General features: G+C 33.9%; 11 protein-coding genes across 16 annotated transcripts; 2 read left to right on the top strand and 9 right to left on the bottom strand.

Annotated features, from left to right (window-relative positions):
- The first annotated feature begins 4,392 nt into the window (after positions 1 to 4,392).
- Positions 4,393 to 5,443, top strand: LOC114756917 (uncharacterized). Its single transcript, XM_028945883.1, has 2 exons — positions 4,393 to 5,230; positions 5,332 to 5,443. The coding sequence occupies exons 1-2, from the start codon at positions 4,869 to 4,871 to the stop codon at positions 5,441 to 5,443; spliced, it is 474 nt and encodes a 157-aa protein (XP_028801716.1). The 5' UTR covers positions 4,393 to 4,868.
- Positions 5,444 to 13,328: 7,885 nt separating this feature from the next.
- Positions 13,329 to 18,220, bottom strand: LOC114756924 (pentatricopeptide repeat-containing protein At3g63370, chloroplastic). 2 transcript variants are annotated; one of them, XM_028945890.1, is made up of 2 exons: positions 14,805 to 18,220; positions 13,329 to 13,962 (listed from the first exon to the last, which is right to left on the bottom strand). In XM_028945890.1, exon 1 carries the CDS (start codon positions 18,069 to 18,071, stop codon positions 15,183 to 15,185), a length of 2,889 nt encoding a protein of 962 aa, XP_028801723.1. In that variant the 5' UTR covers positions 18,072 to 18,220; the 3' UTR covers positions 13,329 to 13,962; positions 14,805 to 15,182. The 2 variants fall into 2 exon arrangements, with proteins under 2 accessions (XP_028801723.1, XP_028801724.1); XM_028945891.1 differs by lacking the exon at positions 13,329 to 13,962 and adding an exon at positions 14,288 to 14,641.
- A 10,510-nt stretch (positions 18,221 to 28,730) lies between these two features.
- LOC114756923 (signal recognition particle 14 kDa protein) lies at positions 28,731 to 32,066 on the bottom strand. The gene is made up of 4 exons (XM_028945889.1): positions 31,926 to 32,066; positions 31,405 to 31,498; positions 31,203 to 31,312; positions 28,731 to 29,192 (listed from the first exon to the last, which is right to left on the bottom strand). Exons 1-4 carry the CDS (start codon positions 31,926 to 31,928, stop codon positions 29,037 to 29,039), a joined length of 363 nt encoding a protein of 120 aa, XP_028801722.1. The 5' UTR covers positions 31,929 to 32,066; the 3' UTR covers positions 28,731 to 29,036.
- A 9,284-nt stretch (positions 32,067 to 41,350) lies between these two features.
- Positions 41,351 to 47,509, bottom strand: LOC114756916 (amino acid transporter AVT1I-like; the record flags this gene model as incomplete). Its single annotated transcript, XM_028945882.1, has 4 exons — positions 47,416 to 47,509; positions 45,880 to 46,487; positions 44,368 to 44,778; positions 41,351 to 41,371 (listed from the first exon to the last, which is right to left on the bottom strand). Coding segments are annotated over exons 1-4 (1,134 nt in total), but the record flags the coding sequence as incomplete, so codon positions are not given.
- A 1,987-nt stretch (positions 47,510 to 49,496) lies between these two features.
- LOC114756929 (trigger factor) lies at positions 49,497 to 55,174 on the bottom strand. 3 transcript variants are annotated; one of them, XM_028945897.1, is made up of 9 exons: positions 55,086 to 55,174; positions 54,307 to 54,445; positions 54,113 to 54,222; positions 53,730 to 53,770; positions 53,558 to 53,631; positions 53,186 to 53,294; positions 52,391 to 52,404; positions 50,431 to 50,532; positions 49,497 to 50,294 (listed from the first exon to the last, which is right to left on the bottom strand). In XM_028945897.1, the coding sequence occupies exons 2-9, from the start codon at positions 54,349 to 54,351 to the stop codon at positions 50,172 to 50,174; spliced, it is 618 nt and encodes a 205-aa protein (XP_028801730.1). In that variant the 5' UTR covers positions 54,352 to 54,445; positions 55,086 to 55,174; the 3' UTR covers positions 49,497 to 50,171. The 3 variants fall into 3 exon arrangements, with proteins under 3 accessions (XP_028801730.1, XP_028801729.1, XP_028801728.1); XM_028945896.1 differs by lacking the exon at positions 55,086 to 55,174 and adding an exon at positions 54,572 to 55,032; XM_028945895.1 differs by lacking the exon at positions 55,086 to 55,174 and adding an exon at positions 54,724 to 55,032.
- A 1,634-nt stretch (positions 55,175 to 56,808) lies between these two features.
- Positions 56,809 to 59,404, bottom strand: LOC114756930 (protein FAM136A). Its single transcript, XM_028945898.1, has 4 exons — positions 59,287 to 59,404; positions 58,756 to 58,979; positions 58,191 to 58,328; positions 56,809 to 57,303 (listed from the first exon to the last, which is right to left on the bottom strand). Exons 2-4 carry the CDS (start codon positions 58,882 to 58,884, stop codon positions 57,115 to 57,117), a joined length of 456 nt encoding a protein of 151 aa, XP_028801731.1. The 5' UTR covers positions 58,885 to 58,979; positions 59,287 to 59,404; the 3' UTR covers positions 56,809 to 57,114.
- Positions 59,405 to 79,277: 19,873 nt separating this feature from the next.
- LOC114756914 (uncharacterized) lies at positions 79,278 to 79,958 on the bottom strand. Its single transcript, XM_028945881.1, has one exon. It carries the CDS (start codon positions 79,956 to 79,958, stop codon positions 79,278 to 79,280), a length of 681 nt encoding a protein of 226 aa, XP_028801714.1.
- Positions 79,959 to 87,926: 7,968 nt separating this feature from the next.
- On the bottom strand, positions 87,927 to 96,663 carry LOC114756908 (DNA-directed RNA polymerases II and V subunit 8A). 2 transcript variants are annotated; one of them, XM_028945875.1, is made up of 6 exons: positions 96,574 to 96,642; positions 95,849 to 95,962; positions 95,565 to 95,689; positions 94,467 to 94,600; positions 88,384 to 88,478; positions 87,927 to 88,273 (listed from the first exon to the last, which is right to left on the bottom strand). In XM_028945875.1, exons 3-6 carry the CDS (start codon positions 95,635 to 95,637, stop codon positions 88,156 to 88,158), a joined length of 420 nt encoding a protein of 139 aa, XP_028801708.1. In that variant the 5' UTR covers positions 95,638 to 95,689; positions 95,849 to 95,962; positions 96,574 to 96,642; the 3' UTR covers positions 87,927 to 88,155. The 2 variants fall into 2 exon arrangements, with proteins under 2 accessions (XP_028801708.1, XP_028801707.1); XM_028945874.1 differs by lacking the exon at positions 95,849 to 95,962 and having other exon boundaries at positions 96,574 to 96,663.
- Positions 96,664 to 99,005: 2,342 nt separating this feature from the next.
- LOC114756909 (uncharacterized) lies at positions 99,006 to 101,133 on the bottom strand. The gene is made up of 2 exons (XM_028945876.1): positions 101,060 to 101,133; positions 99,006 to 99,389 (listed from the first exon to the last, which is right to left on the bottom strand). The coding sequence occupies exon 2, from the start codon at positions 99,387 to 99,389 to the stop codon at positions 99,183 to 99,185; it is 207 nt and encodes a 68-aa protein (XP_028801709.1). The 5' UTR covers positions 101,060 to 101,133; the 3' UTR covers positions 99,006 to 99,182.
- Positions 101,134 to 124,413: 23,280 nt separating this feature from the next.
- Positions 124,414 to 131,819, top strand: LOC114756906 (N-acetyltransferase 9-like protein). Of its 2 annotated transcripts, none has more exons than XM_028945871.1 (7): positions 124,414 to 124,661; positions 124,993 to 125,064; positions 128,027 to 128,114; positions 128,595 to 128,727; positions 129,099 to 129,137; positions 131,670 to 131,759; positions 131,792 to 131,819. In XM_028945871.1, exons 1-6 carry the CDS (start codon positions 124,430 to 124,432, stop codon positions 131,748 to 131,750), a joined length of 645 nt encoding a protein of 214 aa, XP_028801704.1. In that variant the 5' UTR covers positions 124,414 to 124,429; the 3' UTR covers positions 131,751 to 131,759; positions 131,792 to 131,819. The 2 variants fall into 2 exon arrangements, with proteins under 2 accessions (XP_028801704.1, XP_028801703.1); XM_028945870.1 differs by having other exon boundaries at positions 131,670 to 131,762; positions 131,795 to 131,819.
- A 1,783-nt stretch (positions 131,820 to 133,602) lies between these two features.
- LOC114756905 ((-)-germacrene D synthase) lies at positions 133,603 to 137,715 on the bottom strand. The gene is made up of 7 exons (XM_028945869.1): positions 137,552 to 137,715; positions 136,579 to 136,858; positions 135,749 to 136,121; positions 135,437 to 135,655; positions 134,887 to 135,028; positions 134,524 to 134,772; positions 133,603 to 134,146 (listed from the first exon to the last, which is right to left on the bottom strand). Exons 1-7 carry the CDS (start codon positions 137,690 to 137,692, stop codon positions 133,853 to 133,855), a joined length of 1,698 nt encoding a protein of 565 aa, XP_028801702.1. The 5' UTR covers positions 137,693 to 137,715; the 3' UTR covers positions 133,603 to 133,852.
- Positions 137,716 to 144,179: the final 6,464 nt, after the last annotated feature.

The following is a 144,179-nucleotide window of genomic DNA, read 5'->3' as shown; positions in this document are numbered from 1 at the left end:
TGAATGCGTGGAAGAAAACCAGACTGGATACAAGATAAATAAAATTAAAAGATTCATATTTTTGTAGATGGAAAAAAAAATCAGATTTGTATCACTTCTCTTATTTGAATCTGATAATCTTTGAATTTTGGCGATGATGACAAAGCCTTATCGTATTAAGTAGAGTCGGTTCCATGAATTTGGACTAAGATAATTCCAAATTAAAACTAATCAACGTACATCTCCCAAACTGGGTATTGGGTTCAACAATGGCACTACATGCACCACAAGATAACAATGCCTCCAGCTAGCTGCACCATAAATAAACTGAGGATGAAGAACTACAAGATGATGAATGCAGTAACAATCCTCTACATCTCTACGTTGGTGCAAATGATGGAGGCTCACCGGATGGCCATTGTTGATGACTTCATTGTGAACTCCACACAGATCATGATATGTTCTTAATGTTTAGAATGTGAGTAAAAAATAATTCATGATGAGCTGATATTCATAAGTAGGTGATGATGATCATGCATGTCCAATTCCAATCTCTGAAACTTCTGTACAAAATAATGATGATGATGATGATGAAAATCACTCTTTGATCCATCCTGCGTCACAAGGGAAAGCTTTAATTGGTTTAATGTTAATTTCATTAAACATAAATCAGATAGAGCACGAACGAGGCCTTACCACGATAAAATGGCATATGATGAACCAATAACGGAGCAGCATCTGTACAAGTGATTGACAATGGAAAGTATTATTTATTTTCTTAGAGCCTACAACTAAATAAGAAAAAGCTTTAATATTATTATTTGGGAAAAAAAGAGAACTTGAAGGTGAAACTTTGAGATGGATGGAGAGTTATGTATAGATGAGCGTCTATATATAATGTAAAATCTATAGAAAAAAAAAATCATAAGTTGCAACTCATTTTAAGATTTTGGAAAGCATAGCCCCACAATCTCAATCATATCACACAAAGTAAATCTGAGTTAATCAGATATGGAAGGTGGAGAAGATTCTTGTGTAATCCAAAGTATTTAATTATGTGCTTCATGACAAGCCAACAGCTAAAGTTATAGCTGGTTTTGATCTTGGTGTCTCTGCTTTAAACAAGAATTTTAAATGAGTGGTTGTTAAATAAAAAAATGTTTACAATATTTCCCATCAAAGACAATATATATACATATGTAAAATAAATCTTCAAGTCCTTATAAGTTATCTTAATTTTAAATTAAGTCTCTGTAATTTAATTTTTTTAAAATTGGATCCTTATTATTTGATTTCTTAATTTTAATAATTTATAAAACTTATGGAATTTCATTTAAAGAAATACACCGACCTTAAAACGGTGTGAAATGAAAAAAAAAAAAAAATTCATAAAGCCCATGAAGTTTTGTAAATTAAAATTAATGATTTTTATACTGAGGATTGATGTCTACAACGGATTAAACTATAAAAACCCAATTTAAATAAGATAAACGATAAGAACTTAATTCAAAATTGAGGTAAAGCATAAGGATTTCTAAATTAATTTTTCTTATATGATATAATAAAATATCTAAAAATATTCTATTTATAAATTATGAATATTATGACTATTTTAAACTTTATACAAAGCACATAATAAAGCAGATCTCAATTAGATATGGAAGGTTGAGGTTAAAAAATTAGAGATGGAAGGTGAATATGTTAATTTGTGTAATCCAAAGTACTCATGAGCTCCATCCACCGCTGTTTGACAGCTAATGTTCTATCTGTATTTCCGGATTTGATTTATGCTTTTTAAAAGTGTATATATTAAAAGAATATTTTTCTTCTGATTATTAAATATAAGACCTAATTAATTAATTTAATTTAATTAAAAATATTAGTTAAATTAGTTAATATGACATGATTTTTTTTTATCCTATAGGCATTTTTCTCAATTCCCTAATTCCTTCTTCTACTTGATCATTGTTAAGAGAATATCAATAGGGTTAATTTGAAAAAAAAAGTTAATAAACATATAAAATAATTCTTACATAGAGAACCAATATCAACTTTCAATTAGGTCTTATAAGAAAAATAGGAGTATTAAAAGAATGGTTTATGGATATAAAAAAAATGTTCTTAATATTCCTCCATATGAGATACGCTATATCAGTGATTTGTTGGTGGTCACTCCGACTCGCGAACTGGTCGGTTTTGAATTCAATTTTGAGAGTTTTTTTTTTTTGTCATGATTTAGCAGCCGTTGCATGGACTTTGACCTCAGAGGATTTTTTCTCATAGGTGCGTGAAATTTGAGTTCCCTTATTTCGCTTTATAAGATTCTCTTTTTTTTATATCGTTTTATAAGATTTTAATGGGAGTTGTTTGAACATTTAACACTACAAAAAAACATTGAATCACCGACGGAATTACCGACGGAATCAATTCCATTACAAAACTGTGAGAAATTCCGTCGGAAATATTACCGATGGAATTTGCCACGAAATTCCGTCAGAAATTACCGACGGAATTTTCCGTCCATAATTCCGCCGGTAAAATAATTTTCTGACGGAATTTACCATGGAAAAATTCCGTCGGTAATTTCCGTTGCAATTCCGTGGCAAATTCCGTCAGAAAATCTGTCACTAAATTTGCCCACAGAAGTTTGGACGGATTTTTTTACAGAAATTACTGACTGAATGTTGTCCGTGGCTAATTCCATTGGAAAAGTGAATTTCTTTTCTCCAAAATTTCATATCTTTATTCTTATAATAAAATGCAGCGATTCTATTTTTTGTGAGGTGAAAGACTACATTATGTAAAAAAAAACAAATAAAAATTTTGTAAAGGAACATAGTGAAATCCTAGACGTGTGGGTGAATTATAATAATTCAATCTATGCATTTGATTGCCTTAAGTATGAAAAAGTAAAAATTACTTTTGAGTTATTTGTTGATTATGACTATTTCAAATTAACTGAATATTATTGATCATAATATAGAAGAATAAATTTTAGAGACAAAATTGAATTTTAATTTACTAATCTTGAAATAATATCATACTCCTCCGGTCCTAATTATAAGACCCAATTGACTTATTTGAGGAGATTAAGGAAGTAAGTTAAGTTGATTATTTATAATAAATAAGTGTTGTCATTCCTAAAATATCCTTGCTAATTAAGTATATTGGCTAAAACTATCATTATTAGAAGGATTATCTTGGAAAAAAATGCATAAATATAAGAGATAAAATGGATTGGGGTCTTATAATTAGGACCAAATAAAAAGTCAAATGGGGTCTTATAATAAGGACTGGAGGAGTATGAAGAATATAATAGGTGCAAAGCAAATATTTACATGGAATCATGTATAACAATAATGCTAACTTATTAGTATTTAGTTTCATAAAACTGTCAAGAAAAACAAAATTCTCCTACCAAATATTTAACATATATTTTGAGAATTTAGACTCAACAATTTTGATTAAAAAATTATAAGTCTTGTTAATCAAACAAAATGCTTGATGATTTGATGGTACATGATAGTGATTTATAGCAATCCTTGTTAAAATGTGAGAGATGTATGAATCCTAAGCATCATCTTTTGTAGTTTATTCATGACAACATTATTCTTCTTTTTTACTCCACAACTTCATGTAATTAGATATTGTCAATATTATATTATATATAAATATATTATCTATTTTTAAAAATAGATGGACATTTTTAAACTAAAAAATATCAAATCATTTCAAAGGATACCAAAAAATAATAAAACTGGAATTTGATAGATCATAATTTAGAAAATTAATATTAACAACTGTTTACAAATAATACAATTAGAAGGTTCTACTATAACATAAAAAACATATATTTAACGAATTAGTAATAAATAAAAATTAGAATGTTATGTAAATAAAAATAGTGTATATGAAAATAGCTTATTCTTTTTTTCTTGCTTTTTTTTTTTTAAAGTTAGTCCACCATATCTGATAGCCAAAGCACATTTTTAATACAAAATAATATTAATAAAATTATACCAAAAAAATATATCAACATTAATATCAAGTTGGCTAGATATAGATTGAGAAAAGGTTAGCGAAATATTATAATATTATCCTAAATATAATATTATTGTTCTTGTATGAGAAAAATAGTAAGACTTAAATTTAAACTTAGAATTTATAAAATGTAATTTTGTCCATTTTTTGTTTGAAGAAACCATAATTCATTTATTAGAAGGCTAAATTTATTCTCCCTCAAGATTTTCACCTTCCCTCCATTAACCCATTTAATTTGAGACTTAATTTTTGCAAAAAATGTTAATGATTTTCTTCTCTTTCTTCCAACGATTAACCCTTCTTTTGTAACACTGATAAAATCATATTTTACCTTGTAATTTTATAAGAAAAAAATTAGAAAGTAGGTGTACTGCACGCCTTATCCTTGTTGTGATAAAAAAGCCAATTGGTTAGCTGTCATTCACACTAAGGCACGTAGTATAATTGAGACTCCAACTTCTGAAACTTATACAAGAGCATTTCAAGTAGATAGACTAGAAGTCATACTACCAATAATTGTTGTTGATGATGATGAATGGAATAACCAAGGAGTCTCTAAGATTCGTTATGAAGAAGTAGATGTGTCAACTGACAATATGGTTTATGATGATGATGATGATGGTGATGTTGATGACGACGAAGACACCGAAAATAGTAAGGAAGATTCTTATGTGGATGAAGATGAAGAAGAAGAAGATGATGATGATGATACATAAAATAATGTGATTTTTCATTCTTCTTTAGTTGAGTTTAAGTTTGATTGCATTGACTTCTAATTGATTTACTTTTTATTAAGATTTATCTTGTGATGATTATTTACTATTAACTCAAAGTGCTTGAATATGTAGATGGCAGGTCGTGGTTCAAAGTGTGATAGAACACACTTGAGCTCTTCATCTTCTCCACAATTATCTGACCAACTCAACAAATTCTCTGTTCAAACATCTTCTCTACCTATGGGTGAAGCATCTACTAGATCTCCAGCTATAAATGAAGAATGTAGCAAACCCTTGTCATCCCACGGATTATCTCCAGTTATGACTCAATCATATAATAGACCTTCATTATCACCTCGAGCATTATCTCCTCAGATCCCATCTCCTGGAACTAAAAATTCGTATCCCCCTACTCCTCTGGCCCCTCCTACCTTTTCACCATCAGGTTATGATTCTTCAGATGGTCAAACATGGATATATCCTGAGAAGAAAACGTAAGTCACCATTAAGTTTATATTATTTCACATCTTCATTTATTATATTAATGCCATTCTAACAACATTTATAATGATATTTTGTATAAAATTGTTATTAGGTTTAATCCTGCTGTTGCTACTATACGAAATATTCTTCTTGTTATTCAAGAGAAATTTGACCATCTATGTTCCAGCTGGAAAGCGACACCACCTAAATATAAGAAAATGTGATTTGATGAATGGGCAGTAAATTTTACCTGTACTTGTATTTGTTTTATGTCTTCAAATTTTTCCTCTCAACATGTTTAATTTATATTTTTCTTTGGTTCTCATTTATGCCGCGAAAATATAAATGGTTGCCATAATATGATCATGCTATTAAGAAAATTTGGAAAGCAAAGTGTGCAAAAATTTTAAGAAATACAATGCACACTGTTAGGCAAGACTTGTATCAAAAACAAGTTAGGGCTAAGTGGATTCCACATCAAGTGATGACCGAGCTAGAGAGAATATGGGCATCAGAAGATTACAAGGCTAAGTGTGAGATTGCCAAGGCTAATGGAGCCTCAACTACAGGAGGCACTCAACACGAAGGTGGTCTTCCTAATACTGAGCATAAGAGGAGACTGGTAAGAATTTATCTTCAAATTAAATTGCTATTTTTTTAATGCATATATAATACATCTTGGTAAATAATTGCAGGCTTTAGAGTCAGGAAGAGACCCTTCTATGTTTGAATTGTTCAAGAGGACACATTTAAATGACAAAACTGGAAAATTTGCAGACCAGTGAGTGGAATTAGCTCATGTGAGCATATGTTTCTAATATTTGACATATTATTGCATCATTTTTTCACGTAAAACCAAAAAGTAGTTTCTTTCATATCAGATCCATTTATAAAATCCCTATAGTATTGCTTGCCTTTTAAAAGTCCCCTTGTCAAGACTGTGACACTACAGGCCAATTTTCTATTTATTATGGTACGTATATTAATAAAAGTTGAATATAGGCATATATTTTGCATGGAATGTGAGGTAACTCATTATATATATCCCTGCACCTCTTTGACGAGTTGTTTTTTCTTGAGAAAAGTATTTATGATTCTATGTATAGTCACTGAGTAGGTCATTTCTTAACAAATTTTTTTAAAAAATATTATCAATCTCAGTTGGAATATATATATATATATATTTCCCCAATCCACCACTGATCATTAGGCAATATTCTACCAAGCGAGATAGACCATATAGGTTTATATTTATAGTTCTATACCTAAACCTCTCTAATAAGTATATTGCCAAAACTTGACTTCTTTAACCAGGTAAAAGAAAAAATGAAGTGTTTTACTTTGTGTATTGACTCTTGGATATTGTGTTGCAAAGGCACCGATATTGGGGTAGTGGTTGCATAGAAAAAGAGGAAATGCAAAAGTGGTACCTATATATTAACTATATATTAATGTCCAATAACGTCGGTAGCAGTGTATCAAACTCACACAATGTATTTTTATATATATAAATGCATATTAGTATATCAAATGTTTGGTGGATATAGCCTTAAAGAATAACTTCTAAGCTTGAGAAAACCCAAGCTTTGAGTGAAGAGAGTCTTGAAGTTTGATATGGTGTTCTTTTTCCAATACTATTAAATAGTTCTTCTAGATTTTAAATAGTATTTAGGATTTTTTATTTTCAGTTATCTAAAAAAGCATTTAATGAAGGCACAATATCTTTCCTTTCGTTTCAAAACTTCCATGTTCTCTTCCCACTGTCCATTCATTGGGCCCTCACACCCAATTACTTATAGGAACTTCCTATACCCTGTTTTTTTTTTTTTGGATAGAATTGGTGAATATGTCATCATATGCTGAAAATTAATGAATTATGGTATCTTTTCTTATCCTTAGTACAATTTTATTTTTGGACTTGACTTAATCTGGTTGTTGTTGGGATTAAGTTGAGAAGAATCTTGCCTTCCATAACATGCACTTATCATATGCTCCTGTTGTCTTTTTGTTTTATTGGATGAGTTCATGAGAAGAAAGGCATAACTAAGTTCTGAAAGAGACTCTCCAAGCGTACAATCTAATCAGGAAGAATTTAATATATGGTTAGATGTTATAGGTAGCAAGAACAAGAAGGGCCGCATCTATGGATTTGGGTCTGAGGCTGATGATGATATTTGTATCCAGAGGTCTTCTCCTTCCATTAACAGCACAAGTATGAATGCCAATGTTGAAACTGAATTGCGCATGAGGATAACAGAGTTTACACAGGAGAATCAACAAATTAAGCAGGAGCATCAAGATATGAGAGAAAATTATAACAAAATCATGTCTACATTGGAAGGAATGGGAATTAGACTATTTGAGCCCCCTAGCAACAATATAAATTTAGTAAATGATAGTTGACAGTTGTTGTTATTATTTCTAGCTTTTATTTCACACTTGACACTTGACATTTGAAGCATTTGGATGTGGGAAAGACTATATATCTTTAATAGCATGTTTGATTTTTTGACAAATTCAATTATCTTTCATTCCCTCTTAAAAAAAATAATTGATCAAATTAAAATAGCACAAAATAAGAAAAAATTTGATGGGAAGCAAATTTGCCGCGGAATATTCCGTGGGCAATTCGGTGGCTGATTAGCCACGGAAGTTGTTATGGAATATTCCGTGGCAAATTAGCCACTGAATATTCCGTCCAAAATTCCGTGGCTGATGAGCCACGGAATATTCTGTGGCTAATCAATCACAGAATATTCCGTCGCAAAATTTGGGACGAAAAATTCCGTCGGTATTTTCTGACGGAAATTCCGTGAGAAATTACCTACGGAATTTGCGCTTCCGTCGCAAATTGATTTAGTGACGGAAAAATTTCCAACAAAATGCATTCTGTCAGAAATTTCGTCGGTAATTCATGTCCATCGCAAATCTATCGGTAATTCCGTCAGTAATTTTGGCTTTCGTCGGTAATTCTGTGGGTAATTCCATTGGTAAATTAGTGTTTTTTTTGTAGTGTAATGTGTTTTTATTATTTTTGTTCTTAATTAATTTTATATACTATAGTAATTCAAAGGACAAAGATGCATCTATCACTTTGATATTATTTTTTTGGTTACATCTAACACTTTAATCTTTGGGATACTGGATGCACTAAAAACAAGATTAGAGTGCTAGATACATAAAAAAAATAAAAAAAATAAAATCATGATGTTGGATACACCATAAAAAGTTCAGAGTGATGGATACACTTGAGGAAAAAAAATTGAGTGTTGGGTGCATCTTTACCTCAATTAAAAAGTTGGCATCTTGACATATTACATTCTCTTTTATATTTTCCCTAGTTACTATTTTATTTCTCTCCTTTACTTGCCCCTTATAAATAAGGGCCTGCTTGAAAAAAAAATTTATTTTTTTACATATTTATTACTTTTAACTAATTTTAATTGTTTTTTTAAATTATGTAATTTGATTATCAAACTCTTATAAAAAGAATTAAAGGATACCAAGAAACGGAACAACTTTTTGACCAAAAAAAATGAATAGATTTTGGACTTGACGGGAAAAAAAGCTAATAAAATGTAATAAATACATAAACAAAAGTTGTGATGAGCTGAAAGAGTGGCATTTTAGGATTTATTTCCTATAGGAATTTGTTAAATTCATGTTCCCTTTATGTCATTTAGCAATTTTTAGGTTTTTTTTTCCTTCTTTTTTTCACAAACATTTATAACCGTTCATATGTGGATTTAGAAATGTATGCATGCATTTTAATAGCTAATAATCATAAAATAATAACCGTGATTGGAGAATTTAATATGATAAATGTAAGTATCTTGATCTAAATTTTTTTACTTGACAACTTTACAGCTAATAATAGGAGCAAAGCTACAGCAAAAATATTCAAAGCCAAATCAAATAAGTACCGCAAGTAAATATATAAAAGTACTCGTAAACTTTTATTCAAAATGCGTCTAGCACCGTCAATTAAATATTAATATTTAATTAATATTTTAATATTTAATTGTAGAGTTATCATTTTAATTTGCTAAATCAACATTTCGAGTTAATAAAACTAATAGTGTTAACATTAAGGGACTAAAAATATACTTTATAAACTTAACTGAGTAAATTAGAAGTTAATATAAATTAAGAGGATCTAACACATATATTAACCATAGAGTTATTAGTATTATAATAGTGTCATAAAATTTAATATAATTTTTTAAAACTGAAAGAATGAATTTATTTGTATGGTGACGGGTTACCTGTAAAAAAAAAAAAAAGTTTGTTTGTATTTTGTCACATTTATCAGTTTTTGTTATTATTTTTTTTGAGTTAAGGATATTTTAGTACTTTTATAATATTTGTTTGGGTCTCATCATGAGAGTAACGCGTGTCACGTAAATTTATTTTGCTTTGGTTTTCCAAATTCTCATATGTTTTTGCACCTCCAAAAAAACTTATAGTGTTGGTGACATTTTAAGTAAAAGTTCATAAATATTTTTACACTTTTACCCAAATATTATCATAATATACGTAATTATTTATATGGGGGTTATATGCATAAATATAAGAGTTTAGGGGATCTACTGTAAAGTTTTAAATATTACTCCTTCAGTCCTTAATATAAAACCTATTTAACTAATTTGATTAGATTAAGGAAGTTAGGTAAGTTAATTAATTATAAGAAAAGTGACCCATTTTTCCTAAAACACCATAATCATCTTTCTTAATACTCCATCTCCCTTTTCTGCTTGATTATGGTTGATAGAGTATCCATAGAGGTAATTTAGAGAAAATTGATAAATATGAGAAATAGGTCTTATATTTAGAACCAAAACCAACTCAAAAATTAGGTCCTATATTAAGAACCAGAGGAATATATACATATTCCAAAGTTTAGAAGAGCTATCTACATATCAATCAAAGTTTAAATAGTTATATACACGCAAAAATAGAGTTTTAAGGAGATATATAATTCTTTGCCGGTAAAAAAAGGAGATATATAATTTATTATTAAGTTTTAAATGTTATCGTGGTTTTTACGTAATCGAAAGTTTAGAGAAGTTTTGTGATTAACCACAACACAAAAACTGAATATCCCAAACAGCTACAGGATCATTAGGACCAGCGGATCGAAGGACTGAAATTTGGAGCACATTCCAGAGATATAAATGTTATGGTGTTTAAATATTTTTTGTGTTTTAAATTATTTTTTATTATAATAGATATAAAATTTAAAATAAAGAGAATTTCATAATTAAAACTTATTTTTTAAAAAATAATTTCTGATCGTATAATAAAAATTTAAAATTTGAATGGTACACATCCAAATCAGATTTTAAATGGTTCATATTTTATCAGAATAATAAGCATATGACACACATAGTTGTGATAAGCACCAAATAAAGAAGCCTACGATTTTGACCCATCATCTCTTTTAATTGTTTTTCTTGGGCTTCATGTGCGACTCTCGTTTCTTGCCGTTGGGCATTCATTTCAGAATATTCCTTGCCAACGGTAGCAACAGAAAAAAGCAAGCTCAATGGTCGTACCTGCTTCGAAGAATATACCTACACCAAAAGCAAATGTACAAGCTAAAAGTCTTGTATCTTAGTGACATTGATGCTTATAAGTGAGAGATTACAGGTTTGATTCTGTTTGTAAGTTTGCAATTTCAAACTATTAATACTTGTCTAACTAATTTGTAAATATTAAAAAAAGCAGATAAGTTAGTTATTTGTAATAATTAAATATTTGTTTTTCTAAATTAGGAGACAAGGTAGATTTAAATTTTATATTCATGATCAAAATAAATCCCTTATTTAACTCTTACTCTCCTAATCCTATTTATAAAGCACTTCTAACATATTTCACATAAACTAAGAAAAACCTTAAACTATATTAACTCTTCTTTAAAATATAACAACTTTTTAGTTTTACCCCTATTTAATATATTCACCTTTAAAAAAAATAACTATCTACACTATATTAAATAACGGACAAAATATTACATTCATGCTAAAAATTTAATGAGGTAATTTATTAATAGGATAAAAAAAAGTTTTTTTCCTACTTTACAAATAGAATCAGAGGAGTATATCGGAAACCGGAAGGACTGCAGTTTAAGAGCGAAGCATCCTTCTTTTGACTGAAACATCAAGCTTATGCAGTCACGCTTGCTTGCTGTAATTCAGAAAAAAAAGGAAGAAGGTATCTTAAGTTTGGTTTAGTGCTTTGGATCTTGCATGGCCGCCGCTGTCTGAGATAAAAACTTATACTGGTCCTTAATATGGGAACTATTTAATTAATTTGATTAGATTAAGAAAGTTGGTAAGTTAGTTAATTATAAGAAATATGATATATTTTTTCTAAAATACCGTAATCATCTTTATTAATATCTTCCCTCCGTGTCCTACTTCATTATGGTTGATGGAGTATTAATAGGGGTAATTTAGAAAAAAAATTAATAAATATGATAAATAGGTTTTATATTTAAAATCAAGATTAGCTCAACAATAGGTCATATATTAAGGACCAAAGGAGTATCACTCTGATCCTTGTTATTTGTCATTTATAGTTTCTTACATACCAATGAAAATATTGAATAGATAAAATCTTTCACTTTTGCTCTTATTATAAAGAGCATTAAATACTAGTGTATTTTCTCTCACTCATCCCCTCTCTCTACACCTTTACTATAATTAATAGGGATAGACTTAGAAATGAAGCATTAAAAAAAGTATAAGTGACAAATAAAAAGGACCAAAATCTCTCTCTACAAGTGACAAATAATAAGGACAAGAGTGCATCATCTTACATTCCCCCCCCCCCAACGAGTGTTTAATTGTTTGATTTCTTACTAAAATTTGTCTTTTTAATAGGTTCAGGAAAGTATGAAACCGCCAGCATAAATGGCATCACCCCACCCGTCTCGTTAAGGAGGTTGGGAAATCGATCCCCCTGTAGCTAAAGCGTGCATTGAATGAGGAAGTTATTATACATTTTACAACATCTCTAATGTTTTGGAGACTAATTGAATGTTCACTAATAATCATTTTGGCTTAAAAATGATTATAAGGGATTTTTCTGCCTTAGAAACTTCAGAAAAGCTACTTTCAAAATTTTCCAACAAGCTGTGTCGTCATGACTTTGTAAATTCCCATGTGTTAGAAATAACCCTGTCTTGATCAGAGTTCACAAATCTTAAGCTAAGATCATGAAGACCTCATGCTGCACATGTTGTATTAATTCTTCGTTGAGCAGATGGATGCTTTCATCATAGGATTTCTTTTAATGAGTTCTTGTTTGGAAAACCTCTTTTAATTACTTAAAGGGAAAAAAAAAAACTCTTTTGTATTTTACGAGACAAAATTTCACTCATGTACCTATTTTGTACCGCACAAAATCACTGAACTAAATCCAAATACCCTATGGTTGCGTTTGGTAGGAAGTACTGGAAATGAAGGATTGAGATTGAGATTACAATTGAAAAAATCTATTAGAAGAGTGTTTAGTATAAGAGATTGTTTGATATATGGGATTAATCAAAACCATATATGTGGGATTGGGGAATACCAAAGTGGTATTCCCCAATCCACCTTTATGGGTTTGCTTAACATATAACAAACAATTACTCATACTAAGTACTATTTTAATGATTTTTTCAGTTGCAATTACAATTCCAATCCCTCTACCAAACGGAACCTATGAGTCTATGCCAACACTCCCTTCAATTGTATAGTGATAGAAATCATTGACATGTTCTTTCGGCAGTCTTTCATTTGCACAAGAAAAGAAAAGATTTCAGGAACAGAACAAGAGATACATTCCTCAAGTAACATATGGGATACCAAACCGATACACAGGTTGAGAACATACTAATTAACTGGTCATTTTCGCATAATTTTGCATATTTTTATCATATCTTCATAAATGTGTCCATTTCACTTGTGTCTAGCTACCAATAAATGAGTTTAATAAAATTTCCACAATTTTGGTCAAGATATCACTGGGAAGTAACAGGTTAGTGATTACTACAGTACGCATGTAAGCTTAAGGGACTTGCTTGCATGAAGACAACCGACATAATAACCTGAAAGAACAATGTAACCAGTAAATTTCCTAGTCGTTCCACCTTACTAATGGAATCTGGAAGCTCATAAATTTTAACAAGAGACTGGCGCTAAGACAACCTCCTCTTTTTTTTTTTTTGGAATTAAAAAGGCAGGCGCTAAGGACCTGAGGTTACAAGCAGGATCGAACTCACGACCTTCCACTTACAAGGGAGCGTCAGTACCACTAGGCTACAAAGCCTTTGGCCCCTAGACTATTTTTCTTTTCTTTTTTTTCCGAATACAAACAGGCAAGTTAAGACAACTTGTGGAAATCAGAAAAGGGCTCCCGGAGTGAGTTGTTGGGAAATATCATCTCTCATGAACGAGAGGCATCCTGGCCCTAGACTATTTTTCTGCCAAGTCAAGATTGAACCTATTCTCAAAAAACTGACATGTAGAAAAATTCAGGAATTGGTTCCTTCACATCAGATGTGTTTCCCCTCCAAGTTGCACTTGTTGAAAAGACGATCGGCAATTCAGCATGGTCAAACTGGTCACCGAGAAGCTTTTGATTCTCTGCACTAGAAGAGGGGAGGTGGAGAAGATAGAAGAAGATAATTCCAGCTCTAGAATAATGTGATCCAGAATGAAACTTTGGAATCTCTGAATCATCCCAGCTCTCATACCTAATGAAGAAAACTATAAGATGAAGGGATGCTATGCAGACAATTAATTTCGAAATAAAACAGATAAGTTAGCTTCACAAAGGACCACATTTTTTCTGCGCCAGGGTTAATAAACGCGCTCATATTTGCATGAACATTTTTTTTTTTTGGGGTCAAACCATATTGCATGAATATTAAGTTTCCAAATATTTGAACCAGATCAACACTATCAAGTACAGCAATTACTAGATACATTATAAATCACAAAGAAAATTGACAAGAAAAATGTATAAGCATAAAGTAAAACACAAAAGAGGAGAAAGTCAAACATGCTATTTCAGGGAAGATTCATGGCAACTAGGTTTCTAAAAACCTATTCACTCTCTTTTTTGCGGAAAACTAAGAGATCACCACATCCATTCGTGAATAGCAATAGGACTGACTGGATAATCCTGCTTTGAAATCTAATGAACAATATTGAGTTTCCACATGCGTCAAAGGTGAGGTGAACTCCCACTGCTTTGCACTTTCTCCTTTCCCTATGCACCACCACTATAGGCCCAAGCCTTGTGCCAACATGGTACTTAACTGTTGTACTTCATGATGAATTTGATTTGGGTTGTAAGGCAACACTATAGCTGACATTTTTCTGGACACCCAAAGCCTAAACAATAACTGAAAGTTCAAGTTCGCTCTCCTTCTGACAAAGCACCCAGAGTCATCAATATTCAATGAACAAATTTTCAATCACATACGTATTATCAGGTGAAAAAATGGAAATGATACATTTTGACTTATATGATACACAATGAAAGAGTTGAATTTAAATTTACTTTAAATTTAACAAAAAGTATACAAAGTACCTGATTACAGACGAAGTCCAGGATTTATATACCAACAACATAATTTATCATCCAAGCATGCGAGCGGGAAGACCACAGAACAGCTGATTATCTTTCACATGCATTTATCAGTATCTTATCTTTCATCCCGAAGCTATAATCCTTTAGTGAATAAGAAATATGTTTACAGAGCCCGTGTAGGACTAGGATGTAGCTCCATGGCCAAGTTCATTAACGGTACACAAGCCCTCTTCCTTTCAGTGCCAGCTCTCAATTGCAATGTCATCAAGAGAGTGAGTGAATGTTGAATATTTGGAAAGTGATTTCAATGACCACCAGCAAGTAACCAGTGAAGCCCATGATAGCATGTTTCAACTTTTCATATAATTATCAAAGTGATCACCAAAAATCTCCACATGAACAGGCTCCTTTTTGAAAGTGATGGAACCTGTTTGCATCCCTTACAATAAGAACTCGTTCCAAGACTTTAGATGCTAGCTTAAAGAATGTATGGCAATCATTACATGTTCGAAGATTCTTTGTGATCCGAAGAGAAGTACCCTCCGGGGTAGCAATAAGACCATAACCAAGAGCCAACCTTTCACTATGTCCATATAGCATCTGAATTTTTTCCTCTTCCGCAACATTGTGCAAAACAAACTTTGTTTGAGGCCTGTAGCCTACTTTATCCTCCAATGATTTTGTAAACTGAGCTACTTTTAGATAAATGTCATTAGACTTTGGATGAGTTTTGTCCCTTGCCATGAAGGTGTGAACCTCATTCCCAACCTCAATCCAACTGCATCCAGGTTGTTTCTTCACCCCATTTCTTTTCATTCTTATCCTCACTTCTTCAACGTTGTTCCATCTTGCATCGGCTGCTAGGATATTAGATATTAGAGCATAATTTCCTGAATTCTCAGTATCCAATTTTAAGAGCTGTTCTGCTGCAAGCTCTCCCAATTCTTTATTAGAATGAACCCGACAAGCCCCAAGAAGAGCACACCAGACCTCAGCAGTAGGTTTGATTGGCATATTTTTCACAATATGATATGCCTCTTCCAAGCAATTTGAACGACCAAGGAGATCAACCAAACAAGCATAATGATCTGGCCAGGGCTCCAGCTGATATTCATGTTTCATAATTTCAAAAAACCTCTTACCTTCAGTCATCAATCCTGAATGGCCGCAAGCATGCAGTAGAGCCAGGAAGGTTATATGATCGGGTATAATATTTTCATCTGTCATTTTTTTGAATAAATTAATAGCCACAGTTCCAACGCCGTGCATTCCATATGCATTAATCATGGAAGTCCATAAAATTATATCTCTCTTTTTCACAGAATTAAAAAGCTTTTTGGAATCCCCTAAACTTCCACAAGAAGCATACATATCCAACAATGAGCTAGCAATTGGTCCCTCCAACAGGAAACCCTTCCTAATTATAAATCCATGAATCTCTTTACCTTTTTTAAGTGCAGATAAACTAGCAACAGCAGAGAGTAGGCTGACCAGAGCTACAGAATCAAGCTGTAATTTAGTTTCTTTCAGGGAGCAGAAAAGTTCAAGACCTTCAATTGCAAATCCATTATGAACGTAAGAAGATAACATACTTGTCCAAGACACAATACATTTGGATTCAATTGCGTCAAACACATGCTCCGTATACTCTATGTGCCCAGTCTCACCATATGCATTGACAAGGGCGTTTTGCAATAATGTATCAGCTAAATCTCTTTTTATAATGTAACCATGGATTTCCTTGATTGAGGTTTTGGACTTCAACCCGCTACAAGCTGTCAAAATGCTTCCAATCATCATCACATCAATATTTATCCTTTCTACATGGACCATCCGAAACAAATTTAAAGCATCCAGATGACATCCATTTTGAGAATAGCCAGCAATAATTGTTGTCCAAGAAATTGAGTCTTTTTCATGCATGTTTTCAAAAGCACCACCCATGTATTTCACACAATAACACTTAGCATACAAATCTATCAGGGTGTTTCCAATCTGCACGTCAGAGTCCATTCCATTTCTTATTGCATAGGCGTGAGCTTCCATTCCACTTGATAATTTCCCTAATCGACCTGATGCTGCAATCACATTTAGCAGTGACACCTGGTCAGGCTTTCGACCAGAATGCCACATCTCCCGAAAGTACTTAAAAACATCACTATATAGATCATTTTGAACAAAACCTGAAAGCAGGGTGTTCCATGATATATAATCCTTACTATTCATATTTATAAAAACTCTTTCAGCTTCCTCCATTCTACCACATTTTGCATACATGGCAATCAAAGAGTTGGCAACATATATATCAGCATAATAATCAGATTTCAAGGTAACTGCATGCATCTCCATGCCTAGCTTGATGAATGCTGGATCTTCACAAGCTTGAAGAGTGGCAACCAAAGTATATGTATTACTGGAAAGACCAATAGCCCGCATTCTTCTAAATAATGATAATGCATCTGAGAAATGACCTCCTGTAGCATGTGCTATGATTATAGAATTCCATGAAACAACATCCTCTTTCTCATGCATACTTTCAAATAACAGCTTTGCTCCATTGAGATCATTGCACCTCGCATACATAGAAATAAGTGCATTGGATACGAACACAAATGCACCATATCCACTCTTGATGGCCATACCATGAATCTCAGCACCTAAGCGAGGTTCGCTGAGAGCACCACAAGCTTTAAGAACACAAGGAAAGGTATGCGCATCTAGTGACACACCGAGAACTCGCATTTCCTCATACAATGCAATTGCTTTCATATGTTCCCCGTTTGATACATAGGCACCTAACATGGCGTTCCAAGTGAAAATCGTTCTGTCGCACATTTCATCAAACACCTTCTCCGCGTCAATGAATGAGCCACACTTTCCATACATGTGCACAAGCTTTGTGTTCAGAAAAACAGAATCACACAGGCCATAAGATTTGATCATGCGGCCATGTATCTGCTTTCCTTGTGATAGAGATTTCTGACTCGCGCAGAGGTCAAGAATCAGAGAATAAGGCTCTTCAAGAGAAAAATTATTTGAACTGTGGTTAGCAGCGAACAACTGGGTTAATGACTGAAAAGCATCTTTTAAACTTCCTTGCCTGCAATACTCCTTTAAAGAAGGCATCTTGATGGGTTTATGAGAAAGTTTGGAGCAATGAACTAGCGGGCTCCAACCAAATTTTTGGAGCATGCAATCGTTTGCAGGGCATAAGCAATATTGAGGTGACAATATGGGATTGCAGTGGGCATAGTAAACTACCGGCATGGGAAAAAGGGCAATGGCTTCCGCCTACACAAAGATTTCATGCAAGCAAAAAACGAATAGATTGTTTTGGACAAATCCTGTGTGTTTCCCCCTACCCAGCTTTGCTTCCAGAACCAAACCAAGCATCGAAAATGGTGCTTATTGATATTTTCATTAAGTTTACGCAGAGAATGAAGATACTCCCCTCCTAGCGGCCCCGACCCGCCTCCGGCGATAATGGGCACCGGCGATGACGTTCAGTTTCTCTCCGTTGCGATTTTGTCTGCACCTGCCCCTGCAACCCAACGACGTCGTTTTACCAACCAAAATCACTTTAAGGGTAAACGCCGACAAATTAAAACAAATCATACTCCGAGTCTACAATGCCGCTTTATGTTGGAATATTTTTAAAATACTCCTCTGATCCTTAATGTAAGACTTATTTAACTAATTTGATTAAATTAAGAAAGTTAGATAAGGTAGTTAATTATAAGAAAAGTGACACATTTTTCCTAAAACACCATAATCATCTTTTTTAATATCTTCTCTCCCTCTTATATTTGATTATGGTTGAGGGAGTATCTATAGGGGTAATTTAGAGAAAATTGATAAATATGATAAATGGGTCTTATATTTAGGACCAAAACCAACTCAAGAATTTGGTCCTATATTAAGAACCGGAGGAGTAATATTTAATAAATTTATATAAAGGGTTACATTTTCATATAAATTAATATATTTATATGAAAGGTTATGTAGGAAATTACAATAGTAAGATATCCTATATATTAAATATCTTTTATTTATTTAAATATGTATGGATGTGACTTTTTAGTTAATGAGGTATTATATTAAAAGGCATCTCTTCAAAACATCACTCCATGATCTATATAACACTTCATTTGAACACAACACAAATACGAACACATCAAGATCAAACTCATTGCCTTTCTCTTTGAGTGCATTCAGATCAGAGATAGAGTCAAATTATCATCTTGTAAAGGCCATTATTGTTTTGGCTTGAATCTTGAAAGGGCAATTCATATTCAAAAGTCTTCATTATATCCTAAAGGAAATTTGTCATTCAGCTTAACTTGCACTTTATAAAATAGGAATTGGTGGAGACAAATTAAGCCTAAAAAGAAAGTGATATCCATGCCTTGAAGATATCGTGCACTACTTTCTCCTTCATATCTTCTTCTTATACTCTTTAGAAAACCATTCCCGCCAACAATCTTTAGGCTTAATTTACGCAAGTACAAATAGCTTCTTTGATGAAGTTGACTACAAATTTTGTAAAGTTGGATGATTTGACGGAGGCAACTTTCTGGGATGGAAAACGAAGATGAAATTTCTTCTCACAACTTTGAACGTGGCCTATGTCCTTACCACTCCCAAGCCTCAAGAAAAAGAGGATCAAATTGTTGCTGAAATAAGAGAGAGATAGAAGTGGAAGAATGATGACTATATCTATACTGGACATATCCTCAATAGCTTCTGTGATGCTCTCTTTGATGTTTATCAAGATTTAATCTCTGCAAAGGATCTTTAGGACAAACTTGAGGGAAGGCACATGTAAGAGGATACTATAAGTAAGAAATTTCTCGTACGTCACTTGTTTCAATAGTTATAAAATAGCTGATGAAAAGTTTATCATAGAGCAAATGCATGAATTTTAAATAACATGAATTACATATAGATGAGTCCATTATTGTCTCCCCAATCATAGACAAACTTTCTCCTTCATGAAAAGATTTTAAAAAGAGCCTCAAACATAAAAACAAATTGGAAAATCATCTTTATTTAAAAGAGGAATATAAAAAGCAAGATACTGAAAAGAAAACCAATGCTCAAGAGAAGGTACAAGTGGTAAAGGAAGGACAGTCCAACAATCCCTTAAAAGAAAAAAAAAAAGGGAAGGACAAAGACAAATCCCAGGTAAAGGATGGTTACAAAAATAAGAAGAAGAAAAAGGTAATTGCTTCTTTTATAGAAAGGGTGGTTATTTCAAGAAAAATGGTTGTTTCTTCAAAAAAAAGAAAGAGAAGAAAAACAAGTCATTTGCTAAAGAAGACAATTTTGTGACAGTAATTTCTAAGATCCATCTAATTGATAATGATGAGTCATGGTGGGTGGACTTTGGTGCCACACGCAATGTGTGCAAAGCAAGAACTTCTTCAAAAGGAGGAAATGGGGATGTGCTTTATATGGGAAATGCTTCAACTGTCCAAGTCCAACTGTGAAAATTGAATTTTCTTCTGGGAAAAATCTTGCTTTACGATATGTCTATTATATGCCGGAAGTTAAGAAGAATTTAGTTTCTGTCCCTTTACTTAACAAGTTTGGGTTTAAGTCTGCAATTAAGGGAGACAAGTTTGTTCTCACCAAGGGTGAAACATTTGTGGGTTAGGGTTATTTTTGTGACAACATGTTTAAGTGTAATGTTGCTAAAATTAATAATAGTACTTACGATTCTGTTTATATTAGGGGTGAGCAAATTAGAACCAAAACCGAAAACCGAACCGAACCGAACCTAATTCGGTTTTTCGGTTCGGTTAATTCGGTTTTCGGTTTTTATTCGGTTTCTATTTATATAAATTTCGGTTTTCAGTTTTCGGTGCGGTTAGTATTAAAAAAAATTCGGTTTAACCGAATAACCGAAATTAAGAAAGAAAACATGGGCCCTCTTGTTATATGTTTCCTTGTCTCTCCCAAGTCCAAAGTCCAAGCCCAACATATTAAAATTATTTTAAAAAAATTGCTGCGGTGCTACCCTAACCTAAATCGAAAATAGAAGTTCTTTGCTTCTCAAAATCTCTCTTTGTCGGCACTGAGTAAATCTCCAGCGGCAGCCAACTCTCCACCATCTCCATTCTCGCATGCATTGCAGAATCAATGCATATCGTCTGACACGTGAATGAACACTTTGGGTAGGATGGTGGTAGATCGAAGTGAAGGTAACACAATCGCCGTCGCCGTCGCCGTCCTCACCCTCCTGTGTCCGCTTGACATTGTCGTCGCCTCTGCACTCTATCCTCAGGGGCTTCGAGTAGCCTTCTATTTACTCATCCATCCCTCTTATTCTGCTCAAGTTTTTCTCCATTAAACACACTATATTTGAATTTTGGAACTGAAACCTTTCAATTTTTGATCCCATTGTTGGGTATTTGAAGCTACTTTTGTCATACCATATTCTGAATTATGTGTTGAAATCGTTGGTGCTCAAATTTTCATCTTTGTTATTAGACGAATGATGATGTGCTGTTATTGACTGAAATATGGAATCCAAATTTTGTGCATTTGTTACCTTGAGTATACGATTCCCATTCCCTTCAGTAAAATAGAGCCTTCCTTCTTTATTTTTTGTTTTAATTTTTCTTATTTTCTAGCAAGTTCCAGGAAGTGATGTAAACTTTTTATATTTATACTCTTTTAAGCTGTTTAGACAATGTATTATGCTTCTTTGAGTTCTTTCGATCTTGTTGAGATTATTTGGTTTGTATTTTGCATTTAGCTTTGCTTGTTGAGAATTTAGAAATTCTAATCAGATTGAAAGGTTAAAAAAAAAACCTAAAACCGATTAAAAAACCGAAAACCGAACTAAAATATTTCGGTTAATTCGGTTCGGTTAATTTCCATTGATCGGTTCGGTTCGGTTACAAAAATTAATGCAATTCGGTTTTTTCGGTTTTTACCAAAAACCGAAACCGAACACCGGATACTCACCCCTAGTTTATATTGTTGACTCTTGTGATTTATGACATTATCATTTGGGTCATGTTAATTTTGACAAAATAAATGATATGATGAAACTTGAATTGATTCCAAAGGCTACTATTAATCATGATTTTTGTACTACTTGCATGTTAACTAAAATAACAAGGAAACATTTTCTTAGAGTAGGAAGAAGTTCTAAAATATTAGAATTGATTTATTATGATATTTGTGATTTGTCTTGTTGGCCTACTTTAGGTGGTAAAAAGTATTTTGTGACTTTTATTGATGATTGCACTAGATGCTGTTATGTCTATTTAATGCACTCAAATGATAAAGTTTTGGACAAATTTAGGATCTTTAAAACTAAAGTAGAACTCTAATGTGAAATCTTTATTAAATGTTTACGGACTGATAAAGGAGGATAATATTTTGATTCGAAATATTTTGAGTTTGTTGGTATAATACATCAAGTAACTGTCCCTTATTTCACACAACAAAATGATATAGCTGAAAAAATAGGGTTTTAGTTGAAATGATAAATGCTATGTTATCTTACTCCAGTTTGTCTAATGGATATTGGGGTGAAGCTTTGTTAACTGCATGTTATATATTAAATAGAGTTCTTAATAAAAGGAATAAGATAACCCCATATGAATTATGGAAGAAAAGAAAGCTCATTCTCAATTATTTTAGAATTTGGAGAGGCAAGGTAATAGTTAAAGTTCCAGGACCTAAAAAGAAGAAATTGGGTGAAAGAGGAGTTGAATGCATCTTTTTGGGATATGCTGAAAATAGTAAGGCATATTGGTTCTTGGTTATTGAATCAAATGATTCATACCTTATCAATAAAGTCGTTGAATCTAAGGAAATTTTTCAAGAAAAAGGTTCAACTCAATCCTTAAATGTAATGGCATTTCTCATTCCAATAAAAAGACAAATCAAGAGAAGAAATAGAGGACAAGGGAAGAAATTAAAAATTGTTCATCTGTTTGTTTTAATTTAGAAAATGATCCTGAAATATTTAAGGAGGCTATGAAGTCTCAAGATGTAACTTTTTAGAAAGAGACTATGCAAGATAAAATAGATTCAATAATAGAAAATAAAACTTGAAAATTAGTAGACCTCCTAGTTCTAAACCCATTGTTTGTAAATGATTTTTCAAAAATAAATTAAAAATAGATAAATTTATAGATAAATTTAAAGATAATTAATTATTTATTATTAATAGATTCTTTTTTTTTTAAGTTTAAGATAGTGAATGGAGTTTTTCCATTCTATCCTAACCGATTACTGATATTGGAATAATTTGTTTCCTCTGTTTTGTCTTAGTCCATGATCGGAACGAGTCGCACGCACACCCTAGTACATATTCCTTGGCACTGAGGGCATCCTCGAAGGGCGAGGGATTTAGTGAAATTTCATATTGGCTGTCTTGTGTTTCTAATAAGTTGTTTAATAGTTGGCATGTTGAATCATATATATAATGAGCTGGTTTAGATCAATCCTAACCTGATGATTATGAATTACTTATATTCTAGATGAATAGATTATAGATTAATTAATTATTAATAGAATAGATTAATTAATAGAGATAGTATATTAAATTCGGCAAGCGGTTAGGTTGGTTACTAAAGGTTTTACATAAAAAGAAGAAGTAGACTATTTTGATACATATGCAACGATTGCAAGGATTTCTACTATCAGAGTGCTTATAGCATTTGCTTCCATATACAATCTTATTATCCATCAAATGGATATTAAAACAACTTTCTTTAATGGAGAGTTGGAAGAAGATGCATATATGATACAACTTGAAGGATTTGTGATTCCTGGTAAAAAAACACAAGATATGTAAGTTAGTTAAGTCTTTTTATAAACTTAAGCAAACCCCTAAGCAATGGCACAAAAATTTTGATGATTTAGTTCTAACAAATGGATATAAAATTAATGAATTTGAGAAATTGTGTTTACAGTAAGTTTCATAATAGGAAAGGTATCATGATTTGCTTGTATATAGATGACATATTAATTTTTAGCACTGATTTGAATGAAGTAAATGAAACAAAAAAATTCTTATCTAAAAATTTTGACATGAAAGATATAGGAGAAGTAGATTTCTTACTAGAAATCAAGATTATTAAGGATAGCAATTGTCTTAATCTTTCCCAATCTCATTATATTGACAAAATATTAAAGAAGTTTAACTTTTTTAATTATAGTCTTATTTCTACTTTATTTGATTCTAGTATGAAATTAGTACCAAACAAAGGTTATGCTATGGGAAGATTAAATAGATATGCAAGCAATCCAAGTTACAGTCATTGGCAAGTCAGCATCATTAGCATGTTTTGGATAAAGTACTAAGATAATTGAAAGGAACAATTAACTATAGTTTGACCTATAGTAATAATCTTTTAATTTTGCAAGGATACACAGATATCGGTTGGATAAGTTACTTAGAGAATCATGCTCCCACAAGTAGGTGGGTCTATACTTTAAGTGAGGGTGCTGTTCTTGGGGATCTAAGAAACAAACATGTATTGCAGATTCCACCACAGATTATGAGTTCATAGCATTAGCTGCAACTAGCAAGAAAGCATAGTGGCTTAGAAACTTGTTACTTGGAATACCTATATGGCCCAAGCCAATAGAAATAATATCTATCCATTGTAATAATCAGTTTATTTTTTCAAGGGTTTATAGCCAAGTTTATAATGAAAAGTTAGGAAATATTGGATTGAGATATAGTTATCTAAAGGATCTGATAATAAATGAAGTAATTTCTATAAGTTATATAAGAGAGTTAAGGTGTAAATATACCTATTAATTTTTACCAAATATGCACTTGGCATCATACACAAACCTTGGGTACAAAAATGTACACGTTAACTATTGTAACATTGACTAGTTCTTTGACCAAATATGATGATGTGGACGTGGACGCTGATATGGCTTAGAAAGTGTGATAAAAAATAGTTTGGTGCAAATATATATATATAAAATTTTTCCTAAATGTTGGCCTAACACCATGAACAAATCTTGGGTGAAAAAATACCTACAATCACTCCAAAAGAACTTCAAAATGCTACAATTGCTCAATTAATAAAAAATGATTGTCTAATTCAAACTTTTAACCGAATAAAACAACATGGATACTAAGCTAGCACTTAGGTCTTCTTTCTTCAAGTGTAACTCTCTACTCCTTACAAAAATTACCAATAATCAACAACTAATAAATAATGGTTGGCATAAAAAAAAACAACAAATAATGAGTAACAATAATAACAGCACTAACATGTTGTCTTTTATCCTATTGGACCGTAATACTACATGGATAAACCAACTTAAAACATTAGTTTTTTAAATAACAATTTATAATTGTATGTTTGAATTAAAAATTTCAAACTTATAAAAAATAATATAATAAATATTATGAGTATACGTAATTATATATATTCTTCATTTTGACATTATTTTTCTCTTGGTAAACTTTTTTTTTTTTTTGACATATTAAAATGAGAATAACTGTACACCCTTGATACGCAAAACAAGTGATGCAGTCAACAGTGGCCTTCTTCAAACACGTAAATCAATGAAGTATTGTTTGGGTTAGGTAACAAGCAAAACTATGGTTTGGAAGGCAAAATCATGGTTTGAAAAAATGTAACCAAACATTATGATTTTTGACAAAATCACTTTTGAATTGAAAATCATGGTTTGGGGTCTAAACTCATGGTTTTTCATAAAATGAAATTTTTTTGCCTTTGGGGGCATAAAACCATGGTTTGTGATATAAAAAATAGATAAATATGAAAGATAAAGTAGATTGGAATCTTATATTTTGAATTAAATTGAATATCTAGTTAGCTTTTATATGAAGGATGAGAGGTAATATTAATTAATTATATTTTTTATATACAATTTATTATTTCAAACAAATATATAAATTAAAATCTATTTTTCTATAATTATAATATTAACTTATCTCTTTTTTAATAATTTATACATAAAAAATGATTATTATAACAACCACTCAAATATTTTCACTTTATCAAAATCATTTTTTTCACAAAATCTATTTTTCTAAAATCTATTTTTTTAAAAACTATTTTTCAAACTATGGTTTGGTTTCACTTAAACAAGTCATGTCTTTGTGGCTCCAATTTAGGCAGTTTTCCTAGATATTGAACATTCTTGTTCTTCTTTTTTAGCAACGGGGTTGGATTTCGTTCAGAGAACAAAAGTATGATCAGTGTAAACTGTAAGAACCACCATTTGTCCTCAGGCGACAAAAGTGCACATCGGATATAGGGTTTGACATTATTTGTTCATGGCTTCTAATCATCATCGTCTCGATATTCACACATCAGATCTTGTTTAATTTAGATTATGCAGTTTGACGCTCTCGTCCCTGCAGATGTTCTTCTCTGCCATATCTTGTTGCGTCGTGAGTTTCTCCTTCAAATCTGCTTTGCTGATCTTCATCTTCTCCGTCGAAAATGTTTCGATACATGGTAATCTAATTATGTGTTTTAAACTTGGGATCTGATTTTGTTTCTCTATGTTTGGTTTTTCAGACAAAGAAAGGTGAGACTGAAAAAATGAAGATTTTTTTTTAAAAAGTAACATTCTACGTCCGTTCTTTAAAGACTGATGTATAAAGTAGATATATTGGCTAAAGAGTAGAATCGTTCACAGACAATGTCGCTGTGAATAGTCTTTTTAAACTAACGTTAAAAACTTTGTTTATAATCGTGGAAATGAAAATAAAATGAAAAAGCTGACGTTGATTTTTTTTTTTTAAAAAAAGTACTCTTATTGAAGGAATTTTTCAAACACAAATTTATGAAGTTGACCAATTAAAATTCTATGGAAAGGACGAGTTTTTGTCAAAAGTGTTATCATTGATTAATGGAGCAAAAATAGAAATGCTAATAGATACTCTACCAGGTACTTGAATAGTTTCTGATAAGTAGGAGCAAGGGGATCCTCCACCCAAGATTACTATACAAGTGGGCATGACATGACAAGAAAACTGAGACCCCTTTTGATAAAAACTAAAATAAATGCAATGCTGATAAAATAAACTGAGACCCCTTAGGAGGAGTACGCGTCACGGGAATTTATTTTTTCCCAATATGTATCCAAAATTCTTTCTGTTAGCAAGGCAATTAATTGGCTTGCTAAATGTTGTATCAGTGATAAGCCATTTGGATTAGGTTCTTAACCCACTATCCGCCGGTCTCTTTGGGCACTGTGCGGTTTAACAGAAGTGTGCATGGGTAGTGTTAGACAGGATAGGACCCTTGCTTGGTGCCTAAAGAATTTATCCATTGGCGGGCCCTTAACGTAAAGTCCTAAGCTTTTCAGGTTAAGCTCAGTAGGTTTCTATGCCCGACTGGGCACGCCTTATCCAAATAGAAAACAGTGTTTAATAATACATGAAAAATATATTCCATATTTATAATACTACTTCCCGCTCATTTGACTTTAATTTTGTCTCTCAATGTAAAACACCAATCCACGTTGTCTTTTATATTTATCTTTTTTTTTTTAAGATAGTTCTTGTAACAATGGTAGTTCTATCTCATATACTTGATTAGCAGGGATATTTTAAAAAAGATAATATTTATTATAAATAATTAATTTAATTAATTTTGTTAATCTACTCAAATTAATCAATTAACTCTTAGATTAAAACTGGAAATAATATAATATTTTTTTGCCATCTATTTATATTGCTGACATTGTCTCGCTTAAAAGAAAGAAAAGAACATCAACAATATCTATCGTTTTTTTAGCCAGCAACAACATCCCGACCACTAAAATCCCAATTTTCCTGACTCTATTGAGACATTAATACTTCTCCGGCCCTTAATATACAACCTAATTGGATAGTTAATGTTGATCCTATATGTAAAACTAATTTCACATGTTTATGAATTTTTTTCCCAAATGAACCATATTGATATTCTTTCAATAATAATCAAGTAGGAGTGGAAAGAAAAGAATTAAGAAAGATGCTTATAATATTTTAGAGGGAAAAAAATCATATAACTAATTTAACTAACGTCCCTAATCTACTCAAATTAATTAATTAAATCTTACATTAAAAATCAGAAGAGTAAATTAACTTCCGAGGCAAGTTATCTTCTGAGTAATTTACCGTCTTAGTCAAGGTCAGGGGAGATAATTTTTTCTAGCGCTAAAAAATAATGGTTAAATACAATATAATATTATACTACACATTATTGTAATATATATTTTTTGGACAAGGCTGAACGAGCAAGGAGCATACCTTCCCTTGGCCCGACCCCAACCACGTTAAGCCCAGCCTAAAAATACTTATTTTTATCTATGCTGCATTTTTTCAAGCTGAGCTGGCATTTTTTCCTCAGCCTTGGCCAAGCGCACCAAGCTATTCGGCATCATGAACACCTAGTTCGAACATACTTTATAACATCAGGGTTGCCTTACCTATTTACATGAAGACTCTTTGCTGGTCGAATAAGATTCCTAGGATTTTTCATCTCCACTCACCCTCAATTTTCTCTTCTTTTCTCTAATTTTTCCCCATTGTCTCCCTTAATTATCACATCAACTTATAATCCCAAATTCTTAGACAGACTTGCGGGAAAAGTTAGTTGATGTGATGCCATAATCATACAATTTAGCCCCCTTTTTTCCCATTATCTTATGATTAGATTGCCAGACAACTAGAGAATGTGCATCAAACTGTTGTTTGAGTCAAATCTCTATCCTAGAAAAAACAAATCCTTTTCTCAACTTCATCACCAAAGTGAGTTCTAATTTTTCTTGCATCCATGTTATTGTGAGCTTATACAATACACAGTAATATATATGCACACAACTGGCTGAAAAAACAACTATTAGAACTTCAGAATTTCGGCAGGCAAATTAAGGTTTTGGACCACTATTATCTTTAATTTCTCCAGGAAGTCGTCCTCATGAAGAAAAGAATCCATATAGACCAGCTCCTAGTTTTTTCATGTGGGTGCAAAATGCAATGGAAAAATATCTGATTTTGCTATGTATATGCATGAATATTGCACATAAGGCCACTCAAGGAACAACTAAAAAAGGTATTAAATTGTACAAGTTGGATACCTTAATCCTCAAGGTGCTCAAAATTGCAAGAATTCTTCTACCTTTTCGTTTTCAATTCCAAAAAAGGAAGAAAGAAAAACAAAGGCCTAGTGTAAATCCCTCAACTGAAAACAATAGTCTCCCTGTAGGTATGGACTGAATTCAAACCTTCTTGGATTTCTTTGAACTGCCCTCTCTTTTATCAGTCTCTGCAGACTTCTTCTTGTCCTTTCTTTCTCTCTTCTTCAGAGAAGTCATGTGGGCCTTCAGTATAGTTGCATAGGAAGATTGAAAGCGCTGGTGATCTTTTTGTCCAACCTTCCAATTTCAAAAACCAGAATTATCAGAAGTGACATCAACTTATAAAAACACGAAATTATGGTGATTGCTGAGAAAGCAAGTGGTTAGAAGAATCTAACCCCCAGAGTGGTTAGAGAGTATTAATGACACTTGGACAATCACCGGTTTCACTCTCAAATCTCATGCACCAATTGGCAAGACTAAAATGACCTCAAATAATGATTAACAAGACATGTAACTTACCAAGCTGCAGAGTCAAAAAGAGTCAACAGATAATCCAGGCTGTTGGATTGGATTTTCATGCCTGCCTTTGAGGTTCTCATTGTTTTGAAGAAAAAATTGTCTTGCTGTTTTTTTCTTTTTTTTTTTTTGGGGTCAGTAAACAAAATTTTTCTAGGAAAATTTTTCAAATGATACTAATTTCTCTAACAATTTAAAAAAAAAAAAAAAAAATTTCCTCAAAAGAACTTAGAAACTACGTACTTTTTTTCTTCAACTAGTTACTATCAGCTTACTACCGTCCCTTTCACCCAAGCATGTCTGTATGAATTGAAACGCACATATATACACACAAACACACTTGTGCGGATGCATACATACACAGGCAAGCACAGGCACATCAAGCACATACACATGTATAGATTAGCACGGGCAAAAAATACAAGTGAATGTGTGGGTAGAGCACATGCCGGCATAGACACATGTGCCCATCATTAACCACCTGGCTACCATTTCTTATCACATAATCCAAACAAAAGGAAAAAGGTTCCAACAAAAGAAGAGAAAATTGTTAGGAAATTAATTTTGGACAATTTCTATGCAACTTTAATTTTTCTATGGAACAATGAAGCCCAAGTTGAAATTAATATTCCAGACTGTGCTTGACAACATAACTAGATTGTGCAGCCTATGGTTGCACAAAGTCTAAGATGAACGACACCGTTTATGACTCATGGGAAATGTAGCTTCCTATAGATTTTATATTTCCATAGTGTTTGTGAAGGTTAGTCCCCATAACCCCACCCCCAGAGGGGGGGGGGGGGGAATCCGGCCATCTTTTTGTATGAAACAAATATATGGATAAACTCCATCTTCATGTGCCTCATTCATGGGCAAGCATCAGGGAAACGAAGAGGATTCACCCACAATGAGCATGATAGTGATCACGAGAGTATAACACAAAAGAAACAGCGATTATAAAAGCAGATAAATTGAATGACAGTTCGGAAATTATAACATCATCATCCTATTAATAAAAGTAACACAAATTAACTAGAGATACATCAAGACTGTCAGGATTTATAAACCCATCCAGTGACCCTAACGTCCTAGGTTACCAGGTGATGAATAGGGGGAACAGAAGAACAAGACCCAAATAATGGCTTTACTTCTTTTCGATTTCACATTTTTCCTTCTGGTGTACTGGTCTCCCTCGCCAAGAGCTATAAGTATTGGCCATAAGATAGAATGGGAGGGGAAGGAATTACATTCCCTTTATTTATTCTGAAGGATAGAATTATCCATTACATTATTCAGAATTTAAGAATAAAAGTGAGCATTTCCCCCCATTAGGAGGAAACAAAAATAATAAGGTTTGAGGGAGAATGGTTCCCTCCATTCAACTTCTTCTTACAATTTTAAACTCTCAAAGTAAGTGTTTCTATTCCCCCTCTTCCCCAACTCTATAACCGTTCAGGAGATCATATCTGCGACGATAATACTTCTCATGATTTGTTTTAGTAACATAACAGTCTCTCTCTACCTTTTTCCTAACTTGAAGGAGAACTAATACAAAGCCTAAACATAAATAGCACTGTAATGCAGAAGGTTTTCATTTAAGGTACCACCGCCTTATACGTCTGTAGCTTTGAATTAGAAGGAAATCTCAGCCAGAGATTTATGGTCTAAACCTCTATGATTATCACTAGTGTGAGAACCAATAAAACACACAAGTGAAAGCAATAGACGATAAACGTTAACGCACAAATACTACCGAAAACATTAAGTTTGAAAAGATAAGACACATACAGAAGTAGAAATCGTCTTTTTCCCATCAGTAGCGCGAATGAGACATCTATACTCGATTGTTTCACCAGCAGCAGACAATTTATTCTTCTGCACTTTAGATTTTAAGGAGGCTAAAGCCACAACAAACAGCAAAACAAAAGTAAATTCCCAGATAGATAAACTTAAAATATCACTCCATGATGAAGACAACAATGACACACACATCGTTTAAGAGTGACCCAAACGGATCCCTTCTCAGTGCTTCGCTCGAACATGCTCGTCAGTTCATTGAGGAACGGATCTAGTTGAAGAAGAACCTAGCAAATTTGGGAAAATAGAAAACGTTGATGTTAGAATATCCCAAAAACATGTTTAGAACATTCTGAATATTTCTTGATATTTAGTCCAGAGCATTAGACTACACCATTAAAAAATAAAAATGAATAAAAAAGGAAAGAACATGAGAATAACAAGGCGATTTTCCTGAAAGAATCCTGAACTGAAAACTAAAAAGAGCAGTTTCCTGACGTAATTCCAAAATTCACAAACACATTGGAAATGAGAATCAATCAATTTAAAAGAACAATCGATAAATTGATCCAAAACTAATGAGTTTTTACAGAAGAAAAATGGGAACATGCAATTTGCAGCAAATCACAGAAACGAATCTGAGAAACTAGGGAGAAGAAAATATAAAAATGAAATTCCCAGAAGATCGATAGAGAGAAGAGACAGAACAGTTACCATAGTGGAAAGTCACAGAGTTATCGGAAATGCCGTCGCCGGATGGATCGAACTACTGAGAGGCGGAAAGTCAAGAAAGGTTCGACAACGGGGTTTTGGAAAAGCCCGGTGGAGACTGGTGGAATGTGGATGTTTGGCGAATACGGTATGCTGGCTGATATGGGAGTGGCTTCTGGTTTGACGTGCAAGTCAAAAATGAAAATAAAAAATATTCAGGTTCTTAAAGCAAATTTTTAGACGTTGTTTTTCAAAATAAAACCAAAAAAAAAAATCTGCTTAATAATATTAACTTGAAAACAGCTTTCTGCTTCCAGCATATGATCGGCAATTTTTTTAAAAAAATTTTTTTACCCCGGTCATAACCTTTTTTTTGTTTTTGGTTGCGGTAACACGCTCAAAACTTGTTTGCATTTGCTTATTTTAAGTGTTTATAAACACTTTTACGAACTTGTTATTTTACTAAGTAAATTTGTAATTTTTATATATAGACCTTTTATTATACTCCTCCGGTCCTAATTATAAGACCCAATTGACTTTTTTGAGGAGATTAAGGAAGTAAGTTAAGTTGGTTATTTATAATAAATAAGTGTTGTTATTCATAAAATATCCTTGCTAATTAAGTATATTGGCTAAAACTATCATTATTAGAAGGATTATCTTGGAAAAAATGCATAAATATAAGAGAGAAAATGGATTGGGTCTTATAATTAGGACCAAATAAAAAGTCAAATTGGGTCCTATAATAAGGACCGGATGAGTACTAAATAAATTGGTAATTTTTATATCCAGACATGTTATTTCATTTACTATATTTATAATTTTTATATTCAAATTTATTATTTTACTTACTAGACTTATAACTTCTATATGCAAACTTGTTATTTGATATACTGTACTTGTAATTTTCATATCCATACTTGTTGTTTTACTTACTAAACTTGTAATTTTATTGTACTTGTAATTTTTATATCCAAACTTCTTATTTAACATATTACACTTATAATTTTCATGACACTTGCAATTTCTATATCCAGAATTGTTATTTCATATGCTACACTTATAATTTTTATATCTAGAGTTGTTATTTTATATACGACATTTGTAATTTTTATATCCAGAGTTATTATTTCATATACTATCCAAACTTGTAATTTTACTTACTAGACTTGTAATTTTTACACGCATACTTATTATCTCACTTACTAGAGTTATTATTTTTATATCCATACTTGTTATTTCACTAACTACACTTGTAATTTAAATAATATAATGACATATATTGTTTAAAGGGAGAATCCTAATTAAATCCACTTAAAATATTAAAATTTAAATTAAGACCTGCACTTTTGACAAATTCCTAATTAGGCCAAAAGATCTTATTAGGGATTTTTAAATATTATTAAAATACTAAAATACCCCTTATAATTTAAAATAATATCATTTTAAAAACAAAAAATTAAACCATGAAAACTTGACATGATATAGTATTTATTTATAAAAAATGTTTTGCATAAGAAAATTTGGAAATTACATAATATAATATTTTATACTAACTCTAATATTTTAGTAAGAAATTTATGGGAACATGGACTTTTTTTTTAATGGGAATAAAGACTTTTTAATTACCTAATTCTAACCCTATTATTTTAATAATTTTTTGAAGGAAATTTTTTTTTTCTTATAGTTAAAAATCAGAATCTTAATGTATTAGTAGATTTCAGCATCAAATTTGTCATTTCTTTCTTAAATGTTTTGCTCTATTTGCTATATAGATATTCTCATCATGCTATATCTTATAATCTCATTACTAAAATTTATACTAATAATTAATATGAACTTTGTATTGGAAATCTAAATAATTTTTCTAGCATTTGATAGATTGATGAAGTAATATGAACTACTTAATATAAATTTATCAAGAAAATCATACATTTAATCTTTTAACAACATATGAAGCAAGAACGCATAAAACTAATAGATCATCTAACGGTATCTCAAGAAAAAAAAAAGTCATAAGTTGATTAGAGCAATTACCAATGGCATTTTAGTCTTTTAATAACATTAAAAAAAATCTCTAATAAGGCCTCTTAACCTAATTAGAGATTTGTTAAAAGTAGAGACCTTAATTTGAATTTTGATATAACGAAATTTAATTGGGATTCTCCCTTATTTAAATACAATTAAATAATTCCTCTTTTTTTTCCGGAAAATCAACAATGACAGATTAATAGAAAACATTTTATTGTTCCATTGGAAGGTTGAAGCATGGTTTTGAACTTATTGAATAACATCCTCCAAACTTCCTCTTTTTCCCTTCTTTTATTAATTAACCTTTCTCTCATTCGAATTATCCAGCCATTGGAAGGGATTAGAATTCACCAAAGAAGAGTCATGGTGTTCCCCCATAATCAAAGCTGTTGAGCTTCAAGAACAAATTAAACAGAACAAGTGAATGTAATAAAAGATGCCCCTAAAGTTCTAGAGAACTTTCTGATCGGAGATTGTATGTGATATACCATTATGCATGGCTGAGTTTCACAATTACCTCCTAATAACATCGACCAACATGACGATTCCTTTCATAAGGTCGTGTTGGTTTTCTTTTGCCACAGTTAACCATGCAACCAATGAAAGAAGATGACAAATTAAAATTGAAAGGCTCCCAACCCAGATACTTTTTACATATATAATGACAGTGTCGGAAAAAAAATTGTTGTGAAGATTGAGGTTCAATTTGGAGCATCCACACGGTGGGCACAAAGTTATAAGGAGAACCAAAATGACATCAAAACTAATCTCCCTCTTATTCTGTCAGTATCTACCAATCCAAATTAACAAGAACCAAAATGAGAAAATAAGGAAAAAGAAGAGATCCTGTAATGTGAGGGGGAGAAAGCAGCAAAATGAACAACCTCGAAAAGATCAAATGAAATTTTGAAGAAGAATGTTACTTGAAAATGGTTTTTTCCCCCCTAAAGCATAAGCATTCATTCAATAAAATCCAAATTCAGTACAAAGAGAAATCAAACCATGATAACCAGGAAAATCAAAACTAAATAGTTCAGCCAAAAAAAAAAAGACAGAGAAACACCATCTTCGCAGTGGTCGCTGAGCTCCTCCTCTTTGATTCTTTCCCCATCGCCGCTAAAAAATTATCGCTCATCATTGTCTTTGTGGTTGCAGATCGAGCATGCCCAATCTTGTGATCAAAACCCCATTTGACCTTCTCTGATTGAACCTCCTTCCTTATCGACAGACCCCATAACTCCAACCACGATCGAGCGCCACCCTTCCCATCAATCTTCCCCGTTCAAAAATCACTCTCCTTAGTCAAAAAAATCACTCCACCATACACCCCAAACCAAATCCCCACTAACTCACGCACCCAGCACAGCCTCGAGCTCATCAGAACGGAGGACATAAGGTGGTGGAAGAAAGAGAAGGAAAGGGGGAAGAGAGAACTTTTGGATTGGATTGCAGCGGGAAAGAGGAGATAAGGTGATGGAAAAAAAAAGAAAAAAGTCATTTTGGTCTCTTTCCTGATATTTCATAATTTATATTTAAGATCTGACAGAAATTTGACTTATTATTCAAGTACACATTTCGCTATTTTATATTTTTAAGGGTTTTTTTTTCTCAACATTTTTTAACTTCTCTGTAAGAGGTTCTATTAATAAAGAGGATATGGAAAATAAAATTTTTTAGACAAAATTGAGGATAAATTTTGTTAGTTGTATATATAAGACTTATTTCACTTATTAATTTTTTTCTAAATTAATATTATTAATATTCCTTCAACAATAATGAAGTAAAAAGAGGAGAAAATTAAGGAAGATGTTTAAGATGTTTTAAAAAAATTATCATATTTTTTTTAATTTAATCAATATCTTTAAATTACTTAAGTTAGTTAATTATGTCTTACAAGAAAGACCGGAGGAGTAATTCAAAGCGAGTATACCCACCAAAAGAACGTTATTAGAGAGATGTATTCTTGTTTATTACTTGTACTGACTCTATTTCTTTAATTAGAAGGGTAGGTATTAATAATCTAAACTTATAAACAATATTGCACCCACGGCCTCTTATTTGTAAGGAGAGTTTATATGTTATTAGATTATAAAACTATTGACATTTGTACTAACCCTTTGAATGCATTAAAAGCAATCTGTCTTGAAACCCTCGCATGCTAATAATAACAAGGGAAAATGACATAAAAATGACATATAAACTTAGAAATCCCCAAATCATCACTTGAACAAGGCAAATCCCATTTTCATCACTTCAGACCAAATTAGGATTTTCAAGTTAAATAGAATGACCAAACTTCCCTTATCAATTACAAAGCAAGGGCACCACATTCACTTGCATTAGATGAAGTCTAGTAGGGAAGGAAAAAAACAGAGCAGTGCCCAATGCTGGATCAAAGGTGAGGATAAGATGCTGGTTCGAAAGTGTAAGTATTTTTTTGAAATCATATAACTCTTTTCATCCTCCTAGCATTACTGTGGTGTTCTATTTTTTCATTTGATGGTTTTGAGTTCTAGATAATCGAAGATTTAGATGGAGCTGAAGTGCGACATTACGGAAGTCGAAGTTCTTCAAATTGGGTGTTGGTTCTTTTCTATTTTATTTTTTAGGTGTGAGAATGGTTAGAAATTTGAACATATGACTTAGTTAGTGTTAGACAGGGTTTAGGTTCTGGGCAAGTTTGGAAAATTTTGAAGAAGCTCAGTGATAATTCTGTAGATGGGAAGTCTGAATATGAACAGTAGTAATTTGTGAACTGTGTGGTTAATAGCGAAAGTATAGTTGTAAAACGCTATATTGAAGTTGTTAATGCAGAAAGTGACTATGTTGGGTTGATTTTGAAAATTGATGAAATATCTTAATTTGTTAGAGAACTGATATTGTGATGAATTTTTTTCCTTCTTTGTTGTAGGCTAGAATGCAAAAAGACGTGTAATACTGGGTCAATATCCTCAAAGAAACTTTTTAGGAATGTTGAAGGGGAAATTACATATAATGGTTGAAATGTGAGAGTGAAAATGATAAAAGAGGAGATAAGACTTGAAGATTTGAGGTCAATGATATTGGAATAGTTTGAAATTGATGTAATGGTTGTGGCATGAAAGGTTGTCATTGATTGTATATTCTGTAAATGTTGTCAGTGAGGCTCTGGTATGTGAAAAATGCCATTACTGAACTTGTTATTTGCTTTAAATATGTTGTTAATTACTGTGGAAGTTGTAATGCAAAAGTACCCTATAAAAGTTTTGTTAATGTTCATTATTCTATTAACAATTGTCATATAATGGTTAACAAGTTCATTATCTCTGTTAACAACTTCAGTATCACCTTTAACAATAGGAATTTACAAAAATGCAAAAATGGTCATTTTTACAACTTCGGTGACGTTATTAACAATTTCAATATAACTATTAACAACTCCTGTATAGCCACTAACTGCTTCATATTAGAGTTTGTTAGAACTTCAGAGAAAGGCTATATAATCATGAATAGGAAATTTTACAACTCTCGTATAGCGGTTAACAAGTTCATTATCTCTATTAACAACTTTATTATCACCTTGAACAACAGGAATTTGAGGAAATGCAAAAATGCTAATTTTACAACTTCAGTGACGCTGTTAACAACTTCAATATAACTATAAACAACTCATGTATAGCGGTTAATAAGTTTATTATCTTTGTTAAGAATTTAAGTATCGCCTTTAACAACAAGAATTTGAGGATATGCAAAAATGGTCACTTTTACAACTTTAGTGACGTTGTTAACAACTTCATTATAATTATTAATAACTCATGTATAGTCATTAAGCACTTCATATCAGAACTTGTTATAATTGGGAGAGATAGGTTGTATAATCATGAATGGAAAATTTTACAACTTTTGTATAGCGGTTAACAAGTTCATTATCTCTATTAACAATTTCAGTATCGCCTTTAACAACAGGAATTCAAGAAAATGCAAAAATGGCCAATTTTACAACTTCAGTGGTATTGTTAACAACTTAAATATAATTATTAACAACTCATGTATAGCTATTAACCATCTCATATCAAAGTTGTTAGAACTGAGAGAGATAGGTTGTATAATTATGATTGGGAAATTTTACAACTTTTGTATAGCGGTTAACAAGTTCATTATCTCTGTTAACAATTTCAATATCGCCTTTAACAACTGGAATTAGAGAAAATGCAAAAATAGCCAATTTTACAACTTTAGTGACACTATTAACAATTTCAGTATAACTATTAACAACTCTTGTAAACTCATTACAAAAGTTGAAAAATTCCCAATTTGAAACTTGTGCCTAGAAAAGTTGTTGTTAATGTTGTCACTGAAGTTGTTAATAACATTACCGCACTTGTTAATTTCATTATAAAAGTTGAAAAATAATCTCATGAGATCAAAAAAAGTAGTCAGATGTTATTGTATCAGCACAAAACACACATTCAATTGATTTCTAAATAATCAATATTACCAAAACTTTTATAGTGAATAAGTAGGGCACTTTTGCATTGCAACTTCTGCAGTAATTAACAATATATTTAAAGCAAATAACAAGTTCATTAATGGCATATTTCACAAACCAAAGCCTCACTGACAGTATTTACAGAATATACAATCAATGACAAGCCTTCAAGCCACAACCATTACATCAATTTCAAACTATTCCAATATCATTGACCTTAGATCTTCAAGTCTTACCTCCTCTTTTATCAATTTCGGTCTCACATTCTAACCATTATATTTAACTTTCCCTTTAACATTCTTAAAAAGTTCCTTTGAGGATGTTGACCCAATATTACATGTCTTTTTACATTCTAGCCTGTAACAAAGAAGAAGAAAAATTCATCACAATGTCAGTTGTCTAACAAAAATATTTCATCAATTTTCAAAATCAACCCAATATAGTCACTTCCGACATTAACAACTTCAATATAGCATTTTACAACCACACTTTTGCTATTAACCACATAGTTTACGAATTGTTACTATTCATATTCAAACGTCCTATCTACAGAATCATCACCAAGCTTCTTCAACATTTTCCAAACTTGCCCAGAATCGAAACCCTGTCCCATACTAACTAAGCCATATGTTCAAATTTCTAACCATTCTCACACCTAAAAGAGGAAGAACCAACACCCAATTTGAAGAACCTTTGACTTCCATACTGTCGCACTTTAGCTTCATCTAAATCTTTGATTACCCAAAACCCAAAACCATCAAAATGAAAAAATAAAACATCATATTGATGCTAGGAGGATGAAATGAGTTATATGATTTCAAAAAAAATACTTATACTTTTGAACCAGCACCTTCTCCTTACCTTTTGATCCAGCATTATGCATGTTCTCTGTTTTTTCCTTCCTACCAGGCTTCATATGATGCAAGTGAATATGGCACCCATGTTTTGTACTCATGTTTTGTAATTGATAAGGGCAATTTGGTCATCCATTTAACTTGAAAATCCCAATTTGGTCTGAAATGATGAAAATGAGATTTGCCTTATTCAAGTGATGATTTGGCCTGGTCAAAAAAAAAAGTGATGATTTGGGGATTTCCAAGTTTATATGTCATTTTTATGTCATTTTCACTAATAACAATATGGTCTTTTCATAGAGCTAATAGCTCCCAATTTTTATGCCTATTCAACTTATATAACACCCCTAACGTTTTTTTAATAAGAGATAACTAATTAAATTACGACGATTAAAAAGTTTATTCAACTTAGTTGAAGACAACAAATATATAAAACTATAACTTTTTTTTTTTTAAATATCATTGAGAGAGAATGTAAGAGCGAGAATTTACCATCTAAATAATTTACTTATAAAAGAAATGTTATTGATTTGACTAAGTAAATGGGGGCGAAATGGAAAATTAACCGAAAAAAAGATTGAAGACAGTCCCAAAGTGTCTTCTATAAATAAAAACAAATACAACAACAACAAGCCTTATCCCACTAGGTGGGGTCGGCTACATGAATCACACGACGCCATTGTGCTCTGTCAACAACCTAGTCCTTAGATATGTTGTTGACTAGGAGGTCTCGTTCAATGACCTCATTAAGCGTTCTTCTTGGTCCTCCTTTGTTTCTTTTTATGGGACTCCATCTTGTCTAATCCACCCTCCTCACTGGGGCCTCCAATGACATTCTCTGCACATGTCCAAACCATCTTAAGCGATTTTCAACCATTTTCTCTTGGATAGGTGCCACACCGACTCTTGCTCTGATATTTTCATTTCGAATCCTATCTTTTCTTGTATGACCACACATCCATCTCAACATCCTCATTTCTGCTACCCCAACTTTGTGCTCTTGTTTTCCCTTTATTGCCCAACATTCACTACCATACAACATAGCCAGTCTTATAGCAGTTCGATAAAATTTTCCTTTAAGTTTTTCAGGTACCTTCTTATCGCAAATAACTCCGGTAGCTTTCCTCCACTTTAACCAGCCAGTTTGTATTCTATGAGAAACGTCTCCATCAATTTCCCCATCCTCCTGTATAATGCATCCTAGGTATTTAAACTTTGATACTTGAGGAATGATTTGCTCCCCCATCTTCACCTCCAAATCCCCATTGCCTTGCCTTCCCCCAAAATCACAATGCATATATTCTGTTTTGTTCTTGCTCAAGCGGAAACCTTTCGACTCCAACGTCCTTCTCCATAACTCCAATCTAGTGTTAATCTCTTCTTTTGATTCCGCCATGAGAACTATATCATCTGCGAAAAGCATGGACTTAGGGATTCTTTCTTGAATAGGTTCAGTTAGAACATTCAGAACAATGTTGAACAAGTACGGACTCAAAGAAGATCCCTGATGTAGGCTAATCTGAATAGGGAAGTCCTTTGTCTCACCTCCAGGCGTCCTTACACTGGTAGTTATCCCCTCATACATATCTTGTATGACTTTGATATAAGCAACCCGTACATCTTTTTTTGTCCAAAGCCTTCCACATTACTTCTCTTGGCACACGATCGTAAGCCTTTTCCAGGTCAATAAAGACCATATGTAAATCCCTTCTTTTACATCTATATCTTTCCATTAACCCTCTTAGTAAATAGATTGCTTCCGAAGTGGATCTCCCTGGCATAAATCCAAATTGGTTTTCTGAAATAGAAGTCTCCAGCCTCAACCTATATTCCATCACTTTTTCCCACAACTTCATTGTATGAATCATAAGTTTTATCACTTTGTAGCTTGCACAGTTTTGAATGTCTCTTTTATTCTTGTAAATAAGAACTAAAATGCTTCTCCTCCACTCATCCGGCATATTCTTAGAGTGTAAAATTTCATTAAAAAGCTTGGTTAGCCACACCTCACCCTCATCTTCCAGACATTTCCAAACTTCAATAGGGATACCATCAGGCCCAACGGCTTTTCCATTGTCCATTTTCTTGAGAGCTGCCTTAACCTCTCCGATACGGATCCTGCGGTAGAAAGCCAAATTCTGATCATCTTTGTTAATTAGTAAGTCCTGTAAGTCCTGATTCGCATGATTGCTTCCCTTATTAAACAACTTGTAAAAATAAGCCTCCCATCTGTCCTTAATATCACCATCAGTAACTAACACTTTACCATCTTCATCCTTTATACACTTTACTTGGTCCAAATCTCTCCTTTTCCTCTCCTTTTGCTTCACAATCTTGTAAATATTTCTTTCTCCCGTCTTTGTTCCTAACTCCTGATAAAACCCTTCATAAGCTTTAGTACGTGCTTCGCTCACTGCTTTCTTCGTCTCTTTTTTAGCCAACTGATACTTTTCCCAGGTTTCTACACTATTGCACGAGTGTATGGCCTTAAAACAATCTCTTTTCTATTTGACTTTCTCTTGCACACTCTTATCCTACCACCAAGTCTCCTTATCTCTTTGACCAGGACCTTTGGATTCTCCCAAAATTTCTTTACCTACCAAACGAACCCTAGTAGCTATCTCTTCCCACATCATGTTTGCATTTCCCTGCGACTCCCAAATCCCTTCCTCCACAAGGGTCCTTTTGAATAACTCTCGTTTCTCACCCTTTAACTGCCACCACCTAACCCTGGGTTTTACCACTTGATGGTACTTTTGCCTGGTACTCTTAAAACGTACATCAAGAATAAGTACTCTATGTTGGGCAGTCATCCCATCTCCTGGAATCACTTTGCAATTAGTACACAATCTTCTGTTTGGATTCTTAACCAAAAAGAAATCAATCTGTGATTTTGAGACACTACTTTTGTACGTGATTAAATGCTCCTCTTACTTCCTAAAACAAGTGTTGACAATCTTAAGATTATATGCAAGAGAAAAGTCGAGAATAGATTGTCCTCCACTATTAAGCTCCCCAAAACCAAAACCACCATGGGCCCCGCTGAATTGTCTTGCTTTCTTACCGACATGTCTATTAAGGTCCCCACCGATAAAATTTTTTTCTTCGAGTGGTATGCTTTGAACCAACCCCTCCATATCTTCCCAGAACTTATCTTTAAGGTGTGTCTCTGCCCCAACCTGAGGTGCATAGGCACTAATGATATTGATAGTATCTTTTCCAACAATTACTCTTAATGATATTATTCTGTCCTCAAACCTTTTAACCTCTACCACGTTTCTTTTTCATGTTCCATCAACGATGATACCAACTCCATTCCTTGCACTCACCTTTCCTATATACCAAAGTTTATACTCTCCAAGTTCCTTGGCAGCTTCTCTAGTCCATTTGGTTTCTTGGAGGCACAAGATATTAATCCTTCTGTCCCTCATAACTCCTGCTACTTCCATAGATTTCTCATTCAGCGTCCCAATATTCCAAGTGCCAAATCTAGTCTCAGTCTCATGAACTAACTTCTTTAGCTGCCTCCGTCCAAAAGAATGCGGTAGCCCTCGCTCATTTAACACTACATCCAGGCGACGATACAACGGCTCTAGCTCATTTCTCATTGTACTCGAGCCATACAACGCGTCACTTCTGGGCGATGACCTAGCATTGACGTAATTACTTCGTTGATCCATGTTCATGAGATTTGACGAGTTTTTACATTGGCTGTCGAGGGTCTAACACAACCCTCCTCCTTTATCCGGGTTTGGGACCGGCTATACAATATAAGCAGAGTTATAAATAAAAACAAATGATACCCAAAAATTTTCTTTTATAATTATTAAATAGAGAGTAGTTTGTTGTGTTTTGGTATATTTGTCATTATGCAATTATGAAAGGAAAATATATGTTAACACTAAAGGCTGAGGATAACATAGCTAGCTAGGAAAAACATGTATAAAAGATAAGTGTGGAGAATGTTCAATAGTATAATAATTACTATCTCTGATTTTAAATGTAAGACTACGTATTATATTTAGGACTGAAGGTAATATGATTATAAGTTTAATATATTGAATTCTTTACATTCTTACGAATATGATCCATTCTTCTTTGGGTTCGTAGCATATGATGAGCTAAATTTTACAAGGGGACGAAAGTCAAAGCAAGTACAGGCTGTTTGTCTCTTTCTGCCATGGGATTGCACTGAGCAACATTCATAATTTTCTAATTAGATTTTTTATTCGTTGGTTGTGCAAGTAATTCACATTGATTGCTTAATGCTGTTTAGTGAGTTAAATTATTTAGCTTCGATGCTCTCAAACTCTCGAGTGACATTCTTTTGAATAATAGGCCCGCTGTTGGTTAAGAATATGTTCAAATAAGAGATCAAAAGTAATTTTTTACCATGGCAATTTAAAATCAATAAATTACATTATACATTTATATACTAATAAAATAAAAATGAGAGAAAATTTATATAAATTTATAAAAATAAATGGTTGATTTTTCATTAGCTCTGCTTTCCTCCCTCTGTTGAGCCAAATTAGTGTTGAAAAAATTTATTTCAAACAATCTTGTTGAACACATGTTTTCTACCATCAATCACCACTCATTCATCATGATGACTCATCAGTCCATCACCTCCTCCGTCCCATCCTTTTGTTGTTGCAAACTTTGCAATCAACCATCACCAATAGCTGCCTTCAGCCACCGCTATAATAACTGTTAATTTAATGATCGTGACATTTTTATATCATTTTCAAATTTTTTTAATGTATTTTTTCATTATTTTCTTGATTAATAGCTAAACAATCAGCATTTGTTTACTCAACGGATATGACATTTTTACATAATTTATTTTTACATTCAAGAAAAGTTTATAGTGTCAGGTACCCATAATGGAATACTCCATGAATAGATTTGCACCTTAACTTTTCTTATATACCACCCCATTAATTTACACGAAAAGGTCTCCCCAGTTGGCTGATGTAGAAAGTCCTACCTCTAATAGTGATTCAATCAATTCTCTAGAAACTTCAAGAAAAAATTTCATGTGGCTTCATAGATGGGCCACTATTTGTCTCATAGAGTTGTAGGTACCAACCACAACAATGAATGGCCCTATTAGTAGAATCCCAATAATGATCACCAACTCAAACCCAAACCTTTGAGTAGCTTTATTGATCTTAAGGTAACACAAGCAAGGTAGCATCAATGAACCACTTACACCTAATAAAGCACCAGTAAAAGTCATGAGGTATCTAAAAAAAGGAATGAACAGTGCAACAATAACAATGCTTATGCTCTCAATAGCATTAGCAATTGGAGTGACTGTAATTGCATACTTAGTGATGGGGTTAATTAGTGTAGTATATATTGCTATTTTGGTGCTTAATTCTCTTTTTGGAAGATTTAAGGTCACTTGAGACTTTGAAAAGTCTCCTAACATCACATAGCCTATTATGGCCATAAGTCCATAGGTTATGGTGCTTATGATAAAGCAGACAAGTAAAACCTGCAATTATTAAGCAATGTAAAAATGAGAACTTAATTATTGAAACTAATGAGAGAAATAAGTTAAAATTTTTTATTTTCTGATCTCATAAACTTCATGCTTGTTCTTGCTGCCAATTGTTGCAGGGCCGAACAATTCTGAACTAGTTCTTTTATTAATTTTTGAACAGAAACAAAATTTTGAATGTAATCAATCTGGATATATTGCCATGTTCTACATTAAAAATATACATACTTGTTATATATTCATGTGACATATTGTTCATTAAAGAAGTATAAGAGGAATTTCTTTTATATCACTTTACGTGTTTTAAAAGAAAATACTTCCCGCGCATGCCATGTTAGTGCTTAATTAGGAAACTGATGTCAAAATCTCAAATATATTGAATCTAAGTCTAGTTTTATCAATAATAAATTAAAACGACTAGCCACTTTCTAGTTTTGGTTTAATTGGTTCATTATATGGTGCTCCTCTAGTCTTAAATAAGAACTAATTGAGAGATTTAATTTGTTTTGGTCTTAAACGTAAGATTCCAATCTATTTTGTCTCTCGAATTTTTAATTTTTGTTTGCAAACTATCCTTATTGATTACTTATACTAAAGAATGGTTTCCATGTGGGGGTGGCTTTAATTTCTTTGCAAATGATTATAAGGGGTGTCTTAGGGAAACCAATACATATTTACTCACAAAATACCTAATTCAACTTATTTTGTAATATTCGTAGATTAACTCCGACATTTAGAACTAGAAGGAGTGGAAATTTTGCTTGGCGAATAAGCAGCAACTGCAACGGAATCATGTTAATTAATCCCTTCATCTCTTTTTATAATATTAAAATTTTTGAATCCCTTCACCCTTGTCATAAAATTCGCTTTGGGATCATTTTACTATTAAATATATTTTTACCAATTTTGATTCTAATTAATTTTCCCATACATTATTTTTCTCATTATTAATTTACCTCATTTACAGTTTTCCCATTTATAAATAAGGTCATATTTGAGAGAAAAAGTATATTTATTACCATTTTAACTAATTTTAACAGTTTTTTAAAACAAAATTGGTTATGTAAATCTTATAACAAGAGACGGAAGAAATACCTTGGAAAATCGTCTTGTATCTTTCATGGACCTGCGAATGGTTGGAAACACGGAGTGGCCACAATAGGAAAATGTAAAGAGACTTGTAGAAGTAGCAAGTCCTCCCCAATTTACCATTTTTCCTCTTTTATGAAACCCCACGCCATCGAAAGCTCCCACCCACACAACACAAGCAACCAAAACAATTGAAGTAAGAACCCCACCAACAGAAACATAGGCCAAAACACCTAAGTCTCTTAGCCATGTGGTTGGCAATATTACTAGGGTTGTGAGCAGCACAAAGCCTTGTTTCCCTGAAATTTTGAGGCCACAGGCTCTGAAGCTCATGTTTGGGAATAACTTCTCCAAGCTATCACCTTCTAGTATTATAAGTCCTGTGGCTACCAGAAACAGTTCTAGGTAGATCAGTGTGGATACTATGGCTCTTCCTTTGTACCCAAAAGCTTCTTCAGCTATGTCTGGGTAGGATTTGATGAGGGGGCGTCCATCCATACATCTGTGTCGAAGCAGTCCTGTGTACCAACAAAGCATTGCAACCAGAAGTAGCAGAATTAAACTAAACCATCCTCCTTGAGAAACTGCATAGGGCATCGAAAGTATTCCAATACCTAAAATTATTCAAACTTAGCCTTTTTTGTAATCTCAGGAATAACTTCATCTTTTGAACACCGTATCATTAAACACCCTAACTTTTACAAGTTAACAAAAGGGTCAAAACGTTTTTGGCAGTTCTAAACTTTTGATGGCCACATTTTTTCAATCAGAACTATAAGGCAAATGATTGGCAATATAGCTTATATTTTCTTTGATATTAAATACATGAGTTAGATAACTGTTTCTTTTAAAAAAAAGAAAGTTAAATTTAAAAATTATATATTGGTTTTTCTAAAATATTCCTTTTAATCATTTGCGTATAATACTACTTTCAATGAAAAACCCCTTAATATGAGCAATATGAGAGTTTACACAAAAAATTATAAATTTGAAAGACAAAGTATATTGGTGTTATACAATTAGAACTAAAGCAAACCCCTGAGTATTTTAAACTTTAATACTCCTCCGATCCTTAACATAAGACTCATTTAACCAATTTGATTATATTAAGAAAGTTAAGTAAGTTAGTTAATTATAAGAAATGTGACACGTTTTTTTTTCCTAAAATACCATAATCATCTTTCTTAATACTCCCTCTTCCTTTTCTACTTGATTATGGTTGAGAGGGTATTCATAAGGGTAATTTAGAAAAATTGATAAATATGATAGATGGATCTTATATTTAGGACCAAAACTAACTCAATAATTGGATCATATATTAAGGACCGGAGGAGTATGATGATTCAAAGGCTTCTTTTGTTGGTAAGGTTCTGTCAATTCTTTCATAGAATATTTCTTACTGCTCATGTCAGCCAGTTAGCATTAAAGAACGACCATGAGCGAAAGAAACTCTTCTAATAACTATGGTTTTCTAATTATGAGAAACATCAGAGGAAAACACAGCATACACACACACACACACACACACACACACAGAGAAACCTGATAAGGCATTGAGTCCATTGAAACGGGTTTTGAAAAATGTAGTTCCTCTTCTGGATTGCTCTGAATGATGATCTTCACATTGGTTTTCCATCTCCACTTTTGTTTGTGTGTTTTTATACAAACTAATCCCTTATTAGTCTCTTTATATAGAGCTTAATCGCAATCCTATTAATTCAAACAAGTTTTATACGCTAAGAACAAAGTTATCCTCACCGCAGAAGTATATGTCATAAACACCAGTTTTTTTAACTAATATGATTCGGTTTTGCCCAAAGACAAATTTGTGATACCAACGCTACTCCCCTGACTTGGCTTTTGGAAGTTATACATGTGCTTGTGTCCCAAGTTTGGCAGAAAGGACCAAACATTAACACTAAACAAGTATGTTAGATTCTCCTAAGCCAAAAGTGATAACTAAATGGTCCCTCTGCTGCCCCTTCCATGCATTATGCATTAACAGCTTTTGGGTAAGGGTCCCATTCATTTTTTGATACTAACCCCGGTTTTTAATATAAGAATAAGACAAAAGATTTACTTTTATTCTAAATATAAGACTCGAATCAATATTGTCTCTGCTAATGATCCTTATATCAGCTGGCGCTGGGGCTTCCATAGTGATACTAGAGATCAGGTTTGATGTGGCAGTGTGCATGTATTTCCCATGTGATACAAAAAAAAAGAGTATGTTTATAACTTATCATCATTTTCTCATTGCGGACACGTTAGTAAAAAATTATTTCCCTAGAGTTGAATATTCTGAAAGATATCTTAGAATCTCCGTTGTCTGATGAAGAGCCAATGTTTATGTTGTCAATTAACATTTCAATTAAGAGATTTTTCTTTCTCTTTATGTTCCTTAAAAGTTGCTAGTTTGGAGCAGTCGTACGTCAAGGTCAATGACTAGTATCTTTTTGGTCCAATAATCTTATCTTTTCATTTTCTTGTTTTTAAAAATAAAAAACGAGGACGGTTGTAAAAATATGTGGACGCAAAACACCTGCTCAAACAAAGTTTTTTAATACTTTTGATTCTGAAAAATGAAAACAATTTTTAAAAATAGGAAGTAAACAGAACCTTCAAGTGGTCCAATTTAATCGTCCTTGTCAATAGGTGAATCCTAAATACAAAATGGGGTTACGTATTAAAAATTTGATCAAAGTTTAGTATTTCTTAATAAATGTAATAAAACTTTATTTGTGGAAACCAATCAATATTATTGCCCTTGCTTCCACATCCACTTAAATCTGAAATATAGATTATTTTTTTTGTTTTTTTGTTTTTACCAATCAATCTATTTTACGTGTTCATTATGACTCTTTTTGTTAATGTTGATGAATATTTAACCACAAAGAATAAAACGGTTTTTTTTTTTTGGTAATATTCATTAATAATTTCTATTTAAGTAATTTTTTAAATTAATAAAAAATTTTAAGGAAAAATTTTGTGACATTAGAAGTTAGTTTTCCTATAAAATTAAATTCTTACAGTAGACCAATCCACCATATATGTAACAACTTTTTCATGGTTATATCCATCCATAAATTTTAATGTAAATCTTTTTAAAGCTCCTTTGGTATAAAATAAAAATGAGAAATAAAATGAGAATGCCCGTTTAGATATAAATATATGAAAGTCATTTTACAATCTATCAATTTACCAAATACAATAAAATTACATTCTTTCAGTTTTTTTTTTTCCCTCTTTCCACTAATTTACTTTTTATGGGCAAAAATACATTTTGAGCTTTTTAACTTTATACAAAATTTTAATTTATGGAGTGCTTGGCTTAACTTTGAAAGCGATTTTACAGATTCTGATATAAGAAGGTGAGAGACACTTGTTTTGATATGAGGAAAAACACTTTTTTCAAGTGTTCATGAGGGTTGCCAAACCCCCTCTTAATTTTATAAAGTATTTCTTCAATCCTCTAATCCTAAATCTCAAATGATGATTTTGTGCTAATCATTGTTATCTTTAAAAAAAATTAAACTTAATATGTAAACATTTGTGAACATCGGCATTTTTTGTTAATAAGACTAATGGTACTGAGGTTAAAGAACTTAGAAGCCACTATAAACTAACAAACTAAAATGAAACTTTATATAAAATTAAAAGACCAAATGTGCACTTTTGCCCTTTTCATGTACCAATCACAGCTCAAGAGTTACACATGGGATCATTAGGTGAAATTTTAAACAGGTCTGGAATACTGTTTGCCACAAATAAACCATTGTAGTTCCAATGTTCCGTCACCAAATGATGTCCATAGTCACTGGGGATCAGGGTACCACAACATTGAATAAACTATCTGGAATCGAAGCTTGCAAGAGCGCTCATTCAACTTTGTAGTACTAGAAGACTTGAGAATTGGCAAGAAAAGCTAATATCCTAACTAGCTAGTAGCATCATAGTACAGTCAATCTTAAAGACGAAAATGAAAGCTCACCAATAAGTAACTTTTGGCACCTGGTATGGCTCAGTGGAAGGCAGAAATATATTGCATATGCAAGCATAAGACATGTTTTGTCCAAGGTGGAAGGAAGGTCTAGACTTGGGGGATACACAGCAATTTCATGACGCTTTCATGCTTCGTTAGTTAAGAAACAGCTAAAAGGGGCTTCCGTGTTTGTCAGCGACATGGCAATCCCTATCTCTTGCCCTGTTTCTGATTCCGTGTCTCAATCATGGACCTCTGGCGTAACTAAAAGGAATAAATCTACCACAAAATCCAGGACAACATATGCTGAAACAACTCAATCCTGTTGTAGAAGCTGAACTACTGCATCAAAGCTGAACTTTCGTCCGGGATCAAAAGTAGTTTTGAGATCTTCAAAACTCTGTTCAACTCTCAGATTTTTGCCAACTTTCAAATGCTCCTAAAACATTTTGCACAAAAAGATTTACAGAGAATGAGAAATGCTCCTGACAAGCTATGCTTGATTTTAATATTTTAATTGAAAAGAAACGTGGCTACCAAGTAATGAAATATTGCATTGAACAATGGCAAAATACCTTTTCTACATATTCAGCAACGGTCACGTTGATAATTTTCTTGATTACTTCCTTGAACACTCTGGAAGGTCCAAGCACCTCCAATAAAATGTCTTTCGGTATCTGTTAAACACGATTTAGAACCTGTGAAAATGAATCCATCTTCATTATATCAAGGACTTGTGAATTGAATCAAATGGTCAGTTCCAACCTCATGCAAATCAGTTTCTCCATTATTCTAGTGGCATTGAAGATTACATTTCATTTCACTTGTTCTATGTGAGATTATCCAATAAAGTGAGATCCTTGAGTGGATATTTGGGTTTTATTGTAAGGAGAGTGAAACTAGGTATTCTGGAGTTGGTTCAAATCTGTTCAAATTGAGGCTAGAAAAAGCCCATTTTGAATCTTGATTACAGTGGAAACTTTCAAAAGCAATATTTGGAGCTGAATACAAGCCGAATGGTTGGGCTGAATTAGGATAAATTTTTTGTTTCTACTCTTCTACTTCAGCCCTTTTTCTAGCTCTAGAGAAGAAAAAGTTTTTACCTCTGTTTTTCTGTCATTTATTGACTTTAAGATCTAGAACACTCAATTCACCCCCTCCCCTTTCTTGATAAACGGCCTCTCTTTACAATATCTCTCCAAGCCCTTCCAGAAGATGAGAATGAAGCGAGGAACATTAAAACTATATATAGCCTTCTACTCTTCGAAAGTCCAAGAAGGAAACTCCACTAAAGACCTAATTTACAGAACGCCATGCATATGCCAAACAAGCACGCTCGTCCCGCATGAATCCAAAGGTAGATAGATGAAAAAAGGTATGAAAAGGGAAAGCATTGTTTTGATGGTAACAGGTTGGGAACTGACCGAAAAATATGCAAAGGCCAAAAGCAACTAATTACCAAACTATTTCCCCTGATCCTAAGATAAACTGGGCAGAATTTGGGAGATTCATGATAAAGAAAAAATTTAGCATGCAAATCATTCAGTAAGTTTCAATAGGGTAATCATTTTACCAGATACTATCATATCATAATTCCTTAACTGACATAAAATCAGGAACTGGGGAGTGGGATGTAGCCAAAAAAAGTGGGGGAAAGTAGAAAGTGATATTCCTTAACCCTCCCAAAAGGAAAACAATTTTGTTCAACTTTATACATCGCCATCAAGCAAATGAAGCATAAAATTGTGTTTTTGAGATAACCTTCCAAGAGCTACTAGGATGGCAATATCTGGGGTTCCATACATTCCGTTGTTAACATCAAATCCCCTTATAATAGAAAGGAGCATCTCCAAGGGAAAAATTCCATACCAACTCCAAAATATACAAGATGTCCATAGGTATCATATTAACTGAACAAATTATCCTCTTTCTGAGGCTTAAACTAGGGTTCTAATTAACCAAATGAGCTCTATTTAAACTAGGGTCCTAATTAACCAAATGAGCTCTATTTAAACTAGGGTCCTAATTAACCAAATGAGCTCTATTACATTCAACCCATAAAAGACCATAAAAATGTCTCTCATAAAGTCATAATGTTCTCAATTCGACATGCGACCCAACAAAAAATAGTCTTTGCTAACAGTAAAATTTTACTTCAATGTCATGCAAACTACTTTAAAGAGTCAGGGCAAGATTTTTACCCTCTACTTTAAAATGTAGCAAACACCCTTTGACTTTGCACAAAAAAATGAAATCGTCCAGCCTAATTTTGGATCTAGAGAGGAACTTTTGCAATTTCAATGCTAAGCTAAGTCAGCCATTTCCATCTCAGTCAAAAAGCATGAGGCATCTCTTTGTTAATTTTAATTGAGATTTAACATTTTCATTTAAATCCAAAGGAGGTCCATGTAACAATTTTTGCAAATAGGCCTTCGTGGGTAAGTAGTTTCCCCTAAATAAGCATGCATCATATATGTGTATGGTTAAGAAGGGACAGGAAATACATTAAGTAGATTGATAGAGGAAAATGCTTACATCTGGTGTTTTTCCTGGTTGTCCCCATGATGTTAGAGATGAAATTGTCAGCCAAAACATCAAATCAAACCAAAATAAAATATCAGCAAGTTACGGATAAAAGAAAAGGCAACATAGATTTTCCACCAAGAATAGCTCAAGTGATAATGAAGCCTTGAGAAAATATCTTTTTTGCCGACACACAATCAATATTCATGAAAAAGTTTCTTCATTAAACTTTTTGTTTTATTTTTTTGCTTAATCTAATATTATTCCACCCAAAGGATGTGAAAAGACAAGCTCCACAAAAACATGGCAGAAGGCTGCCTTTGCACCTTTTATATCATAATAATTGAACAAGAGACTTGTGCTTTCAGCACATCATTTCAGTGCCTAGCAAAAATATCATGCTATCACCAGTTTCTTGAAGTGGCTAGAGGTTCTAACACTGAATGTGATTTTGCCTTACTGTCTATAACAGAAATAAAAAATAAACTTGCTATAATTAGCATCTAAGATAAGTGCATCAACAAGGATAAGACTTATTATCATCGTTTTAGTTATTTTTTCTCTAGGGGATAATCAATTCTCTGAAACAAACACAAGCATGTGTGTTTTTGGCCACTAACACAAGCCTCTGTTCAACACCAAAAATTGAGACTGATACACCCAAAAACATGATCACCAATTCATGACAAATACATAATTACATGTAAATTTGTTATCACGATTCTACAGAACAGTGCAATCCCAATGCACTGATAAATCTACATTATTCTTCAAATTTAGATCCCCCAATGAATCAGAACTCCTCACCTCCTTTTATTCTTCTAAATCCAGGAATTGGCTGGGCTGCGGCAACCATTTTGTCAAAGACATCATCAAAGATCCTTTGAGTTTTGGTGCCAGATACCTCTATGCTTATCTGAAGAGGGAAGTTGGAAGATAAAGAGTGCACAATATTCAAGACTTATGTGCACAATAAACACTTCAAAAAATGAACCATATCACAGAATTGGCAACATAGCATGGAATTTCTTAATTCTAATTGATGATTCAGTATGGAAAAAGAGGAATATTATCCTTTCAACTCCATTTGTTATTCTCAAAGCATATCCTCATTCAAAGGCACAGTTATTTATTGAGAGAAATTCATGATCTTCATCAAAACTGTAGTTAATATGATACCTTTAGCTCTCCACCATCATTGACATTGGTAGAAGAAATATAGAAATCTTCAAAAGCAGAAGCAATTTGAGCATCTGCCACGATTGAATCAAGAAAAGCTATCAATATTTGAAATATGGACTGGGATAAAAAGAAGCTCGGTACCTTAAAAGTCTGAAAAGAAAAACTTAACCTGAGTGGAGAGCTACAGTAGGATAATATCTACTATCTTTCCTGTAGAAAGAAATGCATGTTTCATAATGACAGTCTAAATAATTAAAGCAGTATTATAAATCACAGTAGATGCTAAATCAATTAGTTAATTTAAAGCAATCAAGAAAAGATTTTATCATTGTTGATTGAACAAATTATACAAGAAGTTCGCCAGATAATGATAATAGTGAGTGAGAAACAAAGAATGCTGGTAATATCATGAGAAGGCATTTCCGCAATGCAATGCCTCAAGCATTTAGTCTACGGGTGCCAAAATATTATATTACTCCTTTATATTAATCAAAGGCAAATGCACTAAGCAACTATGTAATTCAAGATATAAAACTCAAAGTGCAGTCGCGCCTTTTGAAAAGCTTTCCTGCATCATGTTTAAGCTGGCGTGAAAGGCACAAACTTCTACAATTCAGGCTAGGCATAATGAACTCCTCTACTCCCTGCTTGTATTTGGTCATCTGCACAGAAGGGGAAAATAGAGACTAAGAAAGAAAGCAAAACAACAACAACAACAACAAGAATAATAATAAAAACAGGGTTACCTGAGGAGTTATATTCAAGATGAAGGTTTGAGATGATGTATTCATTGTCTTAATTTTCACCTCAATATGGTTCTGATCAGAGTTTGCCTTATGACCAAGGGTTCAGCCTCTTTCAGTCTCTACCCTGGACACCCAACCCCTGCGCGGTGGCATGCAATGAGAATTTTGAAAAGTTTAAGAATCTGACAACAACTTTTCTTTAAGCTGTAATCTAACATGTATTCATACACATAATAAAGAATCATTGTAAGAAAAGGGCAATAACCTATCCATAAATTTGGACATGCTGCATATTCAAATAATGACTCCCTTTCAAAACTCGAGGAAATATGAGCATTTCCATTCTTGGGACGCATAGCCTTTCAGTAAACACAAATCACCAGTATGACAAAGCATAGTGTCATCTCATTACTTAACTCAAGAAGCTCCAAGCCAGGAGAGGAAACAAGTTGTACCACCCATATTGCAGCCCAAGTGAATCCCCCAACTATCAACATGCATAACCCGCCTTTCTTCGGCTTCAATCATTTCATTACAAAAATACAAAGGTAATAACGATAACAGTAATCAAATTTTAAAATTTCATAGCCCAAAATCTCCAAGACATCTCTAAGTTAGAATAGTTTACATTTCCATTACGTATCGCTTGCGGGGGAAAATTATCATTTATGCATCCCATTTTTGGGAAGCTCTCTCACTCTCTCTTCTCTGCTTAATATGTGTGTTGGTTGTACAAGCCCCAAGAGTTCAAAGAAACGGATAAGGAAGAAATTGTTCACCTGTGAAGAGCTGAAACTGGAAGGAACGACGACGAAGAATGCTCGTGGGGCACCTGCCAAGGTTTTTTCTTTCTTCGAAATGCGAATTACCGCCGCTGTAAATTTTTTTTTGCCCCCGACAGCTACCACCGATGTAAGTTTATAACTTGTTCATCTCTATATTTCTAGGCCAAAATTATTCTGTTTAATTTGAAAGAGGAGAAGAAAAAAATGCACAAGTGAGGTTACGACATTTTAATAGGGAAAAAGGTGCAGAAGCAAAGAGCTGTTGAATTACTTGTTTTCATTTGTAACTAAAGTAATAAGAAGATTGTCTTGTAGAGTTTATTACAAATCTTATTTTAAAAAAATGACAAATTTGAAGGAATATAAGAAAAAATATAGGAAATTTAATGTTTTTATTTTTATGGGTCCAAGTTTTTTCTGTTAAAAGGTCTTAAAGAGTTTTGTTTTTCCATTAAAAAAAAAAAAAAAGTCTTCCAAAGGAAGTTGATACATTTTGATTCAAATGGAAAGCAATAAAAAATGCCTTTAACTTTGAAATTTGATTCAAATGGAAAGCAATAAAAAAATGCCTTTAACTTTGAAATCTTATTTAACACATTTATAACATTACCCGACACATTAGTTATGTTATTGGGCTCATGTTTCCACCCTTATTTTGTCAAGTTTTATTAAGATTTTAAAATCTTATTTAACACATTAGCCATGTTATTTTAACATCCCCTAATATTCTTTGTAATACTTAATTTTTAATTATTCTTTTATCCTTAGCTTCTACATAAAATGAGAAATATTTTTATATGTTATAATTTACAAACGATGCAGTTTTACCTATTTTATCATTTTATAAAGAAAATAAATCAAAGTCACGCAATTTCAAAAACATTTTCCTTTAAAAAAAATGCAAGATGACACCATTTTATTATCATAATATATTAAAATGCCTCTAATTTATATAAAATCTAATAATAAAAAAAGAAAAAATAATTACAAAATTGGGACATCATAACAGATATTAGATAGGACCATACTCACATTAAGCTTCTCTAATTTTATATAGAATCTAATGATAAAAAAAAACAAGAAAAAATAATTACAAAATGGGGACATTATAAGAAATATTACATAAGACAACAGTCATCAAGTTTTCCAATCACACGAGGTGATCTGTCATATTTTTAAATTATTAGCATTTAATAAGATTTAATCATTAATTCATATAAAAAAATATATGACTATATGTAATTAGAGAATTCAATAATTAATACTATAGATATAAACAAGTTAACATAAGTTGTTTCTTTTAGATGCCCCCAAGCCCCCATTTTCCAGAGCGCACCTCATGTAAAGTGATCAAGGCATCCAAATATACTTCCATATCCGTATCAACATATAATATAAAATTGTAAGATTTTTTTCGTCATCTATAAGAAGTAAATATTATTTGTAAACCATAAAATGTATAGCTCATCTAAGTCATCTCAGCTCAGGTCCATGCAAACATGGGATTCACAATCTATAATTTATAATTAACATAAAGATAAATCCATTGAATGTTATTCATGAAATAAACATTTTTAACTAAACTAAAATCATCATACCTGCAAACTCCATTAATATTCTCAAACAAATATCACTCAAGTTGCCTCCGGTCCATCTAGCTGGAGTTTATTACAACAATTAAATTAAAAGATAGGAACTAGGAACCATACTCATGTTGCATGATTGCCCTCTGTAATTCAACCTCTTGCATTCAAAAATTGTCACTGATTGATAACACAGAATAATCAGAATCTCCAATCATTGATGAACTTTAATAAAAATAAGGATATCTAAGGCCACGCCCACTAAATTAGAACCTACACTTCTTCATCTATAATACTTCCCGCAAGTCATTGAACTCTAAATGTGTTCCTATTCGAACTATAGAAAGTAATGGGCAGTTCAAAAAATAGCTGCAGAAAAGGGCAAGGTTTATCTTCCAATCTTCTATGTTAATTTACGAATATGCCAAGTCAAAAATCATCTACGAAGAATTGTCCCTAATGGAAAGGGAAGCTTTTAACTTGTCAGCAAGAAGTGGCAGCATCTTAATGCCATCCTGGATTGATTGATCAGCACATGAAACCATATCATTCATAGCTCCTGGTTTTTTCTGCATCTTAGCTGCCTCGTACTTATCCTGGCATACCATCAGAGACCTATTCAACTTTTCCTGCAATCAGCCCAAGTACCACCTAGTCAGATCAAAGAGAGAAGATATCAATTACCAAGAGTTCCAGCAAGTGAAGGTGTTGATTCCATCTAAAAATTACATAAATCGTCAGGGACAAACCATAAACTACCAGAGCAAATAACCCAAGCATTTCAATCTAGATTCAACTCAAACTCGGGTTCCTGTCAGCTTTTCACTTCGATGCAATCTAAAGCGAATCAAACAAGCTCAAGATGGCCGGTTGGCATCATCAAACCAATCATGTTTCATAGCTTTTTAGACATTTGACCCCCAAAACATTGTACTAGATGAAAAGACAAATCTTTGCCAATGTATTAGCTGTAGAATATCTTTTCAATTCAAGGGAAAATGTTTTTCATAATAGAGGGGAGGACTCACACTATACCCCCCCCCCCAAAAAACAGGCATTTTCAAGGCGAATCACCAGCAGAAGAAAGGACATTATTGGCAACCAGAACTAGTCATAAAATTAGGATACATGCAAAACAAGAGGGTCATTGACAGATCATACTGAGGTCAAACGTGGCAGGTTACCTAGGAACCACCCTTAAGATGGCAAAACCTTATCACATTAGTTTTCGGATTTGTACTCTTTGTTAGTGTTTTCCAATTAGGACATTCTTATCCTTACTATTTACTGGAGTGCATTGCTTCCTCTGTTACACGGGTTGATCTTTCACTAATTAGCGTCATATAATTCAACAACATTACATTTTCTGCAAAGGCTTGCAAATGTATAGGACAAAATAAATATTTTTCTTTTGAAAAAATTATATTGCAAAAATGTAGAGAAGTTATAATAGATAACTAAGTAATCAAAAGAGGAGAAATAATATGATTGCAGATCTGTATGGCGGAAAACTTACTTGAAACTGAGCCATCTCATGATCAAACTTCTGTTGAGCATTCGAAAGAGGAATACTGCAATTCTCGACACATCTGGTGATTTCTTCCTGCTTCCTGCTTCTGTCAAAGCACTCATAAGCGCATCTGAAATACGCTTTCTGCAATCATCAATGAAACAACCACCCATGACAAACTGAAATCCAGCAACTTTAAGGAAAGGAGCCTACCAATCTTACCATATCATGCAAAAGTAATATCATATTGTATAGAAATAATATATTCGATTACAAAATATCCACGTCACCGACACCAATAGATGAAAATTCCATCCCAAACATTATTTGCGTGTCGTAAAAGTAGACATTCTATCACTATTCAGTGTTTACTAGCACAAAAATCTGAACTAGGACAGAAAGAAGGAAATAAGATGGGGGAGAATTTTCAGGTATCCAATCGGGGTTAATGTCCATTTACTTTCTAATCATCAAGCCATAAAATCTCTCATTCTTGCGAAGTAGATAAAAGTTCCAGTGTTTAAAAACAATAAAATACAAATGAAAAAGACTGAAAGGGATCTAAAGGAACCTGAAGGGTAAAATTGACATGGTCTTGGACAGGGGCTAGATGAGCTTGAGCAGCTACATTCACTTCCTGGAGTTTCTGCTGCAATCTCTGTGAAGCAATTTGCTCTTCAGCGGCTGCCAAGTGATCCATCTGTTTCTCACTGGTTATCAAATTTAACGTTTGATATTCCAGCAAAAACTCCAAACACCAATACTTATTTTCTAGGATATTTATGCAGAGCCAACCTGTGAACCAAAATTTCAGATACAATTAACTAGCGAGTTGAGGTTATTGCAAAACAGATTGAGGCAGTACAAATATGGGAGAAAGAGAATCAGCTCTAAAGAAATATTATCAAAAATATGTTTCCTCTAAAACCCATGTTTTCCATTGAAACAAACAGACTCTCGTAACCTTACTCAGTTCAATTATCAAAGAAGACAACAAATTAAGCAAGGACCAACTTCGGAAATTCACGCACGAGCAATGCATGAAGAGAGAATTTCGAGTCTAAGAAGAAAGCAACAAAATACATTTCAATCAAATATTTACCTGCCGCCGCGAGGTGTGTTCTCTCGTTAACGTGCTTATGAGCTCGCTGTGCTTCCTTTGTCCTTCTCGAAGCTCTTCGTCTATGAGAGTTTTATTTGGAAAGTCGCCCGACCGCTGCCTCTTCGTCCTCTAAGAAGTTAAAGGGCTAGCTAGGTTTGCTCACGTAAAATTTGATCCAGTGATCCGCAACAAGTGTTTCGGGCTTGGCTCAGTTTTCCTTGGGCCTCTCAAGTTTGGTGGTATTCAAAAGATGCGGGTAAATTTCAAAATTTTAAATTAAGACTTTTTGTACTATTTTAAAATTTTAAAATATTATAATACGATGTCATTATCCCTATACTTTGAGTAATTACTTTTGCTTAGTTATTAACTACTCTAGTTTCACTAGTGACTATTCTTAATTTCATAGTTTTGATTACTTCTCTTATGTCGTTACAAGAATGGTAAACAGTTAAATAAGAACAGTTATTAGATCTCCAACATAATATTTTTTGAATTTTTGAAATAAAAATAAAAAATAACAAAATTAGAGTAGTCATGAGCTAAACAAAAGTAGTAATTGGAGCTTTGAAAACAAATGTAGTCAATAGCTAAATAAGACTAGTTATAAGAGCTCCTGCGACTAGTTATTGGAGCTTTGGCAACATGTCATGGAAGCCTCGACAATGCTAAGTTGACATGCTTTGAAAAAAAAAATGAAGGGCATTTGCGTCATTTTGTAAGATTCAAAAATTCCAAAATAACACAAAAGGTATGATTTGATATTTTAAAATTCACCCACCCTTATCTATCTTTTAGCAATTTTCTAGATATTTTGTTGTCTTTTTTCCTAAGATTTTTTTCTTTGGGCTTCTGTGGGACTAAACTTTGAAGTGAAATTACCCAAATATTCTTAGTTTGAAATATGCAAAAAAATAATAATAATAACAATAGCAATAATCTTATGAAATTAACCAACAATGAAAGTAGATTGGAGAAGAGAAGTAGACAAGAAAATGAGAGAATGATATTGTATTCCTTCACTTGCTTCACTTGCATTACAATACAAATGATATGCCCTATTTATAGACATAGTCTTACATATAGGTTACAATTGTCCTTAAATGACAAATGGTGGATAATCAATCCCATGAATGTGAATGGAGGTGAGTTACAAGAGTGAATAGATAGTGGAGGAGTAATGGATAGTGGAGGAGTAATGGATGGTGGAGGTAGTGGAAGTTACTTAGAGAAGATGAAGAGGAAGGGATAAATGGACATCCACATAATATTCATAACACTCCCCCTTGGATGTCCATTATACAAATATGTGCCTCATTAAAAAAACTTCAACTAGGAAAAACCCTGTGGGATAAAAACCTAGAGGAAGAAAAAGAGTACACATTTATTGATATGCTATTCAATGTTGCCTCATTAAAAACCTTACGAGGAAAAACCCAATGGGATAAAAATCATAGTCAAGGAAAAAGAGTACAGCATGTGTTAACTCCCCCTGTTGGTAATATCAGTTGATATCTTTGAGTCTACGGCATCTGATATCATGAACAAGCTTTTCAAATATTGTACAAGGAAGTGACTTGGTGAACAAATCTATCAGATTTTCATTGGAACGGATTTGTTGGATGTCGATTTCACCATCCTTTTGAAGATCATGAGTGAAGAAGAATTTTGGTGAAATATGTTTTGTTCTATCTCCTTTGATGTACCCTTCCTTTAATTGCGCAATATATGCAGTATTATCTTCATACAGAATTGTCGAGATCATTTTGCTGGAAGACAAGCCATAAGTGGTTCGTATGTGATGTATTATCAATCTTAACCATACACATTCTCTACTTGCTTCATGTATTGCAAGAATTTCTGCATGATTAGATGATGTGGCTGATATGGTTTGTTTCATAGAATGCCATGAAATGGCTGTACCACCATATGTGAACAAATAGCCTGTTTATGATCTACCGACATGTGGATCAGACAAGAATTCAGCATCTGCATAACCAATGAGGTTAGTCTTGGGTACATTTAAGTAAAATAACCCCATGTCTATAGTGTCGGAAATGGGCCCTAGGGAGAGGCCCAATCATCCTATTAAACCAAGAATCATTACAGCTATGTATACTGATTTACTAACCGTTAAAGACCTGATCCTTAGGCGCTAAATTAGGGATTACAGAATATATTTATTTCCTGTTTTGCTTCCTTATTAAATTTGGAGGATTTCATGCGATATGCTGAATCACTCCTCTCCCTATATGTATCACACAAATCTGTGGAATAAAATACAGCTTTTCTGCACACAAACTCTCATGGTATCAGAGCGCTACCACTCATGTCTTTCAAAGAAGCTCTGACACGAAATTCCAGAGCTTTTACAGCTGAGGGTGAGTCCACCTCAGTAACAACTGCACCCCAGAATATGATCGAGTCAGAAGAGATGCGGTCAACTAGTTCAGGCGCACCAAATGGATCTGGACCAGATTCCTTGTCCCAACTGATTATATCCCACCGCCTCAATGGCAACAACTACCTCCAGTGGTCCAGAAATATTCTCATGTTTGTGCGTGGAAGAAACAAGGAAAAATACCTTACTTAGAACCCTCAGCCACCAAAAACCGAGGACCCACAGTATGAAACATGGTGTGCAGAAAACAACACCGTAATGACATGGCTTGTTCATTCCATGCTTCCTAAAATTAGCGAAAACTACCTACTTGCTAGTTCCGCACGAGAAATATGGGAATTAGCAAGGCAGACATACTCTGTTAAGGAAAATACAGCAGCTATTTTCCAACTCAAACGCATGCTACGCAGCCTCACTCAAGGGGAGAAGTCTGTCACCCAGTACTACAGTGCCCTGGTGCGACTATGGCTGCAAATAGATCTCTATGAAGTACACAAATGGTCCTGCCATACAGATGAAGTCTACTTGAAGCAGGTAATAGACCGAGACTGATGTTATGATTTTCTTCTTGGCCTTAACGATTCTTTTGAAGATATCAGGGGAAGAATAATGAGCATTAAGCCCCTTCCATCACTGGAAGATGCCTTCAATATGATTAAGAATGAAGAGAGCCCGAAAGCACTGGTTCAAAATCCATCTTTGGTTTCCCCATCAACCATAACTGAAGGCTCGGCCATGGTGACTAGAAGCAACCAAGGTGGAGACATAAGGGGAAAGAAGTCCCTAAGATGTGACCATTGCAACAAAAATAGCCACACCCGTGACACATGCTGGAAGATCCATGGCAAGCCAGCCAATTGGAAGCCACGGCCTAAGGGAGAAGGTAAAGGACTTCTAACTAGTAACACCCCCAATGAAAGTGAAATCCTAAAGCATGAGGAGCTTGCAATACTGAGGAAAATCCTTGACAAGTACTCCCATGAAAAGCTAAGTGAGGATACCCTAACTGTTTCCTTGGCTCATACAGGTACAGAACTTCTAATTGCACTTAGAACAGTCACTAATTCAAAAAATATCTGGGTGGTCGATTCTGGAGCTACTAATCATGTTTCTGGATTTAAAGAACTATTTTCTGTGTTTAGTTCATATTCACAGCATTCCCATGTGCAGGTAGCAAACAATGAATATGCAAAGGTTATGGGATCTGGCACTGTAATTCTATCTACTGATATCATTCTTCATGATGTACTTTATGTGCTTGATATACACTGCAACCTACTGTCAGTACAGTGCATATCTGATAAATTAAACTGCCTAGTTGGTTTTAATAAACCTCATTGTGTCTTTCAGGATTTAGTCTTGGGCAAGCTGATTAGCAAAGCTAAAGAATGTAATGGGCTGTACTACCTTGAAGGGAACTTGAAAAATAAAAGCCCCCTAGCTACTGCTACTTCTGCTATTCATGTGACTCCAAACAATGCTGCTGTGTCCCGTGATGAAATAATGTTATGGCATTACCGTTTAGGCCATCCTAGCTTTGATTATATGAAAATCCTATTTCCCAATTTCATGAATAAAATATCTCCTTCTCAAATTCAGTGTGACGCCTGTCACTTTGCTAAACAGACACGAAATTCCTATCCAGCGAACCCCTATACTCCTACTACTCCCTTTACACTCATTCATAGTTTGGGGACCCTCTAGAATTGAAACTAACTCCAAGGCCAAGTGGTTTGTTACCTTCATAGATGACCATACACGCCTCACATGGCTCTTTTTAATGAAAGACAAATCAAAAGTTTTTCCACTGTTTAAGCACTTTCACGCCTTTATTCAAACTCAATTTAATGTTTCTATAAAAGTTTTTCGAAGTGATAATGGAAAGGAGTATGTGAATACAAAATTTAAAGATTTTCTTATTGAAAAAGGGATTCATCATCAAACTTCTTGCACATACACACCACAGCAAAATGGGATAGCTGAGCAGAAGAATAGGCACCTCTTAGAAGTTGCTCGCTCACTTTTAATTGGGAGTAATGCTCCCAATATTTACTGGGGTGATGCAGTTCTCACTGCCACCTATTTAATCAATCAGCTGCCCTCCAAAGTACTAAAGTTTCAAACCCCAATTGATAAATTTTTAGAAAACTATCCCAATTCCTACCTCCTCAACCATCTCCCTAAAAGAGTTTTTGGTTGCACAGCTTTTGTGTTTAATGAAGATGGTGGCAAATTAGATACTCGAGCTCTTAAATGTATTTTTCTAGGTTACTCTTCCTCCCAAAAAGGTTACAAGTGCTATTCTCCTACCACTAGACGTGTCTATGTCACCATGAATGTTCAATTTATGGAATCACAACCCTTTTACCCCAAATTACCCATTCAGGGGGAGAGAGCTAATGAATGGCTAACTTGTCCTGATAGTAACTATACTAGTGACACACAACCTGAACAGCAAAGAAATCAAAACAGTAATGGTACCCTAGCATCACCAGCAGCCCCTATAAAGACACCTATTTTTGAACCTGACCTTATTACACCGTCCAGTGACCCTGCAACAACTATCACAACACCAGAAAAAACACCACACACCCCTGACATGGCACCCAACAGACCTGAAACAATTCTAGAAGTGCCCAATAACACTGAACCTATACCTGACGCCCCCCAAGAGACAAACCAGCAGTCACATACCACAGAGACAGAGGTGAACACAACAGAACAGCCAACAACCAGAGAAGAACCCATTAACATTCCAAGGCAGAGTCATGAATCTTATCCTGAGATTAATCCTGAAGATCTACAGTGGCCCATTGCTTTGAGAAAAGGCAAAAGGAGTTGCACTAGACACCCTATTGGGAGGTATGTCTCCTATGATAAGCTTAACTCTCAATTTAAAGCGTTTGTGGTTAATCTTGATAATGAGGAAATCCCAAAGTCTTTTAATGAGGCTAGTTCAAACCCTAACTGGAAAGCAGCTATTAATGATGAATTAAAGGCTCTAGTCAAGAACCAAACATGGGAAATAGTTGATTTACCCCCTGGGAAATCTGTTGTTGGGAGTAAATGGGTTTTTACAAAGAAGTTTAATCCTGATGGTAGTATCAACAAGTATAAGGCAAGATTAGTTGTAAAAGGGTTTACTCAAACCTATGGCATAGACTACCAAGAGACTTTTGCTTCGGTAGCCAAATTTAATACTATAAATATTCTTCTCTCTTTGGCTGCCAATCTGGACTGGCCCTTACATCAATTAGACATTAAAAACGCCTTTTTAAATGGAGACTTAGAGGAGGAGGTATACATGCAAATACCCCTAGGATTAGAAGGTCCCGGAACCCGTGGAAAGGTATGTAAACTACACAAATCTTTATATGGGTTAAAACAATCACCAAGGGCTTGGTTTGAAAAATTCACAAGGGCTGTTAAGGAGTTTGGTTATAGGCAATGTCAAACTGACCACACTTTGTTTGTGAAACGCTCTAATTATAAGATCACTGTCCTAATTGTCTATGTAGATGATATAGTTTTGACAGGAAATGACCCTGAAGAGATTGCAGCGTTGAAGCAGAAATTGGCAGCAAAATTTGAAGTAAAAGATTTGGGAAATCTAAGATACTTCCTCGGGTTAGAGGTAGCTAGATCTCCAAAAGGCATTTGTGTGACTCAGAGGAAGTACACCTTGGATCTATTGAAAGAAACAGGCATGGTGGGAGCCAGACCTGCTGCGACCCCTATGGAGCTCAATTGTAACTTGGAAGTCAAACCTGATGGAAAATCAGTTAACAAGGAACAGTACCAGCGACTAGTGGGGAAGCTAATTTACTTGTCTCACACCAGGCTAGACATTTCATTTGCAGTAGGGGTGGTAAGTCAGTTTGCAAGCAACCCCCAAAAGGAACACATGGAAGCAGTACAAAGAATTCTCAGGTACCTTAAAACTACTCCTGGTAAAGGTCTGTTTTTTGCTAAAAGTGGACAGAAAAATGTAGAAATCTATACAGATGGTACAAAAAGAAACTCCAGCATAGAGGGAGACAAAGATATAGAAGTTTACACGGATGCTGATTGGGCAGGAGCTATCTATGACCGACGTTCTACTACTGGATACTGTACATTTGTGTGGGGAAATCTTGTGACTTGGAGGAGCAAGAAGCAACCAGTTGTATCAAGAAGCTCAGCTGAATCTGAATATAGAGCTCTGGCTCTTGGCATTTGTGAAGGGATATGGGTAGTACATGTGCTAAGGGAACTTGGTATAGAAATAAATGCACCAATTAAAATGTGGTGTGATAATATGGCTGCACTCAAGATTGCAAACAATCCTGTCCAACATGACCGAACAAAACATGTTGAAATTGATCGTCATTTCATCAAGGAAAAGATTGAAGCTAAAGTGATCGACCTAACCTACATTCCCTCTGGAAGACAAATTGCGGATGTGATGACCAAACCATTGATCAAGAACAAGTTTGACGAGTTGACTAGCAAGCTGGGAATGATTAACATCTATTCTCCAGCTTGAGGGGGAGTGTCGGAAATGGGCCCTAGGGAGAGGCCCAATCATCCTATTAAACCAAGAATCATTACAGCTATGTATACTGATTTACTAACCGTTAAAGACCTGATCCTTAGGCGCTAAATTAGGGATTACAGAATATATTTATTTCCTGTTTTGCTTCCTTATTAAATCTGGAGGATTTCATGCGATATGCTGAATCACTCCTCTCCCTATATGTATCGCACAAATCTGTGGAATAAAATACAGCTGTTCTGCACACAAACTCTCACATAGTACCCCTGAGGTAACGAAAACCGTGCTTAACTTCATTCCAATGTCTTCGTGTTAGTGACGAGCTATATCTTGCTAGTAGGTTAACAGCAAATGATATATCAGGTCGTGTGTGACTAACAAGATACATGAGTGTACCAATTGCACTGAGGTATGGTACTTTTGGACCAAGTAGTTTTTCATCATTTTCTTGAGGTCTAAAAGGATCTTTATCTTTCTCCAAAGACCCTACAACTATCAGAGTACATAATGGATGTGATTTATCCATATAAAAACATTTTAAGACCTTTCTTGTATAGGTCTCTTGGTACAAAAAAATCCCATTTCTTGAATATTCAATTTGCAATCCAAGACAAAATTTTGTTCTTCCCAAGTCCTTCATTTCAAATTCTTTCTTTAAGCAACCCATAGCTTTTGTAAGCTCTTCAGGAGTTCCAATGATATTTATATCATCAACATAAACTGCAATTATAGCAAACTCATTTCCAGATCTTTTCATAAAAATACATGGGCAAATTGGATCATTCTTGTATCCCTCATCCAACAGATATTTGCTTAAATGGTTATATCACATACGCCCTGATTGCTTCAATCCATACAGAGATTTATTTAACTTAATTGAGTTTGCTCTCGAGAACTTGAATTGTATGCTTTCGGCAACTTGAATCCTTCAGGGAGTTTCATATAAATATCATTGTCAAGTGAGCCGTATAAATAGGCTGTAACAACATCCATCAAACACAAATCGAGTCCTTTTTTTACTGCCAGACTAATTAAATATCGGAAAGTAGTTGCATCCACCACTGGTGAGTATGTTTTTTCAAAATCAATACCAGGTCTTTGTGTAAATCCTTAGGCAACAAGCCGTGCCTTATGTCTTACAATTTCACCATTTTCATTTCGTTTTTGCACAAAAACCCATTTGTATGTGACTGGTTTTACATCTGCAGGTGTATGGACTATGGGTCCAAACACTTTCCGCTTTTCCAGTGAATTCAATTTAGCCTCAATTGCGTCTTTCCATTTTGGCCAATCTTTTCTTTGTTTACATTCACTAATAGACTTTGGTTCATGATCCTTATCATCATTCATCACATCAAGCGCCATATTATATGCAAAAATATCATGAACATTGACTTCATTTCGATCCCATCATATTCCATTCATAACATAATTTATTGAGATCTCATCATTTTTGCACATTTCAAGTAGCTGAGTTTCTTTTGGAATTGAGACATTAGCATTATCTAATGACTCCTCTTGAATTGCAATTCTTTCTTAATTATCCTCGATTTGGCCATCTACATTTTTAGCTCCTTTTCTCTTTCGAGGATTTTTATCTTTGGAACCAATGGGCCTGCCACGCTTCATGCGTGCTTTAATTCACTTACAATAGCAGGTTGTCCAACAGGGACATCAATTTTGATAGGAGCATTAGCAGCTGGAACACGTGATTTGGTCACTTTCTTTGGGTCAGTAAATGCGTCTGGCAACTGATTAGCTAACCTTTGTAAATGAATTATCTTTTGAACTTCTAGTTCGCATTGTTTTGTATGAGGATCAAGTTGAGATAATGAAAGTTCCTTCCAACTAATCTCTTTTTCCAACTGCTTCTTTTCTCCCCCTAATGTTGGAAATTTTGATTCATCAAAATAATAATCGGCAAATCGAGCCGTAAATAAATCTCCTGTTGATGGTTCCAGATATTTTATTATAGAAGGAGATTCATATCCAACATATATTCCCATCCTTCTTTGGGGACCCATCTTAGTACGTTGTGGTGGAGCAATAGGAACATATACCGCACTTCCAAAAATTCTTAGATGAGAGATATTAGGTTCCTGACCAAAAACCAATTGTAAAAGGGAGGACTTGAGATAACTTGTTGGCCTGATACGAATTAATGTTGCTGCATGCAAAATTGCATGTCCCCAAGTAGAATTTGGGAGATTTAATCTCATCAGTAATGGTCTTGTAATTAATTGCAGTCATTTAATTAATGATTTTGCAAGTCCATTTTGTGTATGAACATGTGCTATAGGATGTTCAACATCAATTCCAAGAGACATACAATACTCATTGAAAGCTTGCGAATTAAATTCATCATCATTATCCAAACATATTCTTCTGATTGGATAATCAGGAAAATGTGCTCTTAATCTAATTAGTTACGCAAGCAACCTTGCAAATGCTAAGTTACGAGAGGATAATAAGCAAATATGTGACCACTGTAATATCCTAAAGGTTAGTTAAGGTTTAAAAAAAAAAAGGGGGGAAAGAGTCAACAATCACGGTGGAAAGAGATAGAATAAAGAAGAAGAAGGAAAGTGAAAGTTGAAAGTGGAGGCATGGAAAATTGGTGCGTGGAAGAAAGAAATTAGGCATGGAAAAATTGATCCATTTGGATTAGGAATGAAGACCTTGGGGGGAGAGGATTTAATGCCAGAAGAAAAGTGAGAGCGGGTGGTTGGAGAAATGAAGAATAAAAGGGAGAGGGAACACAGAAGATGAGTCCCATGCGGGAGAGAAAGAGAGAGAACGAGAAAGAGAGAGAACAAGAAGTAGAGAGAAAGAGAGAGTTAGAGTGGGAGGAGCAGACCGGTAGAGGAGGAAATAAGCTTTGAAGATATTTTAGGTACATGAAATTATCTCTTTTCATCAAACTTTCTTCATAAATATTTCATATATATTTTATGCTTCCTAATAGTAGTATTATCATAGTGATTAGAGAAAATTTTGAGACTTGTATATGATCTAACTATTGAGTTTTGACAAAAGATGACTATAGAAATTTAGAAGTGACTGAGTTGTTAATTTTAACCGGTTTAGATTTCTCTATTTGTTAGTTTTAGTATTTAAATTAATTTATTTAGTTGAAAATCTGTCATTTATGAGATACACCATATTTTTACCGATTAAATTCAAGTTAAGTAATTTATTTGGGTTGTTTGGCATATTATTAAGATTTTAATCGGTTTAGTTTTATTTATTGGTTGATTGGAGGTTTTAAAATAATTATTGTAGCTAAAAAGTTTATTATTTATGGAAATATATATATGGTAGTTATACCATTAAAGTTTTGATTAGATTATTTAGTTATAAATATTTGAAGTATTATTAAATTTTTGATAGTTTGATTTTGAGGTTTAAACTTAAAAAGAGTGTTTTTAGAATTTAGAACATAATAATTTTATATTTGGAAATTGTGGAAAATCCTTTTTATTAAGGCAAATAATTTGGAGGTGGTAAATAAATAATTTGGGGTTGTTAGAAATTTAAATAATATAGAGAAGTTTAATTAATTAATTTATATTAATATGTGGTTATATTAATTGTGTAGATTAATTATTGGTTGAGCAAAGGATTGACCTTGTGGTAATCCTTAATATTGCTTTGGCGAGAGGTAACCACTTTCCACTTGTTATATGTGCTAATATGTTGTTTGTGAGTATTTTGCTGTTTTTAGAATAATATTTGATATTTGGAACTTGAATAGATATGTTATATCTTTTGAGCTATGAAAATTGTCTTGTGGGATTTTTGGAATTGTGATTGAGAAGTTTGGAAAAGATATATGATTTATATCTTATGGATTATACTGGGAAAATATTGAGACATTTTTGTTATATTGTGAATGGTTGGTTGTTATTTGGATTTTGGATTGAGCGCTATCCTACCACGTGGTAAGGCCGCCATTGGTGCACATTGGTGGGCTTCTTCCTTCGTCCCTAGAGTAAGGGATAGACCTTTGTGGCTTTTTATTCGTCCCCCAAAGTGTGGGATAGGCCTGTAATAAGGGATGGATCTTTGTGACTATTTAATCGTCCCCCAAAGTGTGGGATAGGCCTATAGGTCGGTTTGATCCCCTATAGGGAGGGATAGACTTATGTGGCTTGTGTGTTAGCTCCCGTAATGAGGATTTGGATGATTGAGATTATTTGAATATACATATTTGTATTTTCATTGATATATATATTGAGATTTAATAATTATCCCACTTGACACCTCACGAGCACATGTTAGTATGTATGATGAGTTGGAAAGTTGGTTACTGAGGCGTTTGTCTCACCCCGTGGTTTAACATTTTCAGGCGATAGTTCAGGTGGTGGCCCATCAGGGAAGGCTCCAGAGGCATAGTGTGCTGTTATAGCTTGTATAGCCTCCCTGCTTTTGTTCTATGTGCTGACTTGTTATATATTGCCACATAGGGCTCATCTACTATCATGATGTAAAATAATACTTTTAATTACTACTATCTGGTATGATAGGGCCGTGAGGAAGCCCGAGACGTTTTAGACTCTACGTGTAACGCTCCTTTGAAAGTGTTGACTTTTGACTAATGAGCTCTATAGTTTATATTAAACTGATTTATCAGTTCGTATGGTTGAAAATATAAGTTTGGTTTGGGCTAATGGTTGAATGATATTTTGGACTTTGGAAGTCCAAGGCCCAAGGTACGATCGATGTTACTCTTATTATAAGTTTATTTCTTTTAACCATGATAGCGATTTTAAAATTTTAAGGTTTCTTCTTTTCTATCATGGTTAATCATTCAAATAAATTGTTAGATTTAATCTAAAATAGTTTTGAAAGAGCGGTTGTCACAATTTGGTATCAGAGCTAAAGATTCTGCGAAGCGGGTTGCATTACATTGCATTTAGTGGCAATATATAATAATCTCACATAACCTTCCCTGTTACTTTGTGTCTGTGTTTGTCCTTACTTTGTGTTTCTTTTGGTGGGTTCCATCCTTAGGTGGGGAGGATGGTACGGACACGATCCCGACAAACTGATCAGGGTGGAGATGAATCCACAAACCCACCTAATCAACCACCGAATCCTTTGCAGTTTAACCAGGAGACTTTACTGCAACAGTTAAGGGAAGTGGTAGTTGCGGTAGTAGATGAGAGAGTAAGAAAGATGGAGGAAGATTTGAGAGTCAAGAAAGCTGTGGAAGAGTTTGAAGGGAATGGGCTTCTTGGACCATCGGTGGGAAATTCTGTCACCCACAGGGGTTCTATTGAAGGAACCAGAGAAGAGAGTAGTTCACAAAGGCGACCAGGAAAAGAAGAAGCGTGAACCTTAAAAGTGTATGGAAGGATATAGAGCGGCATCACCCAAAGACTTTGATGGGGGTATGGATCCTGACAAAGCTGACTTGGATAGATGACATGGAGACAATATTTAAAGCTTGTGGCTGTAATACCTACCAAAAGGTACAAGCAGCAGTAGTCTTATTGAGGGACCGAGCTAAGAGGTGGTGGAGGAGCGTAAGCGGCATAGATGACTCGGGGATTACTTGGAACGAATTCAAACAGATGTTCTTTGATCACTACTTTCCCCCAGCCATGAGACAAGAAAAAGAAACAGCTTTTTATGCTCTTCGACAGGAGAACATGCATGAGGATGAGTTTATTGCCAAGTATATTGACCTCTCCAAGCATGTTACTTACCTACAGCAGAATGATAACCCAGAGTGGATGGCCCGACAATTGATAGAACGGGCAAGGCCAGAGTTGAAACAGCAAATGGCTTTATATGAGTTTAAGAGTTTTGAGGATGCCTGCACGAAACTCAGGATGACAGCTCGCAGAACCCGAGAGGTAGAGGAGAGCGACGTCGGGATAATCAGGGCAGATTCTCTGGTTTTATGAGGCCAACGGGAGGAGTCAATAAGAAGGGTAGCTATAGTTATGGGAGCTCAGGAGCTTCAGCAGAGGCAAGAACCAGAATCAGAAGGATTCAGCCCGTAGAGGCTATATGCAGAGGAGACAGGCTCAGGGGAGCCGTATGGGAGGAAATCAGAGCTTCCATCGTGAGCCTACCAGATCCATACCAAGTGTTAGCGGTCCTTGCTCGAGATGTGGGAAGAATCATCCAGGCAATGTTTGGAATGCTACAGATGCCATAAGTTTGGACATATAGCTCGCAATTGTCCAGAAACACAGCAGCAAACTCCTAGTTTCAGATCCACAGTGCCCGGGAGAGTTTTTGCTTTGACTAGAGAGGAAGCTGGTATGTCTCCTAAACTGATTAGAGGTACTGTCTCTCTTCAAGGACATGATATACCTGTGTTATTTGATTCTGGTGCCACTCATTCTTTTATTGCTGCGGAATGTGCTCGAAAGTTTAAATTTCCAATGCATGATTTGTCTTACATGTTGAAAGTGTCAACTCCAGCGGGAGCCACTGTGTTAACCACACAGGCGTGTTTAAGTCTTGTGCTTAAATTTGAGAATCGTGAGTCTGTGATTGATTTGATTTGTCTACCCCTCAAGGGTATTGATGTGATTATTGGCATGGATTGGCTATCAGCAAATAATGCCATTTTGGATTGCAAAAGGAAGATAGTAACTCTTCCTTTGTGTACTACGATAGTTGAGGCTATTAATGGTCGTTTGTGGTTGTCTGCTACTCAAGCAACTAAGTGTATTCAGAAGGGTTGTCAAGCGTATACTATTTTCTTTTCTGTTAGTACGGATAAAGAAGTTGTTATAGACCAAATCGAGGTAGTAAAGGAGTTTCCTGAGGTATTTCCTGAGGAAATATCCGGTTTACCTCCTGAAAGGGAAGTTGAATTTTCCATTGAGCTAGTACCAGGGACAGCTCCAATTTCTAAAGCACCGTACAGAATGTCACCTTCTGAATTGGCAGAGCTGAAAAAGAAAATTGAAGAGTTACTTGAAAAAGGATTTATTAGACCAAGTGTCTCACCATGGGGATCACCAGTACTGTTTGTGAGAAAGAAGGATGGGAGCCTGAGATTGTGTATAGATTACAGGCAGTTGAACAAAGTGACTATCAAGAACAAATATCCTTTGCCCAGGATTGATGACTTGCTAGATCAATAAATGGGGTCAGCGGTGTTTTCCAAGATTGACTTAAGGTCTGGATATCATCAATTAAGAGTTAGAGCAGAGGACATCCCAAAGACAGCCTTTCGTACTAGATACGGACATTACGAGTTCCTAGTAATGCCTTTTGGTTTGACGAATGCTCTAGCGGTGTTTATGGACTATATGAACCGGATCTTTAGGCCATACTTAGATAAGTTTATTGTGGTGTTTATAGATGATATCCTGATATACTCCAAGAATGAGGAAGAACACCGAGAGCATCTTTACATTGCATTGCGAATATTGAGGGATCATCAGTTATATGCTAAGTTGAGCAAGTGCGAGTTCTGGCTTAAAGAAGTGAAGTTCTTAGGCCATGTAGTATCTGTCGAGGGAGTAGCTGTTGATCCTAGCAAGGTCGATGCCGTATTGAAATGGCAAACACCAAAATCTGTGACGGAGGTAAGAAGTTTCGTGGGCTTAGCTGGGTATTATCGAAGATTCATCAAGGGATTTTCTCAGATCGCCATGCCTCTAACTAAGTTGACCAAGAAAGACCAACCGTTTGTCTGGAGTGAAAAGTGTGAGGCGGCTTTCCAAGAACTGAAGGCTAAGTTGACCACGGCTCCAGTGTTGACTATTCCAGATCCTAGTAAACCGTACACCCTTTACACTGATGCTTCACTTAAGGGTTTAGGGTGTGTCCTGATGCAGGAAGGCAAGGTGGTTGCCTATGCATCTAGGCAATTAAGGCCGCATGAGGAAAATTATCCTACACATGACCTGGAATTAGCGGCGGTGGTTTTTGCATTGAAGATCTGGAGGCACTACTTATATGGATCACAGTTTGAAGTCTTCAGCGATCACAAGAGCTTGAAGTATTTAATAGATCAGAAGGAACTGAATAATAGACAACGCCGGTGGATGGAATTCATCAAGGACTATGACTTTGAGCTTAAGTATCATCCGGGTAAAGCCAATGTGGTTGCAGACGCTTTGAGTAGGAAAACGGTGCATGTGTTTCACATGAGTCTGGAGGAACACTATTGCTTAGAGAGATTGAGCGATCTCCAAGTGGTGCATGAGGCTCCAGCCACTCTACAATCAATTTTGGGTGATTATGAGTTCTTTCGAGATTTGAAGGCTGCACAGATGGAGGATGATCGGTTACTAAGCATCCGAGAGGAAGTGGAGACCCATGGTGTGCCTGATTATGAAATTGGTGAAGAAGGAATCCTAAGGTACAAGAAGAGGATTTGTGTCCCTAATAATGAGGAAATCAAAAGGACTATTCTAGAAGAGGCGCATCGAAGTAATTACACGATACACCCAGGGATAACCAAGATGTACCAAGACCTGAAAAGGAACTACTGGTGGCCAAAAATGAAGAGGGATGTCACGGACTTTGTAATGAATGTCTGACATGTCAAAAGGTCAAGATAGAACATCAGAGACCTCCAGGACTATTAAAGAATCTTGATATTCCCCAATGGAAATGGGATAGTATTTCCATGGATTTCATTACTGGTATGCCAAGAACCCCGGCTGGCTATGATGCGATATGGGTAATTGTAGATAGATTGACTAAGTCAGCGCACTTCCTGCCTATCAAGAGTACTTACTCGTTAGAACGATTGACAAAGCTGTATATAGATGAGATTATTCGACTTCATGGAGTGCCGGAGTCTATCATTTCAGATAGGGACCTGAGGTTTACATCGAACTTCTGGCAATCATTACATGAAGCCATGGGCACCAAGCTCAAGTTTAGTACTGCTTATCATCCTCAGACTGATGGACAGACTGAGAGGACGATTCAGACTCTCGAGGATATGTTGAGGGCTTGCGCTATAGAGCTAAAGGGTAGTTGGGACACTCACTTGTCATTAGCAGAGTTTGCCTACAATAACAGCTATCACACTAGTATTCAAATGGCACCATAGCTTTGTATGGGAGGAAGTGTAGATCTCCACTTTGTTGGACTGAATTAAGTGAAAGAACAATTATTGGCCCAGATTTAGTGGACATCACAACCAGAAAGATTGAGCTAATCAAGCAGAAGTTGTTGATGGCCCAAAGTCGACAGAAGAGTTATGCAGATCGTCAGAGGAGACCTTTAGAATTTGACGTGGGTGATCATGTATTTCTGAAGGTTTCACCTGTCACTGATGTTGGTAGATCCATCAAAGCCAAGAAGCTCACACCCCGATTTATGGGTCCTTATGAGATTTTAGAGCGGATTGGACCTGTTGCATATCGAATTGCGCTGCCGCCACATCTTTCCAGTTTACACGACGTGTTCCACGTGTCACAATTGAAGAAGTATCATCCTGATCCATCTCATGTTATTGAGCCTGAAGAGGTGGAATTGCGAGATAATTTGACCTATCCAACAGAACCAGAGCGGATTTTGGACGTTAAGGACAAACAATTGAGAAACAAAACTATCCGTCTTGTTAAAGTCTTTTGGAAGGGCATGAGTCCCGGTGATGCTACTTGGGAGACAGAGGAACGGATGCGTTATGAGTACCCTTACCTGTTTTCTTAGTAAGCACTTTGAGTTACTTTTGTTTTTCTTTCTTGTATGTGGTTGTTTGAATTTTGGGGACAAAATTCTAATTAGGTGGGGAGAGTTGTAATATCCTAAAGGTTAGTTAAGGTTTAAAAAAAAAAAAAAAAAGGGGAAAGAGTCAACAATCACGGTGGAAAGAGATAGAATAAAGAAGAAGAAGGAAAGTGAAAGTTGAAAGTGGAGGCATGGAAAATTGGTGCGTGGAAGAAAGAAATTAGGCATGGAAAAATTGATCCATTTGGATTAGGAATGAAGACCTTGGGGGAGAGGATTTAATGCCAGAAGAAAAGTGAGAGCGGGTGGTTGGAGAAATGAAGAATAAAAGGGAGAGGGAACACAGAAGATGAGTCCATGCGGGAGAGAAAGAGAGAGAACGAGAAAGAGAGAGAACAAGAAGTAGAGAGAAAGAGAGAGTTAGAGTGGGAGGAGCAGACCGGTAGAGGAGGAAATAAGCTTTGAAGATATTTTAGGTACATGAAATTATCTCTTTTCATCAAACTTTCTTCATAAATATTTCATATATATTTTATGCTTCCTAATAGTAGTATTATCATAGTGATTAGAGAAAATTTTGAGACTTGTATATGATCTAACTATTGAGTTTTGACAAAAGATGACTATAGAAATTTAGAAGTGACTGAGTTGTTAATTTTAACCGGTTTAGATTTCTCTATTTGTTAGTTTTAGTATTTAAATTAATTTATTTAGTTGAAAATCTGTCATTTATGAGATACACCATATTTTTACCGATTAAATTCAAGTTAAGTAATTTATTTGGGTTGTTTGGCATATTATTAAGATTTTAATCGGTTTAGTTTTATTTATTGGTTGATTGGAGGTTTTAAAATAATTATTGTAGCTAAAAAGTTTATTATTTATGGAAATATATATATGGTAGTTATACCATTAAAGTTTTGATTAGATTATTTAGTTATAAATATTTGAAGTATTATTAAATTTTTGATAGTTTGATTTTGAGGTTTAAACTTAAAAAGAGTGTTTTTAGAATTTAGAACATAATAATTTTATATTTGGAAATTGTGGAAAATCCTTTTTATTAAGGCAAATAATTTGGAGGTGGTAAATAAATAATTTGGGGTTGTTAGAAATTTAAATAATATAGAGAAGTTTAATTAATTAATTTATATTAATATGTGGTTATATTAATTGTGTAGATTAATTATTGGTTGAGCAAAGGATTGACCTTGTGGTAATCCTTAATATTGCTTTGGCGAGAGGTAACCACTTTCCACTTGTTATATGTGCTAATATGTTGTTTGTGAGTATTTTGCTGTTTTTAGAATAATATTTGATATTTGGAACTTGAATAGATATGTTATATCTTTTGAGCTATGAAAATTGTCTTGTGGGATTTTTGGAATTGTGATTGAGAAGTTTGGAAAAGATATATGATTTATATCTTATGGATTATACTGGGAAAATATTGAGACATTTTTGTTATATTGTGAATGGTTGGTTGTTATTTGGATTTTGGATTGAGCGCTATCCTACCACGTGGTAAGGCCGCCATTGGTGCACATTGGTGGGCTTCTTCCTTCGTCCCTAGAGTAAGGGATAGACCTTTGTGGCTTTTTATTCGTCCCCCAAAGTGTGGGATAGGCCTGTAATAAGGGATGGATCTTTGTGACTATTTAATCGTCCCCCAAAGTGTGGGATAGGCCTATAGGTCGGTTTGATCCCCTATAGGGAGGGATAGACTTATGTGGCTTGTGTGTTAGCTCCCGTAATGAGGATTTGGATGATTGAGATTATTTGAATATACATATTTGTATTTTCATTGATATATATATTGAGATTTAATAATTATCCCACTTGACACCTCACGAGCACATGTTAGTATGTATGATGAGTTGGAAAGTTGGTTACTGAGGCGTTTGTCTCACCCCGTGGTTTAACATTTTCAGGCGATAGTTCAGGTGGTGGCCCATCAGGGAAGGCTCCAGAGGCATAGTGTGCTGTTATAGCTTGTATAGCCTCCCTGCTTTTGTTCTATGTGCTGACTTGTTATATATTGCCACATAGGGCTCATCTACTATCATGATGCAAAATAATACTTTTAATTACTACTATCTGGTATGATAGGGCCGTGAGGAGCCCGAGACGTTTTAGACTCTACGTGTAACGCTCCTTTGAAAGTGTTGACTTTTGACTAATGAGCTCTATATTTATATTAAACTGATTTATCAGTTCGTATGGTTGAAAATATAAGTTTGGTTTGGGCTAATGGTTGAATGATATTTCTGGACTTTGGAAGTCCAAGGCCCAAGGTAACGATCGATGTTACTCTTATTATAAGTTTATTTCTTTTAACCATGATAGCGATTTTAAAATTTTAAGGTTTCTTTTTTTCTATCATGGTTAATCATTCAAATAAATTGTTAGATTTAATCTAAAATAGTTTTGAAAGAGCGGTTGTCACAACCACCTTGTTGATGCATCAATTAAAACCATGAAATATCTAAATGATCCACATGGTGGGTGTATCGGCCTACAAATATCCCCTTGTATACGTTTTAGAAATGTGAGAGACTCACTTTCTATTTTTGTTGGTGATGGTTGAATGATTAACTTTCCTTTAAAACATACAGCACATGAGAAAACATGTGATTGTGGAATCTGTTGACTTTTCAGTGAATGTCCACATGAATTCTCAATTATTTTTCGCATCATAATAGTCCCGGGATGGCCTAACCGGTCACGCCAAATGTTAAATTTATTTTCACTTGTAAACTTCTTGTTTACAATAGCATGTGTTTCAATTGTGCTAATACGTGTGTAGTACAAGCCTGAAGAAAAGGCAGGTAATTTTTCTAGAATGCATTTCTTATCAAAAATTAAGTTTGTGATAACCAAGTATTCTTGATTTCCTTCATTTATTGTTTCAACTTGATATCCATTTCTGCGGATATCCTTGAAGCTCAATAAATTTCTATTAGACTTGGTAGAGTAAAATGCGTTATCAATATATAAATTTTTTCCTTCAGGTAGCAATACATCAGCTCTTCCAAAGCCTTCAATGAGCTTTATACTTCTAGATATAGTCTGAACATTGGCTTCTCGCATTACCAGAGAAGGGAAATATTTCTCATTTCTGAGTATTGTGTGAGTTGTTGCACTATCAATAAGATACAAATCTTCATTATTGATGTCAATAATGGTCATTCTTCATGAAAAAAAAACATAGGAAAAAGATTAAAAAGAAAAATGATTAATAAAAGAAAATATAATTTTATCATGAATAAAAACTCATAATTATATTTGGGTAATAACCTTACAAGTACAGAATTTATTGTGGTAGGTGAAAGAGCACACTTATAAGCAAAACATGAAAATATACTTAATTATAAAACTCAATTACATCAAGATGACTCATTTTTTGACACTTCCATCACCAATTAAGTGATCAATTCTTCCATCAGGATCGGTAAAGAAATCAGCAACATCCAAATAAGTAACATCCATGTTGCCGTAATCAGAATCGCCTTCTTCTCCAACAAAATTTGTTTCCACCTTTGGCTCTTTGCCTTTATTTTTATTCTTATTCTTATTTTTTAGCGATTCTTGGTAGAGGTCAACCAAATGGTTTGGCATATGACAAGTACGAGACCAATGACCCTTCCCACCACAACAATAACAAAGATTTTCAACATGATTATTATTTCCACTAGATTCTTTTTGGTGATGCTCATCATTATTTGCCCACTTCTGGTAGGAACGACCACCTCCACAACCACGACCACGACCACGACCACGGCCCCGTCCACATCCATAACCATGGGCACAAGTTGATTCAGTTGCCACTACATTCGCTTCTGGGAATGGAGTGGAGCCAGTAGGACGGGATTCATGATTCCTCATTAAAAGCTCATTATTTTGCTCAGCCACAAGCAAGTAAGAAATTAATTCAGAATATTTTTTGAAACCTTTCTCACGGTATTGCTGCTGCAAGAGCACATTGGATGCATGAAATGTGGAGAATGTTTTTTCTAACATATCTTCATCAGTAATCTTTTCTCCACATAATTTCAGTTGAGAACTGATTCTAAACATTGTAGAATTATATTCGATCACAGATTTAAAGTCTTGTAAACATAAATGCATCCAGTCATAACGAGCTTTAGGAAGGATTATAGTTTTCTGGTGGTCATACCTCTCATTTAAATTGTTCTAAAGAACAAGTGGATCTTTTATGGTCAAATATTCAATCTTGAGCCCCTCATGTAAATGGTGATGTAAAAAGACCATGGCTTTAGCTTTATCTTGGTTGGATGCTTGGTTGCCTTTCTTGATTGTGTCTCCTAGACTATTAACATTTAGATATATTTCCGCATCTAATATCCATGATAAATAATTCTTTCCAGTAATGTCAAGAGCCACAAACTCAAGTTTAATGAGATTTGACATGATGATACTATCATATAAAAAGTTAAATGAAAATTAATATTAAGAGAATAGAATAGTTATGAAACAAATCAATATGAATAAGAAGATAGAATAATTATAAAACAAACCATTATAGAAGTGATATAGAAATTTACCTTCTAGTTGATTAGCCTTACTACAACACCTTCTGATTACAAGAGCGCTTCATGTTGATAACGTCTTATGAAATTAACCAACAATGAAAGTAGATTGGAGAAGAGAAGTAGACAAGAAAATAAGAGAATGATATTGTATTCCTTCACTTGCTTCACTTGCATTATAACACAAATGACATGTCCTATTTATAGGCATAGTCTTACACATAGGTTACAATTGTCCTTAAATGACAAATGGTGGATAATCAATCCCATAAATATGAATGGAGGTGAGTTACAAGAGTGATTAGATAGTGGAGGAGTAATAAAAGGTGGAGGTAGTAGAAGTTACTTGGAGAAGATGAAGAGGAAGGGATAAATGGACATCTACATAATATTCATAACAAATAACGGTTTAACAAGTAGGAATTTTATCTTATTAACCAACAAAAACAACTAATACATGACTATTATGAATATTGTATCAATTGATGCCCATAACCCCTAACTCTTAGAATTCTCATAGGAGTTTTTATTTTCAAGTGTCATAAACTACATAACTTTCCTAATAAATGACTTGGAAGGAGTTTCTCATTATTAATGCCATTATGACATTCTTTATTCCTTTGTAACATTAGTATAGGACTTAAATGATTGGAAGCCTCTAAATAGAAGACATGTATAAGGCATTTATACCATGAAACAAGGTGAATGCGAAAAAGGCTATTGTCTTTTCTATCTCTTATTTTCTTTTTTACTCTTTAGTCTTTTTATTTCCTGTAGTTTTACAACACGTTATTAGCACAACCTAACTCTGAAAATTTAAGGTATAGACTCTTTGTAAGATAATGTATTCTTCTCATCATCTAATTATCTTCTTACTCAATCATTATCATCATATATATTTATATATTGACTACATATTAATTTTATATTATCTTCTTTCTCAATTATCATGTTTTATATTATATAATGTTATTCTATTGTTCTTTTCTTTACATTTTAATTTTGTCATTATGTCATATATTTTATTTTATGTTACATTATGTTATTTTATTTTTCTCCCTTTTTGTTTTTTATATTATGTTATCATTCTGCTTTTATTTTAAGTTATTTTATTATGTTATTCTATTGTAAAACATTATGTTTTTTTTTTTCATTTATGCACCACCTCCATTTGGTATCTATGTTGTTTTATGTTATTTTATTTGTGTTGTACTAACTCTCACATACATATATACGTATATATAATTTATATTGTTTATATTTTATTTTCTCTCATTATATTTGCTTATATTCACGTTGTTTATATAATTTATTTATAATAATGCCTAATAGTAGTATTATATGTGATTATATAATGTAATTTATATGATTATAGGTTTATTTATTATTTATATTATAAATCAGTATTTATTTCACTGTAGCATTATTTTTGTTTTTAATTTAAATTTTTATCATATATTAGTTAGTTTATTGTAATATTTATATATTTATTTATATTACTATTCCCCCTTTCTCTCTCTCTATATATATATATATATATTTATATACATTGTCTCTATATTATGTATTGTAACTAATTATTTGTATTGTTCACTTTTTCATTCTCATATATGTTTATTTGTTATTATTTATTTATTTATTTTTGTTCATAATTTTAATTGAATAATTTATGTATGCGTGACTTTTAAATCCTAATATTTTATTTATTATGTTTCAATAAGTATCAATTTTATTATAATTCTAATTTTTGTCATTGTCATTTTAGTTTGATCCATGGCCAATCTTACCAAACTCGAGTTAACGGCCTTTGACATCAAGGGAAAAAATTATTTGTCTTGGGTCATAGATGATGAAATTCACCTAGATACCAAAGGCCAAGGAAATGCTATTTTATCTGGAAATAAAGCAGCTAGCCAAGATAAGGCTATGGCCATGATTTTTCTACACTACCATTTGCATGAAAGATTGAAAGCTAACTACCTAATGGTGAAAGATCCATTAGAATTGTAGAATAATTTAAAAGAAAGGTATGATTATCAAAAAACCGTAATTTTACCTAAAGCTTTTTATGAATGGATGCATTTGAGGCTCCAAGATTTTAAAATTGTGACTGAATATAATTAATCAGTTTTCAAAATAAGTTCTCAATTGAGATTATGTGGTGAGAAAATAACATATGAGGACTTATTAGAAAAAATCTTTTCAACTTCTCATGCTTCAAATTTGCTCCTACAATAGTAATATTGTGAAAAGGGTTTTAAGAAATATTTTAAATTGATCACATGTTTTCTTGTGGCTAAACAAAATAACGAGCTATTAATGAAAAATCATGAGATCCGTCCCACTGGATTAGCTCTATTTCCTAAAGCGAATGTGATTGTAAGCAATAATTATCATGTACATGGACGCGATCGTATTATCGTCATAGCATGGGACACGTTAATACTGTTATTATGGTGGTGGAAGTAACAATTATCACCCAAATACCTACCAAAAGAAGAAACTTAGTGATGAGCAGAAACAAAGATAAGAATGGCCCTTCAAGAGTTGTTGAAAATCAATGCTACTGGTGTGGTATGAAAAGACATTAGTCACGTATCTATCGTACACCTAAGCATCTAGCAAAACTTTATTAGACTCCATAAAAAGGAGTTCAAATAATGTGGAAAGCAAATTTGACTTTTCAAATTGATGATATGGAGGCAAATTTTGTATACAAGAATGACGATGTTAATGGCCTTAACGCTATGACACATTTAGAGGTGGCTGATTTCTTTAAGAATCATGATTATAAGAGTTTGGAAAAAAAATATTTTAGTTTGTTTTATTTGTGCTTTTTAATTTAGGTTATGCTTGCTGGTCAAAAATAATTTAGTTTATGCTTTACTTATATTTACTTCTTTGTATTTTTTTAAGACCATTATTGATCATGATGTACTTGGAATTTATGTTGGTGCATTTCTTTTCTTTTGGTGAAGAATATGGACGTTGCTCTTCTTTTTGTTGAGCACAAGAATAAAGATATATGCCTCATAGATAGTGCTACAACACACACCATACTCAAAAATAAAAAATATTTTTCTCATCTTACAATAAATAATGCAAGCATCAATATTATAGCAGGTAATACAAAACTAATTGAAGGCTCCAGAAGAGCAACTATAATATTACCTAGAGGAACAAAATTTGTTATTAGTGATACTTTATATTCTTCTAAGTCTCAAAGGAATTTATTAAGTTTTAAAGATATCTGCTGAAATGAATATCATATTGAGACTATAAATGAGAATAATATTGAATATCTACATGTTCCCATAGTAAGAAATGGAGAAAAATGTGTCATGAAAAAATTACCGACATTATCTTCTGGTTTGTACTATACAAATATTAGTACAATTGAAACAAATGTTATAGTAAACCAAAAGTTTACTGATAAAAATATATTTATTGTTTGGCATGATCAGTTGGGCCATCCCAAATCAACTATGATGTAAAGAATTATTGAAAATTTCCATGGACACCCATTGAAGAGTCAGAAGATTCTTTAATTTAAAGATTTTTCATGAATTACTTGTTCTCAAAGAAAATTAATTATAAGGCCTTCATTGACAAAAGTAGGAGTTGAGTCTCTTGCATTTTTAGAACGTATCCAAGGAGATATATGTAGACCTATCCATCCATCATGTGGACTATTCAAATATTTTATGATTTTAATAGACGCATTTACAAGATGATCCTATGTGTGTTTGTTATCAACACAATTTAGTATTTGTTAGATTATTTGCTCAAATAATTCGATTAAGAGTACAGTTTCCAGACCATGCAATTAAGACAATTCGTCTTAATAATGCTAGTACATTTTCATCTCAAGTTTTTAATGATTATTGCATGGCAACTAAAATAACAGTAGAAAAATATATTACTTATGTCCACACTCAAAATGGCCTAGCAGAGTCATTCATTCAACACTTCCAATTGATTGCCTAGACCAATGCTTTGAGAACAAAACTTTCTATTTCAGCTTGGGGACATGTAATTTTATATGCAACAACAATTATACGCATCAATCCAACAAGTTATTATGAATTCTCCTCATTACAATTGGCTTTTGGTCAGGAACTAAATATTTCCCATCTTATTTTTGGATGCGCTGTATTCGTCCCTATTGCTCCACCATAGTGCATAAAGATGGGACCTCAAAGAAAGTTAGGGATATATGTTAGCTATAAGTCTCCTTCTATAATCAAGTATTTAGAACCATTAACAGGAGATTTGTTTATGGCACGTTTTGATAATTGTCATTTTGATGAGATAATTTTCCCAATATTAGGGGGAGATAATAAGCATCTAGATAAAGAAATCACACAGAGAGCATTATCATTATCTCATCTAGATCCTCATACACAATAATGTGAACTTTAAGTTCAAAAAATAATTCATTTGCAAAACACTGCAAATCAATTGCCGGATACATTTCCTGACCCTAAGAGAATTACTAAATCTCATATTCCAGTTGAAAATACTAAAAAGCGCAAGTGAAACAAAACCACGCCTGAAGCAGGATAGACCAATCGATTCCAAGGATAAAACTTCTAAAAAGAAAAAAGGAGCAAATAATCATGATGGTCATGATAGTCAAATTGAGGAGGCAAGTCCTATAGGAGAGGACCAAAACATAACTAATCAAAAGACCTCAGAAGAGGGCCAGATACTTGAAAATAATGAAGAGATCTCAATAAGTTATGTTACTATAGGAAAAAGATAGAACCAATAAAATATAGTTGTCAACAACATTTTTTTTATATAATGTTGCTATTGAAATAATTAATCAACATGAGAATCTTGAACCTACATCAATTGAAGAATGTAGGCATAGAAATAATTGGCCAAAATGAAAAGACGCAATTCAAGAAGAGTTAAATTCACTTTCAAAACATGAAGTTTTTTAACTTGTAGTCCACATACCAAATGGTTTCAAACCAGTTGGATACAGATGGGTCTTTGTGCTCAACCGAAATGAGAAAAATGAGATTGTTAGATATAAAGCACGACTTGCAGCACAAGGGTTTTCACAAAGACCTGATATTGATTATAAAGAGACATATTTTCCTGTGGTAGATGCAGTCACTTTAAGATATATAATTAGTTTGACAGTCCATAGAAAACTTGAAATGTATCTAATGGATCTTGTTACAACATATTAGTATGGATCTTTAGATGCTGAAATTTATATGAAAACCCATGAAAGATTTAAATTGCTATAAACATGTAAGAATTCTCGAAAAAATTATGCAATTCGTGTGCATAAATCCTTATATGGTTTAAAACAATCTAGAAGAATATGGTATAACTGACCTAATGAATATTTATTGAGAGAAGGTTATAAAAATGGTCCAATTTGTCCATGCGTTTTTATAAAAAGAAATGGATCAGAGTTTGTCATAATTGTTGTCTATGTGGATGATTTAAATATAATTAGAACTCCTGAAGAGCTTCAAAAAGCAGTTGATTGGTTAAAGAAGGAATTTGAAATGAAATATCTTGCAAGAACAAATTTTTTGCCTCAACTTGGAAATTGAGTATTTAGCAAATGGAATTTTCCTCCATCAATCAACTTATACTTAAAAAAAGTATTAAAGCAATTTTATATGGATAAGGTGCATCTATTATCTACTCTTATGGTTGTAAGATCATTTAATAAGGATAAAGATCCTTTTCGCTTTCAAGAAGATGAGAAAGAACTTCTGGGTCTTGAAGTACCATATCTTAGTGCCATAGGTGAATTAATGTATCTTACTAAATCAACACGACCGGATATTGCATTTGTTGTTAGTTTATTGGCAAGATTTAGTTCTTTCCCAACAAGAAGGCATTGGAATGGAATTAAGCATATATTTCGATATCTCTGAAGGCAAATCTCAAGCAGGATATTTATTTATTTGTGGAGGCACACCAATCTTATGGCGTTCAACAAAACCAATTTTATCAGCTATCTCATCAAATCACGCAGAAATAATTGTAATTCATGAGGTAAGTTGAGAATGTGTTTGGTTGAGGTCAGTGACTCAACATATTCAAAAAATGTGTGGTTTTTCCCTTGAACAAAAGAGTCCAATAGTATTATATGAAAATAATACAGCATGCATTGCTCAATTAAAGGAAGGATATGTCAAAGGAGATAGAACAAAACATATTTCTCCATAATTCTTTTCACTTATGCTCTTTTGAAAAGTGGTGATATAGATGTTTAGCAAATTCACTTATGTGACAATCTTGCTGATTTGTTTACCAAGACACTGCCGACTAGAGCATTTGAGAAGTTAGTGTATAGTATTAGAATGCGAAGACTTAAAGACATAAAATGATTTTATCATTATAGGGAGTAAATATTGTGTACTTTTTTTCTTTCACTAGTAGTAAGGTTTTAATGAGACACAATACTCATAATAGACATCCAATGGGGAGTATTATGAATATTGCATGAGTGGAGGCCCATAACCCCTAATCCTTAGAATTTTCACAGGATTTCTTACCTTCAAGTGTCATAAACTATATAAACTCCCTACTAAATGACTTGGGAAGAGTTTCTCATTGTTAATACCATTATGATATTCTTTATTATTTTGTAACCTTAGCATAGGACTTCAATACTTGGAGGTCTATAAATAGAAGTCATACATAAGGCATTTGTATCATGAAACAAAATGAATGAGAAAAGGCCATTGTCTTTTTTATCTCTTGTTTTCTTTTCTACTCTCTAGTCTCCTTATTTCTTGTACTTTTACAACAATGTCAACTATTTCGTTGAGTACAATTAGGTTATTTTACCAAAAAAAAAAAGATTGATTCCTGAATAGTCCCTAAGGACTTCAAATGAATCAAATTATTTCAAGAGTTTATTTTGGGATTTCATATTTTGGTGGTCCTTGTTTATTTTTTTCTCTTTCAAAATTTAAGTGAATTGAGTATGAGATTTACGATAATCAACTCACCAATTTTCTCATATCAGCTGTAAAATTTGAGCCCCATATTTGTGTAGAATGAGTCGTATTTTATCAGCTCATTTTATCTTTGTTAGCAAACTCATTGCTTTATTATAGCCGGCTGCGCTTCTACACTTTTCATTGGCCATGTTCATTGTCTTGACTTGTAAATTGTACATCTTTCAGAAATGTGCACAAGTGAACGCGGCTGGCTGTGTACGAAAGTTATAACACATTCCATTTATTTTGTGAAATTAACATGTTTCACGATATCGATAATATATATTGATTGACATTGATAATATATATAGTACATAAATGAATGTTCAAAAAACAAACAGGAAGAAATGGATCCTCTCATGGAAAGAAAAAAAGGTGACGGGACTTTTTAAACCTATAAAAGGTGAGGCAATCTCACATTTTCTATTGTCTATATATGTAGACACATCCACAATAGTAAATGAAATAGAAAACTGTGAATATATAATATTTGGGGGATTTTTTCAGTTCAGAAAAAGTGTGATTAAGTAACATTATTAAATAAGGGTAATGTGGAAAGAGGAGGTAGCTTTTAATAAGATGGCAACCACAAAGCCAAATATGTTTATTATCCTTCTTACATGGTCTGAATTTCTGAATCATTACCGAGTCGTAAAAACAGACAGTTTAATAAGCCTAAATTGCATCAGTTTAATCTTTCACCCTTTCAGAGAATTAATCAGCAATTACAGGATACAAGCTTTAAGTTCCGATCTTCCTTAATAGCAAGAACAAGTTCTGATCGACCACAAACTTGAGACAGTGGGAAACATGGCCCCTTATCATCATCTGTAACCCACCAAAAGATGCATAGACCTCCCTGGGAAAAAAGAGAAACTTAATCAGCTGAAACTGAAATAGAATGAACAACTCGCTTCAAGTAAAGTGATAAGTTATGTATTAAATAAAAATGAAAATGTCAGGACGTACACTTCAAATTCATCTTTGGAACCTTCTTTTGTGATGTTATACAACCTCCCATGCATGATATATTCAAACTTGTCTTGAATGGACACCTTGCCATCCTGGAGAAAGAATCAATAACTCAATAGAAAGAAATCTCGGCCTTCTTTTCTTAAGGCACAAAACAAAACAATGCCTAAACTGAGTAATACAATTTTCCCATCAACTAAATGATGGCAGCTAGATGTTGCATTGGGAGGGGGGGGGTTCTCAGCCATGGGATCATTACATGCCATGTAGTCCTTCAGGTTTAAAAAAATAAATGCACTTGCAAGCAATTGTAAGCATAGAAGGTAACTGTAAGCAATGCATTGGATTGGCATGTAGCTAATGACTGTAGTAAAAAGGCATTTTGGTAATAGGAAAATCAACTAGATTACAAGTAATTAATGTGGGCAGAGATGCATCAACAATGATTATCAGAAACAACGGTGTAGATTGTTTTCCTGGTTGGTCATAGAGCAATGCAAGAAGTCATCAGAGTGATATGATTCTTCTCAAGTCTTGGGGTCTCCTATCAAGTTAAACTATAAACGGTGGAACTAGACAATAATTAATTGTTAGCTTTGACCCCCTTTTTCATATCATTCAAAAATCAGTAGATAACGATGAGAGGCAAATTTTTATAGTTAATCAACAACTACCCACTGAGGAAGTTTGACAACTCAGCATACTGGAGTTGACTGATTATCTATGACCACACATTTGAAGGTTGGACCACTAAAAACTTCCATAATTTCAGAAATTATAGTGTTGCACTATAATATTTACTCTTCTTTGTCACCACTCAGCCACAAGACTTTCGCCATACCATGATCATGATTAGCTCATCACTTCTAAATTTTTCTCTTTTTATGTTCCTTCTATTTTAGGGGAAAAAACAAAGATCTATAGGAGACAGAAAATTTTGTTAGATGTTGCACACTAGCTTTGCCCCCAGCACGAACCAATCAGTTTCTCTTTTCCTCCATAGTTCACTGCATTTGACTAGAGCATGTCATTATTGAACATCCAATGTTGAAATAGTATTTCAAATTGCAGAACCCTTTTATTTCCATTGGAATTGATGCTTTATCGTTCAAATATTCTGTGGAAATCCCGGAGATTATGGAATTGATGATCACTTCCAATGACATCGTCTCCTCAAAAGAGTGAGTCGACCAAGTCAACTCTAGAGCATGATGGCTCCGGTTCTTCCTGCCAAGGTGCGACACCGGTCTTTGAAGGGGCTGTTGTTCTGATCGTCCCAGAAAAATTCACAGGAGATAACTACCGTGAGTGGGCCCAATCTATTTAGCTCGCAATTGAAGGACGAGGTAAATTGGGCTACCTCGTCTTCATCCGACCAGCAAGCCATGTGACAGTGGAAGACAAAAAACTCTATGGTTTCTTCTTGGCTTATTAACGCCATGATACCAGCCATCAAGCAGAGTTTCATGTTCCTTCCCATAGCACGTGAGATATGGGCAACAATATTGGAGGCCTACTTCGATGGTGAAAATGTCTCCCAAGTCTTTGAAATCAAAACGAAACTGTGGCAATTAAAGCAAGGTATAGGAAACTTGAATGATTATTATTTGACCATGTCCGCTCTATGGCAGGAACTTGATCTCCACAGTGAAGACACTTGGAAATGCTCAGAAGACGCTGCACTATACAAAAAGAAAGTCGACAAAGAGCACCTCTTTGAATTTCTTGCAGGTGTGAACCCGGACCTTGATGCTGTTCGAGGACACCTCTTAAGTTGGGTTCCCTTACCAACAGTCTGAGAAGCTTTTGTAGAGGTACGGAGGGAGGATTCACGCCACAGAATAATGATGCCTATCTCTAGCCCTGTCACCAATACTGAATCCTCTGCCCTGGTTTCTCGCAACTCAAACAATAAAGGCCCGAGACCTAAACTCATTTGTGAGCACTGTAAAAAGGCCGGACATACAAAAGAAACATGTTGGGATATACATGATAAACCCGTTGATTGGAACCCAAAGAAAGGCAGAGGACGTGGCTATATTGTTGGCACAAAACGAAGTGCAGATACATCTACCACATCCCCTGCTGGTATCAACGAACAACTTACCAAATTATTAGAGTTGCTTAGCAACCTACAAGCTCTGGCCAGTCATCTCGTGCACAACCAACAGCTACTATGGTGCACAAAGGTAATTTCTTGCATGCTTTGACCACAATTCAAAGCTTATGCATAGGTAGGTGTTGGATAATTGACTCTGGTACATCAGATCACATGACTAATAATCGTAATTTGTTCATTTCTTATACTCCTTTTGATGGCTCTCTTAAAGTAAAAATTGTTGATGCCTCTTTATCTGTTGTAGCTGGGATTGGGGATATTCGAATTTCTGAACACATAACCCTTCACGCTGTTCAGCATGTTCCTAAATTAAAGTGCAACTTAATATCTATGAACAAACTTACAAAGACTGACAAATGTCATGCTGATTCTTATGACACTCATTGTTTATTCTAGGACCTGTCAACAGGGAAGATGATTGGGAGTGCTAAGAAATTTGATGGCCTGTATTACTTTGATGACGCTTCTATCACAAACACTAGTGTTTGCAATAAAATTTCTCTACCTAGGGACAATGATATATTTCTTTGGCATAAATGCCTTGGGCATCTTAACTTTCAAAATTTAACTCAAATGTTTCCTTCAAGTTTTTCTAATAAAAATGATTTGAACTTGCAAAGCATCATCTTACTACTTTTTCCAGAAATATTTATCAAACCTCATCTCCTTTTACTACCATTCATAGTGATTTATGGGGCCCTAGTCAAATTGCAAACCGAACTCAACACAAATGGTTTATTACTTTTATCGATGATCATACTCAAGTTTGTTGAACTTATCTACTGAAAGAAAAATCTGAAGTTTATTCTGTTTTTACAAATTTCCATCAAATGATCAAAAATCAATTTAATACCTCCATCAAGATTTTCCATATTTTCCATACAGATAATGGCACTGAGTACATTAATAACAATTTTTCAAATTTTTTCCAAGAAAATGGCATCATTCACAAAAGCTCTTGCCCTCACAACCCCCAACAAAATGGGATTGCAGAACGAAAAAACCGACACATTTTAGAGGTCAGTCATGCCCTTCTCCTTACCCATAATGTGCCAAAGTTTTTTTGGGGTGACACAATTCTCACTGCTAGTTTTCTCATCAACAGAATGCTAAGCAAAGTTCTCTCCTTTAAAACCCCTCTAGAGGTCCTTTACTCAACTCACCATGTACCTTACCTTCACAACAATCTTCCTTTAGAGATTTTTGGATGTTCTGTTTTTGTTCACCTACATAACCAAGGAAAGCTTGATCCGTGTGCTGTTAAATGTGTTTTTCTAGGATATTCTGCCTCTCACAAAGGGTACAAATGTTATAACCCTTGTACCAAACGCCTTTATATTAGTTGTGATGTCATCTCTCATGAATTTGAACCTTTCTACTCCCAGTCTTCAATTCAAGGGGAGAGTTGGGATGAATTGAAACCTTTAGAAAACTCTACAAACACTCAAAACGAAATGTCACCTAAACTCTTTATGGAGTATGAACCCCCATTCACTCTTACACCTGAAAAGCTTCCTAGTGAGGGGGAGAAACAAACTAAATAGGGCTTTAAAAAGGTATACACAAGAAGGTAGAGAAGCACAAACAGGCCAGTAACTCCTGCGGCACACCATGAATCCGAACAGGTGACGGTTCCTGAAACTGATGAACTTAACACTACTATTGTTAACAAGCAAACAGGTGATGCTGACCCAGACCCTACAGGAGAAACAATATCTGACCTGGATCTCTCAATAGCACAAAGAAAAAAACCGCAAAGCTGCACACAACACCCAATCGAGAAACACATCCTATAAAGCCCTCTCCCCTCAGCATCTAGCATTCACTAGTAACCTAGACAGCATAAAGACACCAACTCGAATTGAGGAAGCTCTTGAGTCCCCAAGCTGGAAAAAGACTGTTATGGAAGAAATGGATGAGCTCAACAGAAATGGAACTTGGGAAGAAGTAACCTTACCACGAGGAAAGAAGGCAGTAGGGTGTAAATGGGTGTTCACAATGAAATACAAAGCTGATGGAATGGTGGATAAATTCATAGCGAGACTGGTGGCCAAAGGATTCTCTCAGATATATGGCACGGATTATACAGAAACCTTTGCTCCAGTAGCCAAACTTAATACGGTGAGGATCTTGATGTCCTTGGCAGCAAATCTAGACTAGCCTATCTACCAACTAAATGTAAAGAATGCATTCTTAAATGGAGACCTGAAAGAAGAAGTTTACATGGTGCCACCTCTCGGATTCCCAACCAGGAAACCAAACATGGCATGTAGATTAAAGAAATCCCTTTACGGCCTAAAACAATCACCGCGTGCATGGTTTGAGCGATTCACACAAGTCCTTAAGATTGAGGGCTACACTCAAGGGCAAAATGACCACACATTGTTCTTCAAACATCGAGAAACTAGGAAAACCATCTTAAGTGTCTATGTAGACGACATAGTCCTCACAAGAAATGACCATGAAGAAATGGAGAGAATAAAATCTGCAATGACCAAAGAATTCCAAGTAAAAGACCTAGGGGAGATGAAGTACTTCCTAGGAATGGAAGTAGCCCGATCCAAGAAAGGAATCTACATCTCTCAGAGAAAATATGTACTTGATCTCTTGAAGGAAACAGGGATGTTGGGCTGTAAACCGAGCTCAACCCCAATTGAAGTAACAAAGAGGAGAAAGAAGAAGAAGAAGAATGAAAGCAAAGGCAAAGATGAAGAAGAAACCGAAGAAGAAGAGGTAAATGAAGGCGAGGATGTTGACCAAGGCAGACATCAAAGACTAGTTGGGAAACTCATCTACCTTTCCCATACTAGACCTGATATTGCATTCATAGTAAGTGTAGCTGGTCAGCATTCACAAGCTCCAAAAGAGAAACACCTCAAGGCAGTATATAAAATCCTAAATTACCTGAAAGGCACTCCGAGTAAAGGTATCCTGTATAAAAAATCCGAGAAGAAAAACATAGAAATCTTTACTGATGCAGACTATGCTGGTGATTACGAGGATAGGAGATCTACTTCCGGCTATTGCACATACGTATTTGGAAATCTAGTAACATGGAGAAGCAAGAAACAGAATGTGGTATCAAGAAGTAATGCAGAATCAGAGTATAGAGTAGTAGCTCAAGGTATATGTGAGCTAATTTGGGTGAAGAGAGTCTTGAAAGATTTAAAAGTTGAAATAGAACTCCCAATGAAGCTATACATAGACAACATGGCAGCCATCAACCTGTCTCACAACCCAGTCCAACATGACAGGACTAAGCATGTCGAAGTTGACAAACACTTCATTAGAGAAAAGATCGATGAAGGGCTAGTCAAACTCATACACGTGCCCGCTTGGAATCAAAATGCAGACATATTTACAAAAGGGCTATACAAAGAAGTATTTGAAGAACTCGTTCGCAAGTTTGCAAGTTGGACATGATTGACATCTATGATCCAACTTGAGGGGGAGTGTGGAAATCCAGGAGATTATGGGATGCACATAAACAGATATTATCTCTTTTTATTTCATTCCTTATTTAATTGATTCTTTTACCGTTGTAATCATAGACTTAGAGGCTTTTATTATACTTTATTACCCTTTAATTCCTTTCCTAGGATAGTCGTCCACAGCTCCTATAAATCTCTGTACAGCTTAGTATTCGATGAATAATATATAGAAGCATACAGTATTATTTCCCACATATTCTCCACAAAAGACGCAGATAATCCATTAGGCAGCAGTTATTCCAATTCAGTATGTTGACATTATTAAAAAAAAACAAAAAAAGTAAATAAAAATCAGACCAAAAAAATTCATATATGAGCTATAAAAAGTAATTAATAAAAAAAAATTACATTTATAAAGCTTCAAACTGAATCATATTCATTCAGGTCCCCAAAAGGGGAGAAAAAAAAGAAAAAGGGCTGAGTCATATTCAGAGAAAAGTAAACATGGATGAAAAGAGAACAAAGTTCACCTTTGTATTTAAAACTAAAGAGGGAGACAAAACCATCAAGAATCTTTCATTTTTGTTCAGTGGATAAATCTCTGTATTTACATCCAGAAGCATGTACATGTCACACTTCTCACTTTTTGCTACAATCCGAGACACTAAAAGAAATAGTCATGAAATTACAAAAGGTTAGGCCTATGAAACCTATGAAACAGTCTGAGCATTGCATGAAGGTAAGGAAAAGAAGAACATAAATAAACACACATTGAGATATATGGCTACATATCATGTAAGACTATAAAGCTGATATGTCAAAACCCATAAAGACTCAACATCCATTTGGGGGGGGGGGGGGAGCAGGATATTGCTTACTGGATAACACATTGTAACTTAGGACTTACCTAATTGAGTTGCAGAGCCTCTTTAACAAACATCGATATGCATATTTCATTGAGTAAATTATCTCATAATAAATTGCTAATCCTTGGTATTGGCAAAAAATTCATAATCATTTTAGGAATTCTTAGAGTTTGAATTTCATTTATATCATTTGCTAGCATTGTGAGTAAAAATAACAATTGATAAATAGTATCTTTCAACTTCTAATTAAATCTAACAGGCAATTTCCTTTGGATTGTCTGTCTAGCAGCTCAATCCTAAACATGAAACCATGCTTTTTTTTTTTCTTGAAATCATTTTATTAGACATGATCACAACAGAAATAACAGTAAAACAGCATTATTTTCATTAGTTTCTTCTTCACAAATGACATATATCTCTGTACAGTTAATTTCCTTTAGCTCCAAAAGTTTTTCTTTTTCATTTTTAATATGCCACCAAATACAAACCAAAACAAGCGAGCATTTGTACGGATAAGTCATAAACGCAGCTACATGCTGATAGCTATCCATAAAAATGAACCCTTTAGAGAACCTCCATTTTTAAGCAAAAGCAATCATGCCCGAAATCACCAAAAATGCTGTGATTAGTACTGAAACAACCTTCCACTCATGAGGCTCAAAGTCAAATTACATAATGGAAATTTCATTGTGTAAGGAAAGAGAGGGTAAGCATTGCATTACAACTAAACTGAACTGAGAAATTGGGTTCCAAGAAGCATACCCTTATCATACTTTTTACCATCTGGATCTACATCCTCAACCTTGAAAATGTCATTAAACAGAAACTCACTCATCTTTCAGAAGCAATTTATGTCCAGCTGATCGCACAAGTTCTAAGAAAAAAACCTACAGAGAATATATCAAGTTAGAACAACTGAAATCTAAAGTATAAACAAAAGAGAAATATATTATTTCATACTAAAATGCCTTTGGGAGAACTACCCCAATTGGGCTCGACAACAGTCAGATAGTTATATATATGGGGAGGGGGGGGGGGAGATAAACCAGGTCAGGTTAAGTAAAATTTCAGAGTGGCTTAAAACTCAACCGAGCCCGTGAATGGCTACGCCACCATCACCAACTCCAACACCACACTAGTAGAACATTAGCCACCTGCATCTGCAGCGCCGCCGTGTTAACTGATCAGTGTACATTGTTCTCAAGCTTCTGACCAGAGGGCAAGGAGAACGGCCAGAAGCTTGAGAAGGTTGGCCAGCAGTTTAACCATAAAGGAAAGAAGGAAGGGGCAAAAATAAATTATGTGAGTCAGACTTGTAAACCCTATGGTTGTAAGGTGCAAGCCAATCCACCAATTTTGGTGAAATTAGAACTGGAAAATTTTCCAATTCCATCGCCCCAAACAAACATTCTGATGGAAGCAAAGACCAACTCCGTACCCCCAGTTCAGCATACTAAACGGCCCTGAAATCCACCCTAAAAAAGGGCATCATGCTTGAAATTATTCTTTTTCAATGGCATTTTCTTTGTCTGCTTCTACATATGAGTTAGCGTTTTATTCAATGCAAGCGGACAAGATGAAAATATACACTCAATTCTTGCACCGAGGTTTGAACTGAACCTTCTTACTTCAAACTTAGCAGATTGAAGAAAGAAACTCGATTAAAAAAAAAAGGAAAACCGAAAACGAAAAAAAACAGCAGCGAGTGAGCGAGAGCGACAAGACGGAGCCAAAAAAATATATAGAGTAGAGAGCATAAAAAAAGAAGAACCTGGAGCGAGAACCGGTGGGGCAGCGACGACAAGGGCGGCAGCGGAGACAACGGTTGGGGCTGGTGTGGGCGAAAGAGAGCACAAACGCGCCAGACAGTGGCAGAGAGTGGAGAGGCGAGGCAGACCATTTTAACGGGAATATAGGGCCTGGGAAAACGTTCGGAGGGCAAGAATAGAATTACAGTATTCTTTCGAGGCTAATTTTGTAATAAAGAACTCACTTCTCATCTTTATTTTTTTCCCCCTTAAAAAACCTTATTTAGAAAGGAGGTCAAGAAATTAAGAGAAGGGGAGGGACTCGGGGAGGAGAACTCCACTCTAAAAAATCCATTTAAAAAAATTCCATGCGAAAATAAAAGGAAGCCTCCTCTTAAATGATTTTGGGTTTTTTTTCCTCCTAAAACATAAGCATCCTCCTATTAAAACTAATCCTATTTGAAACATTATCGGATACTAAATGTGGACATGTTATAAGGTAAAATTGGAATTACACGATTTAATAATTTTATTAATCTATTAATGATATTAACTGAAACTTTATCATTACCGAATTTATTTTCTATTGGACAATTTTGTAAATATAAATGAAGGTTATGAAAGAAAAGGACAATTTTAATTCTATTTACTTAGGGCTTGTTTGGGTGCCCCTCAAAATCATGGTTTGGAAGGCAAAACCATGGTTTGAGTGAGATGTCACCCAAATAGCATCAATTTTAGAGAAATAATCCAAAACTATGGTTTGGGTTAAAATTATGGTTTTGAAGTCTAAAACCATGGTTTCAGGAGAAGTGAATCCATTCTACTTCTGTCTCTAATTAGAGAGTATGATTGTACCTGTCAGAGTAGATCTCAAAATAATATGACTTTAACCTCCCCCAATTATTTTTTTATAAACATATTTAATCTTATATCTTATAAATATATATATACACACATATTAATTATTTATTAATTATATTTTCTTATGTATTATTAATTATGTTAGTAGAAAATATATTATTAACAATTTTATTCCTTCAAATTAAAATATATCATAAAATCCATTTTTTATGTAATTATCATATTAACTTATGCTTTTTTTAATAATTTGTATATATCAAAAATGTTTCTGATAACAACTATATAAATACTCTTACTTCTCGAAATGACTTTTCCCCAAAATCTATTTTTCACAGAATCTATTCTCCAGAAGTTATTCTCCAAATCATGGTTTGGTTTCATCCAAACACCCCCTTAGCTAAATTTAAAAAGTGTTTGGCAACCTTGCCAAAATCACATTTGGAGCTCAAGCCATGGTTTTAAGATTTAGGTTGCCAAACACCCCATATTTTTATGAAACCATGGTTTGGCCCACCCAAACCATGGTTTCATGAAAAGCAAAAGAAAAATTACTGTTGGAAAATGTGGTCTTTTTTTTTTTTTACATTGTAATATTATTTCTAGTTTTAATATAAGAGCTAATTAACTAATTTGAATAGATTAAGAAAATTAGTTAAATTAGTTATTTGTAATAAATATGTAATTTTTTTAAAATACTCTTTCTAATTATATGTACTAACTAAAAGTACCATTTGATGAAATATTTAACATGTGTAATTATTACAAAAACTATTTTAGAAAAGATGGATAAATATGTTAAACAAAATAGAAGGGGCTTGCATTTATATGTTGCAACAAAGCAACTCAACCTTAAACAAATGAAACAGTTTGGCTAGTGCATGACAAAATTATCATTTTTCACTAAGCATTAACCAATGAAATGAAACAGTTTGGCTAGTGCCTGAAAAAATTATCATTTTTCATTAAGCAATAACCAATGAGGGTTGGCTTTAAGAGAAAAGATTAATTTATCACAGCATAGCAAATCAGAATTTAAATTTCATTAAAAAAAAACTTTGAACAGAATAACTATACATAAAAAAAAAAATAACAAAACAAAAAGAAACCTCACCTGGGCCCAAATTAAATACCGATTCTTTCCCCCATTTATTCTTTTCTTCAACCATCATTTCTAGCAGTCAACAGCAACTTATGCTTTTGGCCGAAAAGAAAAACCTGCTTTTAAAGAGATTTTCTATCCTGGCTTGCTTCCCTTTATTTCGTGGAAGCATTTTTCTTCCTCAGAGGAGCTCTTTTAGTTACAAACTATCAATAATATGTATTTACAACTTCATTAACAATTCGAGGATGAAGTTGAGTTTTGCAGTACTGGTGCTGATAATTTCTTCTTGCACGAACCAAAAAAAATGTTGGAATTCAAACTCTTACAGACCAATGAGTGGAGCTTAATCAACACGCAGCATCTCTCCAACCAAAGGGTGAGATCCCTTATATGCTGGGAGAGGCATTTTTCTCCCGTGACCAAACAAAAATCATCTTACTATGATGTTTTCCCCAACTATCGCTTAAAAAACTGAATCGTACAAAAAGCTGCTAGAAACTGTTTAACTGCTTTATTCAAATTTCTTTTCATATTCTCACGCTGGAAAGAAATGTGGCAAAGTATATAACAAAGAAGACCATAATCCTAACACCAACGACCCACAGAAGTGCTGCATTTGTCCCACAAACCACAATTTACTGCTTTTGGTTACACTAGCAAGAAAGTTTAAGCCTTTGATGGAACGCTTGCCTCCGCTCCTTTCTGGCTCTTCTGTTGCTCAAACTTATCTATGGCTGCTTGTAGTTCATCTGTACCTCCAACAGCCCTCATGGTGTAGAAGTACACCCCAAAGACAAATGCGCTCAAACCCCCGGCTACTACCAGATTCTTTGCCTTGGGGGTGAGGCCTCTATATCCTAAAAGCCCAGCCATCTTGGCAAGAAGGAGAAAAGATTGCATTAGAAAGTTGGCAGTGTGTCACAATTATACTTTCAATAATGCAAGTGCAGAAAATGATAAGATTAGATAGACAATAGATGATTTTCTCAAAAGCCACCGAATGGTAACAGTATAAATGATGCTCTTATAAAAAATAAAAAAAATAAAAAAAGGTAACAGTATAAATGATGCAATGGTAAGAAAAGATGAAAGGACTAATATGAATATTATAACATCCAAGTTGAGATCAAACTTTAATTGCAGGTCTTCCTAGTATGGCATCTTATTGCTCCCTTGAGTTGAGGGAAACATGACTACAAGACTAAGATAGTCTAAATTTTCTATAGAAAATACGTTAATCTACCACAATCAGCATTGCTAGTTCGAACTTCCATTTTTTGCTTGAATTTGTGTGATTTAGCTATTGGAAAAGGGGGGAAAGATTCATTCTCTGGTAAATGAAAAGGAGATCGTAACAGGCATTTTACCAGGAGAGGAGGCAAATAATGATAGACAAAATAAATAAAAAAAAAAAAAGGAAATTTTCAGTCAACAAGTTAATACAAATAAATGGGGCCAATAACTCAAAATTCAAATGATAGAGATGTGAAGATGAAGCATAATTCAGCAACCAGACAAGAACGCCCAAGAAAATAGATATTGCTGCAGAAGAAGGCCACTATACCCTCTTGAGGGGAAAAATAAAGAATATAACTTAGAAACCTTTTTTTCAGGACTTGAAAAAATTCCAGCAGTTAATAAATATGCCAGATAGAAAGAAAACACAGAGGGCATCAAATGGCTGTGATGCATATCATGCTAAGAACTTTAACCCGTAAATCAGGTTTCAACCACCAGAATCCATCAGTCCAATAGGAGTGCTAGTATAAATGCTTCCTTACAAAACATCATACAGAAATCAAGTACCAGTTCGGGACCTCTAAAAAAACAAACTTTTGCGTTTTACAAGACAAAATTTCTCTATCATATTCACCCCATGCAATGCAGAAGTACTTTTTTTAAGTTGGTCCAGACCGGCCCTTGAATAAGAAGAAATAAGATAAGAACAGAATTGGTTAAACCGATTTAGAAAATACATAGTAACTAATAAAGTTTATAGTGTAATGGTTGCCAAGAATTGAAATCTCTCGCAACTGCAATTTGAAATGGCAGTAATACTTACAGCGTATCAATGTACATGAAGCTGAGTTTGCTTCTTCTTCATATACAAATATGAATTCCATGTGTTTCTCAGAGGAAACAGTATGAATCAGAAAAACCAAAAACATAGTCGTATCAATCAACTACGATGCCTTGTCCAAAAAAGGGTTTCAGCACTGAGACAGTGTAAAATAAATTCAAGTTACAAATTCCAGGTTAACATCCATGTCATAAACATATTAGAAAAAATACAACAAATACATACTCAAGATGCAATAATTGAATCGAAGTAAAATGGCTAAAGTAACCGGCTGGTGAGATTTTTGTTTTTGTTTTTGGGAGGTTCAAATTAACATAATCCTATGTACATGTTGCAATCTACGGAAAGGACCCAGACGATAATCAGCGGTGCACAAAGGAATTTTTCGTCACTTGCCATAAAAATTGAAGCTTCGCATAGAATACCGTCATCCTCAAATCAAATTCAAAATAAGTCTACCTACCAGAACTCGAGAGGAAGAACACGAGATACAAGAATGCGGCGCCAAGTACGGCGGTGGTTTGATGACTCGACGAGATGGCGGTGGTTCTGCTCTTAATTTTAGGCGAAACCACATGGTTCTTAAGCTCTGTGATCCGAGCCGTCCGACTTATCAACGGACTTAATTGTGCCACTAATTTTTTTTTATTTTTTACTTTTTGAACTGATTTTATTTTGGAAAAATTGCAAATAAAGACCCATTAATATGTAAAATTGCAATGTAGGACCTTAAATTTGGAAAATAGCAAATAAGGGCCTGGTTTCACTTTTGCTAATATGAAATTATGGTAAAATATCTGAAATACCTCTCAGCCAAATGACAAGTTGACTATGAAAAATGACAAATTCACTTTAGCGAATGACAATTTCAGTAGACTAAATCACAATTTGACTGAGGGCATGCCAAATGACGAATTGACTATGGGAAATGACAAGTTCACTTTAGCGAATAACAATTTCAGTAGCTCAAGTCACAATTTTGCTGAGATGAATTTTAGACATTTCACCGACATTTCATATTTGCAAAAGTGGAACCCGGCCCTTATTTCCTATTTTTCAAATTTAGAGTCCCAAATTACAATTTTACATATTGGGGTCTTTATTTACAATTTTTTTATTTAGGAAAAGTTATAATAAATGTATAAAATATTTTTCCAAATAAATATACAATGAGTATAAAATAAGGAGAAAAGTTCTGTTCGGAGAAAACAGAAAAATTGTATGAACAAATGATGAAGTTATAGCTAATAAAATAGTACGGGTTCAATTTTTTAAGTGATGACAAGAATTAATATCCGGGTCCTTATTCCTTTTCTTAGGTTTTAATTGGGTCCTTATACTTTTTATTCATTTTATTGAATCCTTATTGTTTTAAATGTTAAAGGCGTTAGTCTTTCCGTCTAAAATCTGTCAGACCAAGTTAGAGCATTGTTGAAAGAAGTTGATGTGGCTTCCAGTTGGGTCAAATGTGACAAGATTGACTTGGAGTGAAACCATATTTCTTGGCGTCAAGCCATATTTGTTGGCGTCTTTATTTCGTTCAAAAAACGCAAAAGAGATTAGCGTTGAGGACGAGCTTTGGTGCAACAGTTTTGTCCTTGGAGTGAACAAAACAGTAACAAGCTTTCAAAATGGCACTACTCATAGTCTTTGAGTTTAACAATCAAGTGAGAGAAAAATTGCTCTATTCGTCAGGAATTATTTGTAGTTTACTGGTTATATTTTGGGTATATATTGGAACCCGAGCACGATATAGATGAAGCTAAGTCAGGTGATATTAACGTATTTGAAGATAGTGAATTAGTGATTAAGGAGAGTTGGGTGATGATTATTCTCATTGCTTTATTGATGTCAATGTATGAAACCTTCAAGAAGAAGTTTTCAAGCTGAATAATGTCTTTGTGGTTGTGAACAAGGCTCTATCTGGTCATTTATAATGGAAACAAGCAAAAGCAAACTATTGATATGTTTTCCTCTATTTTAGGTCTGAAAAACAAAGGCGAAGAAAATAATATGGTAGCTACTTAGTACATGCGTTGACATATAAGAAATAGGGTTAAAAGGCTCAATAGCAATAGTAGGTCCTATGTCTCATGCTCGTGCCTATGATTCGTAGCCCTTTTATCACTCCTTGTCTCCTCCAATAAATTAAATATAGCCTTATATATAATGAATTAATTTTTTTACTTTTGTGTTTAATGTGTAAAAAGGGGGGCGAAGATGCCATCTACTTTGCTCAAACATAAATATGGAGTAGAAGCCTTTCTACTAGGCGATAGTGGTAACATTACCATCTAGTCAGGGTATTTGCTTAGGCTCTGTTTGGTTCAATGGAGGGGAGGGGATGGGAGGTTAATTATAAGGGGAGAGGATGGAGGTGAGGAGATGTTATGAGTGCTGTTTGGTTTGAGAGAAAAGGAGGGGAGGAAATGTTTCATGTTTGGTTCGGGAAAGAAGGGGGGAGAACTAATCATAAGTTAACAAATATGACATTATCTCTTTGGTTAGATTTTTTTATTATTTTGTTACATTATTTATATTAGAATTATTATTTTCTAATTTGCAAATATAAAAAAACAAGTTACCCCACATATATAAAATATTTACATATATAAAATATATACATGAAGAGTGGTAGGATAATAGGTCCTACATCGCCTGAAGTGCTAATACTCATATGGTTTAAATATCCTTTAGATACCTCCTACTCATGAGCTAGCTTTTGGGTTAGACCCAAAGGCCCGAAGTGGTATTAGAACCTTGGTTGCGGGGGAGGGTGAAGAGCGGTGAGATGATAAGTCTCACATCGCCTGAAGTCCTGACACCCATTGGATCTAAATATCTTTTGGGTATCTCCTACTTACGAGCTAACTTTTGGGTTGGACCTAAGGGCTCAAAGTGAGATATTATATTTGTGATGGTGAGTAAGAAGAATTTACCAAGCTATGAGTGATACCTTAAACAGCTTTGAACCTGTTCAACTTTCTTCCTCCTTTACCCCTTAAAGACTTCATTCCTCTGTTCGCAAATCCTTTTCTAAAAGGATTGAAAGTCTTGTTGAGATAGATTATCTTCCTGAAGATACTAAAATTTAGGAAATAGATCTACCTCTTCTCAGTCGTTATAGCCTCTATCATCATACCAATTGTGTCTCTAGAAATGTTAGAAATATGATTTCTACCAGATGGCCTCATATGAAAGAAGTTGTCCAGACTACTAGCCTGGAAAACTGTGGTCCTCATGCCACCTTTTTTGAACAATATATTACTATTGATATAGCCCAGCCTTTAATTAATGAATGGAAGGTTCAAGTTATAGCCATCTTCATGTTGGTGCTGTACGTCTCATTCTTATGCTTTATGGGAGAAAAGGCATTCCAGCCACTGCTAAGGTTGCTTTAGTTGATACTACCTATACTTCTTACAGTAATGCTTTGATTGGTGCTATTGTAACCATTCTTAGCAATGGCAGTATCATCCTTACCATGGCTCTGGATTTCAACATAAAACTCTCAGACCCAACTTTGATGGATAAATTGAAAGTCCAGGTCCAGATAGTTGGAGCAAATCAAGATCCTAGAGCTATCGTGGCAACTCTTCATCATCAAATTATCTACAGACTCTAGAATCATTCTCTTGATCTCCATTTTTAAAACTCTACTAAAGATGCTCTTTATATGGTTTCTAATAGAGCTGATGATACTTCCATTGTCCAGATTCCTCATAGATCCCTAAAGAAGAACTTGCTCAATTGATGCCTCTTGAACGGATCACTAACTATGAAAGGCAATTTCATGGTGTCCAAAAGGATATACACAATTCAACTCCCCCAGACATAAAAAGGCTTCTAAACGGCACAATCAAAACTGTCTTCTTAAAGCCAGGCCAAGAAGGTCATTTTGTTCCTTTCAGACACATCTTGTCCATTACCCCGGCCTATGTTCCATCCAAGCGGGACCTCCAATTGCTTGGGTAGATCAAAATGCCAAACCATGTTATGTGTCTCACATAAATGGTCATTTTATCTGAGATTGTACACTAAAAGAATGTGATCCTAATTGTTAATGAAATACACCTTATTAGTGGGAAGCATCAGACAATGAACATGAACCTAGATGTCTTATCCCATCAGATATGCAGCAAAGAAGAAAAAGGAGAAGAATGCATCTCCTTGTTCTCACAAGAATTACAGTCATGATGATGATGATGATGATCATGATCATGGTCCTAAATAGTGAACTAGAAACTGGAAAGTTCCTGCTCCTATTGTTTCTTCTCGTAAAGTATCATTGTATGATTTACTTGACGAAATAGGCCATGAAGATCTTCTTCCTAAACAAAGGCCAGATCTAGTGATTCTTATCATCCAACGACCCATTTCGTGCATAGCAATGATGGACCCTTATGAGTAGGATGTTCCTCCACTTGAAAGAAGAACCAACAAAGAAACAAAAGTTTCAGTAAGACCTTTCTTAGTCCTAACTGAGATCTCTCCCTTTACTGAAGCTAGACTAGTCTTAACAATAAAAAAAAGTTTTTAACTGGCAGACTCGAAATGTAATTAGTCAGAATAGAACCTTAACGAAGATTGACTCAAAGCTTGATTTGCTGACTCTCATAACTGATACTTTGACAAGCAGACTTGATCAAGTTTCTGATCAGGTCAAATAACTTTATATGACTTTGTCTTCTCAAGCTTATCAATTGGGTGTAGATTTGAAGCAGTTTATCAAAAACGGATACATTGGACTAGAATTTATCAGAAAGGAGCAAGAACTATCACAGATCTGAAAGGATTTACAAGGGATTGAGTTAGATATTACAAAGGATCATTCACAAACCATCTATGACCCATATCCATTTTACCCTTCCAGTTTCCAGATTCCTACCTATCCAACATCACCTCTCTCTTATCTTAGAGAATCTAACTGCATTTAAGTTTTCAAAATGTCTTATCCTATTTTAAGACAATTGAGAAAACCTCAACCACCAATACAACCAAATCCTCTTCCTAGATCTCCACTAAGACCACCTCATTTCCCTTCACCTAAAAAACCTTTCCAGCCATCACCATCATACACTAAACCTACTGAACCAATACCATCCTCTCAAAGAATTATAATCAAAACTCCACCATCATTGTAACCAAAAAAAAATACTCAAAAGAAATTAAAAAAATAATTAAATAAAAAATATTTATTAAATTAAATTAAATAGTATTTTATTATTAAATTATTAATAAAAAAAGAGGAAACAGCTTTTAGTGGAAAGCTGCTTCATTTGACCAAAGGAAGAATTTGAGAGAGGAGCAATTTAAGAAGGAAGACTTGGGGGGTGTAATAAATGGAGAACAAAGAAAAATGGGGGGAGAAGGTATTAATGGCAAAAGAAAAAGGGGAAGGAATAGGTGGAAGTAGAAAAAATGGGAGAGGGGCGGTGGAAATAGTTGCATATGGGGTTATTAAATACCTTCATCCCAATAAATTTTCAAGCTAGAGGAAGAGGCGGAAGAGAAAGAGAGAGTGAGAGAAGAGAAAGAGAGAGTGAGAGAAGAGAAAAAGAGAGCGAGAGATAGAGAGAAAAATTAAGAGAGAGTGAAAGTACGTGTTGTCTGAAGGATAAGGCAAGATTTGGGGATCATTTAGGTATACAAAACTACTTCTTTTTGTCAAATTTCTTTTATGAATATTTTCTATATATTTACAGCTTTATATTATTAGTTTTATTATAATGTTTAGAGAAAATTTTACCGTTTGGATGTAGAGTAAACATATCGTTTTGATAATATATGACCGTAGAAATTTAAAGATACATTATTAAGAAATTTTAATCGATTTATAATTGTTGAATGATTATTTTGAGAACTTTAAATTAAGATTTTAGTTGAAAAACTTATTATCTAGATATATAGTATGTTTTTACAGATTAAATTTAAGTTAAATAATTTATCTGAGTTATTTAATGTATCATTGAGATTTTAATCGGTTTGAATGTTAAATAGGTTAAAGATATATTTTTGAAATAATTTTTGAAAGCTTGAAGAATTGTAAATTGAGAATTTTATAAAAATTAAAATTTATTTATACTTCAAAGGAGTTGTTTGGCTGAGGAAAAATTTTAAATGGGACTATAATAAATAGTTGAGACTTTAATATAAAATGTTTATATTTTAAGAAATATATATTTATTTAAGTTATTAAATTTAAATAGCCTTATATTTAAATTATATTTTTCAAATAATATTATATCTATTATAAATTGCTAGATTTGGGAGAGTTAATATATTTATGTAATTTTGGTTTAGAGAGTAGTTTTAGAATTTTAGAGTAGTTTTGGAGTAGTATTGAGTTTTATATTAATAAATTTTTATGTGCAATTTTGTAGACTATTGAGAATTTTAGAGTAATCTTTGTGTGATTATTTGTAACTAGAGTACCAGATAACTTTAAAATTTCTTTCTTGTACATGTGAATTGTGTGTGATTATATTGTTGATCTACTAATTTTTATATCATACTAAAATATACTATTATGATTTTTCAAATAAATATTTTGATATGTTATTTGATTTTGTTAAGATTTATTGCTATTTATTATGATCAATATTTAAATGTATTGATGGTTAAGGAATTGTCAGGAGTTGCTATTAAATGGTATATAAGTTTATTGCTCTCTTTTTTTTTTAATATATTTGAGGACGTATTTATGATGTAACATTATTGGCATCTGACATGCACTGTTGGGCTAAGGATAGAAGGAGATTGCATGGATATAAAATTACCACGTGGTATGTCATCACTCGGTGCACAGTGGATGGCACTTGTCAGGGCCCCTTCTTTGATGTTTTCCTTTGGCTGAGAATTCAATGGAGCTGTGGGACATGTGACATCTCCTTATTTTACTTGCAAAGGAGGAGAGCTACAGTCCGAGCTTGAGCTCTATATTTTTGGCCAGATATATCTCTAGTATCGGTGAGCTTGAAATAATTCAGTAAAATGGATCAGTTCCTATCAAACTATGTGTTAGCTTATGGCTCCAGTCAGAGGTATAAGGGTGGACGGTGATATAAGGGAGGCAGCATATTGCATTATTTTTGATATATTGCAAAACTGACATTGGTATATTGTTGAATCAAAAATGAAATTGAGTTGAATGTATCAAATCCGTGATTTTTATATATACATATATACACACACATAAATGGATTTTTGGTTTATCATATATGGGTTGCTTGTATAGGTTAGAATTTCAGTAGTTACTGAGACGTTTGATCTCACCCCCTATATTAACAATTTTCAAGCGAAGGATCTAGTAGGAATCAAGGGAAGGCACCAATGGAGTGAGCCGTGAAGGCTTTTGTGCTCCTCAAGCACATGCTATGTTATATTTTTATTTGCCATGACTATAGGACTTTAATAGTTTATTTTGTTGTTATGTTAGAAATATTTTGAAATAATTACTTTTTTGGAGTATTAGTAACGTATGGATTTTTATATGAAATATTTTATCGAGTATATAGATATAATTATGTGAGGTGTTACAATGATCTCCACCAAAATAGACTCCTCCTCCAAATAAGGAAAAGAAAAAATAAGTTGTTAATCCAAACAAAACCAAAACCATTCTCCAATCCTTATATAAAGACAAATCATCATTAATTGATAGCTCAGACAACTTAGAAACTAAAACTTATCCTTCCACTAAATATTATTCTAGCTCTGATTATGAGATATATTATGCTGATATTTCCATAGTAGCAATGGTCCAACCAGATCCTATACTTGAAGATCCCTTTGACAGAGAACCATTTGCCCCAAATACATCTGAGCCAAGAAAAGCATATTACAAGCCAACAACATGTCTATGGTTCACTTTTGATGACCTTCCTCCAAAAAAATAGAGAGATAGACTACGTGAGTTTGGAGTATGGATTGACTTGCAGCTCGCCAGGCATGATCCAAATTTTGAGGAAGTTCTCACTGAATTTCTCTCAAGATTGATAGGAACATTAAGAGAATGGTTTCAAAGCTTTAGTGACTATCAGAAAATTGCAACAGCCAGAGTCAATAATGCAAGAACTCTCTTAGGACCTATTCACAAAGAATTCATTGGTGATTTCCAAATCATTGACAAAAAACATTGCCAAGAATACTTTGAGATGAAATGTTTTTTTTTTTTTTATAAAAGAGACTTGTAGAAGTATTTCCAAAGAATGTCTGAGAAATACCATATGCTAGGAGGAGCTAATGATGTCAACCTCAAGCATACTTTTATTGCCTCTCCTCCAGATGAACTACAATCAGAGCTTCATAGAGCTATCAATGCACTCCATAGAAACATAAATGATATTTCTATAGGAGAAATCTACCAGCTAGCACTACCAACTGTAGATAAGCTCTGTGAACAATAAAAGTTTTTCAAAGGAATGCTGAAAGGACAATCAAAACTAAAGCCTACTTGCAAGAAACCTATTCTGAAGATAAAGTGCAAAGATCATAAAGATTGCTCTTGTTCTACCAAGAGAAAATCTCATTATCATTCCTTCAGATATCCAAAAGGCTCATATTCCAGAAGAAGATCTGGAAAGCCTTTTCTGAGATATTTTAAAAAGCACAGGCCTTATTGAAAGAAATTTGATAGGTGCTATCTATATAGGAAGAAAGGACATTTTGCAAAAAAATTTCCTAATAAGATAAAAAGAGATGTGAAGATGATGCAGTATTTATAGACTATTTTAATGATCAATGAGGATGAGGATATTGAATATGTCATTGAAGAACAAGATGCTCAAGATGAAGAAACATAATATGTTCTTCCTTTCTCTGAAGATGAAGAAACTAATTCTGAACCTTTATCCCAAGAAGATGATGATCACCTTATAACAGAATCAGTCTTCTCCAAAATCTCTTGGTTCCCTTGCTTCTCAGTCAAAACAGAATAAGGTCATCCCCAAGCCAAATGTCAAAATCCATATCCTTCAAGGAAAATATGAAAAGCCAATTCCTGTTATTGGTTTCATTGATACTAGAGCTTGCAGAACCATCATGAACCTTGATATTCTTCCTTCTTAGGAATGGATTCCTTATGATCAATATTTTGTCACTGCAGATTCAAATTTATTCAAGATCGAATGGATTACAAGAAGAAAGATTGGTATCCAATTCTTTTCAGGATGTGTTTTATGGAGGAAAGTTCTTGGAAGTGATATACCTGGGAAAGATATCCTTGTTAGATTTAATGCTTATTATCATACTAAGAATCTTCAGGTATTGCTTAGAGGAATTAGATATAAAAATTTCTTTAGTGCATATACTAAAATTCCTAGTTTGTTTGAAATCCAACAAGCACCACTAGGATATGAAGGCATTCAGGATCATCTTCTTAAGTTTTGTATTGACAGTCATCAATAATTTTCTCATACTTTCTATTATGGAAAAATTAAGATTTTTTCATCAAACTCCCCTTCAAAAATAATAAAGATATCAATCCCACAAAAGCCTTGCATCAAGGTATAAATTCAGAAGATCTCAAGCTTGCCAAAGAAGAATATTCTGCACTTCTCAATCAAGGTCTTATTGAGCCAACAAAATCTGATTGGGCTTGTCAAGCATTCTATGTTGAAAAATGTCAAAAATCAAAAAAGAGAAGAAAAGGTTAGTGATTGATTATAAACCCCTCAATATTTTTCTTTGAGATGACAAATTCCCTTTACAAAATCCCAATTCACTTACAGTCTAGCTTAAAGATGCCAAGATCTTTTCTAAATTTGATATTAAAGTGGGTTTTTGGCAATTAGGTATTCACCTAGAAGATCACCCTAAAACTGCTTTCTGCATTCCAAATGCTCAAAGTCGCCCCATCATTGCTTCAAAAGGCCATGACTAGAATATTTGAACATATGCTTGATAACCTTCTCATTTATATCGATAACCTTTTGCTTCTCTCAAAAGATGAACATTCCCATAAACTTTTATTAACCTAGTTGGAAAATAATTGAAAAATATGGGATTATATTATCAGCGGAGAAAGGAGACATAGGTTTCAAAAGCATAGAATTTCTTGGAATGAATTTTGAAAATGGTTAGTGTTATCCTAGACCACATATTGTAGAAGAATTGCTCAAATTTCTAAATGAGAATCTCACAACAAAGCAAATTTAGCAATTTTTGGGGATTGTCAATTATCTTAGGGATTTTATCCCTTATGTGTCTGATCACACTAGCGAGCTGTCCAAACTTCTGAAAAAGAATCCTCCCGCTTGGGGAGCAGACTAGACTTCAATAGTCCAAATTCTCAAAAGAATTACATAGCATCCATCTCCTTTAAAGATTCCTGACTAAGGATTGTGAATCCTCCAGACTGATGCCAGTGATGATTTTTGAAGAGTTATCCTAATTGAGGAGATATATAGAAACAGATTCTACTGTGGATATGCAAGCAAACAATTCCAGAATCAGAAAAGCATTATCATGGTACCTATAAGGAGGTCCTTACAGTTAAAAAAAGGATTGAGGAGTTCAATTTTCATCTTAATCCTTATCAATTCACAGTAGAAATAGACAATATGTCTTTTCTTAGAATGCTTAATCCCAAGGGAAAGATCTTACCAGACAACCAGTTACTCCGATGGAAAGATTGGTTTTCCTACTATAAATTCACTGTCTATCACCTCAAAGATCACTAGAACACTGTTGCAAATTTTCTCTCAAAACCCTTGAAAGCTTCTCAACCTCCAAAGCTCTTATTACTCTCCATACACCAACCCTTTTTAATTTTAATCATCTTTGAACCAGACATGCCTCACAGAATGAGAGCCACCATTTTTCCTCCTACATCCTGTCTTGATAGTCCAACAGAGGTCCAAAACCTTGCTAGAAGCACTATGTTCTAGTGGCTCCACCTTCTTCTCATAACCACTAGAATCTACCTATATCCTCAGCACTTTGATGTCGACACTCCATACCTCACCATAACATCATCAAAGGACCCAAACCGGAAGAACTTTTATGGTATATTTGGTCCATCTCAGCCAATTATACCTGTGCCATAACTTTCTCAGCCTTATCCATATACCAATATCTCAATGATTCAAGAAACCAAAATTCTCCTCTTATTACCCTTTTTGAGATGATTGCTCCTCTTCCCTATTGGAGAGGAAAACTTTGAAAAATCCTTGATGGTTATAATATTTGGAAGACATCATGCTTTAAACAAAAGAAATTTTTCTGTTTATTTACCTTTTATAGATGTTATAATAGAGGTGCTAATGGAAGGCTTTACATAGATAACCATTGTTACTACTCCCTTATGGCCAAAAGATGAAAAGTTATTAATGGATAAAATTAGAAAGACATTAACTGCACTTAATGAACCATACATAGGAGAAGATACTGCATGTCTTTCTCTTGGACCTTTCGCCCCAAGTTCTCCTAGTTCACCACAAACCAGTTGTTCAACTCTTGAAGAATTTTAGAGAAATTTTATCATGACTGCTATCAGACCTCTACCAAATATGTCACAAGTTCCTCCTCCAATAGAAGCATCCCAAGAGCCTTACCAAGGAGACTCACAGATCCAACTGACTCAGCCTGAAGGACTCCATTTTCCTTAGCCTAATCTTCACTCACAACTTTCATTTCTTGCAAGAGAATCCCAAGACCCTAACCAAGATGATGATTTTTGAGACCTTGCTTCCAAAGTTTGAAGAAGAACATGCCACAAGGAGGAGACGCCCTTCACACTATATGACAAGAATCTATGACTTTAATGTTGACAACTTTGACCTAGAAGATGTCATTAACCTGTCCCCAAGTCATAAACCCATCTACAGAGACTAGGGGAACATAATCATCAAAGAATCTACTTTGTGTCACATCAAAAGATAAGGAGGACCTGCTAGGAATCTGCTTTATGTCATGTGTCTACTTTAACTTTAGTTTTATTAAAGTAGTTTGTCTTCTTATAATAATTAAAGTGCTTTGTCTTGTTGTAATCATTAAATGCGTCTCTACCTTTATGTCATATTGTAATAATGGTGTCTAAAATCTTTCTTTTTTGTCATGTTATGGCCCAGAACCTCTATGTCAACCTCATTCTGCCCGGCGTTACAAGCAGAAGGAGTTGTAATAACTTCTTTGTATAATGCTAGTGTGCTTTCTTAATGAGTTCTCTCTAATTTCCTCTTTTCTCCTAAAAGCCTCACTTATAATACCTTTCTTCTATCATCAAAGATTTTGAGTATGCTTTGTATTTGCCTCTTAAAAAGGATCATGTGCATTAGAAATAGAATTTGACCATGATCTATTAAGAAATGTTTAGTGATTACTTTCTTAGTTATCCTAGATCTGGTATTCAAGATGAGAGTCCTAACGTGGCCTGTTGATGAGTTGAGAACGAATGGCCTTACTGGACTGAAGCTTTAAATATCAGACTATGTTAGCTTAGTTTGTTTTAGTTAACACCCCCGAAGTGGTATCAAAACTTTGGTTGCCGGGGAGGGTGAAGGGTGGTAGGATGATAAGTTCCACATCACCTAAAAGCCAGATGCCCATATGGTTTAAATATCCTTTGGGTACCTCTTACTCACAAGATAGCTTTTGGGTTAGACCTAAGGGCCTGATGATACCACTTTGAGCGTGTTGGCTAAAACAAACCAAGCTAACATAATTTGATATTCAAAGCTTCAGTTTAGGTAAGGCCACTCGTTCTCAACTCATCAACGGGCCATGTTAGGACTCCCATATTTGAATGCTAGATCTAAAATAACTAGGAAAGTCATTACTAAACATTTCTTAATAGATCATGGTCAAATTCTATTTCTAATGCACAAGATCCTCTTTAAGAGGCAAATACGGAGCATACTCAGAATCTTTGATGACAAAAGAAAGGTACTATAAATGAGGCTTTTAGGAGATGAGAGGAAATTAGAGAGAACTCATTAGGAAAGCACACTAGTATTATACAAGGAAGTTATTACAACTCTTTCTACTTGTAACGTCGGGCAGAATGGGGTTTATATAGAGGCTCTAGGCCATAACATGACAAAACCTAATAGTAAAGATTCTAGACATCAGTATTACAACATGACATAAAGGGGGAGATGCCTTTAATGATTACAGCAAGACAAACCACTTTAATTATTACAAGGAAAAACTACTTTAATAAAGCTAAAGTTAAAGTAGACATATGACATAAAGCAGACTCCTGGCGGGTCCTCCTTATCTTTTGATGTGACACAAAGTAGATTCTTTGATTATTATGTTTCCCTAGTCTTTGTAGATGGGTTCATGACTCGGGGATATATTCATGACGTCTTTAGGTAAGAGTTATCAGGATCAAAGTTGTAGATTCCTGTCATATAGTGTGAGGGTGTCTCCTCCTTATGGCCTGTTCTTCTTCAAACTTTGTGAGTAGAGTCTCAAAATCATCATCCTGGTTAGGGTCTTGGGATTCTCCTGTAAGAAATGGAATTTGTGATTAAAGAATAGGTTGAGGAAAATAGAGTCCTTCAGGTTGAGTGAGTTGGATCTGTAAGTCTCCTTGGTAAGGATCCTGGGTTACTTCCGTTGAAGGAGGAACTTGTGACATATTTAGTGAAGGTCTCACAACATTCATGATAAAATTTCTCTTAAATTCTTCAAGAGCTGGATAGTTGGCCTGTGGTGAACTAGGAGAACTTAAGGGGAAAAGGTGTGAGAACTGTTCTTTCAAAACCATTTTAGATTAAATCCAACAATTTATTCGAAAGATTAACCATGATAGAAAAGAAAAATCCTTAAAATTTTAAAATCGCTATCATGATTAAAAAAAATAAACTTATAATACGAGCAACATCGATAGTTAACTTAGGCCTTAGACTTCCAAAGTCCAGAAATATCATTCAACCATTAGCATAAACCAAACTTATACTTTCCAACATACGAACTGATAAATTATTTTTAATATAAGCTATAGAGCCCATTAATCAAAAGTCAACACTTTCAAAAGAGTGTCTCATGCAGAGTCTGAGATGTCTCTAGCCTTCTAGTGGCCCTATCATACCAGGTAGTAGTAATTAAAAGTATTAGTTTACAATATTAGAGTAGATGAGCCCTATGTGGCAATATAAAACAAATCAGCACATAGAACAAAAGCAAGGAGGCTATACAAGCTATAACATCATACTATGCCTTCAGAGCCTTCTTTGATGGGCCACTACCTGAACTATCACCTGAAGATGGTAAAAACCACGGGGTGAGATAAACGCCTTAGTAACCAGCTTTCCAACTCATCATACATGCTAACATGTGCTCGTGAGGTGTCTAGTGGGACAATTATTAAATCACAGTATATATATCAATGAAAACACAAATATGTATATTCAAATAATCTCAATCATCCAAACCCTCATTACGGGGCTAACACACAAGTCACATAAGTCTACCCCTCATTATAGGGGATCAATCCGGTATATAGGCCTATCCCACTCTTTGGGGGATGAATAAGTAGTCACAATGGTCTATCCCTTATTATAGGCCTATCCCACACTTTGGGAGACGAATAAAAAGCCACAAAGGTCTATCCCTTACTTTGGGGACAAAGGAGGAAGCCAACCAAATGTGCACCAATGGCAATCTTACACATGGTATGATAAAACTCAATCCAAAATCTAAATAACAACTAATCATTCATAATATAATAAAAAAATATCTCAATCTTTTCTCAGTATGATCCATAAGATATAAATCATATATTTTTTCCAAACTTCTCAATCACAATTCAAAAATATTCCATAAGACAATTTTCATAGCTCAAAAGATATTATTCTAAAATAGTAAAATACTCACAAACAACGTATTAACATATATAACAAGTGGAAAGTGGTTATCTCTCGGCAAAGCAATAGTAACGATTACCACAAAGTTAATCCTTTGTTCAACCAATAATTATTCTACACAATTAATATAACCACATGTTAATATAAACTAACTAATTAATTAATTAAACTTCTTTATATTAGTTAAATTTCTAATTGAATTTAATCTTTATTCTAAATTCCTGCAACAAGAAATAAACTTAAAATTTCCTAACAAGCCAAATTATTTATTGACGACCTTCAAATTATTTACCTTAATAAAAAGGATTTTCCAAAATTTTCAAATATAAAATTATTATGTTCTAAATTCTAAAAATCTCATTTTAAGTTTAAACTTCAAAATCAAACCATCAAAAATTCAATAATACTTCAAATATTTAAATAAATAATCTAATTAAAACTTTAATGATATAATATCATATATATATTTTTCATAAATAATAAACTTTTTAGCTAAAATAATTATTTTAAAACCTCCAGTCACGCAATAAATAAAACTAAACCAATTAAAATCTCAATAATATGTTAAACACCTCAAATAAATTATTCAACTTAATTTTAATCGGTAAAGATATGATATAAATCATATATAACAGATTTTTCAACTAGAAAAATTAATTTAAGCGCTAAAAACCAACAAATGGACAAAACTAAACCGATTAAAATTAACAATTCATTTTCCTCTAAATTTCTATAATCATCTATTACCAAAACTCAAAACTTATCCCACATATAGGTTTCAAAATTTTCTCTAATCACTATAGTAATACTACTATTAGGAAGCATAAAATACATAAGAAGTATTCATGAAGAAAGTTTGATAAAAAGAAATATATTTGTATACCTAGATGATCCCCAAAGCTTGTATTACCTTTCAAAATACTAAAACTTCTATGCTCCTCTCTCGTTCTCTCTTTCTCTGATTCTGGTTCTCTCTCTTCCTCATTCTCTCTCTTTCTCTCCGCATACGCATCATCTTCTGTGTCTCCTCTCTCTTTTATTCTTCATTTTTCCAACCACTCTCTCTCAATTTTTCTTCCCGCATTAACTCCTCCCCCAAAGTCTTCATTCGTCCCCCCAAAGTCTTTTTTTCTAATCCGAATGCCTTAATTTTTCCACGCCTTAATTTTTCCATGCATCAACTTTCCATGAGTCAATTTTTCACACCTTAACTTTCTATTGAAGTCAGTGGAAAACTGCTACTTCCTCTCTTTTTTTAAAATAAATATTATTATTTTATTATAAAATATTATTATTATTTTTTTTTTTACTAAATCCTAAAATAAAATTTAGGATATCACAAAAGGTCTAAGAGAAAGACATGCAGTGTCTTCTCCTGTGTCTGGTTTATTAAGTGCAGTCAATGTCTTTCTAATTTTCTCCATTAATAACTTTTCATCTTTTTGCCATAAGGGAGTAGTGATCTGGAGAATCAGATGGTTATCTGTGTAAAGCCTTCTATCAGCACATTTATCATAACGTCTGAAAAAGGTAAATAAACAAAAAATTTCTTTTATTTAGAAGATGATGCCTTTCAGATATTATAATCATCAAGGATTTTCTAAATTTTTCTCCCCAGTAAGGAAGAGGAGCAATCATCTCAAAAAGGGTGATAAGACGAGAATTTTGGTTTCTTGAATCATTGAGATATTGGTATATGAATAAGGCTGAGAAAGTTATGGTACATGTATAATTGGCGGAGATGGACCAAATATACCATAAAAGTTCTTCCGGTTTGGGCCTTTTGATGATGGGTATGGTGAGGTATAGAGTGTCGGCATCAAAGGGTTAAGGATATGGGTGGATTTTGGGGGTTATGAGAAGAAGGTGGAGCCAATAGAACATAGTGCTTTTGGTAAGGTTCTGGACATCAGTTGGAGTTTCAGGACGGGATCTAGGAGGAAAAATGGTGGCTCTCATTCTGTGAGGCATGTCTGGTTCAGAGATAGTTAAAGTGAAAAAGGGTTGATGTGTGGAGAGTGATAAGAGCTTTGGAGGTTGAGAAGCTTTCTGGGGTCTTGAGAGAAAATATGCAATGGTGTTTTGGTGACCTTTAAGATGATGGACAGTGAATTTATAGCAGAAAAACCAGTCTTTCCATCAAAGTAATTGGCTGTCTGGTAAGATTTTTCCCTTGAGATTAAGCATTGTGGGAAAAGACATATTGTCCATTTCTTTTGTGAATTGATAAGGACTGAGATGAAAGCTGAACTTCTTAATCACTCTTTTGATTGTAAGGACCTCTTTATAGGTAGCATGATAATGCTTTTTTGACTCTTTGAATTGTCCGCTTGCATGTCCACAGTAGAATCCTTTTCCATTTATTTCCTCAATCAGGACAACTCCCCAAAAATCATCACTGGTATTAGTCTAGAGGATTTGCAATCCTTTGTCAGGAATTTTAAAGGAGGTGGATATTATGCAATGCTTTTGAGAATTTGGACTGTTGAAGTCTGGTTTATTCCCCACGGGAGAGGATTCTTTTTCAAAAGTTTGGACAGCTGGCTGGTGTGATTGGACAAATGAGAGATAAAATCCCTATGATAATTGATAATCCCCAAAAATTGCTGAATTTGCTTTGCTGTGAGATTCTCATATGGAAACTTGAGCAATTCTTCAAATATTCTAGTCATGGCCTTTTGAAACAGTAATGAGGCGACTTTGAGCCCAAATGGCATAACAGTTTACTAATATTGGGCATTTGAAATACAAAAAGCAATTTTAGGGCGATCTTCTAGGTGAATACCCAATTACCAAAAACCCGCTTTAAGATCAAACTTAGAAAAGATCTTGGTATCTTTAAGATAGATTGTAAGTGAACTGGGCTTTAGTAAAAGGAATTATTCATCTCAGAGAAAAATATTAAGGGGTTTGTAATTGACCTTTTCTTCCCTCTTTTGATTTCTGACCTTTTTTCAACATAGAATACTTGACAAACCCAATCAGATTTTGTTAGCTTAATAAGGCCTTGTTTGAGAAGTGCAAAACAGTCTTCCTTGGTAAGCTTAAGATCTTCTAGATTCATCCCTGGATGAGAGGTATTTGTGGGATTGATATCTTCATTCTTTTTGAAGGTGAGTTTGATAAAAAAACTCTTGATGTTTTCATAACGAAAATAGATGAGAGAATCGGTGATGACTGTCAGCACAAAACTTAAGAAGATGATCCTGAATGCCTTCATATCCTGGTGGTGCTTGTTGGATTTCAAACAAACTAGGAATTTCAGTATATGCACTAAAATTTTTTTATATCTAATTCCTCTAGACAATACCTGAAGATTCTTAGTATAATAATAAGCATCAAATCCTATAAAGATATTTTTCTAGGTAGATCACTTCCAAGAACTTTCATCCATAAAACACATCTTGGAAAAAATTAGATACCAATTTTTTTCTTGTAATCCATTCGATCTTGAATGAATTTGAATTTGTGGTTACAAAATATTGATAGAAAGGAATCCATTCTTCAGAAGGAAAAATATCAGGATTCATGATAGTTCTGCAAGCTCTAGTGTTAATGAAACCAATAACAGGAATTGGGTTTTCATATTTTTTAGGGAGGATATGGATTTTGATGTTTGGGTTGGGGATGGTTTTATTATGATTTGGTTGAGAAGAAAGAGAACCAAGAGATTCTAGAGTAGATGGATTCTATTGTAGGGTGCAGATAGGTTTTTCAAGAGAGTATAAATACCCTTGTTGATCATCATCTTCTTAGGATGAAGGTTTAGAATCAGTTTCTTCATCTGCAGGGAAAAGAAGAACATATTGTGTTTCTTCATCTTGAACACCTTGTTCTTCAATAATAGATTCAATATCTTTATCCTCATTAATCATTAAAACAATATGCAAATGCTGCAACATTTCCATATTTCTTTTTGTCATGTTAGGATAATTTTTTGCAAAATGTCCTTTCTTCCTGCACATATAGCACCTATCAGATTTCTTTGAATAAGACCTGTGCTTTTTAAAATATCTCAGAAAAGGCTTTCCAGATCTTCTTTTGGAATATGAGCCTTTTGGATATCTAAAGTGATGATAATGAGATTTTTTCTTGGTAGAACAAGAGTAATCTTTATGATCTTTGCACTTTATCTTCAGATAAGGTTTTTTGCAAGTAGATTTCAGTCTTGATTGTCCTTTCAATATTTCTTTGAAAAAATTTTGTTGTTCATAGAGCTATCCACAGTTGCTAATGCTACCTGGTAGGTTTCTCCTATAGAAATATCAGTTATGTTTCTATGGAGTGCATTGATAGCTTTATGAAGCTCTGGCTGCAATTCACCTAGAAGAGAGGCAATAAAAGTATGCCTGAGGTTGACATCATTAGCTTCTCCTAGCATATAGTATTTCTCAGACATTCTTTGGAAATGCTTCTATAAGTCTCTTTTATCTAAAGAACAACATTTCATTTCAAAGTATTCTTAGCGATGCCTTTTATCAATGATCTGAAAATCACCAATGAATTCTTTATGAATGAGTCCTAAGAGAGTTCTTGCATTATTGACTCTAGCTGCTGCAATTTTTTGATAATCACTGAGGCTTTAGAACCATTCTCTTAATGTTCCTATCAATATTGAGAGAAATTCTGTGAGAACTTCCTTAAGATTTGTGTCATGCCTGGCAAGTTGTAAGTTAATCTATGCTCCAAACTCATGAAGTCTATCTCTCCATTTTTCTAGAGGAACGTCATCAAAACTGAACCATGGACCTGTAATTGGCTTGTAATTTGCTCTTCTTGGCTCAAATGTATTTGGGACAAGTGGTTCTCTCTTAGAGGGATTTTCAACTGTAGGATCTGTTTGAACCATTGCTACTCTAGAAATATCAACATGATATGTCTCAGAATCAGAGCTTAAATTATATTTCGTAGAAAAGCTAGATTCAGTTTCAAAACTGTCAATTGATGATGATTGATTTTTATTCAAGGATTGAAGAGTGGCCATGGTTTTATTTAGATCAACACCTTCTTTTTTTCTTTTCCCTGTCTGGAGGATGAGTCTATTTTGATGGAGATGATAATGGAGTTCTGATTATAATTTCTTGAGAGGATGGTATTGGTTCAACAGGTTTAGTGTATAGGGGTGATGGCCGAAAAGGTTTTTCAGGTGAAGCGAAATGAGGTGGTCTTACTGGAGGTCTAGGAAGAGGATTTGGTTGCATTGGTGGAAGAATTGGTTAAGACCTTCTCAATTGTCTTAGAATGGAATAAGATATTTTGAAAACCTTACTGTAATCAAACTCTTTGGGATAAGAGAGAGGTGATATTGGATAAGTAGGAATTTGAAAACTAGAAGGGTAAGATAGATAAGGGTCATAGATGGTTTGAGAATGATCCTTTGCAATATCTAGCTCAATCCTTTGTAAATCCTTTTAGATCTGTGACAGTTCTTGCTCCTTTCTGGTAAATTCCGATTCAAAATGTCCTTTTTTGATAAATCACTTCAAATATACATCTAATTGATAAGCCTGAGAAGACAAGGTCATATAAAGTTGTTTGACCTCATCAGAGACTTGATCAAGTCTACTTGTCAAAGTATAGTTTTGAGAGTCAGCAAGTCAAGCTTTGAGTCAATCTTTGTCAAGGTTCTATTATAATTGATTGCATTTTGAGTCTCCTAGTTAAGAACTTCTTCTGCAGGTGAGACGAGTCTAGCTTCACTAGTAGGAGAAATTTCTATTGGGACTTAAAAAGCTCTTGCTGAAACCTTTGTTTCTCTGTTGGTTCTTCTTTCAAGTAGAGGAAAATCCTGCTTATAAGAGTCCATCATTGCTATGCACGAAATGGATTGTAGGATAATAGGAATCACTAGATTTGGCCTTTGTTTAGGAAGGAGATCTTCATGGCCTGGTTTTTTAAGTAAATCATACAATGATAACTCTTTAGAAGACACAGTAGGAATAGGAACTTTCCAGTTTCTAGTTCGTTGTTTTGGACCATGATCATCATCATCATCATGATGACTGTAATTTTTGTGAGAATAAGGAGATGTATGAGAATTCTTGTCTTTTTTCTTCTTTGCTGCATATCTGATGGGATAAGACCATCTAGGTTCATCTTCATCATTTGATGCTTCCCATCAATAAAGTGTATCGCATTCACAATCAGGATCATATTCTCCTAGTTTATGATCCTAGATAAAATGACCATTTATGTGAGACACATGATATGGTTTAGCGTTTTGATCTACCTAAGCAATTGGAGGGTCTCGCTTGGATGGAACATAGGCCGGGATAATTGATAAGATGTGTCTAGAAGGAGTAGAAGGACTTTCTTGGCCTAGTTTTAAGAACACAGTTTTGACTATTTGGAAGCCTTTTTATGTCTAGGACAGTCGAAGTGTGGACATCCCTTTGGACACCATGAAATTGCCTTTCATAATTAGTGATCCATTCAAGAGGCATCAACTAAGTAAGTTCTTCTTTGGGGATCTGTCGAGGAATCTGGATGATGGAAGTAACTTCATTAGCTATATCAGAAACCACATAAAGAGCATCTCTAGTAGAGTTTGGAAAATAGAGATCAAGAGAATGGTTTTAGAGTCTGTAGATAATCTGATGATGAAGAGCGGCTGCGATTGCTTGCGGGTCTTGATCTGCTCCAACTATCTAGACCTAGACTTTGAATCTGTCCTTTAAAGTTGGATCTAAGAGTTTTATGTTGAAATTTGGAGCATGGTAAGGATGAAATTACTATCGCTAAGAGTGGTTAAGATGGCACCAATCAGAGCATTACTATAAGAAGTATAGGTAGTATCAACTAAAACAACTTTAGCATTCCTTTTCTCCCATGAAGCGTAAGAATGAGACTTACAACACCAACATGAAGATGGGTATAACCTTGAGCCTTCCATTCATCAATTAAAGGCTGGGCTATATCAATAGTAACATATTGTTCAGAAGAGGTGGCATGAAGACCATAGTTTTTTAGGCTAGTAGTCTGGACAATTTATTTCACATGAGGTCATCTAATAGAGATCATATTTTTAACATTTCTACAGACACGATTGGAATGATGATAGAGGTTATAATGACTGAGAAGAGGTAGATCTGTTTCCTGAATTTTAGCATTTTCAGGAAGATAATCTATCTTAACAAGATTTTCAATCTTTTTAGAAAGGAATTTGCAATCAAAGGAAGGAAGTCTTTGAGGGGTAAAGGAGGAAGAAAGTTGAACAGGTTTAAGGCTGTTTGAGGTGTCACTCATGGCTTGGTAAAAGCAATTGGCAATACCAATAGCGGACATGCTAGAGGAGTAGACGCCAAGCAAGCGATGGGAGAAGAATAGTGACTAAAAACAAATAAAAGTAAAAAAGTGTTTTTTTAATAAAAAGGGTAAACTTGGTATATGTAAAAGGTAATGTGGGTAATTTAGTTAGAATGAAATACAATAGTTTTCTCCCTTCCAACAAACCCCAAATTTGGAGGAGAGCAGAAGGAGAGGAGGGGAGCACTAAAAGACAAAAAAATTTTCCTCCCCTCCTCTCTATTTTTTTGAACCAAACACAATTTCTCCTCCCTTCCCTTCCCCTCCTTTCCCTTTAAAAACCTTCGAACCAAACAATGCATTAGTCTCAAAATAATAACGCTATTGCAAATTGCGTCTTTAACTTAAGAATTTCGTGTCTGGTAAAAAAGAGTCCGGTCATATCCTACGTGGATTCACTTAAATGGTGTTATAACACTTTTAACATTCAAGGATAGACGGTTTAAACAGCGGAAACAAGGAGTTTATAAAAAGAAAAAGAAGTTGAAGGATCTAATTAAAAAGGGAAGGAAAGTATATGGATTGGCATATTAGTTTTCTATTTTTGGAAAATGAAAAATCAAATAAATGGAAAAATAAATTTTTCATTTTAAAAATATTGATAGTTAATTTTTAACTATTAATGAGTTTTTAAACTGTTGGGATGATTTTATTTTCTTTTTAATGCTTTTGAGGAGATATTAATCGAACAAAAATTTTGCATGTTTATAAATTTTTTGAAAACTCCACAGTGGTATTTGGTAACATTAACACTTTTTTGCAAAACGAGACAAACTTCTTTATATATTTATTTCATATATCGTAAAAGTATTTTTAAAACCATAGTTTGGTTTTCATTCAAATACCTCTATAGTCTAATATCTTTTGGCTTTTTTTGGTTTGGTTTATGCAAAGGTTTTTTTTTTTCACTTTCTTATTGAGAAAAATTCATTGGTTTTTTTGGCTCAAGAAGACTAAATGGAATTTGAAGTAGATACGATAATATCTTCTGGTCTTATTTATAATTTAAAAAAAGATTTTTTTTGTCTTATTTATAAGATACTGAGAAAATTTTTTTAGGGAAAATGACCAAAAAAGAAACTGGAATTTTGTAAATACCAAATAAGGAATGTTAATAAAAATTTGTTGTCATTTGCAAATTCAGACTTGTTAATATCAAATAAAGTTGTGTTACCAAACTTGATTTGGGATTTGTAATTTCCAGTTTCTTTTTCTGTTATTCTCCCATGTTTTTAATACAATTTTACTTTTTATTTATTATTATCTTGATTTTATTTATATGAGATATAGTATATATTAAATTAAATAAGGATAAAATTAAAAAAGTTGTTGAACTGAGAGTTAATAAAATCTAAAATTTTTTTAATTTGTATAAAATATTTTAAAAATCATTTATAAATATGAAAAGAATAGAAAAAGAAACTGAAAATTGTAAATTCCAAATCAGGTTTGATAACATAATTTTATTTGGTATTGATAAGTTTGAATTTACAAATAATAATAAATTTTTGTTGATATTCTTTGTTTAGTATTTACAAAATTTAGTTTCTGTTTTTGTCTTTTTTTTTATGACCACTTCTTTTTTTTTTTTTTTTTTATGACCATCTGTTTTTGTCATTATTCCTTCAGGAATTTAGTTTTTTCGAACAAAGAATTTAGATTTTCAAAAAGCTTTCGCCTTTCGGGAACGCTCGCCATTGCCAATTGGTTCGACCATGGCCATGGCTCCGGAGCTTGAGAGCAGCTTGAACCTCACGCAGGAGAGAAGTAAGGAGAGAGTGAGCTTAGAAGGAGAGAAAGTGATATTGGTTCGATACATGGAAGCCCACGTGCCGAAGTATCACCAGTGGATGCAAGAACCGTCTCTTCTTGAAGCTACAGGGTCTGAGCCTCTTACACTCGATCAGGAGTACCAGATGCAGCTTTCATGGTCTCAAGACCCTGACAGTTATTCTTTTTCTCCTTTCTCTCTTCCCATTTATATCTGAGTTTTAATTTACTGAGAAGATTGTGGGCGGCTTTTGCAGAGCTGACCTCTTTGTGGATATTCTATCCCATCTTGGGTACATTTGTGAAAGAGAGAGTTTGTGTACTGGGTTTTCGTGTCTTTCCTTTTTCTTTTTTTTTTCCCTTTCTTATTTCAATTTTTCGGGGAAATTTTTTTGCAACTTGCGTGAACAGTATGGAAATTGGCTTTATTTCTAAGCATTGTCATCAGGTAGAGGAGTTTTTGAACCTTGATGTCCTAAGGATCGTTATGGATTGTTTTATTGTGCAGAGGAGACCTTCATTGTATTGGATAAGGACCTGGTTGTTGGAGAGTTTACACATGGAGAGCCCCATGTTGAAGGTACCTTAAATTTTCAGCCTTCATAATTTTGAACTTCTCTTTGGTTGAGATAAACATTAAGAGAAAGAAGGGGAATAGAATTTCATGCTTGTAACTCTGGATTTGCTTTTGATTGAATAAAGAGAAGTTCTTCACTTGATGGCTATTATTCTTTTCATGCTTCTTCATCTGTAGTAATGATGTTCCTTGGATTACATGTTTCAGCCAATCTTTCTCCTATTCCATTTTAATTTTTACTGCCTAAATGCTTAATAGAGTATATCATTTCTTTAATCTGTGTGTACTGCTCATATTATGCATACCAGAATATATTGCAGAGTATCGACCTTGTTTCAAGCAACTAATTTGTTATGATCTTTGTATAGGTCTATAAATAGGTACTTTATTGATGTTTTTATGAGATTATTGTGGCAATTTCTTTTAGTGCTGATACATGTTCATTGCAAATAAAGCAGTTAAGAGCACACACCAATCTGCCAGTATGCAGATTTAACAAACGCAACGTTGAACACTCAGAGAGTCCAGTGATAAAATATTTTATAAAGAGAACGAGGATGATAAAACCCAGCTAAATAAGCACATCCTTTGTGGCATTATTGGCTAACCAATCTACAGCTAATTTAGGATGATTACTGACCCAAGCAAAAAGAAATATTAATAAAATTACTATTAAGAGAGGAAATATCCTCAAGCAAAGCGGTACTGCTCCATTCTGTAGCAATATGATCTCCTTTAACGGCTTTAACCATTGAATGACAGTCAGATTCTACAATTATGTTATTCAAATGTAGTTCAAGAGACATCAGAATAGCTGTGTTCATAGCCAAGATGAGGACATTGAAGCATAATAATCTTTAACATTTCTACCACGGTGATTCAGACACCTGTGCCAGCTATCGTTGTAGGACATATGACAGAGCTATCTTCGTTAACCTTGACAATTTGTCACTTGTTCACACTGACAAGAATTAGTGTGTTAAAAATCTGATGAAATTCGAGCAGTTGGACGTGATGCCTGGGTGCAGTTGCATTCCAATATTCATTACTCTGGGGTTAATGATAAGGCTGTCCTCTCATTATCCTGTTTTGGGAACTGTTCAACCAGGTATGTCAGAGATAAGAGACTTGGGGACAGCTAAACGAATCATCAGTAACTGCATTGGACTTATACGACTCAATTTGAACGTGCAGACTTCCACTTTTATTTAATAAATTTCTGCCTCTTCCACATGGATTCTTCAAAGAGATGTGCAGCATAGGCATTCAATCTCCATCAGAATGACATGCACCCCTCTGCACATGATTCGTTACGGTATTCTCAATAGAGTAGGTATTTCCTCCAGTAGTAACTGTTGGCGCTTTGACATACCACCTATTAAGGAGTTCCGCATCCTGTAGTTAGTTGCACTATGAGTTGCCTCTTCCAGATTACTCGCTTATATAAGATCCAAATTTTTTAGTTGATCCGCTCCTTTTTATAAGATGCAGCTTGGGATTGTTTGAACATTGAATGTTTATCAAGTTTACCCCTAATTAATTTTATCTATTGCATTAATTAAAAAGTTTGCTGAGAATTATATTTACAAGAGGGGAGAGAGATGATGCTTTAAAAAGTTGCCTCTATTCTCTCTCATTATCTTTTTCCATGCATTGTTTTCATCTTTTTTCTCACTATTTCTCTCTCTCACTTACCCTCTTATAAATAAGGCCATATTTGGGGGAAAAAACAATACATTTCTTATATATTTATTACTTTTTTTTTTAAACTGATGTTAACAGATTTCTTGAATCATAAAATTTAGTTATTTGAATCTTATAAAAAGACTGTAGGGAGTAATTATTTAATGTCGAGCTCTTGTTGGTGGGACACCCATAATATTCTGTAGGCTGAGATCGCACAAACTTGAACCTTATGAAAAGTTACGAGAGTTAGATATTCTGACCAACTTCCACGATATTCAATCCAATCTGCAAATGCCTGTCCTATGACTAATGTATGCATCACTCTGAGCGTCCGAATCTAAGGCAAGATATTTTCAAATCGCTACCTCATTTTCCATCTGTATCCCTTACAACATTTGTATTGGCAAAACATGAAGTTGAGTAAGTAATGAAGCACTGATGGGTTATTACTCATTGACTAATATGCAACAGTTGCTAAGAAGAAATTATTGAGGCAATGGAGGAAGGGGAAGAGAATTTGAAATAAGGAATGAAAGGATGGCAAAGAATGTCAGATGTCATTTGACTTGGAGCTGTTTAATAGTGCAGAGCCAAATTAATTGAATCAGTGTAATTCTTGCAAGCAGCAATTAGCCTTCGGTCTCTTGAAAAACATAAAACGTACTAGGAAGATTTATCTATTCATTTTTTATTAATTCTGCACATTTTTTTTTGGTGCACAATTCTGCAGACATTAGTTGTTTTATATTGTTCATTTTTTTATATTTGAAAATGCCTCTGATAAATTCATTACTGGTGCATGTATGATGCAAGGTTCCATTGATATGTTGTGAGTATGTGAACAGTAACATTATAAAATAGAGTTACAGTGAGTTAGCTGCCTTGTAGTAAACACTTCGGAATTTTTCCTACTCTATATTTTTTTCATGGTAGGTTACTCTTCCAGGTATTTTTCCAGAAGCTACACCTCATATTTTATTCTTGTTTACAAACAATAGTGATTGTTAACGAGTTTTTATGAGGAGATATGATACTAGTTGCTAAACAAAACTCCAGAGGTCACAAAAAAAATTCATCATGTGTACATCATTTGGCAGAATAGTTGGCAAGTACAGAATTGTTTCAAATTTACCAGAAACATTGGATACAATTACATCCTTGATGGTCTTTAAAAGATAAAAGGCTATAAATTTTGCTGGACTCATGTATAGATATAGTCGGCCCTTTTAGAGCTCCAAATATTTTGTTAAAGGGAGTTAATAATATGCCCCATTTTCAGCTATGGTTGGTGATGTAAATATATTCATGAATGACTTGGATAATCCTCAGATGGCAGAGATTGAGATAATGATTGCTGAACCAAAGAGGTACTTGGCTTGACTTTCTTATCATAATTGCGTGGATTTGTTCTTATATGTTAATAGGCATACTCGTCTTTTTAGCTGTTTTCATGTTGTCTATGTTCCATATTTCCTTCCTTCTATAGCAAGTGAATTTCCATTGCTTGGGTGGGGATGTGGATAGCGTGAGATAGAGAGGTAACGCTGCTGCTTATTTAAGAAAATTGAGATGGGGCTGTTGCATTACCATTTTTAAGCTCTAGTTAATGACTTGATATGTAAAATAAGATGAGGAGATAGTAATTGGTAATGGTTGGGGAACATAGATCAAAATTGGGCATATGGTCTTATGAATTTATGTTCAGTGATAACCTTATATTGAGCCAAGCATAAAATTTCCAGACCATGAAACATTTTAGAGCGTTGACATATTACGTTAGTCATGGAATTTGGGGTATTACATTTTCTTGTTCTCATTTTCTGTTGCTTTGGTTTTTGCTAGCATAGCCGTGGTAAAGGACTTGGAAAGGAAACTGTTCTAATGATGATGGCCTTTGCAATTGAGAAGTTAGGGATCAACATCTTCCGGGCTAAAATTGGCGAATCAAATGCCGCATCCCTTAACATGTTCCAAAAATTGGTTTGTTTGCTTCCCCTTTTTTGTTCGTTGTTTGCTAGACAAACTGTAGGTCTTAGAACCAGGGATATAATTTATCTGCATGGTTATCCCACAATTTAATGCTTTGATTGGACAAATTATTATTAATTTTTCATGTAATTTAAGGGACATACTTTATTTGAATATATACTTTTCAATGATCACTCCCTCTTTCCAAGGATTTGGTCTGAAATATATTTGTCTTCCTATATGTTCATGATTGATTATGTACTGGGTTTTATGGGTAGACACTTTTTTTTGCCCAGAATTAAAAAGCTGGTGTCTGATTTTTTTGTGGCTACAAATATCTGTTTAATTCTCTAAGATTGACTAACCTTATTGGCTTTGCGTAGGGTTTTGTGCAAATTTCACATAGCAGTATCTTCAAAGAGGTGAGAATACGTTTTATATCTGTAACCACCTTAAACTTTAGAAGGATGCACTAGTTTGTGGAAAATCATTTTTTTTTAGGACATTTATTTTCTTTGATAAGATTATCCTTTCCACATAGCTGATTGATGGTTATTAGTTGCATTCGGAAAAATGTGGATTCTTGTTCTCAATTCAAATCAATCCTTAAATGGCTTCTTTCAATAACTGTATTGATCTACTTTTTACTTCATCTTGTAAACTATGCCTAAACACGTGCTTTAGTTTGAGACTTTGAGTGATGTTAATTGAAAACTCTTGGATACTAATATTTTATGTGATCTAAAACCAGAAAACCAAAGCTGAAAACCTAAAATCATAACTACTCCCTCCGTTCCTTATTATAAGAGACAAATAACCGAAGTACGTTGATCAAAAAAAACAGTTAAAATTAGTTAAGAACAATTAATGTGTAAAAAATATAATTTTTTTCTAAAAATGCCCTCATTAATAAGGAGAGAGAGCATGAGAAAGAACAATTAAATTATTAAAAGAAAGAGAAGTGGGAGGGAGAGAGAGTGTGAGTTGAAGATAATAAATATGGGTAAAATAGTAAATCAACACAAAAAAGTAGACACAACTTGTAAGTGTCTCTTATATATAGGAACATGCCATAAGCATCAAATGTCTCTTATAATAAGGAACGGAGGGAGTATTAAATATTAATTACCACTGATTAATGTAATGAGGAATGTGCAATAAGGGTATTTTGAACCTGCCATGCAAGTGATCCTCAGGCCCAAATAACAAATAAATTGAATATTGGAAACTAGGGTAGTGGTAGGAACGTCTATGCAAATGAAGGATGAAATCCTAGTAGACAAGCTTAAAACTCCCAAATTGAAGTAATTCTGTTTCTGCTTTTGATTCTCTACTGTAGGCTTTAGTGATGGGGGTGGGCTGATTTGGATGGCTAATCCCATCAGTAACTAACTATGTAAATTAAGTGCAAGTTGGTGTTCATTTATTAACTATTTAACATGATTCATAACCTAGTAGGATAAGGCTTGTTGTTGTTATATGATGTTGAAAAATGGAAATGTGAGACACATATTCTTGCTGAGGGATAAATTAAAAGATTCCTAGAAAGAGGTCCAAGGACTCAAGGACAATTTTGGTCCCTCTGGCTTGGAAGAAGTTCAATATGGTCCTGTTGATTTAAAATTAAGTTTACCTGCCCATGATCTAAAATTGTTTCTGTTCAACTCTTCGGTAACTATTTGTGAATATCTTAGCAAGAAAAACGTTGATCCGACCATTTATTTGACATCATGGCACTTGCTTATCATTTATCTTGTAGGATATCAGAATGTCAAATGATATCCAAAAATCATTTGTGGAACACTTGAAAGCCAAGTCTATCCGTCTCTCTCATTCACCCAAAATCTAACCTCACTCCATTTATTCACAAAATCACTGAATTGAACCCATCAAGGCTCCTCTCCCTTTTGCCAGACTTTTGATCCAAGTTCTTTGTGACCGAGGATCAGGAGGTTGAGAGCCTTTTGCCATTGGAGATGGCCTTGCCTTTGGATGACTCTCAAGTTTGATATTGGGCAAGACCAATGAGTTAGCTAAGTTTTCTATGAGCCCCAGGGGGTTTACCTCTTAGTTCCAAAGCTGAAGAATAATGAAACTCTGGTTTCTGCTCATCAGTTAATGTGGGTTCTATTTTTTGACAAATGAGAGGGGATGAACAAGTAGATGGCTTTCAAGCGCCTTATAATATTCTACTCATGATTTTTGGATCTTTTTTTGCATTATAGTGTGACTACAAAGTACTTAACAAATTTAAAGGCATCAATTCCTACTAAGCTTGAAGGGAAATTTTATTGAACTGCTATAAGATGTACAACACTGTATTGTAATGAATGTTGGCTGTTGAAGAGACAACAATAGCAAAAAAAAGGTAAGCAGAGGCAAAAATGCTAAGATGCATGTTTGTTCTTACAAGAAAAGACAAGATCTGAAATGATTGTGTATGAGAAAAAGTTAGGATGGGGCCTACAGAGGAGAAAAGGTAGAAAATTGATTAAGGTGATTTGCATATATGTAAATAATGGTAAAAGAGGTGCCAGTAAAGAGAGTTGAATAGATAATTTTCACCCCTATGAAAGGATATAGAGGGAGGCAAAAAAGACATTTAAGGAAATTTTCAAATGAGATCTCATGGTAAATAGTATATTTGTACAATTAGTTGCTGATAGAGCATAGTGATGTCACTAAATCTGTACAACAAGACATTACTTAGTGGGATAAGGTTTGTTATTTTCTATTATAATATTCTATATGGGAAAATGATAGGCCATTTGTAGAATTCTCCTTTTATATATCATGTTGACATTGAATAGATGAACCAAATTTAAAGTCCACCTGTCCAAAAGAATCCATCATTGCATTACTGATCTGTTTTTATTCCCCGAGTATTGAAGCTGCTTTCTTTCACTTACACAAGAGATTCATAGTTGATGGACTTGTTCACTAACTTGTCACAGGTGACTTTCGAGTTCAAAGTAACACAACCCAAGCATGAGGAGATGCTGGCTTTGATGGGTGCTGTGGTCAAATACACATGAATTCACGAAACCTTTCTGGTCATGTCACTTTTCTGTGATAGATTAAACTCTTACTAATGGTATGTGGCTCCTAGGTTGCCCAGACTATGTATAAGATTCTGAGTTTCTACGTTAATGATTAATCATTTAGCTGGTCTTGCCTTTCTCAGCTCAAACACCGAATTAAAATCTAGATGCTAACACTTATGTTTCATGTTCCATAAATTGCATGAAGCTTCCTGTTAACAAAGCATAAGCTTGTTTTAGCCTTGAATGGGAGGTTCTGGGTTCTAGCCTCAAGGTGGGCAATGTGATGTGTGTCTGTGTTTCCCTTCCCTATGGGGAGGACTAGGTTAGGAGTAAAATTTTTAAAAACATCGCATAAGCTTGTGATATTGGCTACTCCTTCCTGTCGTTTACATAGGATGTTCCATACTTTTTCACCCAGACTAAAAAAGTTGTTAGATTGCTTTTTTTTTTTTTGGTCAGAAAGCATACCAATAAACCTCATAGTGTCTTCTCAAGTTACAAGTAAGCTGTTAAAATTAAAGCATACCAATAAACCTCATAGTGTCTTCTCAAGTTACAAGTAAGCTGTTAAAATTATAGGTCTAAATGCCATAATATCTTCTAGCTGGTTAACTGCCTATTTTACACATTCTCGCTGTGCTTATGGCATAGCGCTTGGGCATAGCACTTACCTTGGGCATTCTTTTCTCCCTCCTTATGGAGTGTCATTGCAGACCAAACATAAATTCACTTACACGTAATCTTAAATAAATATACATCCAACAACCCACATGATAAAACAACTTGCATATTAATAAACAGATTAAATCTTCTCTAGTGCTTCACTTAGCCTACTCCTCCGCTAGCTTGCGTTTTCCTCTGGATGAAATTCTATGTTGATACGTAATAGAAAAAGGGTAAGATTTGGGAGAATTTTAGCAGCAAAAATCACATTTCAACATGTAAATGCATGGTTAAACCGAGCATGCAAAACAACACTTTACATATAACTGAATTGAACAACGAAGTGCAGGCCATGGCAATAACTAGGAGAAGGGATTTACATAATTACATGTACTCATGCTAAGCTATCTCTTACACAATCTTCCCACTTCTTTTTACTAGCTTTTCTTGCACTTTCTTGCTTGAGGGGTTTGGGCACAGCACACAGCTTATCAATCATACACGTATAGGCAGATCAATATGCATAATTTTTATGTATCTCCTAAGCATAATTAACTTCTCCATTATATACTCAATTATTAACCCTTCACAGCTAGCCCCTTACCTTAAATTCCTAACTCAAGTCATCCATTTGCATTTGCTTAAGAATTCTTCCCTCATGCTACCCCTACACAATTTCACGTGAGGAATTAATTTTGAGGCATTTAAATTTTAAATATAATTCCTAGGCCTCAATTCTGCCTTGAAAATCTCTTTCTAATCTTTCGGCTTTTTTAATAATTATATACTTTGCCCAATATTTTCTTTTATTTACTCTTTTGCTCTTGAATTTATCATAATTCTAATAATAAGATCCAATGACTTATGAAAGCATATGCTGGAAACCATATCAGTACAAATAGAAGAGGAAGGGAAAAGAGAGACCGAAATTTTTTTTTTTTGGGGGCAAATAACACAAGAAGACATCATATTTTATTCTGCAAAAGCACATAATGACCTACGCATTTAAGCAAGCACGATGCATCACACATTTTATTGATGATTCCTCATACCGTACTTCAATAAAGGATAAGACGCAAATTTACTTCAAAAGTTTTTCTTTAGAAGCATTAGGCACTAGAAAAAAATTTTAGGTACAAATTTGCTTTAAAAGTTTAAAATTATAGCAATATTACCCCTTGCTATTAAAAACTAATGTTGACCATTAAAATGTTAACACTGACTGTTTTTAATGGTAGGAGGTAGACAATATTACTAGGATTTTAAACTTTCGAGACAAACTTGTATCCAAAAAAATTCTAAGTGCTCAATGCTCCTCAGTGAAAACTGAAAACTTCCAAGTAAATTCAGACCCTAACCCATGGAATAAAGCCAAAGTTATAAAGGGACACATTTTAGCAAAGAAGCCCCAATATGCATATATATGTTGCTCATATTGGCACAGGATCCACAAGTTGTAGAGTAATGAACTCCTTCATGATTCCTCCAGCATGAGTATAATTATCAGCTTCCTTGTACATCACATCCATGAAACGAGCAAGATTCAGAAGTATCATAAGAAAGGGCATAGGTACTTGAGTTGGTCTAAGACATTCCTCATTGATATCCTTCCAGGCTCTCTCAAGCATCTTCCTTAATTCATCTATGGCTTCCTGCCTTGACACTCCATGTTCCTTCATATAGCACTCCAAAAGTGAGGCGATGTGCTTTCTTTTCTGCTCAAACTGCACCAGCATAAAGATTTTTAATTAAGAGTAGGTTAGATTATAGGGTGAAATTTTATTGAAGAGAGAAAGATTTTTATTTGGCATATGTTGATAAGTTATATTACTTTTGATCTTTAATATAAGACTCAATTAACTAATTTAAAGAGATTAAAGAAACTAAATAAATTACTTTAAGGTATTTATATTCATTATTTTTCTCTAAACTAATTTGTCTGACTTATACATGAATATGTAATCTAATGATCCACATAAATGTGTCTCAAAGAAATCATGTAACATATGTTATATAATTAAGTAATTTGTTTAACTTTTTTAACATCCATAAATTAGTCAGTTAGATCTTATATGAAGAACTAGAGGTAATACATACATACCTCGTTAGAGACGATGTCATCCATGAGCCTGCCAATAATAGAAGCAGCTCTGAGAATCTTAGGGTGGGTCTCTACCCATTTGAGAACATCCTCAGTTACAATGTCTCCCATACAAATGAAAGATGACATGGATAGGAATGTAAAACAAGTAGTTATTGTGGCTATCTTTAAGTACTCCTCTGTTGTTGGTACATAGTTTCTTTGTAACCATCTGGTTTCTGTCATGTAAGCTTGTACAATCTTTTTAAACTGGCATATAAAACAGTATTTTATGTTAAAAGAAAAAATAGTTATATCTTGTTTATTAAATTGTCTAAAAGAATTAGCAATATAAAGAAATTTATCATATGGACAAGATGATACATCTTTTATGAGATAGTCAACATTGTGTGACCTTCCTTCTTTGCCCATGTCCTCATCATCTATTTTTTCAAACAGATTCAATAGTTCCTTATAAAGTAGCTTCATATATCCTGGGAGGTCATCCAAGCAACTAGTATCCCATCTGTGTAAGCATATTAATAAATTTTAAAAAAAATAGTTTAACATTAAACACCAGACGTAAATTAAAACTAGATGAAAGGAGAGAAAGAGAGAGAGAAACATGGCCTAAGTTCAAAGTTCAACAAACATGTTCCAAAAATAACACTACCTTTTATTCTTAATATGAGAGTTAGATAAGTGGTTATCCTCCAAGTTTATAATTTTTGTCTACTACATCCCATTTGATTGCACATGTAAAAAGGTTTTTATCAAAAAGTAGTTCTAATGCATATAATTAATAAAAATATTTTAGGAAAGTAAATATTTATTTGTTATAAATAACTAACTTCTTTAATACCTGCAGATTAGTTACATAACTCTCATATTAAAGATATGAGGTAGTAATGAATAGATTATGCTAATTATAAACCTCTCAATCGAGGCAGTGAAGAGTTCTAGTTCATCAAGGGTGCCATAAACATCGTATGTATCATCAATGAGAGTTAAGAAGCTAATTTCTTTGGCCAAGACGCTTCTGCCTTTGGAGTATTGAGGCTCGAAAATAACCACAAGACCCCAAAAGAAACTTTCCACAATCCGGCCTCTTGCATATGATAGATTTCTTGGCACATCCAAACTGTTCCACCATCTGCAAAAAGGAAAGTATATATGTATAATTAATATATCACAACTATAATGTTTATATTTCTTCCTTTTGTTTCCCAAAGGCTGGAGAACTTACTTGCAAATGTTGCCAATTTCTTTTTGATGAAGCTTTTGGAGTGCGTTGAAGTCTAGTTTTGCTAAGGTCAAAAGGACTTCGTTATGGGAAGGGTGAAGGTGGTAGATTGAGATGTACTTTCTTGCCTCTAGCCTTGGTATTCCCCTATATGGACATTGGTTCAAGACATGATTTAGTTTTGCTGCAACAAAAGGGTTTGATTCAGCGGTGATGGATTGGAGATGGTTGGTGGTGAAAGCGAGTGCTTTATCTAAAATGTCTTCTCCATGAATACTCAGATGAGAGGCCTCATATAAACTTATCATTCCTTCAACATCTGAAGTAAGTGTTTCGCTAAAGTTTCCTTTCTCATCCTTGAACTTGTTGAACACATCTGGTGATGAAGATTTGTGTGTATCAGTTAAAAGAAAAAGAAAAGCAGCCAGTTTTTGTAGGAAAAAAAAGCCTGTATTACTATTTTTATTTGTGAAAAGAGAAAATTAAAGAAACCCTTTTTATTTGCCAAAAAACCAACTGAATTACATTTGTCATATGGATTTTGAGGTTAGTCACATTATTCATAACTTATAAATAATATATGCTCTAAAATCTGTATGAATGTATTAATTAAGTATAAAACATTTAAAATTTTAATTGTACGCCTACCTCGATGCGAAACTGTTCAAAGAATCTTAATGAACTATTTGACTAGATCTGTTTATTTCACATGCTACGATATATTTATTCAATAACATGACAAACAAAAAGATTGACGAATATTTTTTTAACATGGGAATCAAATCCCAAAACAAATTGAAGAACTTAAGAACCATGTGTAATCACATATGTACCAGCTGAAGTAGGATATCCATGTTGCCTCAATAACCTGAAGAGCAGAGCAACAGAATGGAGATCTTCAATATGAGTTATTTCATTATTTTCAACAGAATCATTGTGAATTTGCTTCAACACTTCATCAATCTCAGCTTCAAAATGATAAGACAACCCCAAACGTTGAATTGAATCAACCATTTCAGCTTTCATTAAGGGCTTCCCCATGATAGAGACAAGCATCTTCCTCACTTCTTCTTTCAATGTTTCAATGCTTCTCTTCATTTCATCATCAATTTCCTGCATATAATTTTAAACAACTTGCCGTTATATTAACTATTTCTAGACTATAAACACTACAAAAGTGTTTAATAATTAGATAACACATTGCATGGTTTCGAAAATATTATAAGAAGAAAAAAAGTTACTGATAATTATTTAAATACTCTTTTTGGCATGATTTAAACAAACTCATCCTGAATTAATCAGAACAAGAAACAAAACAAGACGAAAAGGTTTCACTAAGAACTCATTAGGGTTCCTACTTGGGCTAAATCGATTGGTTTAGTTCGATCTGGTTAGGGGGAGTTTGACAACCCTTAAAATCAATAAAATAAAATAAAAAATAATATTTTTCTTACACACTTATCTCATACACTATAAAATCACTTCCAAGAAGCTTATCCAGGCACTTCCTAATACTCAAACCCAATCCGAAGCAAATCAAGCATTTGAATACTGCTAAAATTAGCCTTAATGTGTTCCTGAAGCGAGCATCAAATCCAAATCGATATAATTCAAATTATGCAATTAACAACTTTTTTCCCTTGCAAATGTAAAAGACTGCATCAGACGACATACATTCAGTACTAACACTCAGCACTAAAATATGTAGAAATATCGGATCATAAATCAAAATGAAAAGAACGCAGTGATAGTTTGAACTTGATTATCACTGGAGGGAGGGCAAAGAAAAGTAAGAAATGTAGATACCAAAGAATCAGAAGCGTATTGAAGGAAATAATCATTCCAAGGAGAAGGATGATAATCTGCACATTGTCGATCCGAATTGGATGTGGGAATATTTTTGGGGTTTGAAGGAGGAAAAATTGATGAAGCAGCATTTCCAGACATATTGTGGTTCACTGGTTATCACCAGAAGACTTGAATCCGTCTAAAAGGCGTCTTCCGGTGACAGAGTGAAATAAACATCTATGAATATCTACCACCCACATCCCTTTCATCCTATCTATAAGGAGGCGGCTACTCTCCTCTTATCGTCTGCCCCCAATCATTGCCACTTGCTTGGATTGAAAGAAAATTAGAGCGGGGAGAATACTATAGAGAAAAACATGAAGAGAAACAAGTTTTTTCTTGTTTGGACAAGGAAGAAAATGTGAGAGGAAAGAAAAGTGGAGGAGAAAATAAAATAGACTCCATATCTCATTTTCTCTCTAAATTTTCTCTCCATATATGGAGAGATTTGGGGAAAAAACAAGATTTTTATGATTGCATCTCCTCTTTTTTTCTCTCTATATTTATTTTCTTCTATTATATTTAAAAATTTATTCACTTTTTATTTTTTATCTTAAAACTAAGTATGGCAAATGAAAAGTTCCCATAACATTTTTATACATTTTCATACATTTTCTGCTGGGATTACAATTTGCACATTGCTGATAGCAACCACTTTTGATAAACAATAAATGATAAGTTCACAATAGCGAATGACAAGTTAAGTATGTAAAATGATAAGTTCCCATAACGTTTCCATACAATTGTAAATTTCTCTATTAAAATAATAATGTTCAGATTTTTGACAGCAAACACTTCTGATAAATAGTAAATTACAAGTCCATAATAGCGAATGACAAGTTAAGTATGTAAAATGACAAGTTTCCATCACGTTTTCATACAATTGTAAATTTCTCTGCTGAAATAACAATGTGCAGATTTCTGACAGCAATCACTTCTCATTAACATCTTTCATCATCAACTTCACCTTTCATTTCCTCCTAATGTATAAAACTATAGCACCAGAACTCTCATAAGCCATTCAAGAAGCATGCTCATATCAACACCAGCGGCAAATGCACTATGATGATCATATCCACTCATAAGTGCATCCTCAACCATGAAATCCCAAATGTAAATTTTCATATCATATGAACAAGAAACCATCAAATTCTACATATAAGACAAGAACTTTATTTGTTTAGCACTATATTTAGGGCTCGTTTGTTCCTCACATCCCACACCTTGATTGATTTATCCACCGAAATACAACATCATACTTGATTTCCACAATTTAAAGCTTGTTTGCAATTATTAGAAGTGGGTGCTATCAGAAATGTGCAAATTGTAATTCCAATAGAAAAAGTATGAAAATGTTATGGGAACTTGTCATTTACCATACTTAACTTGGCATTTTTCATTGTGAACTTGTCATTTCGTGTTTATCAGAAGTGGTTGATGTCAGAAATGTACAAACTGTAATTCCAGCAAAAAAAAAGTATGAAAATGTATGAAAATCTTATGGGAATTTGTCATTTTCTATTGTGAATCTGTCATTTCATAAATCAATGTGGAAATTCAGTCATTTTAACAGAGAAAGTATGAAAACCTAATGGGAACCTGTCATTTTAACACAAAAACTCAAATTCCTATGAATTGCTTATTCGAAGCTGTCATTCGCCTTACTAAACTTGTCATTCGCCTTATTGAACTTGTCATGGATTATGTATCAGAACTTGTCATCTGCTAAAGAAATCTGAAAATGTTGTCATTTTAACACAAAAACTCGAATTTCTATGAATTGCTTATCAGAAGTTGTTATTTGCCTTGCTAAACTTATTATTCGCATTACTGAACTTGTCGTGAAGTGGGTATCAGAACTTGTCAACTTGTTATTTTCAACAACTTATCAAACTTGTTATTTTCAATTATGAACATAGCTGAAAATCAAAATAGAAATGAAGAATAAAAATCCAGATTTGTTGGGCATTGTCTTAGCACCAAGCAATCTTCGCACACATTGTAAGCAAACATTACAAGCATTGTAAATGACTATCACTCTCCCTCGAACTCCCAGAATTGCAAATGACTGTCACTCTCCCTCAAACTCCCCGACTCTCCTATCCTTCCACAGCAACAGAGAGAATGATGGAAGAGACTTCATTATCGACGAAAGAGCAGCTAAGTAAGATAAAAAGAAAGTGACGGGGGATGACAATGAAGAGAGGACTACCGAAGGACATTATGAGTTCCATACACTTTGGGAAGGAGTGAGGAGATGGAAGGAAATTTGGAGAGGAAAGAGAGAACGAAGAGAGACAGGAAAAGGAGGAGGAAAGATCAGGAAGAAGATCTGGAGAGGAAGAAAGAGAAAAAAACAGAAAGACATTTTGGACATTCCACCATCATTTCATATTTGCAATTTGGGACCCCGTCCTTTGAAGCTATTTTCCAAATTCAGGGTCCCTAATAGCTATTTTATATATTGGAAGGTCTTTATTTGCAATTTTTCCCAATTAAGTATTCTAGTTTACCTAAAATTCTATGGTTACTTGCACTCTAAATCCTTTTTCAAAATTTACTTTAATAATCACAATAGTACAACCACTAAAAAGCTCTAAACACATGTTAGAGAAGGACTTATTTCAGAAAATTTTAATAATAGGGCAACTCCATTCAATAGGGAGGGAGGCATGGAGTTGGATGCTTCCCCCTTTTCAGTGCAGGAAGTATTGCTTAGTGAAATGACATACTTAGGATTCCCACACTGTCAAGTAGGGGTGTTCATAGGAGGACGGGACCGGACCGAGACAGGCCTATCTCGGTCCTGTCCTGGTGAATAGGAATGGGATAGGGATTTTGTCCCGTGTCCCGTCCCATCCTGGTTCTATCAGGTCCCGTCAGGATCAAGACGAACCGGGACAGGACAGGGACGTCCTGCTTCCCCCTTTTTTTAAAAAAAAACTATAATTTTTTATATGAATTTTTTTTATGTTATAATGCTTATTTTACATTGGGCTTCTAAAGATAAAAACATCATAAAAAAATTATGTAGAGCTCAATTATATAGTATAAAAAAGATGTAAAAATAATACTATAAAAAAACACAGGAAAGAAAACACTATATAATGTCTTTATGAATTATTTTATTGAGAAATGAGATTTTGTTAAGATAATACTATAACTTAAGAGCTAAAAATCACTATAAAAATAATTATTATTATTAATAAGTAACTTAAATATAAAAAAAATATCCCGGGACGGGACGAGACGGGACAACCCCGTCCTGTGTCCTGTCCCCTCCCGGTCACTGTTCCCATTTTGTCCTGTCCTGAAATTTTTTTTGTCCCATCCTGAACTTACCGAGACCGAGACAAGACGACTGGGACAGGACAAATTGAACACCCTTATTGTCAAGCAAGAGGAAAAGGTGAAAATGAAAATAAAAAATCACAATTTAATAATGATTTGGTGCTTAAATAGGAAGTTATATTATGAGTCATAATTGAAGAAAATTAAAAAAAAAAAAAAAACCCCTAAGTGGAGCTTATAGATAAGAGAGTAAGGATTAGAGGAAGATACTCAGAATTTTTTGATAAAAAAGAAGCAAGATAGTGAACTTTTCTATCATTTTATTTTGTGACAATGAGTTAGATTAGGAAAGAGAGATGGGGCCTAACTATAGGAAAGCCCACTGTTCATCTTCTTTTTTCTTCTACCTAAGAAAAGCCTATGTTCTTGTGATTACTTTTGAGCTTGAATAGTAATAGCTAGATGGTTGAATCATACATGATTTCAATTATTCTCACTTTCTTCTTTTTTTATCTTATTTATTTTATTTTGTCCATGTCATTTTGCTAATATATGTATATAGTTTTTTTATTATTAGCTTGTTATATAATGTATTCTTGTTTTTAGCCAATTGATATGTGGAACATCAAGTATGAATTTTTATTACTATCTACTATGCTTAACTTGAGTTTCATGATGAATTATTTATGGGTTTTCTTTCTTTTTATTTCAAAAGTGTTTCCTTTCTAAAATCTATGCCGTGTGAGGTTTTCAGAACCTCTGCAGGTATCTGGGTTCATTGTTAAACAGTGTGAGACTGTGAGAGTCTCCACTGGAATACCAATGTGGTTGTGCAAAATTTTCTTTTTGAAATAGAAAGAAAGAAAATAATTTTGGCTCCATGTTTATAAATAAATAAATAAAAATATTTTTTTAAATACATATATATATAATCTCAAAATGTTTTTTAGGGCTATGTGAGGTTTTTAGAATATCCGCAGACTCGAACGATTATTCTCCCGTGTGAGGCTATGGGAACCTCCCTAGGGAAGGTAATCCAAAATTTATTTCAAAAAAATATTTTCTAAATAAAAATACAACAATTGTTTTCATATATTAAAAAATACCAACCCACAAAAATTTTTTTTTAATTGAATAAATCTTTTCTAAAAAATACCAATAAAATGACACACATTTTTATCCCCCAAACTAAGTGTGTTTTGATCCCTCTAAAGGTTACATATACCCTAGGTTTTTATCCTAAGTCAAGTCTAGCTTTGTAAATAATTTTTTTCCATTTTGTAAATAAAAAATTTTCTTTGTTTCTATCTTTATTTTTTTAGGGTAATTGAAACATAATAAAAACGTCATATTAATTTTGAGTAGTTGACTTAAGGTAATCGTTCTTTTGAACGAGTATCTAACACCTTCCCTACACACAATCGACTTCCAAACCCTATCCGGTTTTCATAAACCACATCTTTTTTTAGGTTTTCAAAATTAACTTTTTAAAATTTTGGTGGCAACTCCTTTTTCTGTCCTTTTTATGAGATAACCAGGATTTGAGCATGATAATAAGCACTAAAATAATTTTTTTGAATAAAAAAATTTGGATACACGCTAGAATAATAAAACAAAACAAAACAGTAGCACAAATCTAAGTTTCTTCGCACTTTCCATCTCTTAGAAAAGAGGAAAAGATTGATCAATGATCCAAAAGGAAGTATCAAAACTATGTGGGTTTTGGCTAAATAATCGGTTAAGTAATTTTCATTCTTATGTGGGTTTTGGCTAAATAATCGGTTAAGTAATTTTCATTCTTATACATATGATAAACATTAACCTTCCAATATTTATAAAAAATTAGTCTAACATCATTAAGAATATTCTTGAAAAGGTGCTCGGCATCACATCCCCTGATAGTCATAATACTACTTCAAGTCCTTAGTATAAGATCCTATTTGACTTTTATTTTAGTCCTAAATATAAAATCACAATCCACTTTATCTCTCATATTTATTCATTTTTTTAAGAGTCTTTCTAGTAATGGTAGTTCTAGCCAATAAAGTTGAGTAATAAGGATATTTTAGAAAAGACAATACATATTTATTATAAAGAAGGGATAATTAATATGTAAATCTTTATAGTTTCAACCAGTTTTTAATCAGGTCCTATAAATTTTTTTTATCAAGTCCTTATTATTTTACCTTATTTTTAATCAGGTCCTTGTAATTTTTATTTTTTATTCTATAAATAATAGTATTCTAATTATTATAATAATCTTATGTTAATATTCTTTTAAATTCTTAGTTAAACGTATATATTATTTATTTTTCAATTCTAATTTTTATAATTATAAAATTCAAATTATAATAATAAAATTTTCTAAAATTAGCACATAATTATAAATATTTTTTTTGGTTACAAAGAGGGCTCAAGCCCGAAAACAATGAACCTCTCCTATAACAACATTGTCATCTAAGTCCCTCAAATGAACAGGACCATGGTTGTCAGCTTTATCCTTTTGAAAAGCAACTCTGACACATAACTCCACTTCCTCCATACACTTCCAAACCCCTTGTCTTCCAAAACTCAATCTTGCAAGTTATTAGTGCAACTATTCATTGATCTTCGTACCACTCTGATCTTGATCTCCCATCTTCTATCAAGCATATCCAGGATGCTCCTCAGGAGATTAGCGATATAACCCACATCCCCTGCTTTCCCACGAACTCTTCTCCCCAGAGTTTCAGAGTCCACCTCCAACTCCACTCCTCTGAATCCCAAATTCCAAACTAGCTCTAAGCCTTTCTTAACTCCCCACTCCTCAGCATCTAGAGCTCCACAATAACCCACGTGTCCTGTAAATCCACACAACCACTCACTAACATCATGACGAATGACATCCCCATATCCAAAAAATCCTGGATTGCCTCTGGAGGAGCCATCTGTGCTTAGCTTCACCCACCCTTTCTTCAGACACCGCCAACAATCCTGTACCGAGGTTTCATATCTCCTAGGTGCTTCCTTTACCAGCCTATCCCCTCCTTTTGCCTCCCCAATCTTTGTAGCAAAGTGTAATGTTCGTTCAACACAAGATCTGATATTTAGGTGCTCAGATTAGAGCAATCTTACATTTCTTTACCGCCACAATGATCAACAACCTACAACGAAGATAGTCATCAGAGGTATGTTGCATGCCTTCCTCTCTTCGTTCAAGTTTTCAAGAAGCCATTTATGAATTGCCTCCATCTCATTTTGTAGTTGAATTTGGCTCTTATTCTCAATCACTAATATCCCTAAGCAGTCCCAAACA

Source organism: Neltuma alba, unplaced genomic scaffold, assembly GCF_004799145.2.
Source record: "Neltuma alba isolate B1F8T4 unplaced genomic scaffold, ASM479914v2 tig00010544_pilon, whole genome shotgun sequence".
Taxonomy (NCBI): Eukaryota; Viridiplantae; Streptophyta; class Magnoliopsida; order Fabales; family Fabaceae; genus Neltuma; species Neltuma alba.
This window is presented reverse-complemented; position numbering and strand designations above follow the sequence as displayed.

Bases quoted from the DNA above. Each gene is read 5' to 3' on its own strand.
- LOC114756917 (XM_028945883.1), top strand. From the start codon at position 4,869: ATGGCAGGTCGTGGTTCAAAGTGTGATAGAACACACTTGAGCTCTTCA. The intron at 5,231-5,331 runs GTAAGTCACCAT...AATTGTTATTAG, and splicing joins ATATATCCTGAGAAGAAAAC to GTTTAATCCTGCTGTTGCTA.
- LOC114756924 (XM_028945890.1), bottom strand. From the start codon at position 18,071: ATGCCGGTAGTTTACTATGCCCACTGCAATCCCATATTGTCACCTCAA.
- LOC114756923 (XM_028945889.1), bottom strand. The intron at 31,313-31,404 runs GTGTGTGTCATT...TTGTGGCTTTAG, and splicing joins TTGGGTCACTCTTAAACGAT to CCTCCTTAAAATCTAAAGTG. The intron at 29,193-31,202 runs GTATGTGTCTTA...TGAAATTGGAAG, and splicing joins AAAAGACGATTTCTACTTCT to GTTGGACAAAAAGATCACCA.
- LOC114756929 (XM_028945897.1), bottom strand. From the start codon at position 54,351: ATGAATACATCATCTCAAACCTTCATCTTGAATATAACTCCTCAG. The intron at 54,223-54,306 runs GTAACCCTGTTT...CCTTCTGTGCAG, and splicing joins TCTTGAATATAACTCCTCAG to ATGACCAAATACAAGCAGGG. The intron at 53,771-54,112 runs GCGCGACTGCAC...TTCTTTCTACAG, and splicing joins GCAGGAAAGCTTTTCAAAAG to GAAAGATAGTAGATATTATC.
- LOC114756930 (XM_028945898.1), bottom strand. From the start codon at position 58,884: ATGGATCACTTGGCAGCCGCTGAAGAGCAAATTGCTTCACAGAGATTG. The intron at 58,329-58,755 runs GTTCCTTTAGAT...TGATGATTGCAG, and splicing joins ATGTCAATTTTACCCTTCAG to AAAGCGTATTTCAGATGCGC. The intron at 57,304-58,190 runs GTAAGTTTTCCG...GGCTGATTGCAG, and splicing joins ATGAGATGGCTCAGTTTCAA to GAAAAGTTGAATAGGTCTCT.
- LOC114756914 (XM_028945881.1), bottom strand. From the start codon at position 79,958: ATGTTTAGAATCAGTTCTCAACTGAAATTATGTGGAGAAAAGATTACT.
- LOC114756908 (XM_028945874.1), bottom strand. From the start codon at position 95,637: ATGAGTGAGTTTCTGTTTAATGACATTTTCAAGGTTGAGGATGTAGAT. The intron at 88,479-94,466 runs GTGAACTTTGTT...TTCTTTCTCCAG, and splicing joins CTTTAGTTTTAAATACAAAG to GATGGCAAGGTGTCCATTCA. The intron at 88,274-88,383 runs GTACGTCCTGAC...CTTTTTTCCCAG, and splicing joins TCCAAAGATGAATTTGAAGT to GGAGGTCTATGCATCTTTTG.
- LOC114756909 (XM_028945876.1), bottom strand. From the start codon at position 99,389: ATGGCTGGGCTTTTAGGATATAGAGGCCTCACCCCCAAGGCAAAGAAT.
- LOC114756906 (XM_028945871.1), top strand. From the start codon at position 124,430: ATGGCCATGGCTCCGGAGCTTGAGAGCAGCTTGAACCTCACGCAGGAG. The intron at 124,662-124,992 runs GTTATTCTTTTT...TTTATTGTGCAG, and splicing joins ATGGTCTCAAGACCCTGACA to AGGAGACCTTCATTGTATTG. The intron at 128,115-128,594 runs GTACTTGGCTTG...TTGCTAGCATAG, and splicing joins ATGATTGCTGAACCAAAGAG to CCGTGGTAAAGGACTTGGAA.
- LOC114756905 (XM_028945869.1), bottom strand. From the start codon at position 137,692: ATGTCTGGAAATGCTGCTTCATCAATTTTTCCTCCTTCAAACCCCAAA. The intron at 136,122-136,578 runs GTACATATGTGA...CTTCATCACCAG, and splicing joins TGGATATCCTACTTCAGCTG to ATGTGTTCAACAAGTTCAAG. The intron at 135,656-135,748 runs GTAAGTTCTCCA...TCCTTTTTGCAG, and splicing joins GAAATTGGCAACATTTGCAA to ATGGTGGAACAGTTTGGATG.